The sequence below is a fragment of the Sorex fumeus genome, unplaced genomic scaffold (genome assembly GCF_029834395.1).
Source record: "Sorex fumeus unplaced genomic scaffold, SorFum_2.1 ptg000122l, whole genome shotgun sequence".
Lineage (NCBI taxonomy): Eukaryota > Metazoa > Chordata > Mammalia > Eulipotyphla > Soricidae > Sorex > Sorex fumeus.
Genome location: NW_026606179.1, coordinates 57,482,961 through 57,625,656, shown reverse-complemented (window position 1 = coordinate 57,625,656; position 142,696 = coordinate 57,482,961). Strand labels below are relative to the sequence as shown.

At 51.8% G+C, this 142,696-nt stretch overlaps 2 protein-coding genes across 2 annotated transcripts in view; both read right to left on the bottom strand.

Moving 5' to 3' along the window:
• The window catches only part of CLEC3A (C-type lectin domain family 3 member A), a 7,233-nt gene extending 1,733 nt beyond the window's left edge, over nt 1–5,500 (bottom strand). Inside the window, exons 1-2 of the mRNA XM_056136953.1 lie at nt 5,386–5,500; nt 199–282 (exon numbers count right to left, since the gene is read on the bottom strand). Coding sequence (XP_055992928.1) covers nt 199–282; nt 5,386–5,500 — 199 coding nt within the window. The remainder of the gene's footprint in view (nt 1–198; nt 283–5,385) is intronic.
• A 17,311-nt stretch (nt 5,501–22,811) lies between these two features.
• VAT1L (vesicle amine transport 1 like) lies at nt 22,812–127,183 on the bottom strand. The gene is made up of 9 exons (XM_056136403.1): nt 126,816–127,183; nt 104,542–104,671; nt 100,320–100,535; nt 75,595–75,737; nt 68,559–68,662; nt 66,466–66,521; nt 61,335–61,529; nt 23,493–23,576; nt 22,812–23,144 (listed from the first exon to the last, which is right to left on the bottom strand). The coding sequence occupies exons 1-9, from the start codon at nt 127,040–127,042 to the stop codon at nt 23,046–23,048; spliced, it is 1,254 nt and encodes a 417-aa protein (XP_055992378.1). The 5' UTR covers nt 127,043–127,183; the 3' UTR covers nt 22,812–23,045.
• Nucleotides 127,184–142,696: the final 15,513 nt, after the last annotated feature.

Sequence of the window (142,696 nt, the reverse complement as noted above, 5' to 3'; positions counted from 1 at the left end):
CTTCGCCCCCGGGTTCGCAGGAGGGAGCAGAGGATCACTGTCTCACTTCCCCCCAGACAAGCATCTCCCATGGTTCTTTGCTCCTGAGCACATCTCCGGACCTGGTAGAGCCCCCCCCCCACCCCCGGAAACATGCCACCCAGGTCTTGAGTAGCGTAGCCGGTTGCCTTTTCTTGCCCTCTCTGTTGGGGGTCTCACCTGTCTGCAGCGCCTGCATCTCCTTCAAGGCGTTGACTTCTCTCCAGAGCTTCTCCACTTGGGTCTTCAGGTCTCCATCCTTTTCTGGGGGAGAGACGGGAGGAGGGGGAGGTGTGAAAGGAAAGAGGGAGGAGAAATATTGAAGGAAGAGAAAATGACAACAGAAAGAAATCAAGCTTTAGAGCCCAGATTCCAAGGCGGGAGGAGTTTGGATGGAGCAGACCCTGGGAGCATGAAGCAGAATGCAGGAAAATCCATCTGGCAGGTGCTGATCTTCCGTGCTCCCTCTGATGAGGACCCCATCCCTTTGCTAGTGTGAGGGGAGGACTTGCTGTCTGCCATCAGACTTTGGGGGCCCCAATGCAAGCTTTGCCCTTCAAAGAGCTTCCCTTTGGGGTCCTTCCACCTGAACATCTCCCGCTTGCCTTCTTGGCAACAGAACCACCTCCTTTCTAGAAGATTCTTCTATGGATCCTACCTCCTGTTCCCCAAACATCTGCTTACTTTGTAAGACCGTTCTGTGGTAGAGCTAAGCACCTCTGGGGGAGGAAGGGGGAAGGGCAGTGTGATTAAGGCCGGAAGCACCTCTTCCATAGGAGGGATTAGCAATTTATTTAGTCTTGGAAATCCCTGGGTGAGCCTTCATGATTGACCCTGCACCCAATACTAGAAAATGAGCACTTTGGCCAAATCAAAACTCCTCTGCCGCAGGGACTTCCTCTGCCTGGCCGGCATCTGAGCTTTCCAGCGGCGCTGACTGTAATCGGTTGTAATAAATGACGTGAGGTGTTAAAGGCCACCCTACACGGTGCTCCATCAACCTGCATTTCCCCTGTTCGTAAAGGATCAATACTCTTCCCTCCCCACTCCGCTGCACCGAAGGAAAACTCTCCTTCCCCACTCGCTGTGGAAAGTGAAGTGAACCAACCAAGCCCCATGCCCGGGCAGCCCTACACCTGGTGGCCGTCTCTACCCACGTGGTCTCAGCACATGGGCCTCACACAGAGAAGGACTGAGAGTCAGACAGGACCGTTCACTCCCTGCTGTGTTCCTGCCCTGGATCTTTTATATTTGTTTATTTTTATTTATTTTTTTTAATGTATCACTGTGAGGTACAGTTACAGACTTACAAACTCTCGTGCTTACGTTTCAGTCATACAATGATCGAGGACCCATCCCTCCACCAGTGCCCATTCTCCACCACCAATGATCCCAGTAACCCTCCCATACCCCCATCCCATATCCCATCCCGCCTCTGTGGCAGGGCATTCCCTTTTGCTCTCTCTCTCTCTCTCTCTCTCTCTCTCTCTCTCTCTCTCTCTCTCTTCTTTTGGGTGTTGTGGTTTACAATAGAGGTATTAAGTGGCCACCATGTTCAGTCTATAGTCTACTTTTTCAGCATGCATCTCCCATCCCGAGTGGGTCCTCCTAGTACCCTTTACTTGGTGTTCCCTTCTCTATCTGAGCTGCCTTTTCCCCCCAGCATGTGAGGCCAGCTTCCAAGCCGTGGAGCAATCCTGCCCTGGATCTCTTTAGAGCAGTCCCATCCCCAAACGTGCCAGTCCACGGATCCCTGACACCAGGTGTTCCTCCAGCCAGAAACCTTTGCCTCCTCCATTCCCGAGGCTCCTCCCTCTTCAGGACCTCAGCTCAGTAATGTGGCTGCCTGCAGATTGGCAGCTTGGGCTCCTTCTGCCCAGAGAGCAGACGGAGGTACTGAGAGCAGAGGTCCGACATGGAAAATTCCTCAGACTTCCGCTCTGCACTCAACCCTACCCCTAACCCTAACCCTAACCCTAGCTCTGGTCAGCTCTGCACTAACTGTAGTTTCTGGACCTGCACTGTATAATTAAGTTGCCTCCACAAAGTGGCTATTAGCTCACAGACACGAGTTTAGTAGAATCAGTACCTGGTGGCTTATTTCTGTTTCCATCCCAAGTGGCGATCACCGATCACCGTGGATGTGTTTTGTTTACAGTGACTACAGGGCAGCACTATCTCACCATTAAGAAACGATTGCAATTTATTTATTCATTTTTGCTTTTTGGGTGACACTTGGCAATGCTCAGGGATTACTCCTGGCTCTGCACTCAGGAATTACTCCTGGGGGTGCTCAGGGGACCATATGGGATGCTGGGGATCGAACTTGGGTCAGCTATGTATAAGGCAAGTGTCCTACCCACTGTGCTATCGCTCCAGCCACCAAACAATTATACTTTAGGACTGAACTTATTAGTAAGTGGACATACACGGCCTTGTATGCAGTCAAGTTTGATCCCAGCACCTCATCTGGTCCCCAAGCCCCGCCAGGGGTGATTCCCTGAGTGCAGAGTCAGGAGTAAGCCCTGAGCACTGCTGGGTGTGGCCCCCCAAATAAACAGAAACTCTCAGAACAGCCAGTGAATGTGAAAAGGATCAACCTCGTTAGATAAGGAAAGTGCCAATCGAAAGAGGTTCCTTGCTTGCGTTTAGGTTAACTGAGCATCAGCTGATGAAGGGAGGATGGGTGATCGAGTGTATGTGATGGTGGTCTCCCGCCCAGCTCAGGGCGATGGGGGCCAGGATGGGTGCTGGGCCTAAAGAGGATGATGGGCAAGGGACCCGTCCCCGCCCTGTCCCTCCAAGGACTCCCTCAGAGCCGGGTCAGTCTCTGGACAATGCACGGCACTGAGGCCTCCAATCAGAGAGGAATGGATGGGAAACGATGCAAAGGCTAACTGAGAACAGATGAAATTGAGCCTGGTCCACCTGCACAGTGGAATATCACGCAGCTGTAAAAAGGGACAAAAGAGGCCTTGTAAGGTAAATCTTGTAAATCCAAAATCTGAGAGGTGAAGGAAATGCATTTCTGTGCTGATGAATACTACTGATGGCTGTCTCTTATTTCATCAAGAACGTCTGGTCTTAACTGTATATTAACTGACCATCCCCTCTGAGGATATATCATATTTCCCAATGGTCAGTTGTGGATACTTCTGTGGAAAGAATCAGGACTGAGAAGACGGCTTTCACTCTGGGTTTCCTAAACTCTTATATTTTCCCCTCCCCCCCCCCCCAGGTTCTTCACTTTTGTTCACACCCAGCAGTGCTCAGGGCTTTCCTCTTGGCTGAGCTCAGGGATCACTCCTGAAAGGCCTGGGGACAGACGAAAACAGGGCGGCTGTGTGTGAGGCAAGCGCCCTGACTGCTGTTCGACTGCCCTGGCCCCGCTTCAAATATTTTAAAGGCCTAAGAGTGGGCAGGAAAAGGAGAATTTTGCAATTTAGGCTTAAGGGCCTCACCGATGATAGAATCTCCTTTCTTGAACCTATTGGCAAAAATGAGCAAAAATTCCTTGGTGAGGATTAAAAAAAAAAAGTGTCCAGGGTGTGTGTGTGTGGCGGAGGGGGGGGGGGGTAGCTTCAGGTGTGGGTCCGGGCAGGGCACTTGCCTTGCATGTGACAGATCCCGCACTGCATGGTCCTCTCAGCATGGACAGGAACCACCCCTGACCATTGAGCTGGGAGTAGCCCCAAGGATAGCCAAACACCAAATGGGGGGAAAAAAAAAGTCTCACAAGTACTAGAAATGCAGCTCAGTGGTAAGGCAGCTGCCTTGTGAGTGCGAGGCCCTGGGTTTGAGCCCAGCTGTGATTTCCCCAGAAGCAGCGTTTCATTAAAAGAGGTCTCAAGGGGAACACTGTTTTATCAGGGAGAAAGGTTCCACCCCAAATACCTGGGCCGGACCTACTAGGCTTAAACAAGTCCCTGGAGAAAGGCACTTTACCATCCTCTAGAACCCATGGACCCAGGCAAGCCTCAGTCAGCCCATCATGAAGCTCACCCTTGGGGTGTTAGTGCTTTTTATGTTTTCTTGTAAATAAAAGTGCATCTAACAGAGAAAAGGTGCCGGTTCCTTTACCTGCAAATATTCAGGCCTAAATAAAGGGTGTTGGGAGGATCCTCCCAGAATGGGAGAAGCATGCTGAAAGTAGACTATAGACCATAATTGCCACTCAATGACTCTTTTGCAAACTACAACACCCAAAAGGAGAGAGAGAACAGAGGGGAATGCCCTGCCACAGAGGCAGGGTGGGATTGGGGGGGATGGGGGATGGGGGATGGGAAGGATACTGGGATACGTGGTGGTGGGAAATGGGCACTGGTGGAGGGATGGGTATTTGATCATTGTATAATTGAAACCCAAGCACAAAAATTTGTAAGTCTACAACTGTACCTCATGGTGTCTCACTAATAAAAATTTAAATAAATAAATAAGGCATGCCTTCAGAAATTACTTATATTGTAGAGAGCACATATTTTGAGAATAATAACAACTCATTATTTCTTTAAATAAAAATAATTGACTTCAAAAAAAAATATTCAGGCCTGACCGATGAAATCACACCCCAGCCCGTGTTGTTCTCAACGCTTTTCCTTGTACTTTAATCTCAACATATTGGCAATGAATTGCCCTCGACTTTGAAACGTGTTCTTCCTCTGCGCTTGCACCTGATTCAAATCACCCCAATTACTTGCAAGGGATTGCTTAGAGATCCAGTTTGCCACTGAAATGTCTTCTGACACCCTATGGCATGGCATGTTGAAACCTTTGCCAGGCAGGAGAGGGCAGGGGAAAATGAAAATGAAAAGGCTTACCTAAGTTGTATTACTACGTATATTCTTGGACTGCCACAGATAACACACCTCAGAGATAACTGATGACAAAAGCAGATGTCACCATGGCCAACAGCTGCCCTGGGCTGTAGATTCAAGAAGCTTATAGCATCTCACCAATCTGTTTGAAGGATTGCACAGAGTCTGCTTTGATGCCCTGGATTCAATGAGCCAGAACATCCTGTTCACCCCCATTCATAAAGCCAGACGTCCCCCTAGCCAGGGGTGGTCCCTCTGAAGGACATTCTACACACCCCGCCCGTTAGCCCCAGCTGGGAAATCAAGTTAAATTAAAAAAAATTAAAAATTAAAAAAATAGTAAAATATTTTTTTTAAAGAGCTTTTACATCCATTCTGCGTCCTTCTGCTGAAGTCTCTCCTAGAGAATGACAAGGTCCCACTGTGCCCTGATCTGTCACAGCCGCGATCTGTCACAGCCGCATGCTGGAGTGTCCGTGCCCGGGAATGTCCCCTGGGGAAGAGAGAGAGAGTGCACGCTGCCCCAGTCATCCGCCAGCCCAGGGCACGTTACCTTTCACCCGCCGTTTGCTGTGCTTCCGGGTTTTGAGTTTGGATGGGTGGCTGGTGGCCTGGTCCAGGAACAAGGTGACAACCAGGAGGCAAATGACCAGTCGGTTCTGCGCCATGGCTCTGGGAGAGTCCGACGGCCACTTACTTGGCCAGCGCGCCTGCAGGAGCCCCGGGGCAGGGAGACTCCGGCCACCTCCGTCTGTGGAATGCGGGCGGCTTATAAACAGGAGCCGTGCAGCGTGGCCAGGAGCCGCTGATGCAAGGTTTGGCTGCCCCCGTGGCTTAGTACAACGTGGCTCCTTGTTCTCAGGCTGTAAAAAAAAACAAAAACCTCTCCATCCCTGCTCCGTTTTCTAGTGATTTGCCTTGTCAAGATGCTGTAAGAAAAAGACTTTTTTTTTTTTTGCCAAGTCCAGAAAATTTGGGTTCTCAGCAAGGACCCTCAGCTAAAAGTCTGGAACTCGGATCTCTGCAGTTTGCTGCCTGTTCTGGGAGGCAGAGTCTGTCTCCCGTGTGGAGTTATTTCCCCGTGTGAGACTGTGTGTGTTATGAGGGCTGGGGGCACCCCACGCAGCACCACCTATGTGTCTGCACATGCTGGGGTGTCTACACAGCTCAAGAACCAACGGGTGAGAGTGGGGATGGTGGGAGAGATTGCCCACGGGGAAGCAGGAGGGGACCCCGCTTCGCGAGTCATCACGAATTACGTTCTTCGGGAGTTGAATGATGGTTCAAGTGAGAAGAAATTCGAGGAGGCGAATGACTTTCAGAAGGAGCCATAGAAGGGACACAGATCCCATGGGCTTTGCATGCAGGAGGTCCAGACTTGGTCCTCAGCACTGACTGGTCCCCTGGGCATCACCAGGAGTGACCCTTCCCCACCCCAGCTGGAGCCCATGGTTTCATGGTGAGTGGCCCCCAAGCAAGGGACAGAAAGGGTTAATACAAAACACCAGCCATCTTAACCCCCCACCACCTAGCGTTTCTCCATAAAGCCAGTCCACTTAAAAATACTTTGGGGTCCTTTTATTTGTTTTTGTTTTGCTTCTGTTTGATTTTGTTTTGGGGGTACACCCTACTGTTCTGAGGGGTCACACATGGCAGTGCTCAGGGGACCGTATGTAGTTCTAGGGATCAGACACTCGCAGAGATCAGCTATATGCAGGGGTCGGCCACAAGCCAGGCAAGCACCTTCACCCCTATACTGTCACTCAGACCCTCCGCTTAGAACTTTGGAGTAAAATTAACAACATAAATGTAATGAAATAGGGGCCAGAAAGATAGTTCAGTGGGTAGGGCGCTTACCTTGCAGGCTGTCCAGCTGGATCTGATCCCCAGCATCCCATAGGGTCCCCCAAGTCCAGCCAGAAGTGACCCCTGAGCCCAGGGCCAGCCACTGAATGAGGCCCCAAGACACAAGTAGAAGAACCAGTTTCAGTGGGCTCAGGAAGGCTCTTCTTTGGATGCAGGCCATGGAAAGTGGGCTTTCATCTGGGGGGGGGGTCCGTGTTCTCCTACATGTGCCTTAAGGATCTAAATGTTTTTGCAGCCTCAGACCTTGCCCCTGAGAGGAGCACTATCCCAGAGCAGTAGGGCTGCTCAGGGCTGCTCTGGGAGCTTCGATTGGTGCTAGTTCCACAAAGAATCCCAAGTGTGGGCTCTCCTTAAATAACAAAAAACAACCATGTTCTTTCAAAGAGTCTTTCCTTTCCTGGAGAGGCTCGGATGTCTTTTTTGATTAGTTTCCTTTACTGCAAGATCCAAAAGCCTATGATTCCTTCCTTCCTTCCTTCCTTCCTTCCTTCCTTCCTTTCCTTCCTTCCTTCCTTCCTTCCTTCCTTCCTTCCTTCCTTCCTTTCCTTCCTTCCTTCCTTCCTTCCTTCTTCCCTCCCTCCCTTCCTTCTTTCTCTCCTTCCTTCCTTCCTTCCTTCCTTCCTTCCTCCCTCCCTCCCTCCCTCCCTCCCTCCCTCTCTCCCTCCCTTTCCTCCTTCGTTTCCTCCCTTCCTCCCTTCCTTCCTCCCTCCCTCCCTCCCTTTTCTCCTTCCTTCCTTCCTTCCTTCCTTCCTTCCTTCCTTCCTTCCTTCCTTCCTTCGGTCCTTCCCTCTCTTTCCTTCCTCCCTCCCTCCCTCCCTCCCTCCCTCTCTCCCTCCCTTTCCTCCTTCGTTTCCTCCCTTCCTCCCTTCCTTCCTCCCTCCCTCCCTTCCTTTTCTCCTTCCTTCCTCCCTTCCTTCCTCCCTCCCTTTTCTCCTTCCTTCCTTCCTTCCTTCCTTCCTTCCTTCCTTCCTTCCTTCCGTCCTTCCCTCTCTTTCTTCCTCCCTCCCTCCCTCCCTCCCTCCCTTCCTTCCTTCCTTCCCCTTCCTCCCTTCCTTCCTTCCTTCCCCTCCCTCCCTCCCTCCCTCCCTCCCTCCCTCCCTTCCTTCCTTCCTTCCTTCCTTCCTTCCTTCCGTCCTTCCCTCTCTTTCCTCCTCCCTCCCTCCCTCCCTCCCTCCTTTCCTTCCTTCCTTCCTTCCCCTTCCTCCCTTCCTTCCTTCCTTACTTCCCCTCCCTCCCTCCCTCCCTTCCTTCCTTCCTTCCTTCCTTCCTCCCTCCCTTCCTTCCCTGCCTCCTGTAGAGGTGCCCGGGCCAGCCTCTCTTGCTCCCGAGGGAAAGCTGAGGAAACCGAAGGACTGCAGGGTGGGCCAGAAGAATATCAGGGAGAGACTGGAGCAATAGCATAGCGGGGAGGGCGTTTGCCTTGCACGCAGCAGACCTGGGTGCGATTCCCAGTATCCCATATGGTTCCCCGAGCACTGCCAGGAGTGATTCCTGAGAGTCAGGAGTAACCCTGTGCATCGCCGGGTGTGACCCAAAAAGAAAAAAAAAAGAATTAAAGAAGGAGAGGGGGCACGGGGCAAAGAGACAGGAGTCTGAGCATATTTCCAAGGTTTTGTCCTTGTCCTCAAGACTGGTTGACATCAGACAGGCCCGCATGTTTGGGTGAACCCTAAAAGTCTGAGCTCTCTGCGCCTCAGAGATAAGGGGGTGTCCTTCCCCTCATCCTTGGGGGAATTGGGGCTTTCTCGGATCAAGGGAGGTCCAACAATGGTTCTCTTGAGGAGCTGGGTGACGTCACCCGCTTCTCTCCTGGGCTTCTGAAAGGGCTCTTTAAGAAGATGCCCGTATTTATAGCCAGGGCACCAGGACTATAAAAATATTACCTTTGGTCGAAGTGTTTTCATGAGGGTTTTTAAATCGCCGCCAGTGTTTTATTTTCTGTGAGGAGCTGCTGTGTCCAATGCCCTTCCTTGACCACTGGAGCGACGGTTGTGTTTTTTCCCCAGGTGGCTATTTTAAAGTCGCTCTAAGCTGTTTTCCAGAGCATCGAGGAGTCTAACAAACAAGGCCCGCTGGCCTCGATGCTGTTTGTCTGCAGACCCTCCGGGTGGCATTTCGGGACAGTCCCAGGCGGCGTGGCAGGGAAGCGATGGACGGGTCGGACTTGGCCGCAGCGTAGCTGGGGTCGCCAGGCCTGTAGGAAACGTGGCGGGCCGGCCTTAGCGTTCCTCTCTAGGGCTGGTTCTGTGGCCAGACTGTGTCAGGCAGCAAATTTGAGAATCTGCGGACGGAGGTGGGAGAAAAGGCCACGAGACTCTGCTGAGGTGGTGGTGGTGGCATTAAGTTCCTTTATTTTTATTTTTTTTCTTTCGGTTTCTGGGTCATGCTCAACAGTGCTCAGAGCTTACTCCTGGCTCTGTGCTCAGGGGTCCCTCTTAGCAGCGTCCAGGCACCTTGGGTGGTACCAGGGATGTGAACCCTAGGTCAGGTATATGCAAAGCCAGCCCCTCACCCACTGTCCCATCTCTCCCCACCTTTCTACCTTTTTTTTTGGGGGGGGGATGGGTGGCAACATGGATTCTAGGTAAAGAACAAGAACTTTGGGGGTTCGCAGTGAGCGTTTCAGAGCTACTGCTTCTCCGGCTGTGACCCAGCGGCCAGCTTTGCTGTCTCTCGGGGCCTTGTTATCTGCTGCTATTTTGCAGAGGAACCCGGGTACAAAGACGGCAAAACTCACCTTGGCACCGGAGCTGGCCCGGTCCAGGGAGCTTGGATCACAGTCATCCCGGCTCTTGGCTCTCAAGTCCCAGAAACATGCAAGAGTGTTTTTTCCCCTGAGTTTGTTAGGGGAAAGGGGCTGGGGGGAAATATGGGGGCGATTCCCAGTTCGTGCCTGAGCGGACACGAGAGACAGACAAGAGAGACAACACAGGACAGAGTGGCATGATGGGGTCCCCAAAGCGAGCCCCACTGGGGGGTTCCCAGGATCAGAATTCTCTGACCAAGCCCTCAGTGTCCCCCTCGGCGTGGGACCGGTCTACAGTACCCGGCCTGCTGGTCTGCACACACCTGTTGCGGTTTGCAGCACACAGCTCTGAGACTGACAGCTGGGATGACAAGTGGTGCCTCCAGAAGGGGTCAGAGGCACTAGGGTGGCAGAGCTGTGGGTCTCCTCTGTCCCAGAAAATGGCCGCGGCGCTCAAGTCACTTGCTACCCCACGAGCACTTCACTGGGAGGTTCTCCCGACCTTGCTGGGATGGGCGTATGCACAGATGGGGGTTGGGAGTTTGCAATCCAAGGTCTGATGAGCGTGTTACTTGCCTCCAAGAATCTGTGAGTTTCCTGTTGGGTCTCCTGATAGGGGTGAGGGGCCAAGTCCGGTCGTGCTGTGTGTCATTTGGGTCTCTCTTGCTCCGTCATAGAGATGCACGAGGCGCCTGTCAGGGTCCCAGATCCCCCCTTCCCCTGACCCTCCCAACACAGATTTAGCTCTATTTGCATCACATTGAATAATCCTCTGTCACAGAATGTGTCAACGTTTCATATACCCTTTATCTTTGTTTCCCCCACATTAATGTTTTGTTATGCTTTGGTTTGGGGGGAGGGGGGCACACCTGGCAGTGCTCAAGGCTTGCTCCTGTCTCTGTGCTCAGGGAGCCATAGGAGGTAGAGAGAATCGAACCCGGGTCGGCTGCGTGCAAGGCAGGCTCTCTGCCCATTGTACCATCGCTTCAACCCCCATTGTTGCTCTTCTTCCCTTGGACGGGGATGTCCTGTGTCCTTCCGGTTTCTGCATCTGTCTGTCAGAGGGGCCCAGCAGCCTCATGTGGTTGGCATGTTGGATGGCCGTAGCCCTTCGTGTCTAACACTCTGTGGACATGTAATGAACATGTCTCCCACGGCATGGTGAAATGGCTCAACCAAGGGACTTGGATGCCAGAGACGGGTGCTTCAACTCGGTTGGTTGGGTCTGAACGAACACTCTGGGGATTCCCACCCGATTGGGCGAGGCCGGCCGTGTCACTCCCGTTTTAGGGACAATGAGCAGTGCAGGTGTTAAGACCGAAACGACTCCGAAGCCTCACACCTGGGCTGCCACCTCAGCCCACGCTGTCTGCCCGTGGGGTCTCTCGGGGAGTGTTTGCGGCCTCCGTACCAGGACCTCAACAGCCAGGCCACTCCCCTGCATCCTTGTTTCCCCCAGAAAACGGTCTCTGGCCCTGCTGTGCAGTCAGATGAGAGGCTTGACCTCTCTGAGCTGCCCAGGCCTGGACACTGGGCTTCCTCACGGCTGTTTGACAACACGACTGGGGAAGGAGGGAAAGGTGTCCAGGAAACACCTGAGAGAGGCAACACCACAGTGATTTCCTACGTGCATTTGCTGTAAATGTATGGGCCGGCGTCATCACTGTCACCCTCACGAGACCGTCCCTGCTCTTCCTGCTTCTCCCCAACCGCCTGTCCCACACCCTGGGCCGTCCAGGTCCCCTCCCCCGACTCTCGATGCTCTGAACGGCACCTTTTGTTGGGAAGGCAAACATTGCCTCCCTGTTTCCCCTGGTGGACCAGCCTTTCAAGCTTCTGGTGCGTCTGGCCCAGAGCATAGAAAATTCAGTATTTGCCTCTTTCCCACTGAGAGAGCAGGGCCGGCCGCAGTGGAAAAACCTCTCTCACTCTCCGTGCCGGCAGGATGAGTTTTTCCTCCTCAGGGGCCAACAGTTGGGTCCTTGTTCCTCCTCGGGACTCAGGGCCCGGCAGGCTGGCTGCGGGTTGCAGAGAGAGCGGGAAACCGCCAGCCTTTCCAGAAGGAGCCCATCTCCCAGCTTTAAATCCATCTGATTTTGACTGGGCTGCTCATCTTGGGAACCCCTGGAACCGGCTCCCACAGATAGTTGGGCTGGGGCCACGGACTGACACGTGTTGAAAGATTGCCTGGGGTCACCTTTGCAGCGAATGCTTCCTGAGCCCTGCATGGGTAAACTGAGGAAATTGTCCTGAAGGGAGAGATCAAGGAAACTGGGTGCATGACCTCTGTTTCTCGGAAGGAATTGGAAAGGGCACCCAGTGGTCGGTCAGGTGAATGGTGTGGCCCGGGCAACCCCCGTGTCCCGCTCAGATCTGAGACGGGTCAGGAGAGGAGAAGCAGCCGGTGCAGGGGAGGGGGGTGGCGGGATCGAAGCCACTTTCATTCTGGACAAGTTGGTCTCCAGGTTCTCAGGGGCCGCTCGGCTGGATTTGCCTAACTGATGATTGAAATTAATGGTTTAGCACACGAATGAGGTAGAAAAAGAGAGTTCTGTGGGGCAATCAATACTCTGTTAAAAGAGAATCAATGACTCTGGAGTATCTCTACAGAGTATGTTAGAGTAATAGAGAATCAGCATCTCTACAGTAATGGGGCATCGACGCTATAGTAATCAGGGTGCTCTGGATGGGCAGGTATCGGGATGCTCACACGAAGGAAAGTGTTGGGGCTGGAGAGATAGCTCAGTGGTTAGGGCGTTTGCCTTGCACGTGGCCGACCCGGGTTCGATTCCCAGCATCCCATATGGTCCCCTGAGCACCGCCAGGAGTAACTTCTGAGTGCAGAGCCAGGAGTAACCCCTGTGCATTGCCAGGTGTGACCCCCCCCCCCAAAAAAAAACAAGGAGGAAAGTGTTGGAGACAGATCTAGAAGGTCTTGCAGATGAGAAGAGAGGTGTGGCTCTGAGCCCAGGGTCACTACGGGCCAGGCTCCGGGGACCATCGTGGGTTGGCTGAGTGCAAGGCAAGCGCCCTGCCCACTGCCCTCTCCGGTCCAAGGAAAGGAGGGTCAGAGGCCCAGAGAGTGAGAGGAAAGTCTCGTATCTCCTGGCCGATTGAACAAATATGATTCTGAGCCTATGATGAAGTTTCCGAGGAGGAGATGGAAGGAACAAGTAGGTCAGAGAAGGATCAGAGAGAGCGGCTAGAAGAAACACTGGTCTTGGGAGTTAGAAGGATTTTGTGCAAGTTTTGTAATTGCACGAGATCTGGAAGCTGGATCCCAGGGAGGGAAATCATTAGTAGAGATTTAAAAGTAAATGTTTAAATGACCCCCTTTCATTTTCCTGTGGCTCACGTCTTCCACTGAATGAAAGGTGCCCCCTCTGCTCACATGTATCTCTGTCTGTCTGTGGGGGGCAGACGGGTCGTGTGTGTGTGTGTGTGTGTGTGTGTGTGTAGCAGGTGTGGGGGAAATCTGTCTCTCTGTAGTCAGTTACCACAATCCCTGCCCACCCAGGTGGAGCTCACTCTCAATGTAGGGATGTCACTCACACACACACACACACACACACACACACACACAGCCCGTGCCCACAGGCTCTGCAGCCAGACCAGCCTGGTTGAAGCCTGGCTCTTCCGTGTTCAGCTGTGCCCGAGAGGTGGCGTCTCCCATCACGTCGGAAGGCGGAACTGGACCAGCTGACTTGCTCTTAAAACCCCGTTCCTGAGTGTGCCTGATTGCCTGGTGCAGGGTCTGCCCATGATGAGTGCTGGGCTCCCTACTGGAGAGATGGGAATGTTCTAGCCCTGCTGTGATGGTTTGTCATTCTGGACAAATAGTTACGTGAGTTGTCCCAGAGCCTCTGCTGGGACCCTGGTCTCCCTCCCTCTGGGGTGGGGTGGGGGGGGCAATAGGAGACTACTCACGTCAGAAAGGCCCGCAGAGTCCCCTAGGAGGCTGCCGCTGGCCAGCACCCAAGTGCTCACGCTGTTTTTTGTTTTTTTGTTTGTTCTTGGTTTGGAGGCCACACCTGTCCGTGCTCAAGGGGCACCCTGGGATTGGACCCGCCATTCACCCTCTCTACCCCGGCCCATGCTGTTTTAACGAGTGTCCTCTATTTACAGTTTAGTTTCTGGTTTTCCCTTTATTACACACCGGATTAAACACACATCTTTGTGTGCACGTCTCTCTTTTCCTCCTAATTCTTAAGATTCCTCTCTTAGGATCCATGCCCTAAGAGTAATTAAGGAAAAGCTACTGTAACTTAACGCTTAACAGCTGAAACACGGAGTATTTGGGTCAGATCTAGCCCCTGACACCAGCTCTTACCTCCAGGAAAGCCCTTTCCACCCCCAGAGGAAACAACAGAGAATACTACCTGGAAAACCAGATTATGTGGGCCTTGGGGCCATGAATATTTTCAGTGTACTTGTTTAGGAGGATGTTTAACTCAAGGTAAACACTAATAAATAATCATTGGCGTCGCTAATCAAAAAAATTTGAAGCCTCATGTTGCCAATATCCAGTTAGGTTCAAGGGGGAGGCATTTGCCTTCCAAAGAGGAGGGAGCAATGATCTCATGGGTACAGTTTCTGGGCCCCTGAGGATCGGGGTCACTAACTCCGACTCGGACTCTTAAAGGGACCCGCATGGTCAAGGCAAGCTTCCTCCACATGATCGTTTCTTCTCATTACTCCACTAACAAGCAATCCAGTGGGTGGTGGTTAGGGTCTGTAGAAGTCTGGTTTGGTGTTTTAGCCCCACACATGCCGGAGAGCTCTGGAGTGGCCATGGAGCACGGACCAGTGCTAGCCACGTCGGCCTGGGGCCGTGACTCCCATCCCTTGTCGGTAGAGAAGGGTTGAGGAGGCCAATGGAAGATTGGGGATTTCTGGGCTCCTGGACCAGAAGGTGCAAATGATGCAACACATGCGAACCTCAGATACACTCTAAAGGGAGGCTCGTTCCCCACACCCCCAGGAAACAGCAGTGAGGGCTGCTTCCGGTTTGCCATCTCTCCCTTGACATGTGGCAAGGTCTCTTGGATCAGAGAGCAAGATGGTGGGTTTCCCGGAGACTTGGGGTGGCGTCTGGAAAACACGGTTCCTTTCCTCGGAGGCCAAAGCCATAGGGCTTTAGAATCTCAACCAACTTTCCCTTCCTTTCAGGAAACCACGGGCACATCCATTTCGAACGTCGGGTAAATAGGGAAGGAGTCGAGTTTATTAGTGTCTCGTTTTCAGCTCAGGAATCTTTGCCACCTGCTGCCTTTGGCACTCCGGAGCGGAGGGTCCGTCCAGGTTGCGTTGAGGGGTTTCTTCCACTGGAAACCAGACAGGACCCAGTCCCAGAGCCTGGCCATTTGGGCGTGGACGGCGTGTCCAGGAGACTGGCTGATGTCATGTGATGAAAGACCCACATTCACGCCGCCAGCTTCCTTCTGTGATTTACTCCTGCCCATGGAGGCGAGGCAATCCTCCAAAACACATACCAGAGAATTGGGACTGTTGTTAAACCCCAGGGACTTGCCTTGAGTAGCCCGGGTTGGAAATAAAGGAGAAAACAGCCTCTGACGTGGAACTCTGGCAGGAATCGAAAAGGAATCAGCAAGATTTTTTTTTTTTTAACAACCTAGAACTGAGAAAGGATAGCTGGAAGGGAATCACCAACTGGAATTCTAAGCCATCATTAAGATTCTGCTGTGAAAGGGCGTTGATTGACAAAGGAGTCATCCCTGTGGGGAGAAAGTACCCTCTGGTGAACTCCTTTGAGTGTCTTTGTAAGTTAGGGAGAGGCCCCAAATAGGACTTTTGGTTCCTTTTGGATGTTGACATTAGTCTTCTCTCTCTTTCCTCCCCTGGGTCTTTGCCTAAAATACAGACACGTTGTAAACATGTAAATGTAAACATTTCACTGAAGTGCAATACATACATATAGAGGCATGCACACAGCTCTGATTCTTGAAAATATTAACTCTAACTCTGCTTCTGGAAATGAGACTCTAGTCACTATTCCTTCCTGAGCCCACCACTTTGGCTCGGGAGGATGTACTAAGCCTGGTCCCACTGTGTTCCCCAGAATGCCCTTCCCTGTATGTTTTGAGAGGTTCCCGCCTTCCCCGCATGATCCCTCACAGTCAAAGCAAGAGGCAGTGAGAGGTAGATGAAGAGCCCAGCTTATGCCATGGGCTCTAGTTCAGCCTTCTACCTTCACTCATGGACCAGCAGCTCTAACCACTGGGCTAGACCATGGTTCTGCCTGTGGGCTAGCGGCTCCAATGGTTGGGCTAGACTAGGGGTCTTTCTCCAGACCAACAGCGAGCCACAGACTCTCAGACCACTGTTACAGCTCATTTATTATTGGTCTCTTCCTCTTTCCTTCCATTTTCCCTCCTCCAAAGTCAGCTCTCTGGGCCTCAAGGCTCAGCCTTCGACATTAAGACTCTACAGCCTTAAGGAGACCAGCCAGATCCCACAGCTCTTGGACTGAGCCTTTGGTATGCATGCACTGTACACTGTCCTCCCGTTGTTCATTGATTTACTCGAGCGGGCCCAGTAACATCTGCATTGTGAGATTTGTTACTGTGTTTGGCATATCAAATACGTCATGGGTAGCTTGCCAAACTTTGCTGTGTGGGCGAGATACTCTTGGTAGCTTGCCAGGCTTTTCGAGAGGAGCAGAGGAATCGAACTTGGGTCGGCCAGGTCGGCCGCATGTAAGGCAAACACCCTACCCGCTGTGCTATCGCTCCATGTGCACACACTCATATGTACACACACACACACACACACACACACACACACACACACACACCTCTGCCCGCACAGAGGCTAGCTTCAGACGTTTCCTGTTCCTTGTGTGGAGACACCAGTCCTCGTACCCTGGCCAGACACTCCCTGTTCCCGTGAGGGATGGTTGGTTGGTTTGTGATGGTTGGTTGCTACGGATGGTTCGTGAGCCCAGTAATGAACAGACCTGGTGTTGATTGGCTCTGTCTGCCCAGATGGTTCTTTTTCTGTGAACAGAACCTCTGCTGTAAGAAGCAAGTTCTTTGTGGTTTGGGCAGAGATGAACAACTTCCTTTCCCGTGTTCCGAGGTGGACAAATAAACCAGATGCCATCAACCAGCAAGCCTCGTTTGCAGGTCAGGCCGGCATCCTCCCCTGAGCTTAACCGGCAGAACTATAGAACACAGGAGGCAGGAGAGTGGGGTGAAGCCGGGCAGGGAGGGAAGGAAGAAAGAGGAGATTCTTGGGCTTTCTCTCCCCACCTCTCCCTGCTGACTTCCCTCCCTCCTTCTCTGATCCCCAGCAGCGGTTGACTGCATGCTGTTCTGGTTTTCCATTGCTTTGTTAGGCATTTTCGCGGGCCTAAAAGGCCATTTAGTGTCTTGCCCCAGGGGTGAGGCTCAGCCCCACACGGTTTGTGGTTTATGGGGGTCCTCTGGGAGGGCATCATCGGCAGTGCCTCGTCTGACCACTGGGTGGCGGAAGGCTTGTGCTAAGTGCAGGCTTGGGTGCTGGGGTGACTGGGGTGGGGTCAGGGAGTCTTAAATATCCTTCAAGACTATGATTTGTGATGGGAGCGTTGGAGGCACAGGTGTGTGTGTGTGTGTGTGTGTGTGTGTGTGTGCGCGCGCATGCGCGCACGCACGTGCGTGCATGCGCGCACGCACGCACACACACACAGACACTTCCTTCACCAAAGAACTCACACACAGTTACAAGCATTTATTCCCCTTGTAGAAATTTGTGGAATTAAAAAAAATATTAATGTACCCATGCATCTGTTTTCAGATTTTTTTTGGCTTTTTTTTAGGGTTACACCCGACAATGCACAGGGGTTCCTCCTGGCTCTACGCTCAGAAATTACCTTTTTTATTTTCTTTATGGGTCATCACACCCGGCGATGCACAGGGGTTACTCCTGGCTCATGCACTCAGAAATTACTCCTAGCAATGCTCGGGGGGACCATATGGGATGCTGGGAATCGAACTCGGGTCGGCCGCGTGCAAGGCAAACGCCCTTCCCGCTGTGCTATTGCTCCAGCCCCTCAGAAACTACTCTTTGCTTTGCTCGGGGGACCACGTGGGATGCTGGGGATTGAACCCGGGTCAGCCGTGTGTAAGGCAAATGCCCTTCCTGCTGTGCTATGGCTCCAGCCCCCTTCTGAATTCTTGAGATGTGTGTACGCCCGCTCAGATATGTGAGTGGCAAACTTTTCTTCCTCATTTCCGGCTCTCCTCAGCCCTGACCCCCGCACCCCCCATTCATTCTGCACTCTGGAGCTGGAGCGCTGTCTGTCTGTCCGTCAGTCAGGCTTCCCAGACTGTGACTCAGGATGACTCATTGTTTGTGTCGGGGCTGCAGTGGATAAAGGTGGAATCCCAGGCAGCCGGGCGTGCCCCAAGGCCAGAAATGCCAGCGAGTGTGTTGGTCCATATCTGTTTCCCACACGTATGGGGTGGGACCCACATGACGCCCATCCACATTCTGGGGGTCCGCAGGTTCCATTGCCAAGTTCACACGCAGGCACACATGTGTGGACATTCATGTCTACATTGTGCACACACTTTGCGTGCATTGTGATGCTCACACACATGCACACGCACACACACGTGCTCAAGCATGCGCATATAGACAACGGCTTTTGTTTCTGGATTCTCTGTACTCTGCTGCACTTTCATTGTATGAGCCCAAGGATTATCGACCTCAGAGGAAACGGAACCCTCTGGAATGCTGGGGTCATAGACCTGCTTTCAGCTGAGTCTTAACCACCTGACACTTCACCCCCTTCCTAGATACGGAAGTGGGGCAGCCGGGTGTTTGTGTGTTGTGACGAGTGTCGAGGACACACGTCATCAATGGCCCTGACCTGTCTCAGCAGACGTGGGTTGGCCCTGAAGCATCACAGGCCCTCACACGGAGCCCTCCCAGCGGACAAGGACAATCCCAGGGGCCGTCTGGGGGATTCGGGCTCAGCTCTGCGGTTACAGATACGTGGCAGCTAGACCCAGCGTGCAGGAATGGTTGACGGGCGGTTTCTCATTCTGTCAGGGTGTGCGGGGAGGAGGAAACACCTTCTGTGAGGCTGTGCAGTGGGAGCGGCTCTCGTTAGCCCTGAAATAGAAACAGACTCCTGCCCCGGGTAAAGCACACAGCAGGGATGGGGCTGGAGCAATAGCACAGCGGGTAGGGCGTTTGCCTTGCACGCGGCCGACCCGGGTTCGATTCCCAGCGTCCCATATGGTCCCCTGAGCACTGACAGGGGTGATTCCTGAGTGCAGAACCAGGAGTGACCCCTGTGCATCACCGGGTGTGACCCAAAAAGCAAAAACAAACAAATAAAAACCCCACAGCAGTGAGCTCTCAGAACAGCATCGAACAGGTGGGCTTCCCCCGCCCAAACTGGGGCTTCCCAGCCCAGGCCCTGCTGAGGAAGCCAGACCCCCCACCCCACTTCCTAGCCTTTTCCTCACGGGCACCTCCCAGCCTTCATGCACAGCGGGTCGCCCACCTTTGGGATGTTTGGGTTTCAGCCCACTGATGCACATTTTATTTTTAAATTTTTTTCAGGGATGGGGGCTTCCCAGGGGTGCTCAGGAGGCTTGAGGGCTTTGCCCTACAATATTCAGTCAACCTCATTAGAAGTTCAGTGCTGGAACCTTGCGGTGCTGACCCTCCAGGGTGACCATGGTGTGCTCAGGCCCCTCCCCCCCCAGGGCTGCCCGGAGACAGCGGAACGCTACATGTGCTAAGGATCAGACCTGGGACTCGCTGATGGCCGCCCTGTCCCCAGACCCACGAGTGGAGTCGTTCCTGGGTAGGTCCCTAGTGGTGCAGACCAGCCGCAGCACGTGACTCGGAGAAGGCTGAGTCCCTGCTCTGTTCTCTTTCATCCACCATTATGGTGCCAGGGAGATGGTTTCAACTGGACGTGTCTTTCAGCACCTTCTTCTCATCTCTTTCAAGAGCCAGAAACCGCCCTTGGCTCAGACAGCGGCAGGCGATAGTGTTGAACGAGACACTAATGCTATGCCTTGTTAATCAATTTTAGTGTGCTTTGGGGTGTTCTGGTTTTTTTTTTTTGAGGTGATTTCCAACTTACAGAAACTCTGCAAAAATAGTATAGGGAACTCTTTATTCCCTTATCCTTCTAATTAGATTCACTCACTAATTACATTCTGTCCAATTTGCTTTACGACCTTCTCTTTTTCTCTCTGCCTCAATTTGGGGAAACCGTTGGAGAGAACTTTGGAGATGTCATTCTCCTTTATACCTAAATGCCCCCGTGTGTTTTTTCCGAGAATAAGGACGCGAGACAATGGCCCACACCAGACATCCTGGGATGAAGGCAACACCCTCCTCTGATCTGAATTTGGCAGTTGTCAGCTTTTGACTCGACGATAGATGAGGAGACAGATAATGATCATAGGTAAAAGACAATGAATGGGTAGGTGAAAGAAATAGACAATGGATGGATGGATGACAAACGATGGAGTACTCTTGAACAAGAACGGGAATTTTTTGTAGATTCTTAATTGATTCAGTAGCCCAAGGGACAAGGCATTTGCCTTGCATGCAGCTGACGCTTGTTCTACGCCTGCAACTGCATATGGTCCTGGGAGCACCAGTAGGAGTGATCCCTGGGTTCAGGACCAGGAGGAGTACCCCACCCCCCATCCCCAGCCCACCAGCACTGCCGGGTGTGGCCCAAAGCCAACAGAACAAAAGGAAGCAAGACCAGACAATGTCAGTGTATGTCGATTTCGTGTGCTCTGACTTCCTGCTGGTTAATTCCACTGGGGTGCAGGGATTCCTAGTCTCAAAGTCAGACTGGAACACCACAATCCACCAGAGATTTAGAATCCAGAGATAGGAACTAAAATATTTTGCAAAGGAGGATGAGCTCAAATGCAGTGTAACTGGGTCTCTGGGGCTGCTTCTTCACAACACGGTTCCTTAAGTCATCAGGGTTGCGCGGCCCTCTCTCGCCGACCTCGGTGGAACTCTCCAGAGTCAGAAAACAGCAGGCAGTCTCCTCTGTCCCAGGGCCGACTCCCGAGATGCTGACAAGAGCCATCACTGAAGACTGGCCGGGTTCTCCTTGGTCTGTCGCCCTTGGTCTGGCTTTCTGGCTTGAGGGGACTTGAGCGTCTTTCTACAGATTTGTCTGAGACCTTGAGATGGCATCAGGGCGGGTCACTTCTTGGGCCTAAGCCTGATACGGCAGCCCCTGAGCATCCCTGTAAGACCACTTCCCCACCCCCCAAAACGCAAGAAAGACTTGGTCCATTTCCCCATCTGGAGTCTTTCATCTTCCTCATCTGGAAACTTCTCTCCCATGTCTCTCCTTTATCTCCCTTTTCAGATGCCCCATGCCCGCCCCCCCCACAGCCCCCAGCCCTTTCAATCAGTTGGGCCACTTACCAACCACCATTCACGCAGACTCACGGACGGCGGGAGAGGTCATGCTATGCTGAATACTTTTTTATTTATATTTCGTCTGTAAACATAATTTGCTTTGTAGGCACAATATAACGAAAGCTCTAAAGCCACAAATACATTGGACAATGTCTCAGGTCACTCCCCCGGCTCAGGTCACAGGGACGCCCTGGCAGTTCCCATAAAGGTGACCACACGCGGCTGCCGTGTCCAGCACCAGGAGACGGGCAGGCAGACACCGCGCTCTGCGCCACGCTTGGAAGCGAACCCCCGCCTTCGCCCCATCCCAGGTTCTGAGCGGGTGGAAGGACGTTCCCTAACTGCCTGGCACGATGAGTCGCTGAAAACAACACCACCTTTTTTTTGGGGGGGGGCATGCGCGGCCAGCTCCCCTTCAGGATTCCGAGATGCTCCCCTGCTCACATGGCCCTAGGAGATTCTGTCTGTCCAATCCCCCCCGCCCCCCCCCCCCCCGAATGTCGCTTGGCACGTTGCTCTCTGTAAGACCCCATTGTTGCACCATTCTGGGGGGCTGTGACCGACCCACACAGATTTCCACAGGGGGTCCTGGGGAGAGAACTACTGGTGATCAGAAAGGCCCAGAACTGGAGGTGGGTTTGGGGGAGGGGAGGGGTTCTCTCATACGGCCTCCTGGGGTGAGCAGCGGGCAACCTCCGTGTCCTCTCCTCTCCCCGTGTGACACCTTCTCCCACCGCAGGGAGGAGGAGCCCCCTTCGGGTGAATATTTGGCACCGGGAAGTCATCGCCCCCAGATGAGGACAGGAAGAGACCTTGAGGACACAAGGGACAAAGGGGCTTCGGGAGGGCAGCTGGGGTGGGGATGGCCAAGACGCGCTCATTCCTGCCGTGGGGTGGGGACATGGTCAGCCCTGCGGCTCACGGTTGACAGAGCTGGCCGCCACATGCTTGGTCATGCCGTGCTGCGGGGGACCCCCATCCCCTCCCCATGCCCCAGGTCTCGCGGGACAGGAAGTGAGTTGGGTGCTGGTGTTGGTGTGGCGGCTTTTTTGAGTTTGGGGGCTGGAGTCGATTCTTGGTGCCAAACAGGCTGGGGAGGAGGGAAAGAGGAACCAGCCCATGGGAATCCTGTGTCTCCTCTTGCGGTGGGGTGGCTGTGCCCCCTGGCCACGCCAAGGGGGAGGGGCAGGCAGTTTCTAAGGGGCCGGCAGCAGGCGAGGGGGTTCCATCGGAAGCGGGGGCTGTCAGGCCCCCAACTCCCAAAGGGCAGGGGCCCGGCCAAGAGTCTGCACCATGATTTTCTGTTCATTTGGTATCAAATGTGGAGCCTCGGCCTCTAAGATGCCGAGAGTTGGCCTCTAGGTTGGAACAGGCTTTGGCAAAATGACGATTAAAAAAGATACAAGTGGATTGTTTCTCTCCCTATATGGGTGCTCGCGAGGTCTCCCGGTTAAATGGGGAATAAGGAGAGCCAGGCTTGGTCATGCCACTGACAGGTGGGCACACGTGGGCATGCCCGAGTCACGGATTCCGAAATAACACGGTGCTTTTGTCTTAAAAATGAAGTGAAAATAGATGTGGCCAGGGCTGGGGAGGGGTTTGGGAAGAGAAACCTTCCCAGACTGGACCCGCCTTCAACTAGCCCGCAAGGACCCGCACTTGCTTCCCTGGCCCTCCCAGATGGGAGAGGCAGGTGAACTGAAAGACAGGGGCTGTTGGCTCAGGAAATCGCCCCCTCTGACCTGCCCCATCTGGCGGGTATTCTCATCTAAGCGTGGGTGACCGGCAGCAGAAAAATGTCATTTGGCCCGAGGAATCTTCACCTGGGGTGGGGTGACCCTCGTGACCCACCCCCCACCCCCCACCTGCCTCGACTATGTCTGGTCTCCTAGACCCTGGGCGGCGGTGAACTGGCGCCCGGAATTGCCAGGTTGTTCCGGACCTGTCGCGAAGGACCCCAAAGAGGATGTGGAGGAAGGGGAGGGGGTTTTCGTGGGGGAGGGACCCTAATACTGCATGGGATGGGGTTGGCACTTAATTTCAAAACACAACAATGATCAACAGCGTCTGTGTTAAGCTCAGCCGACTGCAGACAAACACGACACACACTGACTACGGCGTTTGCTGGCGGGCCCCGAGGGGCGCCTGGCCGGCTCCTCCCCCCATCCCCGGGGGCTTCACTGGATGAAGGGGATCCGCTCCTTGTTCTCACTGTCACCCTCATGGTCCTCCTCCTCCTCCCCGGCCTCGCTGGTCTCGGTGCTGTCGTTGGCCATCTGCGGGGCGACAGAGGGAGGTTCGGTTTGGCCAGGCAGATCGGGAAACACCCCCAATGCCACCCCCACCCCGAGGGGCACTGGCTCGGGTGACAGGAGCTCCCAGGAAGGCAGCATGGTGCTGGCCGGGCCCCCACAGAGTGGACATGAGCATGTGGCCTTGGGATGGGGTGCTGTGCCTTGCTTGATGGGGTCAGGAGCCCAGGGTGGCAGGCCATGCTGCTAGGTATGGACGCTTCCGAGAGGGGTCTTGGGGGTCCGCCCTGGGGGCCTCTGAGAGATGAAGCCGCAGGCCTCTATCCCTTTTCTGCGGTGGCAGGGGACAGGTTCCTTTGCCCTTTGACTCACCAGGGGTGTCGGGGTTTTCTCCACGTCCAGAATTAACTTTCCGATGTTTCCTCGGTCGTGAATCCGCTGCATGGCCTCCTTTACCTGGGGGACAGGAGGGAAGCAGGGATGCCTGTCAGGGGGAGGGGTGTGGGTCGGGAGGCGGTGGGGACCTGGGTGGCGGTGGTAGTGGTGGTGGTGGGGGTGGGGTGGGGGGGAGTTCGAGAAAGAATTCATCACTCTCTCCCACCAGGGGGCGCTGTGGCTCAAGTTTTCTGCGCCGGAGAACCTGAAACCAAATAAGTTAAGTCTCTCTCTCTCTCTCTCTCTCTCTCTGATGCAGTGCAAGCCACTCCCTCTCCAGAGCATAAACGATCGAGGGAAATAACTTCAGAAATAAGGGCGCCAGGATTTCTTTTATAAAATAAAAGCACAGTGATGAGAGGAGAGTGTCTGGGGTACTGCGGTGTTACACACACTGGCCTCAGTAGAGAGCACTTTGGGGCGAGTCTCATATCTTGCTTAAATGTTTCCTGATGCAGACTCATGATTGTGATAAAATGGCCCGTAACTCAACCAAAAAAAGGGGGGTCTAAATGGCTGAATGATGGGGGCTCATGAGACCAGAGATGGTTCCAGGACCCTCTGGAAGCCCAAGGGAGGCAGAGAGCAGCTCATTCTCCACCTGCGTGGGGAAGTGGGGTGGTGCGGGGTGCGGTCAGGGTTTCCTGCAGAGGAGAGGGCTGGAGGCGAGAGCCTCACCTGGGTGAAATGAATCGACGTGGAAACAGCTGCCCAGCATTTACAGAGTCACCACAGAGCTAGCCTAAGCACGGCCAGGAACCTTCTCTTTACAGCTGTGTACCCCCACCAACCAGTCCACCAGGCCACGTCAAATGCCACTTTCTTTTATTATTATTATTATTAGTGAAACACCATGAGGTACAGTTGTAGACTTACAAAGTTTTGTGCTTGGGTTTCAGTTATAAAATGATCAAGTACCCATCCCTCCACCAGGGCCCATTCTCCACCACCACTGATCCCAGTATCCCTCCCACCTCTCACCCCCCATTCCACCCTGCTTCTATGGCAGGGCATTCCCTTTTGTTCTCTCTCTCCTTTTGGGTGCCATGGTTTGCCAAAAGAGACATTAAGTGCAATCATGCTCGGTCTATATTCTACTTTCAGCATGCTTCTCCCATCCTGGGAGGATCCTTCCAACACTCTTTATTTGGTGCTCCCTTCTCTATCTGAGCTGCCTTTTCCCCTAGCGTGTGCGGCTGGCCTCCAAGCCATGGAGTAAACCTCCTGGTATTTATCTCGGCTATTCTTGGGTGTTAGTCTCCTATTTTGTTACTTTATGTTCCCCAGATGAATGCAATCTTTCTATGTCTATCCCTTTCTTTCTGAGTCATTTCGCTTAACATGATACTTTCCATGTAATACCACTTGTATGTGAATTTCATGACTTCATCTTTTCTAACTGCTACATAGTACTCCATTGTGTAAATGTACCAAAGTTTCTTTAACCAGTCATCTGTTCTCGGGCACTCAAGTTTTTTTCAGATTCTGAAATGCCACTTTCAAGGCTAGAATTTGGTCTGGGTTGGGTCTGGGGGGCGAGGCTCAAGGCTGACACCTCGATCTGCCCTCAGGAATCCCTCCCAGCAGGGCTTGGGGGACCAAGTGGGGTGCTGGGATCAAACCCATGTCACCTGCGTGCGAAGCAAGTGCCCTGTCCCTGTACTATGGCTCTGGCCCTCACGATATTAAAAGGAAGATATTAAATAGAAGATTAAATATTATTAACTCGAATAAGATTTTATTAAGATATTAAACAGATGTTAAAAAGAAGCCGGAAGGCAGTGAGGGGCTCTTGGAGCTGTGTGCTTACAGGGACACCGATGGGGTCCGCTCCCCAGCCAGAAGGAGCCTGGCAGAGCCAGTGAAAGGTCAGCATTCCAGGTGCTTCCCCGGGGATTCATCTCCAAGATCACAAAGGTGGGCGGGAAACTGGCAGCACAGGACGGGCCATCCCAGCATTGTGCTCGGTGACACCCAACAATGGGGCCACCTTCATGCCACAGATAAGGAGCTGCTCAGTAAACCATGGCTCTCACACCACAGAATGGAAACGTCAGGCTGAGGATAACGCCGATCAGAAAGAATGTGGGCAAGATCAACTGCTCAGTGGCAGGAGAAAGCGAGCCCGGGGTTTGGGTGCAGATTTCCACAGAATGGGGCCCCTGTGATCACGAGAAAGGCATTTCAGGCCGCCAGCTCGGAATGACAGTCTTTCAACACACGCTTAAACACCTTCTGCGGGGAACATACTCTTAAGTCAGTATCGCAGAAATTAGAATGCGCATCTCAGCGTCTCTCCTAGGGCTCAGGCGCAGGACAGCCAAGAACTGGCCAGTCAGAAGCTGACCCCTATGCCCCCTCCCCATGTTGGGGATAGAACCCAGTTGGCCGTGGGGGGTTGAATCGGTTTCTGTTCTAGAGACGGAAGGCTGCATATTGGAGCAGGGCTTTCTGGCACTGGCCCAGGAAGACAGCTACTGCTCCTGGCCCACATGGATTGCTCTGCAAGTGTTTGCGCATTGGGATGTAATGCAGCACCACATGGAGCTCAGTTTCTGAAGGGGGCAGTGCCTTGAATCCAGGACAAAACCTCTCCCCACAATGCAGTGAACTGGACCCGTGGCTTCTTTCTGAGCCACAGAATCCAGCACCCATGAAGGGCTGACACAGTCTTGATCAGGGCGATTGTGGTCGCCATCTTCTCTTTCTTTCTTTGACTCTCCGTGCCTTTTGTACTGAAGGAACAAGCAAGCGGTCATGTGTCACTGCCCAGTGGAAAAGTCCACTAGGATAAGGGACTGACAACTCAGGATCTGGCCAGCCAAGAATCGACCAATCAGAAGCTGACCCCTTCGCCCCCATTGAAAAATCGCTTAAGGAAATAACTGGGTCTTGGCAATAACCAATGACCATTTGGAAGCAAATCCTTCCCGGAAGAGCTTTGATTCAGGACCACAGCCCTCCCTAAAGACCCCTTACTGGAGCCCTGGGAGAAATCCTGAGCCTGGGACCAGAGAGATAGTACAGCGGCAGGGAACTTGCCCTGGGGTCAGTCCCCAGCATCCCATATGGCTCCCTGAGCCCCACCGGAAGTGACCCCTGAGCACAGAGCTAGGTGTCAGTCCTGAGCACTGCTTGGGGTGGCCCCCAAAAACAAAACAGTAATTTTTTTTAAAATCCTGGGGCTGGAGCCATAGTACAGTGGGATGGGCTTTTGCCTTGCACGAGGCTGACCCAGGTTCAATTCCCGGCACTCCATATAGTCTCCTGATCACTGCTAGGAGTAATGCCTGAGCATTGCCATGTATGGCAAAACAAAAACAAAACAAAACCTGAATCCTCAAACCTGGCTGAGGTCAGAGCTCATTCCTCACCCATCAAAACTGGACACTGAAGCCAGTGAGAGTGTGAGGAAGCGTGTACAGCCACAGAGATATAAGACCCTTCCCCGGAAACACAGTTAGTTCTTCCTCACGAGGTACAGCTCACATCCCCCAGAGAAGAACCTGCGTGTTCAAAGACAGAAGCAGTTTGTGTCTCAGGCTGACATGGTACAGACCTTGCAGTTTAATTCCCAGAGGCAGGGAAGGGGGGAAGGAACCGCTCCAGACAGGCCTCCCAGAATCCCGCTGTTTATTACCCAGGCAAGGCGTTCCGCACCTGGAAACTCCTTGGAGATTAGAAACCGTTTTTGAGCTGGTTCTCCAATACCGCGGAGCCCAGGGGGGGACAGACTGGCTGTTTTCTTACCCATTAAAGCTCATCGTTGGAGCTGGGAAAGTCACCTGCCGAGTGGGCTTCTTCTGCATATTTTGGAACATTTATTTCTGAAACAAACTGATTCCTTCTCGTCTCTGACTGGGGCTGAGGGGAGACCCACCCCAGCGTGGTCTGATCTTCCATCTCGCTGTGGGGACTCAGCTCTTTCGGCTGCGTTTGAACTGTGGCAAGCCTCTGGGGTATAATTTAGGCGGCAAGAAACTGCCCTTTACGGAGGATTTCTTTATCCGGCGCAGCACGAGGCATTTGAGCCCCGTGGCCCCCTGCCCTGGTCTGCACACACCTCTGAGTGGCACGCAGGCACCTGAGGCTCACACATAAGAAGAGCCTAAAACAGGGTGCTCTCTGGGCAGCACCGGGCACCGCGGGAAGGGGACTGAGAGGGCAGCTGCCTCTTGGCAGGACTTGGCACAAACCCAAGGATGGGGGCTCTGTGTTGCACAGAGAAGGCCCCCTCAGGGAAGCCTGCATACACAGATTACGCTCCCCAGCTCCTAGACTCCCCAAGGTGGGGTGGGCACCCTGGCCCGTGACCTGCCCCTCTGGCGGCGGCAGGAAGGAAGCCTTTCCTGGGCTTCTCTGGTGCTTTTGGAACGTGGCCGCCACCGCATGTCCCGCTTGACCTTGGAGTCATGTTACAGGGGCTCCTGGGCACAGCAGGGGTCTGGCTCCTCTGCCCCTTGCCCAGACCACCTCCACTTCCGCTCTGGAGGCCGAGCTTGGGCACCGGGTACCTGTCCAGTCTTGTCCTGTGCTGTTAATTCAGGCATGAGCTCCCCCAGGAAGCTGCTCTGCACCCCCACTTCTGCTCCTCATAAATGGCCACTGAGTTCCCGGGGCACCCTGCTTATGTCCACCTGGTTATATCCCGACCTGCCCCAGCCACTAACCCCAAGCCCCCCTCCAGCTCCCCAGTTCTGGAGCTTACTCAGTCTGGCCACTAAAATGTCCTTATCTGACCTCAGTGGAAAGCCCGAGAAGAGCTTTTGGAGGATGTGATTGCCGGGTTGGGATTTGGTAGGTGAGGAGGAGGCAGCTAGGAGGCGAAGGTGGAGTCTGGGGTCTTCCTGCTTGGGGAGCAGGAAGTGACAGGGAGCCAGAGTCCCGCAGGACAGGAAGACGAGGAATGAACAGGAATGAGGGATGGTGGTGGCAGGGCTGGGCGGAAGAGGCACCTGTCGACTCTCCCGGGATGGGGGCACTGCTTCCCAGACCAGAAGCGTCGCCCCTCCCCCCTTCCTGTTACCTTCTAAGCTCGAGGATGGATCTTCTGCCCTCATCAGAAGAGGACCAATTACTGTCTTTGTTTGGGGTTGGGGATGGGTATCGATTACTGAGTCATTTATCCAAGATCCAGGCAGGTCATCTTGACGGCACGCATGACACCACGTAATAACTGGAACAGCTGGGCTGAGCTCTGACTAGCAGGGAATGGAGCTGTCTAAGATGGGGGTGGGGGGGTGGGGGGGGGGGAAGCAGCGCATCCCACCATGGGGACACCGAGTCTGGGAGCTTTGAGAAGGGGAGGAGTGACAGGGTGATGGAGAAGCACCAGCGTTGTCTGCGGGAGATGCCCCAACAGTGTCTATCCTGGGGGAGAAGGGGCGGGGTTCTGGAGAGAGCACAAAGGGCTTTGTACATGGTGGGGGGGGGCGCAGGTGCACTCCCCTACACTGCATGGTCGCCTGAGCATACTGGGGAGTGACCTCTGAGTCCAGAACTGGGAGAAGGCTCTGAGCATGATCCAAAACCCCCAACAAGTCACAGAAGACAAAAGGCAGTGAAATGTCTTATACATATCTACGAACTCACTGTTCCATTTCTTCCCTCAGATCAAGAATGTCCTTACTGAGCTCTGGTTGCTCTCTCTCGAGGTGATAAAGCGTGTTGAAATCCCCAACTATTATTGTGTTGCTACCGATGTCTTTCTTCGGGGCTATGAGCAGTTGTTCCCTCATTAGATGCAGATACATTTAGGAGTGTGACTTCTTCCTGATGTACAGAAATGAAGTCACGAAGTTCACTTATAAATGGATGGACACGGAGCGTATCACGCTGAGATATCATACTGAAATGAGTCAGAAGGAGAGGGACAGACATAGAATGACTGCACTCATTTGTGGAATATGAGAGCCCCATGGAGCCAGCCACGGCCATGCTGGAACCACTCTCCACACGTCCGGACGGGCCTCGTGCATGAAAGAACTGACAGAGGAACCCAGGCATGCGGGTCCCGGGGCTGAGGTCTCCAAGCCTGCTCGGATTGGGACTGGGCCTTCTCCACCCAGACCCCCCTCATCTTCCAGTAGGTAGGCATCACACCCACCAGCTGCTGCCAGCGCCAGGTTGGTCCCATCAACGGCCAAGACGCAGAGACTATAAAACTCAGCTCTCAGAAGCGCGCGGCTGCACGACATCTTTTTTTTTTTTTCCTTTGGAGAACCTGGCAGGCACCAAAAGTATCCTGCCCACACGGCAGAGTCTGGCAAACTTCTGTGTCGTACTCAATATGCCAAATACCAATACAATCATGGGTCTCATTCTCCTAATCCTGAAAGAGCATTGAAATGGCTCTTTTAAAACCTCAGGGCTAGGAAGGAGACGTTACTGGTGCCTGCTCGAGGAAATCGACGAACAACAGGATGATCGTGATCGTGATATATATATATATATATATATATATATATATATTTAAAACATAACATGAGACCAATACCCAAGGACAGTAGGAACAAGGGCCAGGACAAATGGTCCATGCAAATGGTCCATGGTTGGAAGCCTGCCTCCAGGGCTGGGGGAGAGGCAGGTGGGATAGAGAAGGTTGGACAATGATGGTTGGAAGGGGTCGCTCTGGATGGGAGATGTGTGCTGAAAGTGGATAGAGGACCAATCATGATGGCCTCTCAGTATCTGCATTGCAAACCATAATGCCCAAAAGGAGAGAAGGAGAGAGGAAGAGAGGGAGAGAGGGTGTGAGACAGAGAGAGAGAGACAGAGAGACAGAGACAGAGAGACAGAGAGACAGAGAGAGACAAGAGACAGACACAGACACAGAGACAGAGTGTGAGTCGGGGGGGCAGAAAGGATATGGGGGATATTGCTGGTGGGAAATGTGTACTGGTGGAGGGATGGGTTTGGAAGATTGTCTAACTGAAACCTGATCACAAAAGCTTTGCAACTGTATCTCACAGTGATTCAATTAAAAAAAAAAAGGAGTTAAGATAAAAAAGGTGCTGTTGGCTACTCCCAGACCTGTTCGCTGAAATGGTGGAATGACGCATCTGTCAGGCAGGAATGGGGACCCTAAGCCATGCCCGGCTTTGCCCGCTGAGGCTCCTTCCTGCTGGGCTACGTCCCGATATTCTTTGCTCAGAGCTGGGCTGGACTGTAGGACACTCCCCCCCCATGTTGGCTTTTGTGCCCTGTGGTCCTCGTGCGTCCTGTATTTCCTCCAAAAAATGGGAGGAGTTTCAGTCAGACAGACACGGTCCCCAGGAGGCTGCCTCCCCGGTCGCCGGGAAAGGGCGCTGCCTTGCCCCAGAGTTTCTTTATGAGCTGGCAGCATTTCCAAAGGAGACGCGTCCCTTCATCCACAATTTGATTAGCAGCCATGAGCAGTTCATACCGGAGAGGTGGGGTGAATAACGGATTCTCTCCTCTGCCTCCCGCGAGCAGTGGCCTTTGCAGAGATACATAATTAGAGGCTCTGAATCATGCTTGGCTACTCAGACCCCAAGTAAATTCTTAGTCGGTGGGCTGGAGCAATAGCACAGCGGGTAGGGCGTTTGCCTTGCACACAACCAACACCACCAACCCGAGTTCGATTCCTTTGCCCCTCTCGGAGAGCCCGGCAAGCTACTGAGAGTATCTCGCCTGCACGGCAAAGCCTGGCAAGCTACCCATGACGTATTTGATATGCCAAACACAGTAACAAGTCTCACAATGGAGACGCTACTGGGTCCATTCGAGCAAATTGATGAACAACGGGAGGACAGTGACAGTGACAATGACAGTAACAGTGATCCACAAGCAGAAACATAGGAGCAAATGCCTACCAGGAAGAGCAGGGTTGAGGGGAAGGTTGGCGGGTTTCTGTTTCTTAGAAAGACATGAGAATGGGAGCAGGGTACACTCAGTGGGACGGCCTCTATGTAAATCGGAAGTTAATATCCATCATCCACAGAATGTAGCCTGCCCACACGGCAGAGTCTGGCAAACTCCCCGTGGCGTACCCAATATGCCAAATACCAGTAACAATGATGGGTCTCATTCTCCTAAAGAGCCTTGAATATAATCTCAGGGCGAGGATGAAGGAGACGTTACTGGGGCCTACTCGAGGCAATCGACGAATAACAGGATGATTTGTGATTTGATTTGTGAATATCCATCATAGGTGATATTGACTCAACAACCTGATAATCTGGCCAGGTGATGGCGAGTTCCTCTTCTCTTGCCAAGTGTCAAAAGAGGGACCAGAGAGATGGGACAGCATTTTTCTTGAAGGTGCCTGGCTTGGGTTCGATCCCCAGCACCCCCATCTGGTTCCCTGGAGTGATCTTTGAGTGCAGAGTTGGTAATAAGCCCCTAGTGCTAATAGTTGTGGCCCCCAAACCAAATAAGTAGATATCTCAATTTTTTTTGGAGGGGGGGTTCACACCCGGCAATGCTCAGAGCTTATTCCTGGCTCTGCACTCAGGAATTATTGCTCAGGGGACCATATGGGATGACAGGGATTGAACTTAGGTTGGCCACATGCAAGGCAAACACCCTACCCACTGTACGATCACTCTGGCCCCCTACATCTATATTCTTTAAAAAGAAAAGGAAATGCAAGAACAGAGAAAGAGGCTAGGATAGAGGGAATTGGGAAGGATGCTGTGTGCTGAGTAGCCGGGGAGCACTGTGGGGCGAGCTCTGTAGTGGGCTCTCTGCTGAGGTAGCTGCAATTGGGTCTGATGGCAGGTGTGGCCGAGGGCTGGACTGAGACCAGTGGGACTCTGGCATCAGGGAGACTGGGGGCGAGACAAGCCGAATAGGCCGGTTGAGTGGCTCTTACGTCACACCCAGCCTGAATCTCTTCTTCCGGCTGTTTCTGGAAGCGCACAGTTCCCGGAAGGGGAGGGGGCACATTCTCTCCAATGACCCAGGTCTTGACAGACTCATCTTTGGGGAGGAGGGGAGGGAGGTAACCTGATTTACTGTCTTCCGTTTTCACTGGGTCGGGAACAATGCCCGGCCCGCCCTGCAGACCGGTTGACGTCAGGACTGACTCACTCCGAAGGCTGATTTTTAATATCGTGGCCCATTTGCCAGGCACAGAGGAGAATCAAGAGGCTAACCTTTGCTTCCCGGAATCTTTCCGGTGGTCTGACAGAGGAGATTCGCCGTCCCCCTCTCCCCAAGCACCAAGGAACATCTATTAGCCCTGAGGTTGTGTTGCTATGGCAACAAGATAAAACCAGGCTGCAATATATTGGGGAAAGTAAGCACAGGATGTGGGGGGGAGGAGGGGGGATTCTGCCCGCAAGCTCCCGTTCCTGCTCAGAGTTGGGGTCACGGCCTCTGCAATGCAAGAAGGAACACCAGGAAGGTCCCATCTTGGCTCAAACTGGGGCTCCCAGGCTGCTCACAATGGCCTGGCCCCCCCGGGGTCAGCTTCTGGATAACAGGGAGGTCTCTGCAGTCACGAACTGGTAGGGGGCCCAGGAGACCAAGTTTGGTAGGAATTGGGGAGTGGGTGTTTATCCGTGTGTCCTGGTGAGAAAGAGCCGAGTCACACTGAGCTCAGATGGGAGACCCTGGGGAATTCTTCAAACATCCCGAATTATTCTCTTCACTTTTGTGAGCATATCCTAAGGAAATAAGTTTACATCTTCAATAATTAAAAAAAAAATTTTTTTATCTCAAATGTGTGCTGCAGCTAATAGTCATCAACATGAAATAACGGGGTGACTGAGCACGGTGGACTGGAGCACCAGCTCTGCATGGGGGCGGGCAGTGGCGACGGCACAAACCCGGGCACCCCCTGGTCCCCCAGCACCCCTGTGAGTGACCCTGAGCACTGCTGGGTGTAGCCTCGGAGCAAACCAACAAGAAAGGAAACGGCACCTCGGGGTCCAGGGAGAGAAGAAGAGGGGGGTAAGCTTCCACACACACACACACACACACACACACACACACACACACACACACACACACTTCCGATGACAAGTCATGCTGTCAAGATCCTTCGAATGCTGGGGCTGAAGCAATAGCACAGCGGGTAGGGCGTTTGCCTTGCACACGGCCAGCCCAGCCCGGGTTCGAGTCCCAGCATCCCATATGGTCCCCTGAGCACCGCCAGGAGTAATTCCTGAGTGCAGAGCCAGGAGTAATTCCTGTGCATTGCCAGGTGTGAACCAAAAAGCCAAAAAAAAAAAAAAAAGATCCTTCGAATGCACTGGGGAGCGTCGATGAGAACACAAGTGGCTAGCAAAAATGTTTACATGGTACATCTGTAATTTCTAAAATTGTCAAGAAGAAGCAAACCCAGGCTTCCTATGCATACAAGGGAAATACTGGACCCAAAAAGTCGAGGTAAACTCCTTTCCGTTTCTCTGAACAAGGCTGAGGTGGAATCTCCACTCTCTCCAGGGTGCGGGTGTCTGCAGTGCGATGGCCCGAGTCTCTCCTGGACCGTTTGAAAGGCCCAGAACTGCTTACTGCTTCCTCTGCGGGGTTCTTGCCCCACCTGGCCCCTGGCCCCTGGCCCCAGCTGAGATGCTCGTCAGGGTGTGTTTGTTCCCGGGTGATCCACACGAGCCCAGGGGTGCACACTCAGCCACGGCCACCAACACTGGTTGGCACAGACTGACTCAGACACACAGCCTCACGCCATTCTTCTCCCTGAGAGGTGGTCTCTGACACCCAGAACTGGCAAAGCACGGAGGCCCCACGCCACCATCACTGACCCGTCAGCAAATCCCGGTCCCTCCCATCCCAGCCCAGTCTCCGGAGCACCAAGCCAGGAGTAGCCCCTGAACACCATCGGGGGTGGCCCAAACAAAGCCTTCCCCTCCATCCGAATGTTGGTTTCTTTGTATTTGGGCCACACCCCGGGTGCTTAGCTGACTCCTGGCTCTGTGCTTAAGGACCACTTCTGGCAGGGCTCAGGGGACCATACAAGGTGCCGGGGATCAAACCTGGGTCGGCCATGTGCAAGGCTAGTGCCCTGCCAGTTGTACTACCAGTCGGGCCACAAGCACCTGTTGTAATATCAGTCCAGCCACAAGCCCCGTCCCTTACCCCTGACTCAAACTTTTTTTTTGCCTTTTGGGTTACATCCAGCCATGCTCAGGGATTATTCCTGGCTCTGCACTCAGGAGTTACGCCTGGCAGAGCTCAGGGGATCATATGGGATGCTGGAAATCGAACCCAAGTCGGCCGCATGCAAGGCAAATGCCCTATCTACCCGCTGTGCTATCACTCCAGCGCCCGACTCAAACTTTGACTGTTGAAGTCAGTCCTGACGTTACTGATTGATGACTCTCAAGCCGGGACGATGCACACTACCCCGAAGCCAGAACCTCTCTCTCCCCGTCTCCTCTCACACCTCCTTCTCCCTTCCCGCTCTTACTTGTTCCCCTTGGGTTGCTCCAGAGCAGAGAACGGTCGTGTAGGAAATACCGGGCATGTGTCCCCCGCCCCCTGGAAAGTTACAATTTTCCTGAGGCCCCCAAGAGGCCGCTTGGCTCTGATTTCCCGCAATGCTGTGACGTGACGCTGCATGCTTTTCCTCCTGTTACCTGCTGCCAATTTCTGTTATTATCGGTAATAAGGCGTAATGACACTGCTTAATGACACGCCATAAAGAGCTTGATGATCACTCTAGAATTCTCTCCAGTCAGAAAGAGACAACTCCTACGGTCCTTTTTAGGTGGGGCTTGGAGTCCTCGCTCCCAGTCAGTTTGCAGGTTTCTGCTTCTCGCAGAAATGCAGTGAACCTAGGGCCGGTGTGTGTGTATGTGTGTGTTGAGGGTCCCCTATGGGGCCCTGCGGTATGGAGCACCAGGGCAGCCCCCTGGGAAAGTCTAGGAGAGGCCAGGTGCCCAATGCTCCCAGCCTTGCAGCTCACTCATCTTCCCGTGGAGTATCTGGTTAGAATCGGCCCTTCCGGTGTATCTGCCAGACTCTTACGAAGGGCCCTTCCGTTGTAGGATGGAACCGCTCCCAGCCAGTCTCCCTGGGCGCCCCCCAATGGGATTCCTGTCTTTGTATAACGGTCATCATGAAATGCTGGACCATTTTTAGTGTGCTTCCAGCCATTGGAACCACACACACACACACACACACACACACACACACACACAGAGCAGGGTTCCAGGACCTACCACCGTGCAGAGCCACTGGAACTACACACACACACACACACACACACACACACATGCATGGCAGGGTTCCAGGACCTACCACCATGCAGAGGTCTGTCAGATACTTACACTGTCCCTTTGCCCCAACCCTTGTGCTGGTGGCCCCTTCCTCTGTCCCTTCCCCTTTCACTCCAACCCTCTGACCTTCCTCTGCTAGGGACATTGGTGATTCATCCCACCGAGTCCCCCACAGGTACCCTCTGGAGACTTTAAGGAAATTCCAGTGACAAGCTCCTTCTGTCATGTACAATAACGTCATCCAGTGTCAGGACTAAGGCCGGGAAAGGTCTGGAGAGGTCCTGGCCTTCTTTTTACCACCATTCACTTTGCTTTTCAGGTTAAAACTTGGCGATGTGTCTCTAGACTTCCCAAGTCTTGGTTTATTCCCTGTTTCTGCGTAGGACGGGACGGTGATCCAGGCAGCGCATTCTTAGCCCAAATAATGCCAGTTTCCTAATCCCTCTCCCAGCTTCTCCTCTCAGCTTCCTTTGCTCAGCAGCCTGGGGGCACCCAGGAAGTGGAATCTTTGAAAGCAAGAACAGCCCAATCTGTCCTAGTCTTGCAGGATTCTTCCCCAAGGAGCTGGAAAATCCTCAGGTTTCACATGCGCCTCCTGCCTTCCACAATGCCCTGTCCACCGTCCACCACTGCCACCTTTGGCCTCGGGACTGGCCCTCCTGCCTCAGTCCTGCCGGTCACCACCACAGAAACACCTCAGACTGGGCGGCTTCGACACCACAGAGCTCTCTCTCTCTCTTGGTCCTGGAGACCCAGTGTTCAAGGTCCTGGTGCTGGGAGATGGGGGTGGGGTGAGAACGTGTCTTCTGGTTCACAGACACTTGCCATCAAGCTCCCAGAGTCAGGGGTCGGGGTGGGGGGAGGAATTCATCAGGAGCTAGACTGGAACACCTGAATTTAGTGGAGGGATGGGGTGGGGGTGGGGGAGCATAAAGACCACAACATCCCCTTCTCCAGCCATACTGACCTGGAGGTGCTGGGTTTTCTGCTCTGCCCAGCTCACTCCCACCTCAGGGCCTTTGCACCTGCTCTAGGCTCTGTTTAACACTGTGCTCCCCTCCTGCAGTTTCTGCCAACACATCCCTCCTGCAGGCTTCCCTTGACGGCTCTCCTTCTCCTTTACTTTATTTTTCTTCCTAGAATTTTCTTCCTACAACTTCCTTGGTTAATTTGTTATTATATCCCGAGACAAACTTCAGCTCTGTGAAGGTGGAGCCTGTGGAACCCTCCACGTCATGGAGGGTGAATGGTATCTGTAGGTGTTTGATAAACACGGGCAAGGATGGCTGGACAGATGGACAGATGGATGGATGGATTTCTAATTTCATCAGGCCTCACCACAGCCCGGCAGGGCAACTCAGCTATCCGAGTCAGATGGATACCGGCTTTGGTTCTGGTTTGATCATGGCTTAGCTGAAGGTATTAGTAAGAGATTTGACATACACCTCAGTCTCCTGAATGGAAAACAGGAGCGAAGGTGTATTGTAAGGACAGGCAGATTAAGGAGACTAAACTGTGATACCGGATGGGTGCATCCCCTACCCCCACCCCCATCCCGCCACTAAACTCAGGTGTTCCAGTCTAGCTCCTGATGTATTCCTCCCCCCACCCTGACCCCTGACTCTGGGAGCATGACTGCAAGTGTCTATGAACCAGAAGACACGTTCTCACCCCACCCCATCCTTGCCTGTGTTTATCAAACACCGACGTTAGATTCCTTTTTCACCCAGGCCTGACAAAGAACCAAGAACTCAGGGCTTACGGTTGCGTCTTCTGTAGTAGCTATCTCTGGTTCTCTTCTTGCGCCCAGACTTTTAGACAAATTACATTTCCCGGCCTCCCTGCGGTTGGGCGGGCCAAGTGGCCAACCTTGGCTGGCGGGATTTGGGTGGGAGTCCCACAGCTTGGGTCTTTGTCCGGTGCCAGCATGGTTGAGTGCTAAGGTTGGTTTTCCAGGCACTGTCTCAGGCCCCTGGTAAAGAAGGATTGTTGTTCTTTGTTTTCCTTTGGATTTCTGTGAATTTGGGGAGGCCAACAAGAATGTGGGTTGTGGGCAGAGCAGAGAGAGAGAGGAGTTCCGAGGCGGCGTCAGTCAGGAGCACATCTCAGGGCAAGTCTTCCCAGCCTCTGTTTTTTTCTGTGGGTTCAGAATTGTTGAGAGGCTAATGCTTCCTTCAAGGCAGACCACGGTCGCCCGGGACAGACACACGGTACCGTGTCTGTGAAGATGCGGGCCCCCAGCGGCGAGATGGGAAGAGGTGAGGGCATAGGCCCTTCATGCCACTGACCTGAGTTCCATCGTCGGCACTGCCCGATCCCCTGAGCATCACTGGGTACATACCTACATCTGGGTGTAGCCTGGGAAACACCCAACAAATGCCCAAGAGGTCACAAACAGCACCACGTCCACAAGACTGCACTGAACTGCAGACCCGGCTGGCTGAGAATCACTGAGAGGGGCTCCAGGCCTCCTGAGCTGGCTTGGGAGACCCCTTTCCCTTCTCTCCTCAGCCCAGATACTGGTTTCCCAAACCATGTTCCATGGGACACCAGTGCCTGGGGGTAATCTTAACTCCAGTGACAAGCATTCTTATGTTCCTCATGGGGACTCGCAGTGGGACAGGGCAGTGTGGCCTGCCAGAGAGAGGCTGCTGGCCAGGCTTTCTCGAGTTTTTCTTAGGCTTCCCGGGATCGCAAGCCCACAGACACAATCCTCCTCCTCCAGTTCCTCTCTCCATCACCCAACATACAGGCCAGCGTCTGAGAATGACCCAGTGTCCAGCAGAGGAGGAATGGAGGAGAACTCAAGGCAGAACTGGACACAGTGACACCCTTACTGGCTACCGGGGTGAAGGGGCTGGTCTTGAATGCACCAACTCTGCTACCAAATGGGGTCCCACAAGCACCACCAGGCTGATCCGGAACACAGCTAGGAGTGACTTCTAAGCAAAGCTAGGTGTGAGCCTCACCAAAAAAAAAAAAAAAATTCCACAGAAATGTCACATCTCTGCTTAGCTGCATCATCTGGGTTCCCCCTGGTATTCTGAATATGTCTGTCCCTGCACCCCCCCGGTCTACTCTGCCACTGGTGTTGTTCAGGTCGACCTGTGTCTGGCCACTGTGTAATCTCTCTCCTGGAGGCCGGGAGGGGTTCACTGCTGCCTGTCTAGCCACACGGATCCCCTCAGAGCCCAGCACACATCAGCACAGTCCCTCAGGAGCATTTCCTTCTACCATATCGCTTTCCGGAACAACAACAAAAAAAATAGGCCAGGAAGCGCTGTTTTGTACCAAAGATCATTATGCAGTGGGGAATCTGTCTCATAAAAATGGGGAGTTTTGCAAAGCAGTAAATATCCAACATCTGTACCCAGGACCCTTCTACTGCTTCTTCCCCCGTCGACTCTGCCACAGCCCAAGGGTCTTCCCACCCCACAGGACATGTGTGGGAGATGTGCAGCCTCTCCTGGGCGCGTGCAAGCTTGGAGAGCCCCCGCCAGCCCCTGGGTCACAGGGAGGCCTCCTGACAGCTAAAGCCGGGGCCGTCCCTCTCAGCCCCACTCCTGAGCTCGGCTCATTGGGCCAAAGTTAAGCTGCTTTGCAATCCTCTCGCTACCCCTCTGGAGGAATGTTCTCGGGAGGGGATAATTCCCAGCCAGGAGGATTAGGCCTGCCGGGGCCCCTTGCCCAGGTCGGAATGTCCCCTTCTCTCCTGCTGGCCTTTGTGTTTTACCCAGCTAGGCCTGCGAAACGAGGGTAATGCAGATACAGACCAGTCAGGAGCTGGGCTTTCGAAGACATTTTTAAGAGTCTCAGTGGAGTGATCGGTGCCTCTCGGGCACTCTGTAAACGAAGCTGGTGTCGGAGGTGGGGTCTGAGGACAGCCGCCCCCGTGTCCCAGGGGCACTTTCTAGGCTGGGGTGGGGGATCACAGAGCCCAAGGCTGGTGAGGAATGTGGGCTCCGGTGGGCGTAGGGGGCTCATTCTGAGAAGTGTGGAGGAATTTGGCCTGGGCTGGGAGGGGTGCAGGTCGCTCGTTCTAGTTTGGCTGTGTGGGTGTGAGTGGCCGATCCCTTCTATTGGGGTAAGAGGCACAGAACACCGTGACGCTCGGGACTACGTGCCTCGCCAGACCTTTCCAGAAAAGGACGCCCAGTTTGGTCTCTTAGGACAGAGATTTGCTTAACCTCAAAATGCTTGCTTAACTGGTGGAGGGAAGGGTATTTGATCATTGTATAATTGAAACCCAAGCACAAAAAAATTGTAAGTCTAAAACTGTACCTCATGATGTCTCACTAATAAAAATTTTTAAAAAATGCTTGCTTAAGTGAAATAAAATGGGAATGAGGACAGCTCCCTCCACCCCTGGTGGTCTCTGAGCCCCCAGGAAGGGTGCGGGCGCCTCCCTCTCCTGACCCAGGGACCCCCTCCTTGCCTCCCTCTCCATTCTGAAAATGTCGGTGATTTGCTAGGTCGGCTGCTCGGAGAATGGGGCAATTTTCTTCCCTTTGAAATGCCTTTTTATATTTTAAATGTTTTCTGGAGCATATTCTTGATTTGCTAGAGCTGAGAATTGCTCTTCGAGTTTTATTTACGAGGCATTAAACACGGCAAGGAATTCAGCATGTCTAGAAACGCTGTAGGGAATAATACAAATATATGTCCTTAAAAATGCATGTTCTCAGGGCTGGCATAACTCCTGTTCCTACCAGCGCTGAAAAGTGTGGCCACTCTCTCCCTCACGGTCTCCCTCCCTAGAGGAGAGCGCTCCATTCTGCAGAGGGCACAATGACAGCGACCGATCATGGAAGGGAAGTGAAGGGTGGTATTCAAAGAACACCTCCCCCACCCCAGCCTGAGAATTCAGAACCCACAGAAAGACCCTGCAAAGCCATTCAGAACCATCAGAACCAGGCAGCATAAAAGTAACAGCTTCGGGACTGGAGAGATAGCACAGCGGGTAGGGCGTTTGCCTTGCACGCGGCCGACCCGGGTTCGATTCCCAGCATCCCATATGGTCCCCTGAGCACCGCCAGGAGTAATTCCTGAGTGCAGAGTCAGAACTAACCCCTGAGCATTGCCGGGTGTGACCCAAAAAGCAAAAAAAAATAAAAAGTTACAGCTTCCCCATGGGGCAACAAGATGCAAGGTTTAAACACACACACAACAGAATAGGAGACTAACACCCAAGAATATTAGAGATAAGGACCAGGAGGTTTGCCCTATGGCTTGGAAGCCGGCCTCACATGCTGGAGGAAAAGGCAGCTCAGACAGAGAAGGAAACACCAAAAAAGGGTGCTGGGAGGACCCATTTGGGTTGGGAGCTGCCGAAAGTAGACTATAGACCAAACACGATGGCCACTCGATACCTCTATTGCAAACCACAATATCCAAAAGGAGAGACAGAACAAAAGGGAATGTCCTGCCACAGAGGTGGGGTGGGGAGGTGGAGGGGTGGGGGGGTGAGAGGGCTCCTGAGGTCATTGGTGGTGGAGAATAGGCACTGGTGGAGGGATGAGGAACCGATCACTGTATGACTGAAATGCAAACACGAACGTTTATAAGTATGTAACAGTACCTCATGGTGATTCACTAATAACACACACACACACACACACACACACACACACACACACACACCTTTAATGACTCCTCAGTCAACTTAAGATATTTTGCAGCAATGCGTTTAGGACCGATTTTGGTCACAGGAAATAAGGCATTGAAGAAGGACTTCGTGACTGATGCTCATCATAACATTTTTGTTTGTTTTTGGCTCACACCCTGCGATGTTCAGGGCTTATTCCTGCCTCTGCACCCAGAAATTACTCCTGGCGGTGCTTGGCGGGGGGGGGACCATACAGGATGCGGGGGATTGAAACCAGGTGGGCTGCATGCAAGGCAAATGCCCTACCCACTGTACTATTAATCAGGCCTCAGTTGTAACATTTTTTTAAATGTGGGGAGCAGGATGTGCAGGGACATGAAGAGGAAGGTGTGGGATGAAGCCCCCAGAGGGAGGCTTGTGAGCTGCCGGTCATGGAACCTTGGGACTACCTATGACTTTTGCCTCAAACCTAATGCCTCCACGCTTGAAATTTTAAAACTGAGAGACACGGGGCTGGAGCAATAGCACAGCGGGTAGGGCGTTTGCCTTGCACACGGCCAACCCAGGTTCGATTCCCGGCATCCCATATGGTCCCCTGAGCACCATCAGGAGTAATTCCTGAGTGCATGAGCCAGGAATAACCTCTGTGCATCGCCAGGCGTGATGCAAAAATAAATAAATAAATAAATAAATAAATAAATAAAAATAAAACTGAGAGACACCCACCCTTGCCCCTGGGTTCTCCCGCTGTCTGGATGGAAAACCAGAATGAGGGAGGGATGTGGCAAGGGGTACGGAGTCGGGGTAATAAGTGTGTTTACCCTGTGTGTTGTCTGCTCATTCCACACTCCCCACTCACCCACTCGTGTCAGAAGGGAGCCTGGCGCGGCTTCCCTGGGGCCTCAGGCGTCCCTGTCCTGGGTGTCAGAGTCTGATGGGACACACCCACCTATGGTCCTGAGGCCTCGTCAGTAACAGCTGGGGGCTGCAGCGAAGGGGTCCCTTTGGGCTAAGACAATACCAAAGGGGTCCCTGAGAGATAGCACAGCGGGAAGGGCACTGGCCTTGCAGTCCAGTTCCCAGCATCACAGGTGGTCCCCCAAGTCCCACCAGAGACTGTGATCTCTGAGCACAGAGCCAGGAGTAAGCCCTGAGCACTGCCAGGTGAGGCCTCAAACCGGAAAAAAAATAACACCCCCCCCCAAAGAAAAACAAAGACACAACGAGACTCATCATCTGAGTGAAAAAGTTGAGTGCTATTTAGGTGGATTTGATTTTATTTTTGTCACACCTGTCAATGCTCAGGGCTTACTCCCAGATCTGTGCTCAGGGGTCACTCCTGGAGGTGTCCTGGGGTGGGGGTACCATATGGGATGTCTGGAGCTGACCCTGCAAGGCATGCGTCTTACCCTGTGCACGTGCTCTTGGGCCCCCAAGAGTTTGAACTTCCAAAGAGGGTTCAGAGGAGTTTTCACTTTTTTTTTTTTGGGTCATACCTGGCGATGCACAGGGGTTATTCCTGGCTCTGCACTCAGGAATCAGCTCTGGCGGTGCTCAGGGGACCATATGGGATGCTGGGAACTGAACCTGGGAATTGAACCTGGGTTGACCGCGTACAAGGCAAACGCCCTACCCGCTGTGCTATTGCTCCAGCCCCGAGTTTCCACTTTCTAAATCGGTGAACCGAGGGCCACACAGTGGGGACAGTGGGCACGGGCGCGGGTCCGTGGTGAGTGCGCTCTGGGGGCACCTGAGGGGGTCAGTCCTGTCCCCCTTATGCCCTCCACACACCCCTCCTGGCTCTGCTGCCTCCGTCAGCTCCTACCACCTGGCCAAGCCTTGTTTCTCTGCCGGTAGTATAGGGAGTCACAGTCCTCCCCGGTGGCCAGGGACTCCCAAAGGTGGGGCGCAACCCGCCCCCCCCCCCGAGTGCCAGAGACGGCCAGATAGTGCCAGTTGCTTATAAGCAGGCAAGGGGACTCTGCACGTGTGTAGCCGGCCCTAGATGGCCAGTGTTGGTGTGGCCCCGACGGATGAACTGGGAGGCCTGTGTCCTCCTCCTGCTCACACATGGAGGAGAAAGGTGCCCCTCGAAGGGCCACCATGCATGGCAGGGGACAGGGCCGACACTCTGGGAGGAAGGCAAAGGCTTAGCTGGCGCTCAGGAAAGTTGCTAGATCTGCTCTGGGACTCTAGGGACGCACTGAAGCCAATATTCTTCTGATTCTGATGCGTTCCAAGTAAAACCCACGTTCCCACGTACCTAATCAGCAGCCACGCCTTTGGGGCAATCGATTCTCCCCCTCCCCAGCCACCCGCAGTCTCCACCTCCCCCAGCGCCAACTTCTTCTTTAAATGATGAGTCACTGGCAGGAAATGAATGTGTGACGCCTGATCATCAAAGGTCCAAATAAAGTCCCGAGTCAATTTCGTGATCAAGGACTTTCAAAGCCAGAATCGGGAAGAGTCACGAGGGAGGGGGCTTCTGCTCTCAGCGATTCCTCCCGGGGCGCCGGCCGCGACTCCCTGAGCTCACAGTCTATTTCACTCTTTCCGGTGGCCCCTCAGACTCTACATTACTCGCAGAGCCGGGGAAAGGCAAAATTGATTTTAGCAAGAAACGGTTCTGGGTTTAGTTTCATCTCCTGCCGAGTTCATTGGATTGCACGAGGCAGGAAAAACACAGGTACCCGAGAGGCTGACACGGTCCATTAAAAAAAAAGTATGTGTGTGTATATATATATATATATATATATATTTTATTTTATTTTATTTTATTTGTGGCTCTGGCAGAGAAAAGCAGCATTTTTGTTTGCGAGTCAAGTGTACACATAGATGCTTAATCCCTGCAAGGTTCCTTTCCATCAAGGGCTACAAGCCCAGGTCTATAAGAAAGGGATGGAGATAGCTTTGTGCAGATCAAAATAGTGGCCGTGTGGTCACTCTGAGACTAAGCCCACGGCTGTCATGCTTAAATAAGCACAAGAGGCAGATGAGCTGTAATCAGGGCCAGGGAAAGGCAGGGACTCGGGACACCCTCACTTTCCACCTCAAGGCTCTCTAGGGACTTAAGAGGGCACACCCCCTTAAAGCTGGCCCCCTTGGGTGCCCCCTTTTGAATCTGAGCGCCTGGCCAGCAGCACTGGCTGGAGACGAATGACACCTACATCTCAAGGTTCTGGACGCCATGCCCAGAGCTCTGTGAGAGGGACACTGAATCCCCTCCTGCGCTGCCTGCTCTCTGCGCCAGGTGGAGATGGCTCTGTGTGGAAGGAGTTTCTTTGAAGCAAGAGAACTTTGATTGAGCGAAACCTCCTTAGAAAGATGTGAGGGCAGGGGAGGGGAAGACACCCATGTTCTAGAGAGAATAGGAGCTTGGAAGAACAAGCGAAGAAAGAGACAGAGATTGTGTTCAAGGGACAGTGTTTCTTCTCTTGTCTGTTTCAGGGCTGACTCAAGGCTCTGTGCTCAGGAGGTCACCACGGTGCCAGGGATTGAATCCAGATCTACTGGATGCAAAATCAGGGTCTTACCCACTGTGCTATCACTCCAGCACCATCCACCAAGCTTGTCGTCAGGGGGACTCACCCTCCTTTCATCCCGAGGCCAGAGTCGTCTCCTGGTAGCCGTTAATGAGCTGTGCCTCACACCCTCCATTCCACTGAAACATGCCTGGCTCCACTGCCTTGTGGCGGCTGCCCTTGGCAATGGCTGTGATTCTGCACCTCCCAGCAGCCCGGTTGCAGACACGGGGCCTCTCAAACCAGACCTGGGCAGGGCCACACACACTTGCTGGGAAGATGCACCCGCAGGCCCTCACTGGCCCGCATTGTTTTATCACCAGTGTCAATGTGCCATTGGTGGGCGTTATCTTGCTGGGTACTCTGTGGGACCTTCCAAGCTCCCTCAAGGGGTCTCCTCCTCCTCTCAGTGGCCACTGCACCTTGGTGACCTCTTGGGACTGATCTGAGGCGCCCGCCCACTTTTCTTTTTCCCAACACCAGGCTACTGAAGCGGCAGACGCAGCTGGGCCTGTGTGTGTGCGTGAAGAGAGATTTCCGCCACGGCCGCCCGTGTGGTGGTGGCGTGGCTGATGGGAAGATAATGAGAAAAACACTTCCTGATGTCTGAGTCAATAACTGGCTTCCTGGGCACACGCTCGGCCTCCGAGGCAACACGGAATCAATATCTTGCTGGGCCAGCCGGCGTGAGCTCAGGAAAATAACCTTTTAGTTTCTGAAGATATTTTTTTTTTTTTTGGAGGAAGGTTGAAGGATGGAGATTTGGGCCACACCTGGTGGCGCTCAGGGCTTACTCTGGGCATTGTGTTCAGGGATTATGCCTGGGAGGACTCAGCGGATGACTGCTGGGGTACAGGAGAGGGAGCTGGGGTGGACTGTGTGCGGGGCAAGTGCCTTAACCCTTATACATTGTCTCCGTATACTTTTCTTTTTTTTGTTTGTTTTCTTTTTGGGGTCATACCTGGCGATGCACAGGTGTTACTCCTGGCTCATGTACTCATAAATGACTCCTGGTGGTGCTCGGGGGACCATATGGGATGCTGGGGATCAGACCTGGGTCAGGAGCATGCAAGGCAAACGCCCTACCCGCTGTGCTATCGCTCCAGCTCTCCGTATGGTTTTCTGGGGTGGGGTATGTGCCCTGCCCGCTGTCCTATCAGGAACCCTGACAGTACCTTTAAGCTACTGGAGCGGAGGAGCAAACTCCTGAATGCCTTTGCTTGTCCCAGAGTGTTCCAATCCAGACACCGCCATTCCTCGAAGAGATTTGATAAAACAGATTGAGACTGATCACAGCGGGTAGGGCGTTGGACTTGTATGCAGCCGACCTAGGTGCGATTCCTCCATCCCTCTCGGAGTGCCTGGCAAGCTACTGAGAGTATCCTGCCCGCATGGCAGAGCCTGGCAAGCTCCCTGTGGCGTATTTGATATGCCAAAAAGGTAACAACAAGTCTGACAATGAAGATGTTACTGGTGCCCGCTCGAGCAAATCAATGAACAACGGGATGACAGTGACAGTCTCTGCTCTTGATTTCCCTACTCTCTTGCCTGGTTGGGTGGTAAGTGATTTGCTTCAGAAGAAAAGAGAAAAGAGCGCCTGGGGCTAGAAGTTCCTACCTATCAACATCAGCCTTCGGCTCCAGTAGATTTCCATTTCCGGGGCTCCCCTCAAGTAGGAAGACGGGCACGTCTATGAATGAAGGGTCCCATCCATGTTCTCAGAGGCAGAGTAAACCACGTGTCCTCACCATTACCACGTAGGATACTTTGGTAGAAGCCTATCCTAGGGTTCAAAAATGTACTGGGGCCCCCAAAAGCAAAACAGGAACGTGGAAAGAGCCAGTGATGAGAGAGAAAGAATCCAAAGTTCTGCTCTATCTCCAGCCAATCTTTTTTTTTCTTTTTGGGTCACACCCGGCGATGCACAGGGGTTACTCCTGGCTCATGCACTCAGAAATTACTCCTGGCGGTGCTCCAGGGACCATATGGGATGCTGGGAATTGAACTTGGGTTCGCCGCGTGCAAGGCAAACACCCTACCCGCTGTGCTGTTGCTCCAGCCCCTCCAGCCAATCTTTTTGAGTCTCCTGTCTTTACCCATCGCCTTCTAAGATGTCAATTCATAGACATGAGAAACAAAGCGACACGTGAAGAAAAAGGTGGCTTGGTCACCAAGCTGGATGGAAAAGTGCTTTGTGGCCAGGGCGTGGCTTAGTAGTGGAGCATATATCTCACACAGGTCTCCTCTTGGGTTTGAACACCTCTCTCTCTCTCTCTCTCTCTCTCTCTCTCACACACACACACACAGACACACACAGCATGCGTTCTTAATTGCAATCATTTCCAGTAGAGCAGGGGCCTTTGGGAGCGCACTGGCTGACGTGCTGAATGAGCTGTTATATTCATCGCGAGTCCTCAGCCCCCTTTGCGGTTTTGATGATCTAATATGAAAGGTGGTGGGAGTAAAGGAAGTGCTTTATTAAAAGGTAATATCATTGGAATGATAAAGCATGGAGATGCGCTTCCACGCAATACTCCAGCTCAGCGCGCAGAGGTTGAGCCCTCGTTTTTTTCCCATCTCTTTCCCTCACCGCCCCTTCGGCCTCTTCCATCCATCTCTCACTGCAGTACTTACTCACAAGATGAGCCCAGATTTCCTCTAATCCCTCTCTTTATTCCCCCTTCATTCATCCTTCCAAATTGGTCCTCAATTAATGAACTGAGGTTTTTCAAGGCAATTCTGAGAATCTAGGTTATATATCAGAAGCTCTGTCAGGCCAAGGAGACAAATTAGACAAGAATATCTCTTATCTAAAGCCTTCAAGTACGGGTGGGTGAATAATAAACTTGAATTCACTGAAGCCATGCACCAGGATGATTTTTTATCAAGGCAGTGTCTGGGAGAACTTGGGTCCAGCCGGGTCATGCCTGTGAAAGTGATGAATCTGCCTGGAGAGCAGTCAGCACTGATCGGAGGACACTCTTGGCACGGGTACCAATGGCAAAGTGGAAAAATGAGAGGTGGCTTTGAAGATGCCTCCCTTCCAAAAAAAAGGGACAAAACTGACTCTGTCATAAGAGGAATCCCTTTAGGGACTGGAGAGATCAATGGGTAGGGTGCTTGCCTTGCGTGCAGCTAGTTCAGCTCCCAACACTGTGTGTGGTTCCACCAGCACCGCTGGGGGTCACTCCTGAGCACAGAACCAGGAGCAGTTCAGGTGCATGACTCAATGTTCCAGAAAAAGTATACCTTTAAAGATAGCTGAGAGTGTTATATTTTGGGGGCTGGTGGTGCCTCAAAGGGCTGATCACGCGGGACCCTTATGTCTGCCTTGGCACTTAGAGTCCCTCACCCACCACTAGACACAGCTTCTAAGTACTGTGGCCCCCAAATCACCAAGAAGTACAAACATACACAAACATGCTAGAAGTAGCTTCAACATCCTCATTCTTTCTCTGAAATCTCAACACGACAGTGACTCCATCATATATCCACCTATAAAACTACCTTAGACAGTTTCCAAATCCTCATAATATACTGAAAGGAAGGACCCTCGTGCCTTACAGGCCAGGAGGAAACTTCTGATTTCCGATCACATAAAGGAGCACTGGGCTTGAAGTTAAAACCTTGACTTTCTGTTGTTCTAATGTTAGACCACTCCTGGCAGTGCTCAGGGCTGACTCCTTGCATTGCCTGGGGGACCAGGTAGTGGGGTGCCAGGTGGTGTGCCAGGGATCAAATGGGGGGCTGTCTGAGGGCCAGGCAAGTATCTTGCCTCTCCAGCTAGTATTTTTATTTATTTTTGTGCTTTTTGGGTCATGCCCGGCGTTACACAGGGTTTACTCCTGGCTCACGCACTCAGGAATTACTCCTGTTGGTGCTTGGGCGGACCATACGGGATGTTGGGAACAGAACCCAAGTCGGCCGTGTGCAAGGCAAACACCCTACCCGCTGTACTCTTGATCCAGCCTCTAGGCTGGTATTTTTTTTTTCCCCTTTATTTTATTTTATTTTTTTTAAGTTGTAGATTTACAATTTTTTGTGCTTTGGTTTCAATTATACAATGATCAGATACCCATCCCTCCACCAGTGCCCATTTTCCACCACCATGGATAATATCCCTCCCACCCCCATCCCCCCATCCCCCCTATCTCTGTGGCAGGGCAATCCCCTGTGTTCTCTCTCTCCTTTTGGGTGTTGTGGTCTGCAAAAGAGGCATTGAGTGGCAAACATGTTCAGTCCATAGTCTACTTTCGACATGCATCTCCCCTCCTGGGAGGATCCTCCAAACATCCTTTATTTGGTGCTCCCTTCTCTATCTGAACAGCCCTTTCCTCTAGGATACCCGGCTGGCCTCTAAGTTATGGAGTAATCCTCCTGGTGCTGATCTCTAGGCTGGTATTTTTAAGCTGCTATAAAATCCCAGCTCTGCTCCTATTCAATTCCAACACTCACAGTTCCTCCACTTGCTGACCCAAACCTCTTCCACACCATCCCCCGGCTGAAGGGGTTCGACTGAAGGGAGGGTCCTGAGGAAAGCAACGTCTCCTGACCATAGGATGAGTCCAGATGGTGAGCTGGCCCAACCCTAATCGATGGGAAGTACCAGGGGATTAATGCCCGCGGCCCCACTTGGGAACAGCCAAGTTCAGCCAACGCCGTCAGAGATGGTGCCTAAGGATCCGAGGGAGCCCCCGTGAGGGACCTCCAGTGAGGGACGAGCCACAAGGTCCACGGGACTAGACACCCTGCTGGTCTCCCACCCTGCAGTCGCTGCCTCTCCTCTCCTGCCTCTCCCACCATGAGGGGTCTGGGATGACAGAGAGCACTAGGACCCCTACCCACGCCTGCCTAGCCTGCCTAGACCTGCCCCCGGCCACCCCAGCTGGCACCTTCGCTTCTCACTCCTTCACCCACTCCCACAAGCTCGGGCTTACAGCTGACGCGGTGACGGAGAACCGCCAACAGAACCGGTGGCTGACTTTCACGTCCCCTGGTCAGCCGTGGGCTCTGCGCTCTCCCATTCTGGTGTTTGCTCAAGTCCCGCAACTTGAGAAGCTCTTCCTCATCTACGGACTCCCCATTCTGTGGCACTCCTTACCCGAGCCATCTGCTTCCCTCTCGTCCATTTCCTTGTGCCCTGGAGGATGCTAAGTCCCTAAGTAGGACATCTGACTGGAAACCCATCAATGCTGCCATGCTTACGCTGGCTACCAATCTTCTTATCTTCTGAGTATTTTCTTCGGTGTCTTACTGTGTGACGTTGGACAAGTTGCTTCACTCCTCTGGGCTTCATTTTCCTTCCTCTGGAAGAAGGGGAAATGACTTCCTGTGGTTCTGGTGAGGCCTGAGGAGTGCGGACATGAGTGCAGGGAAACAGATGCTCAGGACGGCGACAGTTAATTACCACCCAGCAGGTAGAATTCTTGGAGCTGCAGTTGTCACTGTAAGGGTGATGACTGTCCTCAACTTCTCCCCAACTGCTTCCTGTCTCCCCTTCCTCTCTCTATCTCACGCTGTTTCTCCTCTGGAGCCACAGGAAGGCCGTGATCATCCAACGAGGACCAGCTTCGCTCTGCAGCCGCCACCAGCACCCAGAGGTTCCTGAGCTCCCAGGGTTGGGATCTGGTATTGGACAATCGATCAGGGGTGCCTCAATGGCTTCCCTATTGTCATCGGCCCTGTCACTCCAATCTGTCACTGCTGTTCCAGTGTGGGTTCCTTGCTCCCTGAACAAGCCCTGAGCAATAATTTGGGCAAGCTCGCTCACTCATCACGGGGGCAAGAACAGCACTGCGGGCTTTGGCTTCGGAGACTTCGGCTGCCCAGCTCAGGGTGAACATAGCACCTGGCACGACTCGGCAGTTCTTTTCAAGGGAGAGAGGAGGAGGAGGAGGAGTAAGACTTATATTTAGGAGTTTGGGGCACTGAGCCAGTACACTATTGGCAATGTAAAACTCAGTTAAAGTCCCGCCTGGAGGGGTGAGGAGCTGGGTAGGGATTTCTCCGTGCCGGAAGTGTCTGGCGCTCACAGGCGAGGATACAGCTGAGTGGTACTTAGACGAGAAATGACAGCCTCGTGCTAATGCTAAAACATGAGGCCGAAATGAATCAGCGGCAGGCTGGAGTCTAGGCTTGCTGAGGGAGTTTAGCTCCGAGTGAGAGCCACTGGTGGTAGGTGGTAGCGTCAGCCTGTATGGGTGTGTTGGTGCTGTCTATCTAGACAGCCGACGCAGCAAGAGTCACTGGACTGAGACAGGGAGTGAGCACCAGCCGCGGGGGAGATGAGCCCCGGCTTCCACTGCTCTGTCAGGAAAACCCTCATTCTCCTCGGAGCAAGCCTGGCACAGCAGGGCTTGCCCATCAGGTGGCCAGGATGGGCTGCTGACCCCACGGGAGGAGGGTCTGAACTGGACCTATGTTCCCATCCAGCGTTCTGCTACATGTGATCTCGTCATTTTTGTACTGCTCACAAAATCCTCATCGTCTCTGCTCCAGCATTTGCTCTGGATTAATCCGTGTCTCCTTCCCCCACACACCCACTCACATGCCCAAGTCCTCTTGTCCTGAGCCTTGGAGTGGGCTCATTCCTGGGATGCGGGTCAGGGCGGGGGAGGAGGGGTACGTGGTTAAGATGAGTTCATACGCAGGTTGGGTGGACCCTAACGTCATAGGCACTGGCGCCCTTCTAGGAAGGAGAAATTTGGACACAGGGACATAATATACCAGGGCGAGATAAGGGCAGATATAGGGGAGGGGTTTGGGGGGAGGCTCTGACCAAGAAACACACCAAAGATTGTTTGAGCATCCCCCCTACACACACACACACACACACACCATACCACCTCCCCGCCCCCAGCCCTGCAGAAGTTGGCAGAGAATTTCATGATGAGAGTTTTCGCTCTCAGCCTGCCAAGCACCTGGATTTCAGATTCTGGCTCTGACACTATCATTTTGTGTTTTAATAGTCACTCAAACGATAGGACTCTGCTCCAGCACTTTCAGAAAATGAGCGTTTGGCTGCACTGGGGGCAAGAGTGAGTTATCCCAATCTGAGAGGAAAGAAAAGAGGCTCGGAGAGGCAGTGTTGGAATTAGCAGGAGAGGGGCCAGAGCGATAGCACAGCAGGTAGGGCGTTTGCCTTGCACATGGCTGACCCAGATTCAAGCCCCGGCATCCCATATGGTCTCCTGAGCATGGCCAGGAGTGATCCCTGAATGCAGAGCCAGGAGTCAGTCCTGAGCATTGCCAGGTGTGACCCCCTCACCCCCCAAAAAATAGCAAAAAAAATACTGTCACTGTGACAAAACACTGCCCTCCCGTTGTTCATCGATTTGCTCGAGCGGGCTCAGTAATGTCTCCATCTTGAGACTTGCTGTTACTGTGTTTGGCGTATTGAATACGTCACGGGTAGCTTGCCAGGCTTTGCCACGTGGACGAGATACTCTCGGTAGCTTGCCGGGCTGTCCAAGAGGGGTGGAGAAATCGAACCTGGCTCAGCTGGGCTGGCTGCGCGCAAGGCAAACGCCCTACCACTGTGCTATCGCTCCAGCCCCCCAAAAACAAACAAACCAAAAAACCCCACAGAATTAGCAAAAAAAAAAAAGATTAACGGAAGACCTCCCATTCCAACGCTCCTTCTGCCACCCTGGCATGGTTCCTGCCTACCCCCATTGGCTTCCCAGTGGCTGCATGGCCAACAGTTACCAAGCATCCACGCAGATAGACTCAGCTATTGCACAAGAACCACAAAATCTCTCGCAGTAAGGAAGGTGGTCTGCACCCCCTTTCAAACGGAAGACCAAGGTGCTGCAGGTGATGGACGAACCCCAGGGCTGAGAGAGGAGACTGACCCTTCGGGGTGTAGTCCCCTGCCAGGCGTTGCCGTTTAGTCCCAAGCGCTGATTGAAACATACATGCAAGTTCGCAAATGATCTGTCTGCAGCATCCTTAATCTTTGGCATGAGTGAAGAGGTCAGAATCGGTGATGAACCCAACCACGGAGACCTGGGGGTAATATTTGATAAAGGTATTTCTGGTGCCACCTTGTAAATAAGGGAGCAACACCTGAGTTGATTCAGAAAGGCAAACGGAAGCATCGTGGCTTGGGTCTGGCTGCGTCTTTCAAAAAAGACAGCCGAGAGCAGGCCCGACCCAGACTGCAGAGGAAACCCAGGTCGCAGGCATGTCACAGTCAAATGATAAGAGCAGTTGTTTTTCGGTTATCAGAAATAGCAGAGCGGAAACCCTGGAATTCCGATGAGAAGCTCTAAGCTGGGAAAGAACTAATGGTGCAGAGCAATGCGCTCTCTGGTGGGGGATCTGCCTGACCCCGAGAACAGGATGTGCTCCAGGCAGAGGAAACACCTCCTCTGGGGCCCAAGAAATGATCTGCAGGACAATTTCTTCCTTGCTCCCTAGTTTCAGGGCCGCTGCCTCCAGGATCTCGGCTCTCTGGAGCTGGGTCGGCAGTGCCCTGTCAGGATAATGGCTCATGGGTCCTTCTGATGTGCCAAGCACACTTGGTTAAGCACAGTCTGTACCGGAGGCTAATTCCTCCGACTGCAGATTGGAGAGAGAAGCCACGATCATCTCCGTGTTCCCAGAAACAGTCCGAGGGAGGAGGGCCTTGAAAGTCAAAGGATCCTGACTCGGCATAGCAAGACCGAGGCATGTAGGGTTTTTTGTCCTGTTTTGCAGAGGAGCTGATCCCTGTGCCCAGTCTTGGAAGGGGGACGGGAGGCTTGCAGGACCCGGATGAGGAAAGGCAAGCCCAAGGCTCCCCACTATACCCCGTGGTGGCATGAACAGTCTGGCTGGGCCATCTCTGTCCCCTGCTCCCAGCACCCTGAGCCCAACTCGAGAAAGGGCCTGGGGCAAGGTGCCAGCCCCCAGGGCAAAGCCACTGTCTTACACTCGCTGGGCCCTGAGTTTGATCCCCAGCATGGCAGGTCCAGCCTAGCACCACTGGGTGTGGTCCTCGTGGCCTCCTGAGTGTTGAGCCAGGCTGAGCATCACAAGCGAGTGGCCCCACACAGGCAGATCCACATAAAATACATTTAAGTACAGAAGGAAACAATTTTCTCCTTCCTTCTTCCTCACCCTCTGTCTCTCTCCCTTACGGAGATGGGGACTCTCCAGGCCATGGCATTCACTCATTTAAAGCGTGCAGTGCCATACTCTCCGCCATCACTCACTCCAGACTGCAGAGCCATGCCTGGAGGCAGCCTTTGCTCTGCCTTGTCCACGCACACGTCTCCACCCTGGAATCACTCCCTCCTGGAACAGCAGTTCTCGGGAGTCTGTGCCTTCTCTCTCTGAGCCTTGGTTTCCATTCAGCACCAACTGTGAGGCTTGTGCTAGCCACCAGCCCCATGTGCATCCCCTTCCTGACCGTCTGCGTTCAGACCCCTGCCTCCATCATCCTGCAAGAAGGGCGTCAGGGACCCTCCGACTCTACCCCAGAGATTCCCGCTCTGCTCACCTCTGTCCTGGCTGCTGTGGGCCACAGGGTCCTCTGCCCACCAGGACTCCTCCCCTTTCTGGGGGGGGGGGGCAGCGGCGGTGTGAGCTGACCATCCACCTCTTCCTGTGAGCAGGGATGGTACCATCTATGACCCGGGCCTGGGCAGCAGACCATCATAGCCTGAACCCAGCTTCACCGCACAGCAACTGTGTGACCTTGGGCAACGTCACCTGTCGCTCCCAGGTCCGCTTCCCGATTGGGATCTCAGCCATAGCCTCACGAGCGCCACGCCAAGTCCCCATAGGGAGTAAATGGGTTAATGAATGAAGGAACAGAGAAGCACTTGGCACCGATAATGAACCTGCTAGGCGACATATTTGCTAACATAATTCTTTCGTTCAGTGAGTTTCTTCATTGCCGTTTTTAAAAATAACTTCCATGCATCAGACTTCCCTGGGGGACGAGTTTCCATTAAATTCAATTATACGCAGGGACTTTGGGCGAGTAGAACTTCCCCCAAAGACTCATTTTTTTTTTTCTCACTGTGAGATGAAGATAATAGAAGTTAGATTTTAGGATTGTTGGAGAGTTTAAATGTTAATACATGCGAAACATAGGCGGCAAGGCCTGGCTGGCTGAAAATCCCCTAGAAAATGGGGTCACAGTGGTGGCTACAGAAGCAGTATAAGTATCAGTGGCAACTAGAATCAGAGTAGCAACAGTAATAATCGTAGTAGCAGGTGGTAGTAATAGCAGTAGCAGAGTAATAGTGGGAGTAGTAACAGAAGCCTCAGTGGCATCAGGAGGAACAATAGTAGAAAGCATAGTAACAGTAGCAAAGGTGGCATGAAAGAGTAGTAACAGTAGCAAAGGCAGAGAGAAAGAGTAGTAACAGTAGCAAAGGCAGAGGGAAAGAGTAGTAACAGTAGCAAAGGCAGAGGGAAAAAGTAGTAACAGTAGCAAAGGCAGAGGGAAAGAGTAGTAACAGTAGCAAAGGCAGAGGGAAAGAGTAGTAACAGTAGCAAAGGCTGGGGGAAAGAGTAGTAACAGTAGCAAAGGTGGTAGGAAAGAGTAGTAACAGTAACAAAGGCAGAGGGAAAGAGTAGTAACAGTAGCAAAAGCAGAAGGAAAGAGTAGTAACAGTAGCAAAGGCAGAGGGAAAGAGTAGTAACAGTAGCAAAGGCAGAGGGAAAGAGTAGTAATAGTAGCAAAAGCTGTGAGAAAGAGTAGTAGCAGTAGCAAAGGCAACAGGAAAGAGTAGTAACAGTAGCAAAGGCAGTGGGAGTAAGAGGGTGGTGGTGGTAGTAGTAAAAGCAGAGATTGGAGTGGCAGTGCTAGTGGCAGTACTGATGCTGCCCTCCTCTCTCACCCTGCGTAACTCTGGATTCCTACTCTCTGGGCGTCACCACCTACCCCACCTACCATCACCTGATTGCAAACTCTCACCTAAGCTTATCTTTGTGTCCATGATGGCGTGTATCACTGATAAGGAAAACAATCGTGCTGTCTGTCCCCTGCACTCTGGGGCTCCTGGTTAAGTGGCCAGCAGTCTGTCCTTTAACCCACCTCCATTCTTCCTGTGGACCCTCAGGAGCTCACCTTCCCGTCCACTGCCCCCACCTTCGCCTTGGGCTCCCTCATCAGCCCAACAGCTGCAGTGGCTCCTGGCCAGACCAGCTGTCCCCAGACAGAACAACCCAACACAACATACATTGCCGGTTTGGGAGTGATGCTTTTAAAATATCCATCCCCTGTGCCTCGGAAGGTCTCAAGTCGCCAAAAACACACATGTATGCCAGTTTCCACCTGCCATGAAGAAGTGTGTCTTTCCACAGTTCATCCCAAGCTTTGCCTCTAAGTGGGGGCTCTGCATATGTTCCCCAGATGTGTCGCTTCATCCTCCCTGAACTTCCAGTTTGTGGTTGGCATGGAAGCCTGTAGCTTGTTTCAGGCTGACAGTCACACCCTCTGGGTGTCTCCTGGGCCCTTTCCCCATCCCCAGAACACTGCTGGTGTCCCACATTCATCTTCTTCTAGCAAGCTGCCCTCTTGCTTTGGGATAGATAAGGTTCTCTGTCAAACTCGGCAGCACATTCTTCTCCCTTCATTTATCCTTTCAGATAAATACCTCTGTCCAGGTTATTTGATGGCATACAACCGACAGCACATGCACAACTAAACCATAGGTCTTTGTATGAAGGTGAAACTATGGGGGAGACATAATGAGGGATGAAGGGCACTTAATCATGTGGGCATGAACTTCACTAAGCCATGGTAGAGAGAGAGGGGGAAGGCATCATTTCTGTCATTACGAAAAGGCACACATACCTAATAGTTGTGTGGGAAATTTCCCCCACCTTCGACCAGAAGCCTACCTCAGTTTCCTAGGCCAGCCCAAAGAGACTTTTTCCAGTGAGTCAATATTCCACGTTGCCATGTCCAGCACAGTGACCATTAAGCCATATGTGGCTACTGACCACCTCCGTGTGACGAGCACAACTAAGGAATGAAATCTCTGATTTGAAATTCTCGCCAGTTCGGTGCACATGTGACCCGCTAGTACCAGACTGGAGAGCAGAGTCTTGAATGTCAGGGGAATGTTGTGAAATTAGCCCACCCGGGCTTGATCCCCGGAACCCCATATGGTCCCCCAAACCCTCCAGAAGTGACCCCTGAGTGCAGAGCCAAGAGTGTCCTCTCTCCCAAACTAGATTGCCATGCTCTCTTTGCGGTTCTTTCTCAGTCACATGGCTGGGCCCACCAGGAGCAAACGCTCCACACCGGGAGAATTTGACAGCAGAAGCGGATTTTCCCCTGCTCTGGAGGCAGGAAGCACAAGGTCACGGTATGCGTGGGGCTGGTCTCCTCCTGGGGACTGCCTGCCAGGCTTGCCCATGGCTGTCCTCCCCCCGCACCCCCGGGGTCTCCGCACTCTCCTCAACGGGCATCCCTGCGTCTCTCTCCATGTCCTAATCTCTGCTGGAATGTCACCCAGAAGGGATTAGTGTCCCAGCCCCAATTCCTGCCTCCCTCTCTCCAATACAGTCATATTCCCAGGCCCTGGGTTAAAGCTTCCACATGTGACTAAGGGGCACCCAGTTCAGTTCGTACCAGAGAACTGTACAATTATGGACCGTGTTCTATCAGGAACTGTGGGCTGTAAAGCAGCAGGGGGTGCAGGCATTTGTAATTCGGTGCCACTGATGCGTTAGACCTTCTTTCTAGTATCACCCTTGGCACCAGCATGGGCTGCTGGCAGTTGGGGAAACCAAATGGGTCTACACTTCTTTTTTTGGGGGGGAAGTCACACCTAGCGATGCACAGGAGTTACTCCTGGCTTTGCACTCAGGAATGACTGCTCAGGGGACCCTATGGGATGCTGGGAATCAAACCCGGGTTGGCTGAGTGCAAGGCAAATGCCCTAACCCGCTGTGCTATCGCTCCAGCCCCAGCACTACACTTCTTAAGAGTCACACTCTTCTGTCTCTCGTCCCTGAACACACACTCCGCTCCTCTGCTGGGCAGCAAAGATCTGAGTCCAGGGTCTGACCCCCCCGGAGCCCAAGTCAGTGTCCTGGCTTCCTCCACCGGCAGCCTCACCTTTGCAGAGCTTGTTCCCTGCTCATACCCACCTCTACTCCACTGATGTTCTTTACAGTCTCTCTGCCTGCTCCTGTCTTGTTTTTTAGAATTTATCTCCTCTGACCTCCGCCCCATTCTGGAAGCCACCTCTTATCATTCGTTCTTACTTCACCTCCCCCTCTCCCTTTCCTGTCCAGTTGTACTGAAAACAATACCCAACAAAAAGACTCCGTGATTGTCTGCCTGTTTCGCCAAGTCTCTGAACCTGGAAACCATCTGTTCCAGGCTCACGGCACCCGGGTGCTTCTCTGGCTGCGACATCCGAAGTTAGTCCTCACATCTGGCGGGGCCCCAGAATGTCACTGCAGCCTCGTAGACAACCATTAAGTTCTCTTTTCCCTTTCCTATCTCTGAACTGTTGGGAGACGTAAGCTTCTTTGCAGCTGAATATATATTGTTGCACATATAATATCCAGACACCAACCTGAGACTGCAGGATATCCACTGTGCTGTGTATATTAACTTCACAATAAAGTCAAAGACAGATGGCTAAAAAGAACCCCTAATCGCCTCTGAAATTATTAAATCTTCCTGTCGGAGAGCTCCAAGAGCCAAGAAATTTTCTTTTTAATCCCTGTGGGCTTTCTATTCCATAGATGAAGTTACAGAGCTGGCCTGAAAAAGCAATCTCGTAAAATCCCTTATGAGAGGGGGCGGGGGATCATTAGTATCCTCCTTCTGAGGTTTGCAAGTAATAAATTTGCTCCGTGCTTTTCCAGCCCCCGAACGCTGTGTGGGCTTGATGAATGGCTGCGTTTGACCCCACCGCGGCTCTACACAGATGTCTGTAAACATCTGCAAGGAAGACCCCTCCGCAGGTCGGCGGTATTACTGATGAGGCGCTGGGGGTGCCTTTGTGGGCAAACAGGCAGCATCTCTCTCCTTCCGTGGGTGTCTGGCCCGCCTCTGCTTCCCTGAAGCTTCCTTCGAAGCACTGGTCCCCCCAGGCGGTGACTCTACCTCGCTCCCCTGCTCCACCCACGGGGACGCCTGACCATGCCTGCGGGTATTTTTTTAATTGTCACGGAGGGCACTGGGGGTGTTGCTGGCATCTGGGAGGGTGGAAGCCACAGACGCTGGCATTCACGTCCCTCGTGCCCGGGCAGCCCCCCTACCACTCTACCCCGCTCCACGACAACAAAGAATTATTCAGCCCAAATGCCAGCCACGCTACAGAAATCTCTTGTTTCAGCATAGCTTGTTCACCCGACAAATAGTATAAATATTGTAACACCCAGCAAAGGCCCCAGTAGCCCCCTCTCTCTGTGTTGGCGGGCCCCTGCATTCGCGCTCGTTGGAATCAGAGCATACCAGACACTGCCTCAGGCCCGGAGCCAAGCGGCTTAATCAAGCTCTTTCTTCATCTAGTCCTCTCGGTTTTCCACTTCAGTGGAAGAGAGACGAGCGTCTAAACACATCAACACAGAGGGCCAGGATTCGAGAGACAGTCCAGGGGCTAAGGCCCTCACTGTGCCTGCTGCTAACCCTGCTTCCATGGTACTTACCCCCGACTACCACCAGGCGAGAGCTGGGCTTAGCCAGCAGCAGTCCCCACCCCTCTCCCCCCCCTCCCCCTGGCCAGCATCCTCCTGGAACCCCAGACTTTTGCAGTGGGCAACTGGCCGAGCTGCATCTGCATCCTTTGCCAGGGGAGAGTCGAATACCCCGAAGACAGCATCAGTGACTTCCCACAGGACTTAGGGATAAGATTCAGATCCCCCCCCTAGGGACTGGGCTTGTCTTCACGCCCACCCTCCCTTCCTTCCAACCACGCGTGGCCCGGCTGCATGCCTTCCTCCAAAGTACCCAGGCCTTTCTCTCCTCATCCCTTCTGGGTGCTTCTTCTCCTGGGTATTTGGTCTCTTTCATGCCCTTGCTCATATGACACCAAACCATCTTTCTTCAATGTCACCTTCCAGCCTGCCTCCGTAAGGCAGATGAAAGCACCTCCAGAAGGGGCAGATAATGACGAAGAGACCCAAGAGACTGATGGATGGACCGCTAAAAAGGTCTCTCTCAGGGGTGGAAAGATAGTACAGCAGGTAGGAAGTTTGCCTTGCACATGACCGACCCAGGTTCAATCTTTGACATCCCATAGCACTGCCAGGAGTAATTCCTGAGTGCAGAGCCTGGAGTAACCCCCAAGCATCACCAGGGGTGACCCATAAAAGCAAATCAACCAATCGATCAATCAAAAGGTCTCTCTTCTTGGAGCACCAAATAAAGGGTGTTGGGAGGATCCTCCCAGGATGGGAGAAGCATGCTGAAAGTAGACTATAGACCAAACATGATTGCCACTCAATGCCTCTTCTGCAAACCATAACACCCAAAAGGAGAGAGAGAACAGAGGGGAATGACCTGCCACAGAGGCAGGGTAGGTTGGGGTGGGGGGTAGGGGGTGGGAAGGTTACTGGGATCCGTGGTGGTGGGAAATGGGCACTGGTTGAGGGATAGGTATTTGATCATTGTATAATTGAAACCCAAGCACAAAATTTGTAAGTCTACAACTGTACCTCATGGTGTCTCACTAATAAAATTTTTTAAAAAAGTCTCTCTTCTTTTCTCCATGTACTTGCCCAAATTTATCCTGAATTAAAGCCATCTAAAACCTTACTAAAGTTGGCCAAGACCTTTCTTTATAGCCTAGACCCCACCTCTTCATTTTCTCCTCGCTGGAAGTTACTGAGACTGACTTACCAAATATCCAAGGTTTCTCTTGCACTGAGGATGCTTCAAGACCTCCCAGGGCGCCTCACCCAGCCCGACCCACCCTTTTGTCTTGTCCCCCCTACCCTCCGCTCTGAAAGGTTGCTCGTAATGCGTTATGCATGTTGAGGAATGCTTTTAAATCCTAGAAGAACTTCTGGCAGATCAATTAATGAGAAGACTCAGCTCAACTCTTGCACCAACAATTCGTCAACAATTTCAATGCCAGAGTGACGGCCAGGACGTCCCACGGGGGACTGTGAGCATCTGGGCTCGGAACATGGATCACGGCAGCTCGGAGCCACTGTCTGCACTGACCTTGGCTGAAACCCACATAAACCTACAGGCGGCAAGATAAACGATGACGCGACCAAGTTCGCGGAGCCTTGGAACCAAGGTCAACAGCACACATCCATTAAAACAGGAGTTGGGGGCTGGCTGGGAAGGGTGTTGAGGGGACCCTGGGGAGCTGACAACACTCTTACAACGAGCAATCAGGGAGTGGCTTTGGGGTCCCGCCTCCCAAACAGACCAACCTGCAGAGAGGTACCTGTGGAAGACGACATGCGGGTATCCGAATCGGCCAGCACTGACGGGAAGAGGCGAGTGCCCGGGGTGGGCCCCCACACTTACCTCCTCCAAGGCCCACAGCGAGTCCACCACGGGCTTGATCTTCTTCTGGTTGTACAGCCCCAAGAGTCTGTCCACCACTCCGCGGATGAGGCCGGCGCGGCCCTGCTTGAAGAGCAGGTTTAAAAGGGAAAAGCCGGCAATGACCTTGTTCTCCTCGTACAGCTTGATGGGGTTGACCTTCTCCACCTGCCACCACTGTGGGGAGAGACGGGGCTGTGTGAGCCGTGATGCAGGGGCCGGGGAAAGGGAGCTCCCAAGGGCAGCCTCTGTTGGCACCTTTGTGAATCTCTTTAGGCGTCTGGGCACTGATGGTGTATGTGCAGGAAGCAAGAACTGAGGGTGCAGCAGGGAGAGAAAAACCCTGGGCACGTGTGCGGGCAACCAGGAGGTGTCTGCTCCTGCCTCTCTGCCAGGGCCCCTGTAATTTTCTGGGTTTCATTTTTCATGGGTATCTCTGGCAGCAGGATCACGCCTGGCCTGGGAATTCAAAACCCTTGGCTTCGTGAGTGAGGGAGGCGGTGGGGGGAGTAGGGTGGCAGGGTGGTGGGGACTGCATGGGGACAAGGCTGAGTTTAGGAACACATTCTGAGTGTGGGTGAGGACGAATAGCCATGGGGCAGGGCCAGGAAGAGGGGGTGAGGCTGCATCAGAGAAGGCAGCAGAATCCAGGCAGGGCCGGGTTAATTAATGGCAGAGCTCCCTGAGTGGTAAGCAGTGGCATTGGGCGAAGGTCACAGAGCTTCATGACACACATATCGAGAGGAGAGCTGGCAGGACAACTAGCCTGGGTGACGCCATGTATGAGGACCACTGCCCCTCAAAGCAGGCAGCAGTGATGGGGTGGGCTAGAAGGGTGGAAGGAACAGCCCAGCGCAGAGACCAACGTGTTGGGACCAACAATAGTCTTCAACCTGGAGCCCACTCCCTCGCGGGAGGTTTTTGCTGTGCCAGCATCCTGTGAGAAGACAGGGTCGACACTTCCCATTCCTCTGGGCTTGGGCCAGCCCTTCGCAGCCTACAATTATCCAGCTCCGAATGTCAAGAGCAGTGGGGGCCAAAGTGATGGTACAGTGGGGGAAGGGGGGTTGCCTTGCACATGGCCGACCCAGGTTCAGTCCCAAGAGGAATATGGTCCCCTAAGCACTGCCAGGAGTGATTCCTGAGCACAGAGCCAGGAGGAAGCCCTGAGCATCACCGGGTGTTGCCCCCAAACCAATACAACAACAACAACAACAGCAAAAATGTCAGTAGTGCAAAAGCTGGGAAGCCCAGACAAAAGTTTGGGGTGGAGGGTACCCACAACAGTCTCTTCTCCACACTCTAATCTCCCAACAAGCCCCGAAAGAGAAGAATCCACCAGTTAACAAAAGAAAATGGGTCCCCAGCTATTCCTGGTTGCTTCATGCCTTTTCATGCGGGGTAGCAGCTGGAGACACCAAGTCTCAGATCCTAGGGGGTTTCAAGGCGAGCTGCCTCCTAGCAGCTTGGGGTGGAAGGCACCGAAGAACACAGTGGTCAATGGGACCAGCACCCAGGACCTTCCTTCTGAGGACAACGTCACATTCTTCCCAGGACTGAGGAGACCACACATGCAGAGGGTGTGGGGTGGGAAATCCTATTGTAGGGGCAGGAAGTGGGATAGAGATAGAGAATGGGGTACTGTGGGTGCACAGACTTGTGGGTGAGAGGGCTCTCCCCAAGCATCTGTGGGTGTAGCTTGGGGAGTCGTGGGTGTGGCGCTGGGCTGCCTGGTCCACGCTCCACAGTCCTCTCGTTGTTCATAGATTTGCTCGAGCGGGCCCAGTAACGTCTCCACTGTGAGATATATTGTTACTGCGTTTGGCATATCGAATACGTCACGGGGAGCTTGCCAGGCTATGCAGTGCGGGCGAGATGCTCTCGGTAGCTTGCTGGGCTCTCCAAGAGGGGTGGAGGAATCGAACTGGGGTCAGCCATGTTGGCTGCGTGCAAGGCAAATGCCCTACCCGCTGTGCTATCGCTCCGGCCCAAGTCAAAACAGAAGACTGTCTCATGACCAAACGCCAGAGTCTGTGAAGTGTGCGCTTACAAGCTCTGTGTCCTGGCGTGACGCAGGCTCCAGCGCCACGTGTCCACCTTTAGATGCCACGTTGATGCTGGCTGGTCCTGCTACTTTCTCTCTCTCTATCTGTATCATTTGTTTTGGGGTTACACCCAGCGGGGATTAGGGCTTACTCCTGGCTCGACATTCAGGAGTCACTCCTGGTGGGGCTTGGGGAACCATATGTGGTGCCAGAGACTGAACACGGGTCAATCGCATGCCAGGCAAACACCCTACCTGCTCTAATATCTCTCTGGCCCCCTGACTGCCTAGTCACTTAACCTCTCTGTGCTTTATTTCCCCTCGGATCTCATGTCCACTTGAGGAATCAGTATGAAGTCCTTAGGATAGAGTCTGCAATGCAGCACATCGCCGACAAATACAAGTGGTATTTATTATCCTCTTAAGGTGTACGCGCCGTAGTTGGTTAGTGAATTAGGGCCCTTTATTTGAACCCAGCTTGCTCATTAAATGTTAATTTCACCCGTTATTAGTGTCCTCCTCCTCCTCTTTGGGGTCTAAAAGCAAATTAGCTTATTTGAACATGAGTGAGCACGGGCTATGAAGAAATTTTAAGGTAAACCAGTGTACCTGTATGATTCCAAATATGCCTTTGATTTCTGAGCTTTCCCTGGATGCACGGAAGGACATTTGGCTTTCTAGAACCTTCCAGAACAAGGCTTCCAACCCCCCACTTGGCAGATTCACATCCTCCTCCTGCTACTTATTAACCAGCTACTATCCCTCCAGCCTCTGAACAGGAACAGTCTTCTCTCTCGGTCTCCAGCTGAAGGCAGCTGGGGAGAGGCACCCCCATTCCAGGCAGAGAGAGAGAAAATCACCCCCAGCCTCGTTGTGTGTTTATGAGCGTCATGAATCAGACGGGGGCACGCTGCAATTATTTCATTAACACCGTGTGCTAGGATTGTGCATTTCGGGGAGAAAGGGAAAACACTTGTTACAACTGTAAGTAATTTGGGACCAATTTGGCTCCCCACGGTGGCACGTTAATTACTCACAACAGCTGTGAGTGACACAGAGCCTGACTTCAGGGCCCATGGCTGTGGACGGCGCCTTCCTCACACCCCTTGGGCGCTCTTCCACCCTACCTCCGCTTCTCGGGAGCTGCTGTGGCCTTGGCCTGGACTCTTAAATCTGGAATTCAGGGGAGCCCCTTCATTTTTAATCTCATTAGAAATTCATTTCTACTCAGGGTAGGGAGCAGGAACTTTCCAGAGCCAGGGAATGCTGTGGGTTGACGTCTTTGGCAGGTAGAGTTGGCACTAGGTCACGGTCACGGTCCTCCCATTGTTCATCGATTTGCTCGAGCGGGCCCAGTAACGTCTCCATTGGAGACTTTGTTGTTACTGTGTTTGGCATATCAAATACATCATGGGGAGCTTGCCAGGCTCTGCCGTGCGGGCGAGATACTCTCGGTAGCTTGCTGGAGCGATAGCACAGTGGTAGGGCGTTTGCCTTACATGCAGCCGACATGGCACTAGGGGTAAATGTGATTATTCCCCTGAGCCACACTTAAGCACGGAATGCCAACACCTTCTCACAGTGTGCCCCGACCACCCTCCCCATCCTGCTGCGGACTCTCTCAGCTTTTTGTCTCTTTCTGGGGGCATGATGGTCATTCACAGTCCCATTATTTATGTTTCACTTATTTCCATTCATCTCCCTCATTAGAATGCAAAAGCTTCCCTAGCCAAAAATGTTCCTTTCTCCTTCACTGTGCCACCCTGGTGCCCGGTGAGGTGCCAGAGGTGCTCCCGAGGGGGAAAGCAGCCTCTGCTCATGGCTATGCAGGTGTCTAGGGGAGACAAAAGCAAGCCCAGAGGGGAAGCAGCAGCCGTCGTGGGCGGGAAGATGGCACCGAGGGCTGGAGTGCCAGCCTTGCATGCACAATAGCCCAAGTTTGATGCCAGGCACTGAAGGCCTACCCCCAGGATCCTTGAGTATCTTGAGCAATCTCCTGGTGTGTGTGTGTGTGTGTGTGTGTGTGTGTTCAAGACCATGTTAGTTTAGTTCCAGCTTTGTAGCTCCAAATGGCAAGGTACAGATGGGTGTACGTGTGGGGGGTAATGGGGTCATCCTTGTGAGCTGATAGCCCCAGGATGCACCTTCTCGAGTGCAAGGGAACCAACTGGATCCAAAGCATGACTGTTAGAGCACAACTTGCTGGGGGTCTAAATGTCACCCAGGAGCTTATTAAGACTCTAGTGTCCCAGGGGCTGGAGTGATAGCACAGCAGGTGGGGCGTTTGCCTTGCATGAGGCTGACCCAGGTTTGATTCCCAGCATCCCATATGGTCCCCTGAGCACCGCCAGGAGTAACTCCTGAGTGCAGAGCCAGGAGGAACCCCTGCACATTGCCGGGTGTGACCAAAAAAGCAAAAAAAAAAAAGACTCTAGTGTCCCAGGGGTATCTCCAACTCTGTAGGATGGGGATCTGGGGAAATCTTAAAGGACCCCAGAGGCTAGTGAGAGAGTGGCCAGACTGAAAGGCTGATACCCCCATGAAGCCATCAAAATGCACTCAGGCTAAGCTGAGTTTTGCCCAGTGATGAAAACAGCAAGATGGACGCCATCTTTGTTCCACTGACATTCCCAGAGGTCTGCTTCATTTAGACAAAAGCTTCCCAGAGAGAGAGGGGCAGGGGGAAGTGTCTGTTGGGGGCGGGTGGTGTTATGGGAAGGAAACTGGGAACACTGGGAAATGTATACTGCTGGAGGGATGGGTGTTGGAACACTGTATGACTGAAACCTAATCATGAACAGTCTCGTAAGGGTCTATCTCACTGTGATTCAATAAAAAAGTCTTTTTAAAAAAGAAAGGGGGGGGGAAACGCTTCCCAGAATTACAGTTCTGCTCATAGGTAGTGAGCCCATGAAGAGTCTACATTTTCAATATAGATGCTATTGGAAATGAAAGGTGCAGATGACAGAGACAAGAGAATATTGGCAGGTCGTTCTCTTCCAGTGAAGTAATCACAACACATACAAATCACAGTCCCATTCTGGCACATGAACACACACAATTACTTACGGATTTTGCGAAGCTAAAAAAGCTCTTGGTCTCTCCGGTCACCATGTTGGATGAACCTGTAAATGGGAGATTCCCAAATTAAGCTGTCGTACAGGAAAAGCTACGTCACTTGCTCTATGTGGAAGAATGGCAAGTGATTTAGTGCAAAACTTGAAAACGAACTTAATTTAGCCTTGGGAAAATGAGAGGAATGGAAGGGTTGGGTGGCCTCATGCTGACTTGATTTTCGTTGAGTATCTCCGGACCAGAGAGGACATAACATTTCTCAAGGTGACCATTTCATCCCTGTGCAAAATAGCGCGCTTAAGCCAACGTTCTGATCTGATGAAGAACTGCCGAGATGTCTTGTTGGTTCTGTTCTTAGAGACTGAGAAACGGACTTCTGCGTGTGTCTACCTTACAGCTTGGATTTGATTCCTTGGCAAATGAGATGACTGGGGCTCTGATCTGAGCTGGGAATTGAAGGGGAGAGATGGAATTGGGCTAGAATTTAAATAGATGTAAAAACTGTTGAAAGTGAACCCGGGTCAAGAGGCAAGGCAATTGTGTGACTCGTGTGTCATTTCCAAAGAGGCTTAGACAGAAAGATAAAGGGCATTGAGACAACTGGTATGAGACGCTGGGCATCGCTGATTAGAATAAATGACATTTAGTGGGGAGCCAGGAGGTGAAGTTGGGTTCCTGAAGATACCCTGGCAGATCAAAAGACTCCCTTGTGGGGTGCCCTGCCACGGGTGATGCAGGACTACTCTTAGCCGCCGGGGCACTATATTGATACATCTCTGACTTTTCTGCCTTGTACCCAAAGATTTGTTCCCAAAGCTTTCAGAGAACTGCTATTTCCAAACATAAAATGACATTTACTTAAAACTTAATTATTTGGCCTTGGGTGACTCTGGGGAAATGAATATTTAACCACTGCTTCTATTTTTGGGGGGTGACTACCACCAAGCGTCACGGGTATTGAGTTTTGACTTCTCAGTAATCATCGTAATGAGTTAGATACTTGCAAGATGATCAGATTATATTCTGCCAAAGTGACATCATGGAACTGGGGCAAAAATAGAGCCGGGAAGGAAGTGAGAATGGTCCGTCTGCCTTGGGCGCACATTGCCGTTCCCAGCCAATAGCGCTCCATTGTGCACGAACGCTCATGGCTGCTCTTAGCAGTACCAGTAATTTAAAAAATTATGCGCCCACCTCCAAACACTTTCAACTGCGTGGCCTCTCTCAAAAATGCCCATGACTACAGTGATGAAAAGAGTATGCACTTTCTTTCTGTCAAAATGAATTGGTGACGAAAAGAAGCTTGACTAGTTATCCCTCTCAAATCCTCCACCTGTGCTTCCCTGCTCATACAGAAATGCATCCCCTCCACCACCCCAGGTTTAAAGGACATGACTCAAGTTTCTACTGAGTCATTAGGGGACAGAGATGCCAGAAAGTCTCAAACCTCAGATGAACCTGAGTGTCATTCAGTGTTGGCAAGGACATCTGGCTTCAGAAGTCTCTTTTTTAAAAACTCTGTAAATATGGATATTTAACTCAGCTTGTATGCCTCTGACAGGAGAAAAGGGAAACAAGGATCTGGGGTTTCATGCTGCTGCAGAAGACCTGCTCCCAGAACCTTTTCTAGGTGTCCCCAAAGCCAGGAGAGGAGGCAGGAGCAGGCATGTACCCGCTCCCCCGGGCTTCTGTCTTGGTTGGGACATACAAGAGTAGTTTGGAGCTAGGACGGTCTGTGCTAAATTTCAAGTCAATAGTCATTTCTCTCAGAATCCCTCCATATCTTAGCTCTACTCCCCAGGTCATCATGAGTCCTTCCTGCCTGTCTTTTGGGAGCTTTCTTTGAAGCCCTTAACATATGCCCGGTGATCCTATAGATATCAACAGTGCTTTGTACATTTTAAAATGAGACATGTTCACAGAGGTACCAGGTTACTTTCCTCCTTATAAAAAACCAAAGGCAACAACATTACTAGAGCAAACATTCAATCAGCCCTCTCCTTATTCTCATGACCCTAACATGCTGACACATTTCTGGTTCTGGAGCATTGCTGGTAACTGTGTCCCCCTCATTGGTCGATACGCACCATAGAGGATGTAGGTCCCCAGCGGCTTGAGAAGACTGAGGCCCTTTCCAGTGTTGTCCCCACAAAGGCAGTCCAAAACAATGTCCACGCCTTCTGCAGAGATCCTACAGAGGAAGAGACCGGCAGTGACCCAACTGTCCATCCCACTCCCTCCCCGGGTCACGTTTACTCCAAGACTTGGGGATGGTGAAGTTTCTGGGACTAGTGACAAAGTGGCCAGGATCCCAGTTGGGTTGAAGAGTGGGTCAAGACGGCAGCCTCTGAACTTGTCTCTAGCCACCTCACTCCATCTATCTGTGCCTCAGGAAAGGCACTGTAGAGTGGAAATGCTATGTTCCCTTGAGCTCAGAATAACACGCAGTGACAAGAGAAACGTCTGGCCCTTTGCCAGACACCTAGAATTAACAAGGAACAATTGAGGCTTCAGTTACAGGAATCAACAGAAATGATTCCTGTTGGTGGAATTGGCAGGGAATGTGTCTGTCTCTGTCCGTGGTGCTGAAGACACAGTGTCAGGACAAACACTGTCCAAGTTCTCTTCCTTTCCTCTTCCAATAACGACCCATGGGTTTAACTTGGAAATTCCTATTCGTCCAATTTACACATTCGTTCTGAAAGTGAGAGGAAGAGGACGAAAGAGACAGGACCTCCTTCCAGCAATGGAAGGACCCCGAGCAGAGGGAATCCACATTAGTTCTCTTTTAGGCCAGCTGATCCCTTTAACTTCTCATTTGCTTTTACTTTCACTGATTTTTTCTCTCACTCCCTCACTCATGCATTTAACAATCATCCACCAGGTCCCACTGTCAGATGCTGCTGTGTAGGAGAAAGTTGTATGGAATCAGGAAGGGTCTGGAGATGTCTGGGGAAGATATCCTTGCCCTCCCCATGCCCAACTGTGACAGGGCTCTGGACAAGGATGCCATTTTCTCAAATTAGGCACCACAAAATGATCCTGTCTTGGCAGAGAGTTCAGATTTTTTTTGAGCCCACTTTCGACCTTCTAACTTGGTTCAGGCACTGCACACTGATAGGCGTGTCCCCAGAGCCAACAGGAAGGAAATTGCTCCGGCATCGCCTGGGTTCCTGCACTAAATTTTTTTTATGTAGGAGTACTGCTATTTATTCAGCCACTGATTAGCTGATTGAATTGGGCATGAACGCCACCTTACTTTTTTTTTTCATAATTTTATTTTTTTCTTATATTTATTTATTGAATCACTGTGGGAAAAGTTACAAAGCTTTCAGGTTTAAGTCTCGGTCATACACCTCTCCCTTCACCAGTACTCATTTTTTACTACCAAGAACCCCAATATACCCCCTTCCCACCCCTCCCAATGCCTGTGAAGAAGATGATTTCTACTTAACTCTTCTCTACATTGATTACATTCATTATTTCAGCAAAAGATGCACCATTATTGTTTAGAATTTTCCCCCCAACAATCAGAATTGCGGAAAAGGCATTGTGAAATACTTTGTTTTCTATAGCTGGTTATGAGAATCATATAATGTCACGCGGCCTGCACTAAATCTTGACCATCACATCCATGACTGAGAGTCTTGATGTCAACCTCTCCTTTGAAAGTTGTCAAAGTCTTGTTCCAAGCTCATCCCACAGTCAAGTCTCTTCCAGAATGATCAGCTTGGCTTCCTGCCCAACAAATCTGCTCTTATCTGCACAGGTGTGTGATCTGAAGTCCCACCTGCCAGTTCAGAACAAGGGAGCTGGGCCAGCGGCTCTCAAGCTGATATGAGCAGTAGAATCTCTTAGGGGAGGCTGCTTGAGTGTGTTTGTGTGGGGGGAGGGGGTGGCTGCAGGGTCGTCCCTTCCCTTCCCTTCCCTTCCCTTCCCTTCCCTTCCCTTCCCTTCCCTTCCCTTCCCTTCCCTTCCCCTCCCCTCCCTCCCCCTCCTCTTTTCTTCCCTTCCCTTCCCTTCCCTTCCTTCCCTTCCCTTCCCTTCCCTTTTCTTCCCTTCCCTTCCTTCCCCTTCCTTTCCCTTCCCTTCCCTTCCCTTCCCTTCCCTTCCCTTCCCTTCCCTTCCCTTTTCTTCCCTTCCCTTCCCTTTTCTTCCCTTCCCTTCCCTTCCCTTCCCTTCCCTTCCCTTCCCTTCCCTTCCCTTCCCTTCCCTTCCCTTTCCTTCCCTTCCCCTCCCTCCCCCTCCTCTTTTCTTCCCTTCCCTTCCCTTCCCTTCCCTTCCCTTCCCTTCCCTTCCCTTCCCTTTTCTTCCCTTCCCTTCCCCTCCCTTCCCTTCCCTTCCCTTCCCTCCCCTTCCTTCCCCTCCTCTCTCCTCCTCTTCTCTTCCCTTCCCTTCCCCTCCCCTCCCTCCCCCTCCTCTTCCCTTCCCTTCCCCTCCCCTCCCTCCCCCTCCTCTTTTCTTCCCTTCCCTTCCCTTCCCTTCCCCTCCCCTCCCTCCCCCTCCTCTTCCCTTCCCTTCCCTTCCCCTCCCCTCCCTCCCCCTCCTCTTTTCTTCCCTTCCCTTCCCTTCCCTTCCCCTCCCCTCCCTCCCCCTCCTCTTCCCTTCCCTTCCCTTCCCTTCCCTCCCCTTCCCTTCCCTTCCCTCCCCCTCCCTTCCCCTCCCCTCCCCTCCCCTCCCCTCCCCTCCTGTCCCCTTCCCTCCCCTCCCCTCCCTTCCCTTCCCTTCCCTTCTCCTCTGAGTTTCTCATCCAGCTGGCCTGGGTTGGGGTGGGAGAGGACCCCCAGAATCTGCATTTCTCCCAAGTTTCCAGGTGATGCTGCTAATTCTAGGTCCACGTGTTGAGAACTCCTGGGTGGGACCAGCTACTACATCAGCATTTAGAATATGAATAGTGCCCTCATGGCAGAGCCTGGCGAGCTACCCGTGACGTATTCGATATGCCAAAAACAGTAACAACAAGTCTCACAATGGAGATGTTACTGAGCCCACTCGAGCAAATCGATGAATAATGGGAGGACAGAGACAGTGATAGTGACAGAGTGTCCGCTAGACGTGGAGCACTGGCCCTGCCCTTGGCTCTGAAGGATGAAATGCTAAGCTCACGTAGGTATGATTCTTCTTCCCGCCTGGAGCAGACACTAAGCAGAACTTCCTCAATAAATCTGTATTTTCACATCATCAACTGAGTGCCTCCTGGCAGCAGAGGCCTCTCTCCTTGGTGCTCTCTCTGGTCATCCTTCTTTTGTTGACTATTTTTTTTTATTAAAGTAGCACCGAAGGATAAGAGTGTGTAGGATTCAAGGATACACTATGGCCAACCATGAATGCACTGCATATTTTCATCACAAGGGGGTAAGGAGAGAGGGCAGTTGCATGGGAAGCAGGTCTGTCCAGGGCGTGGGCTATCCCTTTCCCACAAGGAAGTCTCCTGTCCTTCACCACCACCTGCGCACGTTCTCTCTCTCCCCACATCCCCTCTGGAAACCACAATTAGCTGACAATCTAATAGTTTGCTTCCGTTTTATTTCGTGCACTCACTTTTTTTATTTATTTATACACCTCGTGTGAGTGAAATTGTGGGGTATTAGTTTTTTCTCCATTTACATGTCCCTTTACTTATCCATCTGCTGGGGGTCGGGGGAGCTTGGGTTTATTCTAGTTCTTGGCTCTATGGCAATGAACACAGGTGTGAATTGTGTCCTCATAGTCTACATAAACTCCCAGAAGTGAGAGAAAACTGGATCCTATGTTCTTGCTATTTTAAATTTTATGAGGGAAGTTCTCCTCTTTGTGTTTGAAGTTTGTAGAGTCTGCTGCATAGGGTTCAAGCTTTCCAACTCGACTCTTTGGATTCCAGTCTCTCCTCCCAAACAGAGAAGGGGAGGTGATGGAATGGTTCAGACTATATTATAAATATACCTTCTTATTCCCTTGACAATGTCTTGATCAAAGCTAAGAGCATGTTCAAAAGAAGCATACAGACAGGCTTATAAAAGAGTTTTCATCCAAAAGAATTCTATTAGTCTTTTCTATCTTATCATATGCAAACTAGTGTGGCAGACAATATTCTTGATCAAAGAATAAAGAGAAATCATGGCATTCCACTCCTCTTGCATATTATTTGTGGGATCCACCCCCCACACCTTGCTTTCATTGTCTGCCCTTGAGTGCCAAGAATTTATAAAGAGCTGCGATGACAATGTAGATGGAATATGGCATTCTCCCTCTCCACAGTCTACCACCAGTCCTCTTGTTGTTTTCATTTTGCAGACTCCATAATGATCCTTTCTTGAGGGGCTGCCTAACATTCAAGTCTGAGGGTATAACAGGATCTACTGAGTCATCTCCCTCCTGTTGAAGATGAAGCCTGGTTCTGAATGTTCGCAGTGGACAGACAGTGCCACCATTCCCCTGTCCACATTCACTGAGCACCTACAGTCAGAAGCAGTACTGGGTTCTGCCATCGGCCTGGGGTGCCTGCTGCTTTGGTTTTCTTTGGGGTTAACTTCCGGTGGGTAGAATTTGTGGGACAAGAGCTATAGACATCTTCCCTGTTGAGTTTATCTAATCCTAGGACCTCTACATAAAAATATAATGAATTCTTAGGAGTCATAAGTGAGAGAATTGGTGATGAGTGGATCTCAGAGGTGTGCCTGTCTGCTCTGCTGATGACAATAAAGTCATTGATTCTGGGAGCAAAGGCAGCAGGTCCAGGGCCGAGAGGAGGTGAAGAGCTGGAGCCGCTCTTGTGGCAAGGATTAGAACTTGGATGAGAACTAGAACTCAGGAGCTTTTGGCAGGAACTAGAACTTTCCACAGGAGTACCTGCCCCCCTTCTTGCCCACCCCCCTCCCACGCCCCACATACCCCTACTCAAAAATGCTTTTCTTTGGCTAGATCCTCTGCCTTCAACCCTCAGTCCAGATCTTCAACCCTCGGTCCAAATCTCACTCACTGATGGACAATGTGTCTGATTTCCATATTTGAATACAAGTTGACCCAGCTAACTAAAAGTAGACTTCACATGAACTTTGATTCTAATGGATAGACATGGAGAGTATCATGCTAAGTGAAATGAGTCAGAAAGAGAGGGACAGACATAGAAGAACTGCACTCATTTGTGGAGTATAAAACAACATAACATGAGGCTCACACCTAAGGATAACAGATACATGGGACAGATAGATTGCTCCCTAGCTGGAAGCCTGCCTCATGAGCCAAGGAGAGAAGGCAGCTGGAATAGAGAAGGGATCGCTAAGAAAATGATGGCTGGAGGAATCGGTCAGGATGGGAGATGTGTGCAGAAAGTGGATAAAGGACCAAATATGATAACCTCTCAGTGTCTGTATTGCAAACCATAATGCCCCAAAATAGAGAGAGATTATGGGGAATATTGTCTGCCATGGAGACGGGGGGGGGGCGCGGGAAAGGAAAGGGAGGGTACACCAAGGATATTGGTGGTGGGGAATGTGCACTGGTGGAAGGATGGGTGTTTGATCATTGTGTGATTGTAACCCAAACATGAAAGCTTGTAAAAATCTCATGATGATTCAATAAAATTTTTTAAATAATTGATTTTAATTATATTTTAATTAATATTAATAATTAAATAAAAGTAGACTTCATCTCTCTTTGGCATGAATTGGTTGGTTAATTTTTCAAATATATTAGTGGTAACTGCAGCCACGGAGGTGACAACTCTCCAGGTGGCTTTTGGTGGCTTTCCCACTGTAACATAGTGCTGGCCCATCCCGGAAGCTCAATATTTATGAGACAGGTTAGTTGGTGAGTTAAGGAAAGAATGCTTGCGAAGAGATCGCTGTGTGAGTGAAAGACTTCTGAGGGACAACAATATTTTAATTTTTCAGACCACGGTTTGAGAGACTTGACTGAAGCAAACCTAGAGTCCTTGAAAGTAGCCTCAGTTACCAAGAAGCCTCCACGTCTGCAAAGCCTAATGATGAACCCCTAACATCAACTTTGTCCTTCCAGTTCACTGGGAATACTAGTAGCACCTTAAGTCTCATTCAAATCTCTCCAATGAAAAAATGGGAAACAAGTCTGGGTGTCTACTCCCCCCAAAGTCTCTCTGGAAAACTCCCCAAAGTTCACCTGCTCTGGCTTAAATCCACCAACTGGCCGAACCAACGTTCCATCTCCTCTGATTCAGAGAGGGAGAAGTGTGGCATGATGGAATGTACTAGACAACTTAATCCCACTGCCCCTGACCACGTAGTGCTGGGATGTGCAAACACAGAAATAACAGAAATAATGGCTCTGGGACACCTCCGAATCCCTCAGGAGCTGTGGGCGGAGCCACAGAACTAGAGAAACAGTCGCAAGTTCTGAGCCCCACGTGGGTGAGCCACAAACCAGCTGAAAGCCAGCGTGTGCTGGCCTGGCCACCTGGCTCCCCCTGTGTGGACATGCCCAAGGCCATGGCCAGTGGCTTCAGGATCAGAGATGGAAAGTGGATCGGATTATAAACTGGTGTCCTCCCCGGAGTGTCGGCCAGTCTAGAGACTGATCCCCCCAGCACCGACTTCCCTGTCCGTTCACTCTCCCCACACCACCCAGGACTCTTCCTATCCCTGAGTGGACTTTGTCATCGCTCAGGTCTTTTAACATTGCGCCCGACGTGATGCGAGGCATTGCTCTCAGCCCAGGTGCAATCGGCCTCCCCAAGGCTGGCATTCCCATTTCCTAGGCTGGCACAGGAGGGCTTCTGTATAAATGTCACCTGTCTCCTGGCCCAGGCTCACTTCCCAGCCTTCTCCACTCTTCCTCTAGGTGCCCTTGTGCCCGTCTCCATGATTAGGTCAGTCCTCAAACCGCACCTCACCTGCACCCCATGACACTTTCTTGGACTCCCCCAGTTTTGATGTGTGTGCATATGCGAGTGCCCCCTTTGCTCCCCCACTGCACAGAGGGGGTGATAACAGGGCGGTTGAGAGGATCAAGTGTGATGAGATGTGACCCAGTCAGCACCTCGCTAGCCACACCCCCTGTTTCCTGCGGTTGGTGTATTTATCGCCAGGTCTCCCCTTCCTGGCCGCTGCTGTTGCTTAGGAGAGCCGAGAGCAAGGGCCAGCGGGCTGCTCTTCTGGGTAGACAGTTTACCTTTTCACTTCCTGCACGTAGTCTGCGTTTCGGTCGAAGAGGTGGGTCACGGAGTCTTTGATCGCCTCGTGCTTGAACGTCGAAGCTGTTCCAAACACGGTCACATTGGGAATGGTGGAACACAGCTGAGCCACAGCTTGGCCCTGGAAGGGAGACACAGCAGGTTAAGTCCCACATGAGAGCCCGTCTCACTGGGCACAGACCGGGGCTCCCGTGCTTGCCCCCATTGGCCTTCCTAAGGCTGTACCAGGCTGGGCCGTAGGGGGCTGAACTGAGAAGGTGTTCAGCGCATCCCTGGACTTCACCTGCCGAGAATTAATGGTGCCTCCTAGTAACGTCACCCCAGGAGTAACAATGCAAAGTATCTCCAGACATGAAAAATGTCTCCTGTAGGGTTGGGTCTCGCCTGGCAGAGAAGCACCAACTGGCGAGTCCCAAGTCCTGAGATTTAACTGTGGTTAATGGATCGTTTGAGTCTCGGGTTCCTTGTCTGTTCATTAGCACTAATGATGCCAACTCTAGAGGGCTCAGGTGTTCTGGATCCCCCAGAAGCAGACTCTGAGGCCAGGGCTCATTTTTAAGTCCTGCCACTGGAGTGTGATCTCAGGGTACAGCAGGGTATGATGGCAGAAAAGAAGGCAGCCAGGAAAGGGTGTGTGCTCAAGTCCAAATGCACCATGAACCACAGAAGCGGAACCCTTTGAGAACCTCTGTGAGCAAGAGTAGAATACACTTCAGGGTAGCCCACACAAAGCTGAGGAAGCTGGAGACTTTGTCAAATGTCCAGTGGAAACTGGCTGAGGGTTCTCCCGCAAGAGCATCTTTTGCTTGTGTCTAGTTATCCTGGCAGACCAAAGCCCTTAGCAAACCACCTTTCAGTACACTGGGCTGAGCTCAGAGGTGGTCTGTCACGAGGAGATTCAGCAAGGCCGTATGCAACATGGGCCAGGCACGTGGTACATAACACAGTGTTCATAGAGTCATCGGGCCCAATCACCTGTACCCTTTAGTGGCTCTAGATCCAGGGACAAGACGCCCAGGCATAGGTAAGAACAGGCAAGCCAGGTGTTTAAATAGCCAATTGTCCAGAAGGAATCACAGTGACGTTAGGAATGTGAGAGTCTTCTACTTCCTTTCCCAACGGGGTCGGAAATGAAAAGCCAACAAACGAAATACTGTGATCTTGGAATTTGGAAATCTTCCAGGCGACCCTCATTTTCTGGTGATTAAGATTCATTTGAAAACTGAGTACTGTCTCTTCCCCAGGTTGCACTGCCACCTCAAGGCAGATGCTACCAAGGGACACTATTCCACCAAAGTCATCTGGAATTTTATTTACATGTCTTGTGAGTGATCCCCATGGGGTTGGCTGTCACCATACAGAAATGCTCCCCTCCTCCCGTATTGGCAAGTAAAGGCAACCCAGAATGGGAGGATGTTGGAGTTAGTCATCCATCTAATTTCCTCTGCTCTTGGTTGTTTTGTACAGATAGGAAAGAAAGGGCATTCCAAAAGGTTAAGGTGACCTGGTTCCTAAGAGCAGATCTGAGATTCCAAGCAGGGTCTCCTGACGTCCAGTGATTATCCTTTGCTATTATGACGTGCTGTCTACTTCTGTTGACATTTGAAGCTAAGCAGAGTTTTAAGCTCCCACCTAAAATAGACATGGCACCGACACGCTCCCTTGGAGGTCAGTGCTTCCGAAGCTGAGACGTCAGCTCTAGTTTTCACTTCTAAGAATATCGTTGGTATTTGTTCACTGTTTCATCCCTGATTCGGGAGAACAAAGGGAAGACTCTTCCTAGCGGGTGTAAACATCAGCAACCAATGTGCAGTTCTCTGTCACACATGGCCTCTGAGAGGAGGGATTTGAACTCACCCTGCCAGCACTTGGCCGTGAAGTAGGACCAACCCCAGTACCCACTGAGTTCACCCTGCCCCCTGTCCTCAAGCAAACCTGGACATGCATCTGCTTGGTTATGTTTCAAATGCCTATGGGTGGCAGCCATTCTCTGCTGTGGGTACTGGAGTATCTGCTGGGCTAGCACACCGCGATCCCTGCCTCAGGCCCCCACTGACTCCCAGACTTTGTACCCAACCTCCATTCCGGGTCTGTCTCCACCTGGTTATCCAAAACAGCACCTCAAATGCAGCTGATACAGACACAGCTCACGGCTACCTCCCGAGTCTTCCCTCTGTGCCCTGGATTCATGTACTTGGGCTGTTCTAAGAAGGATAACTGGGAGGCTGACATTTATGGAGCTGGGACACCTGGAATCGGGCTGTGAGCAGGGCTGGCTCCTTCTGAGGGCCGGAAGGACGGTCTCACCGAGGCCCCTCTCCTCGTCCCGCATTCAGCCTTCTCCTCCTGGCATGGCATCAGCCTGTCGTCCCTACGTGCCCATCCATGTCCCACTGCCTCTTCTGCGGAGGTTGCTCTAACAACACTATGTCACCTCAGCTACCTCACCTTCCACTAAGGGCATGATCTGGGGTAAAGGCAATTATAATTTCACAGTATGGATTGGGGGGGGTCACAGTTCAACCTTTGACACCCTTTTTACTGCGTCTCCTGCCTCAGTAAATAGAATGGTATCATCACCCACTGCTAAAGCCAGGACTAGGGGTCAGGAGAACTTCTTCCACATCCAGAGTTAGTCGGCAAGTGGGGTGTTTCCAATCTCTGGAACTCTCTGCCACTCCCGGGTCTAGGTGCCCCTCTGAGGGAGAAGGTCAGTGACCACCTAATAGCTTTGGTCATCCCACTGTGAGCCGAGGCCTTCTCAAACCCAACACTGTGGGGTCACTCTTGTTCAAAGCTTCCCAGTGACACTCACAGAAAGAACAACGCCCCTTATTCCACAGGCCAACACACACACACACACACACACAGAACATGACCCCACCACCCTCATCACCATGACTTCCTGTCACCATGCCCTTAGCAGACCAGGCCTGGCATGTGCATGAGCCCGCGGCCCCTGAAGTCTCCTGATGTCACCTCCCAGAGCTATTCCTGAGTGGGCAGGTGGAGGTGCCAGTGCTCCTGCCCTCTGTCCCCACAAGGAGCCTGTCACTTTTGCATGGAAACCTCATCTCCCACACACCCTCCCTCCCTGTCCTGCACCTGTGTCCACTTTCTCCTCAGACCACAGCCTCCCCCTTCCTTGAAGAGTTTTCTCCCCTGAAGCCAGAGAGATATTAAGGCCTAGTATGCAGCTGACCCTGGTCTGATCCCCAGCACCACACATGGTTCCTGAGCATAGCCAAGAGGCCATGAGTGACCCCTGAGGATAGCCGGAGTGGCCCAAACTTTCCCTTCCCTCACCCCCCCCCCCCCCCCCGCAAATGGAAATTCTTCTAGAAGTTTCTCTGCTCACCCATATCCATACAGTGCTTAGATTCCTCCTGTTCCACGACACAGTTACCCAGTCTCTAATCCATTTCTATCTAGTGTTGAGGGGCAGGAGGGCTACACTGCCCTCTCGGATAGGGGTCACTGCTGCTCACCGTGGCCACCCACAGGAACTTCTATGAACTCTAGCAAGACCTAGAACCTTCCAGGACAGAAAGTGAACAAGACAGACATTCTCCATGGTCTTGGTCCCACATGGCTTTGGACCCCAGGGCCCAGGCTAGAGTCTGGGCCCTGACAGAGGCTCGTAAAGTCCAGGAAGTGGATGGAAGGTGAAGGAGAGGAGGGACCATAGGAAACCCACCTCAGCATCTGTGAGTGGGAGGATAATGGGAAACCCACCTCAGCATCAGTGAGAGATGGTGGGGATCATGAGAAACCCACCTCCTTATCTGTGCAGATTTCTAACTCCTCTGTTATTATAAGTGGCAACAAAGTATTGGCTTAATAAGTGACCCAGTCTCTAATCCATTTCTGTCTAGTGTTGGGGTGCAGGAGGGCTACACTGCCATTAGTCTGTGCTACGGGGTCACTCTCAGCAGTCCTGAGGGACATATGCAGAGCTGGGAATCAGGATCGAACCAGGGTCTCTGCATGCAAGGCAAGTGCCTTAAGCACGGTATCATCTCCCCAGCCCCTTCCCTTCTAGATTAAAGAGAAAGATACGGTAAATCACATCAGGTACTGGATATATGCTGAAATGAAATATGTAACCAACATACGATTATAACTAGACTATGTGATTTGCATCACGGGTATTAGTAAAGTGTCTGGGTGATCAATAATATCCAGCACACGGCACCCTAGTTATCGTATAGAATGGCAGAGGCAATGGTAATGAGTCCAGCAGTGTGGTGCCCAGTGGTCTGCTATCTTCTGCTCCGTGTTGCTCCGTAGGATGCAGGGTAGGACTCTCATCTCTCGCTCCCTCTCCTGACTCTGTTCATTCACTGGGGCCCTGTGTGGGCCTCGCAAGCTGCCGGGTGGTTTTCTAAAGTAAATAAGGCTCGGCGCTCGGGATTTAAGCAGAAAAGCTTTTCCTTTCCATTTATCAGGAATCTGCTCACTCCACGGCTCCCAGGTGAGTTCAAACACAGCCTCTCGTTTACCCTCACTCCCCTCTGTCCCCAGAGATGCAATAAGCATTTGTGGAATACGAAATGATTTACAAACAGAAAAAAAAGGATTTATAGTTTACCTGCAGACCCAGCAAATAAAATAGATCAGACGGTCCTTTCTCCCAGCCACAACGGCAAGTGGAGATTTGCATGCACTTGTTTCTCACTGATTTCCTGATCCCTCCAAGTAAGGGCAGGGCTATGCCTAGGGCCACCGCCCCGGGGGGCACAGCTAAGAAAGCAGCAGCTCATCAGAGCTGCCTCGACCCCATGGAGGGCCAGGCGCCTGCTAAAGCCTCTCTTTCTCCCTGAAATCATGAGAGAAAAGTAAATGTTTCCCTTTCCCTTCTCTGCCCCAAAATGGGGGTTCAGAGAAGGGCAGGAACTTGTCCACTGTCTACTCGGGAGTCGAGGTCAGGCCCTACACTTGCAGGCTGTGGCCATCTTAAGTCTGGGAGAGATGGTGGGGAGGGGACTGGGGGGGCCTGGACCTCATGCACGAAGCCCTCCCGGCTCCCCTCCGGACAGCACTGGCCCACAGGGTCAGAACAGATCCGACCTTCCTGGTCCCAGGGCTACTGCGTTCCCTCAGGCCAAGCCCAGGCAATGGGAAATTAGGGGCAGCCTCTGCCAGGGAGTTGCTCAGGTCCTGCACCCTGCCTGTGCCTGAAAAGCCAGGGGCAGGAGATCCATGATGTCACACACACACACACACACACACATACATACACAAACACACATGCGCGCACATGCATGCACACACATATAAACACACACATGCATACATGCATACACATAAACACATGCACACACAAACACACACGCGCACATGCACACACAAATAGGCACAAGTGCACTCACACAAACATACACATATGTGTATGCCCATACACATGCTCATATACACATGCACACACACAAACTTACACAAACAAACAAACACACACATGTGCGCGCACACACACAGACACACAGAGACACACACACACACACACACACGAGGCTTAGTACACTGTTGAGGATTCAGCTAAACGGCCCTGGAATTAGAAGCCTGGTTGAGAGTTTGGTCACTTCCGAGGGGAATTCCTGGCAGCACAAAGCCACCAGGGCCAGAGAGATCATACAGGGCAAAGGTGCTGGCCTTGCACGTGGCTGACCACTGCAGAAGATCCCCCAAGCACTGCGGGTGCGGTCCCCCTCCGCCAACAGAACCAGGTTGACCTTCCTCCACTAGCTCGTTTATTTCCTGCTGGAAGCAGTGGGGAACACGCACCCATGTGCAGCCAGAGACGGGTGCCGGTGAGCAGAACAAGCTATGGAGTACGGGGTGGGGATCAGGGACGCTTCTTGCAAAGCCCTGCCCCGTGTTTGTCACCCTGTGGTTTCTCGCTTTCTCAGAAGACAATGGGGACGCCCACTCTGGAACCCAGAGTGGTTCAAAGCACAGCTCTCAGAGGGAGACGCTGGCGTTTCCCTTGACTCAGTTGTTGGCTTGGAGAGGAAATTCACAGAGCACCTCATGCGGCCAGGAATGTTCTGGACCCCCAGACCTGCCTGTGCGGAGAAAAGGCGGCAGTCTGTGACCCTGGCTAGGTGCCACTGAGTGTGCACCTAGGGGACTATGTGTGCTGAGTGCGGTGGGAACTGCAGCTCAGCTCCCCGGGGACACACACACCAGGTTCCCATGTGAGCCACCCACGGAGAGGCGGAGAAAGGAGGGCAAGAAGGAGGCTGAAGGGGCAGGCCAGAGACACACACGCCCCCCCTGCCCAGGAAGGGAGAGTGGGAAGGCGGGTGCTCAGCCCAGGACAGATCTCGATGCTTCTCTGGGTGATGCATCGCACTCCGGAGACGTGCGTGAAGGGCAGAATCAGAGCCGGGGGTGGCTATGGGAAGGCTTGTGCGTACCAAGGGCAAGGCTGAGTTGGATCCCAACGTGTTTTCTGAGCGCCTCGAGGTGTGGCTGACCCTGCTGGTCCCTTTGCACCACTAGCCCCAACACAGCTTGGCCACAACCTACACCACGGGCACTGGCCCCCAGACCCAGTTCCACTGAGTGCTGCCCCATAACAATGTACAGATGGAAGAAGAGCCCAGCGTCACATGCTGGTCCTGCTGAGTCCGACCCTCTGAGCTTCCAATGCCTCTGAGAAGACTCTGAAGGCATGTGTCCTCGTGAGGGTCATCCTGGGTGGCACCACTGGGCCCCCCATGGCTTAGGGCACCACTGGGCAGCTTCCGGGCTCAATGGGCATCAGCCCTGCTGTGTCTTAGCACTCAGGGACCGTTTCCTTCCTCCTCCTGCAGGCCAACCACTGCCTCTTTTCCCGGTTCAGTCACATCACAGCCCTCGATGTCGGAGGCGGGATCTGTGTAGGACCAGCGCTGTCTTCTGGGAGCCTGAGAGCCAAGAGGAGAATGTGACCACTGTGGCCACTCGCGGCTCTGGAGCACCGAGGGACCAGGCCCCGGCTAAGCCTCTGGGTTTCCCACTCAGAGGCTGCAGGCGCAGGCCCAAGTACACAGTGCAGCTTTCCGGCTCCGTCGTGTTGAGCTCAATTCACCACCAGGGCACACGGCTGAGCAGCAAGGTGGGGGGCCAAGGGCACCTGCAGGGCGGGGTGGCCGTGCCTGGGTGCCAGCCCGAGTTCCTGTGCCCTTGGATGCTGGCGCACTTCTGCTCACTCCCACTCCCAGGAGCTGCAGTGCATTCCTGAAACCTAGTGCAGCCGGTCAGAGAACCGAGGCTCAGGGCAGCAGAGACAGGTACCTGCACCGCCCAGTCCGACACCCCCAACCCTAACCCCAGCCCAGGCTGCGGGTGGCCGGGTGCAAGGAAGGGGCTTCCTCTTCCTGCTAGTGTGTGCTGTCAAGCTCCAGGCTCTAGACACACACACACACACACACACACACACACACACACACACACACTCACACGCATGCATGCACGCACGCACACACGCACATGCGTACACTCAGGGACATCATGCGCCCAGCAGGAAGACAGGCTCTGAAGGGCTAGAAGATGCCGGAAGTGCCCTTTTCCTCCTGCCCCAGGCTCCAGAAGGCCAAGCTCTGACCATGGAAGTAAGGGGTCATGTGATTCGGACCCAAGACCCCCGACCCTAAGGCCAAGGCCAACAGCATGGTGAGCTACACAGAGTCTGCGGGGCAAGAAAAGCCTCAGGGTCTCCCATAGGTTTCAGCCCTGGGACCCTCACCTCCTGCTGAGCCCAGAGCCCTGTCTGGAAAGGGGGTGTAGGGGGTCAGAAGGCAGAGGAAGGAAGTGACATCAGCATGCCTCAGAAGGGGTAACGGGTGACGTGATCTGCCAAAGTAGGATTCACTGAACGGGTTTGCTTCCACGCTCTCAAAACCACCTCTTCCAGGAAGCCTTCCTGGAGGCCCCCCAGAGTGCTAAGACCCTTGCATTGCCCGAGACCTATACATGATGCTACTCTACCACCTCTCACACTGTGGGGCTCTTCCTCGCTACTCTCCTTCCCTTTCCTTCCCTTCCCATCCCATCCCATCCCTTCCTGTCCCTCCCCTCCCCTCCCCTTCCCTTCCCATCCCATCCCATCCCTTCCTGTCCCTCCCCTCCCCTCCCCTTCCTGTCCCTCCCCTCCCCTCCCCTTGTCCCTCCCCTCCCCTCCCCTTCCTGTCCCTCCCCTCCCCTCCCCTTCCCTTCCCTTCCCTTCCCTTCCCTTCCCTTCCCTTCCCTTCCCTTCCCTTCCCTTCCCTTCCCTTCCCTTCCTTTCCCTTCCCCTTTCCTCTCATCTCCTCCTCCTTCTCCTCTTCCTCTTTTCTTCTTTCTTGTCTCCTTCTTCTCTTCCTCTTCTCCACTTCCTCTTCTTCCTGGGACAGGCTTCTGGGCCTCCTCAGTACTCTAGGGAGGCTCCCCTGGCCCCTCCCCAGATCTACAAATGGCTGAGGCGCAGGCTAGGAACCTGGGTCCCCTCCCTTCCATGTGATGTCACCAGCAAGATGGAGAGGCTAATACTGTCCTCCCAGATGAATCCACATGGTGGGGCTTCCCTCACCTAGCCCTCCCTGATCGTGATTCTGTGGTGCCACAAGCACCCTCCCCATTGGTTTGGGGCCTAGGAAGCGTAGCCCATGAAAAACAGACTTATGTGTCCCGACTCTCTGATTAGTATTTCTCTGCTGTCCCCAGCATGGCTTCCACGCTGTGAATCGGCTCCTCTCCAGACTGACCCTCTCCAGTCCCTTCACCTCTTCTCTCTGCCAGACGCAACCGCACCCAGCGAACGGTGACGGAAGGGCGGAAATCCTCTTATATGGCATTAAATGGGGCATGCAACCAGGTCCCTTTGCGTGAGTATCAGCAGTTCTAGATCAGTCTGTGTTCCCAGCTGACTTGTGCGTGAACTGAGTTTGGCACGGCTCACTCGAATGACCCAGTGAGAGACACACGGTGCACGGATGCAGGGATGTGACACTAATGACCAGGACCACAGCTGGCAACGTCTCGAAGCCTCCACACAGCCAGTGACCTCACTGTCCCTTGGTCACGCCACTTAATTTTAGGACTCCTCAGTGGCCTGACCAAGCTCTTTGCACCAAGACACAGGAGAAGGATTTCTCCTGTCCAGTAATCAGTCGGCCATCTAAGGCCACTGCTTCTATTTTCATTTCCACTTCTTGGGTCCCCAATGTGGCAGGAGACGCTGTGTTCACCAGCTCATTGCTGTGGCACCTGGTGGGTAGGCAGGCAGGTCTACTCTCTGCCACACCAATGCCAAGTGTACAATGAGTCTGTTACTGCCCAGGTTTGGGGGTGCATTGCTGGAAGGGTACTAGGACAATCCAACTCAAGGAACATGTGTCTGTATGTCAGAGCTTAGAGGGGTTCGGTTTGACAAGTCTCTCTCTGTCCCTATACACATACTCCCGTGGCTGATGGCCACTTAACAGGCCACTGTCAACTGAAGTGCCAAAGGTAACCAACTCACAGCTCTAGAGTTTCCTGTCTGTCTTTTCACTCCCAAAAGCTCTTGCCAAGAACAACGGCTTTATTTCCGTAAGCACCAAACACACTGAATACAGCAGTAATCTCTCCAGAGAGACGAGGGAAAGAGATGCCAAGTTTCCCTTTCAGGAGAGAAGATACCAATCTCTCTGAAGGTCCTTTTTTACATCTTATTATTCAGAGAACACAGACACACTCCCATTGTTAAAAACAGAATTTGGAAAATTAAACTATAAAAATGTCAACTATCCATCACGGCCCAGCAATAAACACTCTACATCATTCAGCTCATTGTGGTCCACGAGGGTCCCAATATGTTTTATCCGTGCTTGGCCACCCACAGAATTGGATTTACCCCAGAGATGCCACTGGGTTCACAGCTGCTGTTTTGTTTTTCTTTTTGAGTTTATACAATGAGCATTCTGGGCGTGTGTCATGGTCATGAAAAGTCTTTAACGTCATCATTCTGAATGGCGGGGAATATTCTATTGTGTGGATATGATTCCTTCCAACCAGCCCTCATCTTCCCAGGATGATGCTCAGCTATTCGAAGCTATATTTCAGGGATCATGTCTGTCCGTCTATCTTGGAGGGTACGTTTCAGAAGTCAGACTCTGACTCTATTTTATGTGTGGCTGTATATTTTGTGTCCAGAACATTTGGAGACAAAGTCTAGGTGCTCTAGGTAGAAACTGCCTGTCTCTGTGACCATCTGGTTATTTCTTTAAAAGAGATCACCAGTTGTCAGGGTTACAACCCTTCTGGTGTGAGTTTAGGAGGTCAGAATGCTTAGGAAGGTTTTAAAGAGAAGATTGGGGTGGGAGGGGGGGCAATGCAGGACCTCCAGCCTGGTCCACAGCATGCTAGAGACAGCTGTCTGTGGAATACATCCCGGTATTCTGCAAAGTCTCACACACTGGCTTGCTTCACGGACTACAAGCTCTTTGAAACCTGTACCTGTCTCTGCCATAGTTCACATCCAGATACTACCATGGTTGTTCATTAATTTCACAGACTTGACCTATCTGCCACTTGTAATTCTGAACCTCATTCTCATTACATAGATGCTCACTGCCTGGAACAGGGGACATTCATTCATTTAACCAGATCGCCCCATTCACTCCCTCCCGAACTCTGTTATGGGCTGGAAGCACAGAATTCCCCACAACTCACCCACCTCCGGATGGTCCATCTTTGGATATGGAGGTACATATCTGGGGGGTGGATGGGTTGGTAGGTGAGTGGACGGATGGATGGATGGATGGATGGATGGATGGACTGATGGGTGGGTGGGTGGATGGATGGATACCTGAATGAAATAGCCTCATGAGGACAACATTAAAATGACATTGTGCGAGTGAAGAGGTGGGAGAGCACAGAGGACTTGCAACAGGAGGTGCCATTTACACGGTAAATACTTTTCCAAGGAGAGTATCCAGAGGCGCTATGCAGGCTCTCTGGTTGGGAAGTCTGAGGTTGTGTGGCGATAAAGGCATAGGGATGGAAAGAGTTGAACGGGTGGGTGGGAGGGCGATTAAGTCATGGAGCAGTCGATCACAGATGACTTGTTTGGAGAGCGTGGGTGTCCCCAAAGCCCACCCTATAATCACGATTTTGGTGTATATTGTTTGCTTAGGGATGGGTCTCAGGAAGGCAGGTGACACAGTGGCGTGGCGAGGCAGGAAAGGGGGAGAAGCCTATGACAGGTCTGATCCTGGCCAACTCATCTCCAGTAAGAAGCCTGAGGACCCCATGGAGAACACACGCAGAATTCCCCCAGGGAGGGGGAGGGGGAGGAAGGGGTAGATTCAGGGAGTTCTCTGCAACCCCCCGGCTGACTTGCTGAGAGATGTCCCTGGTGCATCAACCCCCGTGAGGGGCTGGGATCTGCGCCCTAACCACGCGGCCACTGTGCCGTCATCCCACAGACGGGCGCAAGTAAAAAGGGGAAAGAGGGAGCCTTGCATTTGCGGCTCTTAAGGCTTAAACTATTTGCCCTTTCTCCTGCACTCTTAACTGGATCTGGCTCCTCATCATCTCAAATCCAGATTTTCGGTCTCTTTGTGTGATTAATCCCCTGAATGCTGAGAACGTTGGGTGGGCTGAGAAAACCCATCTCCAGTGCTCTGTGAGACAGTCCGACTGTGGTGGCCATTGGTGAGAGCCCTGGAGAGGAGGCCAAAGCCTGCCCACTGCGAGGCTAGAAGCTCGGCACACAGGTCACCTCTTGCTCTTCCCTGCAAGCCCCCCATTATCCCTGCATCACTGTCCTGAGGGCTTCTCAGAGGTCAACACCCCACAGACCACAGGAAGTGTCCACCAATGGAGAGGGGCCTTCAGAAGAGGTGAGTGGCCCCACGTGGCAGCCTCTTCCTTGCTCCCTGCCCACGCTCATGGCTTAGCTCAGTGGTCTGCGAGTATGAGTGAAGACGGGTTGGAAACCACAGAATTAAGGCCTTGGTTGTAGCTGCCAGTGCAGAGGGCCTGTAGTTGGACAGACGCTGTCCGCAGGTGTGTAACAGTGGAGGGAGGGATGCAGCTGTAGACACAGGCACTGAGCCAGAGCCAGCAGTGGGGGCCCGGCCTCTGCCTTTCTGTGGCTTGGAATCACTGGTGCCCAGGGTCAAGTCTCTGTCCCCCAAATCTTGAAAGGGTCGAGGCTAAGAGGCCTAGCCTCCCAGGGTGGCTGTGGGACACAGGCAATGCTGGGCAGAGGACACCAGGCGGCACCAACCACAGAAGGGCATGCCCCCTGGCACACGCCCTCAGAACACACGCTCGTCGGGGGAGTCTAGGATACTCACAAACTCTGGGAATATGAAATTTAACTACTTAACCCGAATATAATTTTTCTGCATTGCCTGGCCTCTTCATTCATCTACCCGTTTCTCCGTGGAAAGCGTTGGGGATAAAGTTCAATGCAGGGCACTGGGAAAGCATCTCTGAGGTCAAAACTGCGGGGAGTCAGGGCCCCCTCTTGTCAGCACCCTCAGTGCCTGCAGCCCCCCACTCTCCTGCTCCTGGGCCCAGTCTCCTGGTAACCCACAGGCCCTACCTCTTCTCCCCAAGGACAGTGACTCACTCCTTCCCGCAAATTCCACGGCTCCTCTCAGGACAGACTCAACCCCACACGATGGGTGTTTAGTGGTTTCTCTGCCTCCCCCTGAGGACCAGGAGTCCCCCTCCTCCAATGCCAGGGTTGCCTCGCCTGTCTTTGCCCCCGGCTGGGGCATACTCCAGTACAGCTCTGGGCACCAGTCTGTAGGGCTCCGTTGCAGCGCTGGGCCCCAGAGAAAGCCCAGTCTCCCTCGGGAGAACTGGGAGCAGTCTCAGCCTCGGGGTTTCCACAGATGGAGTCGATTCAGAAGTCAGGGGGCTTTCAGGAAAAGTGGGATTCAGACTGGTCCTTTATTTTGTTTTTGTTTGGGGCCACACCTGGCAGTGTTCAGGGCTTATTCCTGGCTCTGCACTCTGGGATCACACCTGGCAGGCTTGGGGGACCATACGGGTGCTTGGGATTACACGTAGGTAGACCTATATGTATCAGGCAAGCACCTTCCTTGCTGTACTATCCCTCTGGTGCCGAACCTGGGCTCCATATGGACACCCCCATCCCATGTCCATGCTCTGCAAGGGATGCAGGGTCTCCTTAGAATTCCTCCAAGCAGCCAGCCCTCCCCCCCACTTCTGTTCTGTCAGGAGAGTGAGAACTCAGCTCTGAGAAGTGGGTCATGCAAATCCCTACTGACTGCAGGCTGGAATTTTCTGCCAGTTCCCCTTGTCCCCCTATGCCAGACACTGCTATGGCCCAGTCATCAATGATGGAGCATGGAAGAAGGACTAGGTCCATCCATGGCCCCGACCCCACCCCAGCTTATGGTGGTTGGGGATGACACAGTCACAGGCAGCGGGTCCAACCCAGGAAAATGACCAAAGGACTCTGAAAAGCACAGGAGTGCTCAGGACCTGGGTTTTCCTGCAGGTCCCCTACACTAGGAGACCTGAGTCATTGTAACCCCAACTTACAAACCTGGTAGCAGCCCCAAAATGCACCAAAAAACGTGTCCATGTAAACAATTGGACAGCCTGTCACCAAAACCCAGCGGGAGAGTCTAAGCTCCTTCTCAACAATAAAGGGAACAGTGGCTGAGTGAATCACGCACCAGCCACATGCCTGCCATCTGAAGAGCGTCAGGTGACACTCAGAGACATTAAGAAATGTGCCTCACGCGGATGTGGGGAGAAAGGGAACCTTCTTCACTGCTGGTGGGAATGCCAACTGGTTCAGCCCTTTTGGAAAACATATGGACGATTCTCAAAAAATTAGAAATTGAGTTCCCATTTGACCCAGCAATACCACTCCCTGGAATATATCCTAAAGAGGCAAAAAAGTATAGTCGAAATGACATCTGCACTTCTATGTTCATTGCTGCACTGTTCACAATAGCCAAAATCTGGAAAGAACCCGAGTGTCCGAGAGCAGATGACTGGTTAAAGAAACTTTGGTACATCTACACAATGGAGTACTATGCAGCTGTTAGAAAAGATGAAGTCATGAAATTTACATACAAGTGGTACTACATGGAAAGTATGATGCTAAATGAAATGAGCCAGAAAGAGAGGGACAGACATAGATTGCATTCATCTGGGGAACATAAAGTAACAAAATAGGAGGCTAACACCCAAGAATAGCAAGATAAGTACCAGGAGGTTCACTTCATGGCCTGGAGGCCAGCCGCACATGCTGGAGGAAAAGGCAGCTCAGTAGTGTAGGGAGCACCAAATAAAGGGTGTTGGGAGGATCCTCCCAGGATGGGAGAAGCATGCTGAAAGTAGACTATAGACCGAACATGATTGCCACTCAATGCCTCTTTTACAAACCACAGCACCCAAAAGGAGAGAGAGAGAACAGAAGGGAATGCCCTGCCACAGAGGCAGGGTGGGATGGGGGGATGGGGGGTGGGAGGGATGCTGGGATCCGTGGTGGTGGAGGATGGGCGCTGGTGGAGGGATGGGTACTCGATCACTGTATAACTGAAACCCAAACACAAAAATTTGTAAGTCTACAACTGTACCTCATAGTGTTTCACTAATAAAAATTTAAATAAAAAATGCATCTCAGAGTTGCAAATTTTGCAGGGTTAATGGGAGATAGTACACTGTATGCAGCTGCCCCTGGTGTGATCCCTGACACTGCCAGGAGTGACCTCCTAAGCACCGGGCCCAGAGTAAGCAAGCCCAGAGCACCACTAGGAGTGGCCTGAAAACCAAGAAGCAAATAAAAAAAAATCTCTGACAGGGACACTTGCTGTGGATGAAGAAACAAACAGGAAGTCTGATGATTACTCAAGGGCTCTTACCTAGAAACCAGAGAACCTGGAAAGAAAAATCAGTTCTGGCTCCAGGATCCATCCTGGGCCAGAATCTGAATCCACCTGTCCACACCAGGCACCCCAGCACAGAACCCTGAGCCCCAGGGTGAGCCAAGCCTCTCTTTGTCGATCTGTGTTCCACACAGTCTCTAGCTGACGCAGATGGCCGGGAGCCACTGTTCTCTCTGAATCAATCCACTAAACAAGGGTAATGCTACCAAGATGGGTAAAGGAGGAGGAATAAAGAAAGGATGGAAGGAGAGAAAGAAAAATTGGAGGAAGAGAGAATCAAGAGAAAGATACAGAAACAGACAAAGCGGTAAGAAGGGAGCTGATACCTCATGGTGTTTCACTAATAAAAAAAAAAAAGAAGGGAGCTGTGTGGAAAGAAATGACTGTAACAGCAATCAGAAAGATGAGTAATGGAGGGGCATTAGGGACCATGGGGGTGGGCAGAGAGGAAAAAGGGCAGGACGGAGCTCCAGTGTCAGAGAAAAGTGGGGTTCAGATATTATCCACGTGTCCAGGCACGCAGTTGAGGACGCCCGCCTGCCCCAAGTTCAGTGTGGAAAGTGTGGAATGCTGGGTGCAGCACTGAGAGAGTGGACGAGATGGGGATGATGGCGGCCAGCCTGGGTGGGGGGGGCGGTGCCCATGCAGGGCCAAGCTGCATGCCCGCCGCCCCCCAGGGTCTCATAGTGCCTATGAGACCCAAGGCCGCCGTGGCAGGCTGTGTGTGTGTGTGTCGCTATTCCCCAGCCAAATTGGCTCTTCTGCCTTAATCGGGGGCAACAAAATCCTGAATGGTGACTGTGGCCTTTCAGATGTGTCATGGGGAAAGCAAACCCGGTGAGCTCTCGACTCATGGCCAAGGGCAAGGGCTCTGGGGTGAGATGCTCCTTCTAGTGTCATCACATCTTCTGTGTTTGAGGAGCGCCCTGTACCACTGCCCCGTGGACTCGTGAGCAGACAGGTCAGCTGGCTGTCAGACCAGTGGAGCGCGGACGTGGATTGGCTTCACTGTCCCTTGCTCCGGGTTGCGACAACCAGCTTCAGGTCGCCTGTCCCAGGTGCTGTTCAACTCTCTGGCTGTACATGCTACTTAGAGATTTCTGCTTTTCCATCTGACAATGACAGTGAGACTCCAATGCTAACAGCACCAACAGCATCCAGTACCTGGAGATTCTATGTGCCCGAAACTCATGCTGAGCCCATTCCATAAAACACAGTGTGAAAACTATGAGGCAGGCCAGAGAGATAGCCCAGAGGCTAAAGACACCCTGGGTCGAATCCTGGCACCATATACGGTCCCCTGAGCCCCGCCAGGAGAAAGCCCTGAGCACTGCTGGGCATGGTGCTAAAAACCAGAAAATAAGCAAAAACTATGAGAGCGGGGTATTACGTTGAGTTTTACAGATGAAGAAATAAGGTCCAAGGACACTTAATGATTGGTTCAAGCACTCTTTCCTAGAACCCAGAGAAGCTGAAAAGAACAATCCGTTCTGGCCCCAGAATGTGGGCTCTTAAGTTTCATCCCATCTCTATAAAGTAATGTGCCCTTCTCCCTCCTTTCTTCCTCCTCTCCCTTCGCCTTCATTCCCTCTACAAGTAGTAACCCAGCAGCACCAGCCTGCCAGGCACCAAGCTCCAGAGCTCAGGGGGAGGAGGGACCCCTGCCTTCCAGCTCACAACTGGGGTGGGACTGACTTCCAGATGTAGGGGGTGGGGCTGACTTCCAGATGTAGGGGGTGGGGCTGACTTCCAGATGTAGGGGCGGGGCTGATGCCCAGCTGCAGGGGGTGAGATGTGACCAGCGGCAGGGGTTGGGGCACATTTCCTGCTACATGGCTGATGCCAGCCCCAGGCATCACCAGCTGATTTGGGAGCTGCAGTGCAGGGGAGTGCCTGGGCGCGGCTGTGTGAGCCCTCACCCTCTGCCAGCGGCTGCATTTATTTAACTCACCCTGACTCAGAGTCTCATTCTGTCCTCCCGCTACCAGTGACAGAGCATCTTTGCCCCAGTCGTGAAGGACTGTAATGCAGTGAAAAGGAACCAGAATAAAGCTCGAGTGAGTGTTCTGCAGGTGTAGACACAGACACATTCCTCCCCAGCCAAAGGCATATTGTTGACTTGGGCGGGGAGCGGTTCCAGCAACCCACCTCTGAGATCTGCATAAGCAGGATGGTGGGGGGACTGGGCCCCTGGCCTGTTGCTGACATCCAGAAAGGCACGGCCCAGTCTGTGGCTCATTGGGTCACACCCAGCACCGTGCCCTTCCAGTGCATACCCCCTGCCCCCACCCCCACTATCCTTACTGCTTCTACTATTCACGGTGGCACAACAGACCCACTTTGTCCTCTTGGAAGTGTCAGAGGTTTCATTCCCTGCCCTCCTGTCCTGCAGTGATGAGCTTCCCTCCCCAGGGAGGAGCAGATCCCCGGAGACAGGTGTGCTTGGAGACAGGTGTCCTCGGAAACAGGTGTGCTCAGAAACAGGTGTGCCCGGAGACAGGTGTGCCCGGAGACAGGTGTGCCCAGAGACAGGTGTGCCTTTAGACAGGTATGCCCAGAGACAGGTGTGCCCAGAGACAGGTGTGCCCAGAGAAAGGTGTGCCCAGAGACAGGTGTGCCCAGAGACAGGTGTGCCTTTAGACAGGTGTGCCCAGAAACAGGTGTGCCCAGAGACAGGTGTGCCCAGAGACAGGTGTGCCCAGTGACAGATGTGCCCGGAGACAGGTGTGCCTTTAGACAGGTGTGCCCAGAGTCAGGTGTGCCCGGAGATAGGTGTTCCTGAAGACAGGTGTGCCCAGAAACAAGTGTGCCCAAGGCCTGCCAGGGAGCTACCGGGTTCCATATCAGCCCCCATCCCTACCCTCAGTTAGAACCGTAGAACACAAGGAGCATCGTAACGGAAACGCTCCAACAGCTGAATGACACTCGGGCTTGATCCCAGGCCACAGTGCTCCAAGATCACGAGGACCATGTAAGGTGGGCGCCCGCGTTGCCCCCACACCCACAGACATGAAACAATGAAGCCGTCTGGGGCTGGGGAGGCTGCAGTTCGGCTCAGGGAGGCCTGGCCGCATCCCCACACTCTATGGACCTGTGGCTCCTTTGGAAGCGTGTGAAGAGAAGCAGTGGCCGCAGCCGGGCTGCACAGCGGCGGGGGAATCTTCCCGTTTCTAGCTCAGGCATTGACCAGACGGTACAGACTGAGCGTAGCTGGCCCACAGGATGACGGAGTGTGTGTGTGGAGGGGGCGAGGGGGGGTGTCCTTGAGCCAGAGCTCAGGCTGGATCCAGGGGTGACCCTGGAAGTTGCTCCCTGGACAAGAACAGCCAACGTGGCTTAGAAGACAGGAATGGCCTGGATGGCCGTGAGCGCGGTTTTCCCTTTCTGTCTGGGCATCATCACTCCTCCACGGGCCCTCTGACGCTCAGCAAACGACTCTTCCAGCGCAGAGCGGGGGTGGGGGAAGGGCTGGCGACAGCTTTTTAGTTTTTTCGTGAGTGTTGCCTGCGTCACTCGGGAGGGGAGTGGGCATTAGACAATCGGCGTGGGCTGGGCTAATGGAGCAGTGTAGGAGCGGGGGAGGGGACGGAGGCGCAGAGCGACAATTAATGTCACCAAGGATGCTGGCTTGGTGTCGGCTCCCACCGGTGGCAGCTCATGTAAAGGGCACACACAGGCCGGGGTGGAACCCGGCGCTACAGTCCCACCGTCCATCGGAATGAACAGTCCAGGAGCTCGCCTGGGAGCTGGGCTCGGACCCGCTGCCCACCCGTGGGGCTCTCGGCCTCCATCTTTCCTGAGGGAGCCCAGGGAAGGGCCCAGCAGACGCAGGGGCTAAGATAACAGAAGCTTCTCTTGTCCCCTGGTGCAGGCATCACGTCCAACTGGCAGTGGGGCCAGCGTCAGAGCGCAGCAGACAGGACACTTGTCCAGCACGCGGCTGACCCAGGTTCCATCCCCAGCACTCCCATTTGATCCCTTGAGCCCTGCCATGAGTGAGCCCTGAGTGCAGAGCCAGGAGGAAGGCTGAGCACAGCTGAGTGTGGCCTCCCCACAAAATCAAAATCAATCAACTTCAGTGGGGAGGGGACAGGACAGGGAGAGAGGGTGGGGCTGGTGAGGGCTCCGCCCCTGAACACAAGCCCCGCCCCCAGCCTAACGCCCACAGTACAGGGAAGAGGGGCGCACGGAGGGTCTCTGCCATACCCCAGCAGCTCCAGCCCCCGGAACTGGCATCTGGCGAGATGCAGAGGCTGACGCTCAGAGAAACGCTGAATGGGCAGAGATCAACCTGAGTGTCTACAGAGGGGGAGAGCTTTCTCTATTAGTGACTGAGCAGAGCAAGGGGGCTTTGTGGCCAGGGAGGAGGACCTGCAGCAGCCCAGCCCCCGGGGAGAAGGATGCTGGGACCACGGAGGCCAGCCTGGGACTCAGCAGGGAGAGGTCGCAGCAAGAACCAAGAACCAAGGGACCGTGTCCAGAGCCTCTAGGCAGAAGCCTGTCCTGTCCCACCACTAGCTCCATGCCTGTCCATTTACCTGCAGACCCCTCAAGTCAGATGCAGAAACCCTCCCCAGACTCCAGTTTCACTTACTACCCCCATCCCCACTCAGCTCGAGACTCAAAGCCCACCTACCATCTGCTCTCTTGGGTGGCCATCAAGGGCACACACCAGTGGCTGCGGGGGTGATGGGTTTCATAATCCAGCCTTGATGGAGAGTCAATCACAGAGCCTGTTCTCTGCAGAGTTCCCCTGAGCCCGATTCCGGGAGGCTGGGGACAGTGAGGGGTGAGGACAGAGGCAGGGAGGCCGGGGTGGGTGGGGGGTTGAACCCAGGAAAATGTTCCCGGGGGAGAGCTGACCGTGAGTCCTGGCTTGTGGCTTAGCTGCGTAGAAGTGGGTGCTTTTTGGCATCACTGGTGCTTTGGTCACCCAGAAAACAGTCTCCTTTAGTGATCTGGCAGAAACGGTGATGATTTCGGCAGAAACAAACTCTCCGGTAAGTCCACATCCTCCCTTCCTGCTGAGGGTTCCCACTCGCCCTGCAGGGCCACACAGCAGGATGGGAACTGAGGCTGACTGGCCCCTCAGGGGTGCTCCCCAGCACACAGGCCCAGGTCTAACATGAGGGAGTCTCACTGTGGCCCCCTCTGCAGCCCCTCCCTCCCTCCCTTCCTCCCTCCCGTGCCTTCTCCATTGAAAGGATTCATGGACACAAGGCAGCCCCTGGCCCCAACCCAATGAAGGGGCTCTCGTGACCGAGTCTCAGCCTTTCTACTGTGTGTGCAGAACAAAGCGCTAAGTTCTATTTCCCTGCCCAAGAGCAACGACCCAACTCAGCGGCTCCTCTGGCACTCTCTGATCAGATAAGAGGGCAACAAAGGTAACCAGGACTCTGAAAACCAGCAAGCAAGAGGCAGAAACCAGCGCGAAGAACCAGGGGCAGAATCATGGTGTGTGTTAATGAGGCTGTCCAGAAACAGAGGCTGAACATCCCGGCAGCCCATCCAAAGGTTGAACACTTTGGCAGCCCAGCCAAGGCCCGCCGGCCCGCCCCTGCCTTCTGACCTGAGTGCCCACTAGCTGCTGATTCCATCTGTTTCTCCTAAAAAAAAATGCAGGGCTGGAGTGATAGCACAGCGGGTAGAGAGCTTGCCTTGCACGTGGCCGGCCCGGGTTTGATTCCCAGCATCCCATATGGTCCCTTGAGCACCGCCAGGGGTAACTCCTGAGTGCAGAGCCAGGAGTAACCCTGTGCATCGCTGGGTGGAACCCAAAAAGGAAAAAAATAATTGCAAGTCCATTTTCAACCCAGTCCTAAAGCTTTGATTGGGGCCCGTACCCCTCATATCGCCCGGGAGTGCTGGTGTCAGTGGAGTGTGATGTCTTCAAAGAAGGGGCAAAACAGGGTCGGTACCTGGGCTCTGCCTGCTCTGAGTCATGTGACTTCCCTCTCCTCTACGAACCTTTCCTTCCCTGCTGACGTTTCTGTAGCCAACTCCAAGTCATCTCCCCTCATTTCCTTGCTGGCCTTGCCTCAGTCACGTCAGTCCTGCAGAGTGCCCCCCACAGAAGCCCAGAGCTAGGCTGTGCACGTCTGGGGCAGGTCATTAGCCCACCCCTCCCCGCCTTTACATAAATCAGACAGACATCTCGGTGCCCTTAAAACTGCACCCTGCACAGTAACTCAATTTAGGCGGCCATCTGCTAACTAAGGGGAATCATCTTTGTTATTCTATCAGCATCTTGATGGGAAATGCATACCTGGACCCCAGGATCTTGGCTCTTTAAAATGGCAATAACAGGCCGGAGCAATAGTATAGCAGGTAGGGTGTCTGACTTGCATGCAGCCCACCTGAGTTCAATCCCCAGCATCCCATATGGTCCCCCAAGCACCACCAGGAGTAATCCCTGAGTGCAGAGTCAAGAACAACCCCTGAGCACTGCTGGGTGTGACCCAAAAGGCAAAAACATAAATAAAAATAATAAAATGGCAATACCTGGAGTCAGAGAGATCATCCTGGGGTTTGATCCCCAGAACACGAAAGGTTCCCCCAGCAGCACTGGGAGTGACCCCTGAGCACCTATGCGTATGGTTCCTGAAACCCCCCACATGAAGATGAAGTAAATAAAATGGCAATAGTCCATGCTGGGTAGAGCTGGAACAGCTACTGATTAAATGAAGAAATGAACTACTTGGATTTTCACAACTTCTAGAAGACTCCGTGGAAAGAGAATTTGGCATCAGCTTGGTTAAGAGACGAATCGTAGCTGGGCTACTTGCCATTTCTGTCCCCTTCCACCCTCTCTGAACTCTTCACAGCGATCAGATCTCTTCTGGACATTGCTAGAACAAATCACCCCAGTGCTGGGCAGATTTATTACAGTTCTCAAAAAAAGGCCCTCCCGTTGATCATCGATTTGCTCGAGCGGGCCTAGTAATGTCTCCATTGGAGACTTTGTTGTTACTGTGTTTGGCATATCGAATACGTCACGGGAAGCTTGCCAGGCTCTGCCGAGCGGGCGAGATACTCTCGGTAGCCTGCCGGGCTCTCTGAGAGGGGCGGAGGAATCGAACTCGGGTCGGCCATGTTGGCTGCGTGCAAGGCAAACGCCCTACCGCTGTGCTATCGCTCCAGCCCTCGGAAATACAAAATGGGTTTACCAGGCTGGGGTCCAGGCACAGGCGGGGGAAGAATCTACTTCCTTCCAGAATCTACTCACTTCCAGGGACTACATCATCCAAGCCAGTAGTGAAATTCCCTTCTGGCCTATTTGCTTCCTGCTTCCAGCAAACACACTTGTGATGACATCAATAATTCCAATGGATCTCCCCTCAAGGGCCTTGCCTTAGTCTCCACCACCATGCGGAGTGCCATGGTCACAGGTGTCAGGGGTTAGAAGATGGGTGTTCATGGGAGGCCATTAACCTGCCTGGCAAAAAGCATCCAACCTGGGCTGGCCTTCTCAGCCTTGTCCAGAGTGATGGAAGCCCTTCCATGCCTCCCCAGGGTAACACCTTGAATGCGTCAAAACTACTCTCTACCAAGAGAAGAAAGACCCATTGTCTTCCTGGGATGAATCTAGTTACACCCGGGAGAACTCAGTGCTCTTTCCATTGTGGGATAGCAGGATTATTTGGGCCCTCCTACAATGCCTGGAATTTTTATAAAATGGTATTAACCCACTTAGTGGAGTGTTTGCAGCCGTGGATTGCATTGGGCCAAAAGTCTTTCCTCTGATGGTAACCTTGCTCCATCCAAGTGCTGGATGCCACCAATCAGATCTTAGCTGGGAGGCCACTCACGGACACACAGTCCCCTGACATCTGGGCACTCAAGCCACAGCACATTCCAGCAGGTTCGCTTTCACTAATGTTTGCTTGGCCGAGTGCCATCTGACTGCATTACAGGGACACACAAGAAAAAACTTCAAGGGGCCAGAGAGATAGCCCAAGATTGCACAGGGCTCACCAGGGTTAACCCCCAGCACCCCATATGGCCCCCTGAGCACTTCCTGTGCGCTGACCTCTGAACTCAGAGCCAGGAGTTAGTTCTAAGCACGGAACTGTGGCACACACCCTAACGACTTGGCTGAGGATGTGTACATTATCCCAGCATGTTTTATGTGAGAAAGACCAGAGAAATGTCAGAAAATTTCTCGGGGTCTCCCTAGTAGCTGGTTTGTTTCCACAACATGAGCCCCATACAGATTGATGGAGATCACCTGGCTGATCACTTTTCACTAGTAGGAAGCTCAGGGCCAAGACTGCTGCCAGCTTCAGCAAACCTCAAGTCACCCCATCTGGCAGAACATGGACTAGTTCTCCCCTCCTGTCCCTTCCCCGTCTCTCTCCTTCATTTCACATTCCTTATTCTGGTAGCAACTGTAAACTCAGAATGGTAAAAACTTCTACTTTCTGGGATTATTTCCTCCCCCCCCCCTTTTTTTTGAGATGCATGCCCCTGACCTATTTGTCTTCATTCCAGAAATAAAAATTATTTTACAAATGAAAGAAAATATCAACCAACATCCATAGTTGGCACCAGCTCTCAGCAGAGCCATGTACGGCCCCTTTGTAAAGACTGGTGTTTCACCGATGACATGAAAACAAGTCTCAAACACTTTGCATGCTGAGCACACGCCACTGAGATCATAAATGTCAACATTCTAAATGACTTGCTTGCTGTTAGCAGATTCAGTGGCACTGAAATCCATTTCTTTTCTAAGGAATGTTTAACTTTTATTATATCTTCACTCATGGTCAAAAGACATCAGCAAATTTGCTAAAGGGATTAAAGATATTCTTCTTAAGGCATTGCTTAAGTTTCATGCCTTTGCCTTCCTATATTTGTGTGTGAGCTCGTCTTCTTGAAGAGGGAAAAAGAGCAATGTGCTTTATATGCCAAGATTTTAATAGTTGTAGAAAACTAGGGTTGAAACAACATCAGTGCAAGCAGAACTTCCTGTGAGACAGCTTCAAGAGGGACCCCACCAGAGAGATAATTTCTGAGTTCGTCCAACCACAGAATCATGATGGACCTCCCCAGAGAGTTTATTTCTGAGTTCACCAAACCATCTGAACATAGGGAGTATCCAATAAACATTGCTTGGATTCGTGATAACACATCTTATGTTCAGAAAGGCACCCCCAGTAAACCCAACAGGACTGTGACATTGCCAGGAAGTAGGCAGGTGATCCAAACTGAATGACTGGCATAGTGACCGAGAAGGATATTTCTGCCATCTCTGAACACCAGAGCAGAATTTTCATCTCAATCATTTCCACCATTGTCAAAGACACACCCAAAGGACAACATCTACAGAGGTGACCACTCTCATGGGCCTACTCTGAGTTAGGCGCAGTTCCCAGCAAGGTAACACCAGCTCCATCTCCCTCCTTCCCACTGAAGAAAACAGGTCAGAATATCAGTGAGTGCAGAGGTCACCAATAGTGGGGCCATCTCTAGCCCATGACCCTGATGACCAAAACTCACCATCCGCCATTTCTGTGGCCCAGATGAGAAGTGGCACGTAACTGTGTCATCTCCCAACATGTCCCTGAGATACCAAACCAAAAGTGCCTCTCCATGGATTTCCTACCACCCCCAACCCCCCAAGACCCCTGATGCCCTAACATGCCATCGGGTAGAGCTTTCCAAACTTCGGGGACACACATGCATCTAAGCTGGGCTCTGCCATCCAGGCCAGCTCCACCGGAAGCACAGAGATCACCCCTCCCCACGGGCACAGTTCATGCAGACGTCCTGGGTACAGGCTATGGAGGAAGAGGCCTCCCAAGGAGGCAACTTACCACGCCGCCTCCCGCCGAGTGCACCAGCACGGACATCCCTTCCCGGAGGTTGGCCACTTCAAAGAGCATCATGTAGGCCGTGACGAAGTTCATGGGAAAGGCAGCAGCCTCGGGGAAGCTCATGTCGTCCGGGATCTTGTAGACGAACTCCACGGGGGTGCAGACCACTTCGGCCCAGGCGTTGTAATTGACAAATGCCATGACTCGGTCCCCGATCTGGGCATAGGGATACATGGGGTCAGTAGTGCTGGAGCCCTCTTCCCTGGGGGAATTTCTAGATTCCTAAGACTCTAAGGACGACGAGTGCAGCTTGAGTTTAGCCATCATGCCACCTCAAAAACAACCCTCAGACACGACTCCCCTCCCCTGCCTTGCAGTTTCAAGGCACTGGAGATGAGATGCTCTCAGGTGCATTCAGGAAAGCGTCTCAGGGCCACAGAAGTCAGGTTACACACCTGCTTCTTTTGTTTGTTTGTTTTTGATTTGTTTGGGGACCATGTATAGTGGTGTCCTGGAGTTACTTCATGCTCTGCACTCAGGAACTACTCCTGGCGGTGCAGGGGCACCATATGGGAAGCTGGGGATCGAACCCAGGGCAGCCTTATTTAAGCCAGCTTCCTACCCACTGTGCCATCTCTCAGGGCCTGGCCATCTCTCCTCTTGAGCACACCGTATACAACACTCATCCCACCCCATCCTGCAGCATATTCAAAGCGGAAGGTATTTTTACTGACTCCGCCTGGCAGCTAATTGCTCTGTCTCAGAGCTGAAGAGAACGTCGCTACAAAGTCAGGTTAAAGGGGCAGAGCTGGAGTAAAATCGATGCTCCTTTGTCTTCTGCTGCCCCAGATGGATTCCCTGCCAGGCTGCCTCATTGTGGCATTTGCATCAAAGGTTAACACTGCAGGGCTGACTGCCAAGGTTCTGAGACAAGGTGCCTCAGAAGAGCTGTAAATCCAAGTGCAGGGACTGTTCCAGAACATTCAGACTAGGGCGAGGTGGAATGCCTAAGTCACATCTATTTTTGGACACATATTATATGGCAGACATTGTCCTAAGGGGGTCACATGTTTTGACTCATCCAATCTTGACAAAGTCTCCCTGTGAAGACAGAGCTGAATCCTGTTTGTTTGTTTTTTAATCAGTTTTTTACATAGACAAGAGGAGAGAGGTGTTTAAAGAAACGTTTTCAAGTGCTCATGAAGGCATGCTAGCATCTGATTTCCTAGCATATTATCATTAAAGGTAAATAGAAAATAAGGCGGGGGAGACACTAAAAGCTTATAGGTGCTGGGTAAATTGAACGATTCTGCTACCCGAGTCTGCTTGTTTCCTAGACTATGGCTCTTAAAGTCAATATTCAAATTGCTATGGGATCCTAGTGAATTCCCAATCAATAAATGCATTTCATGTACGTTCATGTCATGTTCCTGGATAATTTTAGGGCCGATTCGATTTATTTTTTTTCGGCAGCTAGCAGGCCTCCTTTCCCTAACAACAACACTAACAAAAGCCTCCTGCGAGATCTATCAGAGATAAATGGTCATAGATTTTTCAGACATATAAACTGAAGCCAGGAGATGAAAGTACGTGCCCAAGGTTATGCAGCTAGAGCATGGCTGGGCCAGGATTTAGAACTAGAGAGGTTGGTGATCGGGCACACATAACTGATTCAGTGCATCACAGGTAAGGGCTGGGAAAAAAAAGACAGCAGTTATAAAAGAGTGTACAAGGTAGGGGGGAAGCTTCCAGGTCTGGGCCTATTAATTCCATTCTCAACATCTCCGTTTCCTCGGTTTTGAAAACGGTAACAATATTAGGGGGGAAAGTCCTTATAATGATTAAAGGACACAGTATGCATGCGATGCGGTTGGCAGGGTGCAGAGGAAACGAAGGAAGAGCAATCGAGCAATCAATGTTAACTCTCAACAAGAACAGATTGGTTCCTGATCTCGTGGCGCTCACAGTCTAATGATCGAACGCTAAATATAGTCCCATTATACTTGGCAAAACAGGAGGACTAGCTGTCTAATGAAGACACAGACAGCAAGGCGGGGATGAAGACACCAAACGGTGGCTTCAGAAATTCTCACTGAAAGAAGAATATTCTGGCCACTTTTCCCCCACGCTATCCTGGCTGAGCGGACCAGCCCTAGCTTAGTTCAACACACCACGCCCCCATCCTATTTCTTTATCAAAATGGCAGAAGTGGCTCACACAGCTGATCAACCCCAAGCTCCAAGCTCAGAGTCCACTTAAAAAAAAATGCCATGGCCTTCATTTATCTGAGTCTGCCCAGAAAAAGAAATTAATCCTGGGACACTGAGCTCAAATCATTCCTTCACTGTAAAGCCTCTGGCAACAACTTTTCCAACCTCCCTGCCAATGGATCAAACCACGAGGGCCATTCTGCGTGCTGCTGAGCGGAACTTAGCTCGACACATCTGGAACCCTGAAGTCATGTTACACTGGCACTGTGAGCGTCGGTGCGCTCCCAAGTGACATCTGACAGGAAGCCTCCAGGTGGCTGCTTGAATCTGTGAGGTTCAGAGTCACCGGATTGGCTGGTGGGGTGGGGCGGGAGAAGAAGATCTTTCATAAAAAGCATGTCTGAGCTAACTAGCAGGACGAAAGAATCTAGATTGGGGAAACGGTATCATCATGCAGCTGGTCCTTCCTCTGAAGCAAGGCCAGCCACAGGCCGATGCACAGTGATACCCACAGACCAAGGGGAATTTATCTGATGCTCGGGAATGAATAGAGTGAGCACGCCAGCTTTTCCTCTGGGGCCATATGGAGGAATGAGGACCAGATCATCTTTCTTGCATGGAGCACATCCAGGAGAGAAGGCACTGTCTCTCCTTCTATTGCCTGCCTGGGGACAGAAACTGTAAAGTTGTATGAAAGGAGAGGAGGAAACGAAGACCGTTTCCATCTCCTCGCTCGATGTTTTCACTTGGTATTATCTGGAAACCATTGACAAAAATTCTGCTAAGTGGGATGAGAAAGCCAAGCATTCATCATCGGGAGTTTGGGGCATATTGATATTTTCAGAGTCTGTGAAGTCTGAGAGGCAGAGAGACTAAGCTTGCATTCAACTCCAAGGGCATCTGGACATGGCACTTGACAGGATTTATCATCCTGCCTTTCGTAACAAAGTAGATCAAGGTTGGGAGCAGGGGTCAAGATCACAGGATGAAAGGAAGAGTCAAAAAGCTCTGGTTTGACTTTCAGGGGCGACCGCTACTGACCACCTCTCTGACCTTGTGGGAAGTGACTGAATGCCTCTCTAGTTTCTAAGAGGAGACCAACAATAGTTACCTCACAGGGGAAGGCTGAAAAGAAAAAAAGATCACTTGCCCATGATTCTGGTTGTGGTAGTCTTAAAAGTTCCCTTCATTCATCTCCCCGCGGGGGAAGCACTTAGTTATGAGTAAGAGCTCTTGTACCTGATTTCCATTGGTTTTTCTGACCCCAAACTACCACAATTTTGTGCGATTGATTTGCCCACAGCTTTTCGGTTTTTATAGACCCAATGCTGTTTTGTTTCTGGGATAATGGTAGGAAAGGCCATACATCATTTCACTGATTAACAAAAATTATTGTGGAGAATTTTGAACCCGAGCAGTAAAACAATATAATAACCCTTTTCCTCCATTATCCTCCTTCCAAAGCCTCGACCCATGATTAATTCGTTCCCATTGTCAATTTCTCCACCGTTGGCTTCAAAATCTTCATCCGAAACTGTTACTTCCCCAGTGTCTGATAGAATGCTTTGTAAATTATTGCTTAAATGCATTAGTCAGTATATGTTTAAAAGAACTGGATCATAAACTATAGAATGTATCCCCCCACCTTTGTGTTTTGTCATTGATCTTTTTCCCAGCCTGGTGTGAGGGGGAAAGAGGCCCATGGTGGGAGTAGAGAGTAATACATTTAGTTAAAGTGAGGTCAGATATGATTACAGCATGAATCAAGGTGGAAATAAAATTCCCCCCAACCACTTCATCCGCTGCTGTCAGAGCAACCAAGACAGTACAGGAGAAAGGCACAGGTCATGGGGAAGATCTTATCATTTACAAACACTGTAATAAGGACCAAATCACAAGATAACCATGGCAGTGTACATCATAGATCATTTCCAAGCCATCTGCATAATCTTTTATCATCTTGACAGATTCCACACAAATATTAATTTTTCCTCTCCAAGTTAGAAGCTTACCTCATAGCCTTTCACGCTATCCCCCAGGGCCTCCACAATCCCGGAACACTCAAATCCGGGCACCAGGGGCGTCTTTGGGGGATTGTCGATATTCCCTTGTCGCACCATCAAGTCAATGAAGTTTAAGCCACTGTGAGAGACAAAAGGAAATAGAGAAAACTTCAAAATGAGATTCAAAAGCTTTGTTTTGCTTTCTTCTTTGCCCTCTCTCCCCTGCACTATTCCTTCCTCCTCTCTTTTTTTTTTAACCCCTGGCCAAGGGTTCCTAAGTGTGACATCGAGCAAATCTAGTTTCACCAATAGCATCTCACCAATAGAGAGAAAACCCAGTGATCTCGCCATGACAGCCATGCTTTCCTGGGAGTAGCTATAGTTGGGCTAGTCTTATTCCAGAGAGGGCCCGTGCTCTCTCACTTACTTGCAATTGTAAATGTGCAGGTTGCCGCGTCTGGCTAGTGACCCTCCTTGCACTTACTGAAGGGTAAGAAACACTCTTACAGAAGTAGTGTGAAGATGCGGAGACAACCAGACACAGTGGCCATTAGTCAGTCAATAGGAAAGAGAAGGAAGACCTAACGTGAAAGATCTCAGTCCTAATGGGAAAGATCTCAGACCTCACATGGAACATCTCATCCCTAACCTGCAAGAGCCCAGCCCTGACGCGAAAAGATCTCAGCCCTCATATGAAAGATCTCAGAAGAGTTGACAACGCCGCATACCACACCGGTCACATGGTGCCTGAAACACACCCGCAAGAAGCTCTCTGCTCCCAGTGGAGGTGACTCAAAGAAGAGGTGGGAGGGGAAGGTGACAGGGATGTGAGGACACCGATGCTTCTGACATCTTAGTTCTCACTGGGTGGGAGAAGCCATCCATCTTTCCCTCTAACATGCCTTTGGCCATAAGAAAGTGACCGTTAAAAGAATCAGCCTCATCACCGTGGAAAACCATTTGATGTCTCGTGATGACATCCATATCCATATGCCAAACTGTGTGTGTGTGTGAGTGTGTGTTTCGAGCTGCTCATGGGAACTGCATATAATGCCTATTTTATCAGTCGAATAAGAGCACAACCCCACTGAACGTGTATTTCTCACCACCAACGCCACCAGATATGGCTCAAATGTTCTTCTGTTTTCAGACGTCACCATCTGAGTCAGGTTTGTTTATTTACTTATTTTGTGTTTGGGGGTCACAACTGACAGTGTGCCGGGCTTAGCCATGGTTCTTCGTTCAAGGCCACTCCTGGTGGCCTGCTGGGGTGTCTCCAGCAGGTGATTCCAATTATGGAAATAAAAAATCTCCCTCAAGTCTGCTCCAAGGCCCTTAAGCCTTGGCTGCTGGTCTGAACAAGCTGACCAGAACTTTCTTGGGTACAGCCTGTCCATTCTTCCTGGGTCTCTTTGGAGCCATGCGAGCATCTAATACCGCCCACAGCACCTGCACATCAGTGCTGGGGAGCGAGCCAGGGTGAGGAAGCAGATTTCCAAGGAAGGTGGGTCAAAGAACTGCCACCTTCCCAAGAGTTTCTTGGCTCCAGCCAGACACCTCACCCCTTGCCCTATTGACTCTCTCACAGATAGATACCTTCCTTGTTAGAAGGAAGTGGAACTCAGAATACCCAAGCAGTCCTCGGGCCCAGGGCCATTTCCTACAGTCTGGGCAGAGCTGGACAAAGAGCAGCTCAGAGCCAGTGAGACAGGCTTGCACAGGCCTTGTGGTGCTGGGGGCTGCTTGGGCCATACCTGGTGGCACCTGGAACAGGTAGCATAGGACACTCTTTATGCCTGTGCCCAGTCTTTGGGCTCTCTCTCCAGCAACTCATCCTTTGCTTTATTTTTTTCCATCAAGTGACCTGTATTATCACAGTAGCCATGCAAATAACATCTGAATGAAAATATCTGTGAATATTCCAAAATAGATGCCACTAAGTTGGCTACTAACTCCAGTTCCAACCCAACCAAGGCAGGCTCAGAGAAACAGACAGCTCTGAAATGTAGTAGACTTCCAAGACTTCGCTTTGACGGCTCACAGGGTCATTTATTACTGTTCTCTGGTAATGTGGGCAGTTTTTAAGAGCTGGGAGAGTTGGCCCAAAGCCCAGTTGCCCACTTCTACCTCCATCACTTTGATGAGTTACATCTTAGGCTGTGATTTCCTCATCTGGAAGAGAAAAGCTTTCAGCTGCCCCAGAACACAGGGGTGTCCTGAGATCAGTGAGGTTTAAGCGCTAAAGCTTTGCACCAAGAACACAGAAAGTAGCAGTAAACCTCAGCCTTTGAAGTTGCACCTTCGTTTTCAAAGGCTGCGCTGCATTTTAGGAAGATTCCCATTAAACATGAGTTAAAATCATTTCAGAGCTGAGACGGGGAAACGTCAGCTATCTGTAAGCTTCGTGTCAATAAACTAGTCCATTTTCCAACACAATCCAATAAAGCATCACAGCTTAGCAATCAAAATCAAAGGAGTTTCTAGTCTTACACCAAACACGCCATCTCACTTCACATACATTTCAGCTCTCTGTTTTTCCCCTTTGTGTGAGAACCTCTTGTGTGATTCCCCAGGGTCCTGGTAGAGAAACGGCCGCAGAAATTCCTTGACAGTTCTATCAACATGGCAGCCAGCCCCCTGGAGAGGCCATTGTGGACGCTCATTCCACTGCTCCCGAGAGCTGCCTTGGAGTTCATCAACATAAAGACTCAGCAACACACCTGGGCAGAAGGGCAAAGCCTGGCTTTGTAAAAGCCAGTGGCATCCCTGTGCTCATGAACGCATGCGGTATTTTGGTTAGGGTCAGGGAGAATGTGCTCCACCTTCCAGGAAGAAATGGAACAAAGGCATATTCGGGGAAGGAGGACAGGTTTGTGTTATTTATCGAAACACAGCGAAGGTGAGCAGCTGTCCACAGAGGCCACTTCCAGTGCCCACCCTTCGCCATCCCCCCACTGCTGAAGGCTTTGCTCGGGAAAGGAACTGCGCCAGGTGCTGACCTTGCACCATCAAAGACTCACTGAGACTGCTGTGATGTAGGAACTATCCTACCCATTTCTCAGATGAGAAAACGGACGCTTGGAAAGATTAAGCCACTTACATAAAGTCACATCTATGGAAAGTATTAAGAGTCACAATTTGTCTGGAGTCAGGACACATGATCTTTCATTATAGACTCTCCCTGGGAGATTAAACCACTCACTGTTCTTGCTCAAAGGCCTGTCCCATGTTTACACCTTATCTAATAGCTGACTGAGTGGGCCCAAAGTCGGGCTGTGGCTTTTCATAATCAAAGCAGAACTCTTTCCTTAGTGGGAAGTGGATGAGTGTGTCTAAGAGCCAGATGTTCCCTCCAACACCGCCAGCTGAACAACAGGCAGCGAGCAAGGACATCTGAAGGATGCTGACAGATAGAACTGGGCTGAAGCGTTCTCGGTAGCCTGGGCTTTGGAAGTCATCATCCATCATCCCCAAACCACCCTCTAGATCTGTGTTTCTCAGCCTTTTCCTCATCACGGCCCCCTCCCAACATTATTTCCTCCCTGCGGTCTTCCCGTCCTACCAGCTGGTCTCCTAGGCTCATGCCATGGCCCTCCCATGGACATGAAGTCCACCCATAACCCACTTGCAATACCCTGGAGGTCTACAGGAGGTTTTGTGGTCCCCAATTCACATGTTGCCCTAGACAAATAGTATTGACCCCTCTCTTTTTCCATTTGACCACACAGTCATTTTCAGCCTCCTTACACCTGTGGATTAGTGTATGTCTATGAACCAGTGGATGAAAACTACTATTTATAGATAAAAATTAGGGGGCTAGAGTGATAGAACTGCAGGTAGGGCTTTGCCTTGCTCATGGTTGCCAACCAAGGTTCGATTCCCAGCATCCCATATGGGTCCCCCGAGCACCACCAAGAGTCATTCCTGAGTGCAGAGCCAGGAGTAACCGCTGTGCTTTGCCAGGTGTAACCCAAAAAGCAATAAATAAATAATGAAGGTAAAAATTATTTGCCCAAGAGCACACTGAGCAAACGAATGGGGAAGAAGGTCCTTAAACTTGAATCTGACCCTTCTTCCATCACAACTGAGAGATAAAAGGATCGTCTTTTTTTTTTTTATTAGTGAAACATCATGAGGTACAGTTGTAGATTTACAAATTTTTGTGCTTGGGTTTCAGTTATACAATGATCCAGTACCCATCCCTCCACCAGTGCCCATTTTCCACCACCACGGGTCCCAGTATCCCTCCCACCCCCCATTCCCCCCCATCCCACCCTGCCTCTGTGGCAGGGCACTCCCCTTTGTTCTCTCTCTCCTTTTGGGTGTTGTGGTTTGCAAAAGAGGCAGTTGCATGTCTTCACATGATCGTTTCCAATACCTTCCAAAGTAACTTAATCTTCACTTAGAAATTTGGGGCTTTGACATAGGGGATAATCCTCAGGCATCCCTCTTAGCTGGCTTTCACATGGTTCTTGAGCATTTGAGCACATGTTTGAAAAAGACACAGGAATATGCTTGACATAATATTCAGCTAACTAATCTGACTCTTCCTCAAAGCTGGTATCATGGTAATGAGTAAGATTAGGAAGTTTCTTTTCCTCTCATACTGAATCACTAGGCCAAGATGAGGCAGCAAGGGTAATTAGGGAGAAATCACATCTGCTGCCTCTGCCTTTTCAACATTCTGGCTGTGAGAGGTAGCATGACCCTCCTGAAGTATTTTTTCAAAAGGTGACACACATACAACTTTCCCAGGGACCCCTTCCCCATCGCTAGTCTGCAGCCCCACCCTGACCTTCTCTGGATGCTTTCAGAGATGCGTGAGCTCCAGGGGCGTTTGTCTTGCAAGCAGCCAACGTGGCCAACCCGAGTTTGATTCCTCCACCCCTCTTGAAGACCCCGACAAGCTACCGAAAGTATATTGCCCGCACAGCAAAGCCTGGCAAGCTACCCGTGACGTATTCGATATGCCAAACACAGTAACAATTGTCACAATGGAGATGTTACTGGGCCCGCTTGAGCAAATTGATGAACAACGGGAGGACAGCGACAATGACGCATCTGAACGCATGAAGGCAGAGGTTTGGGAAGGGAACGTTAAAACTCTCAAAGCACTGCATGAAGGATGTGAGTGAAGATGCAGGCAGGTAGTGGGACAGACTCCTCAAAGGATGCCCCCTTCGCACACTGCCACATCATCATGCAGTTGACAGTGTTGGTTCACATCACAGTGAGCCTTGGCACAGCTCCAGAAAGCACAGATTCACCATTATTACACTTGCCCCTGAACAGAGATTAACAGTGAGATTCAGACATGAACACCGGCCCCGGATAACATAAGGGAGACAGGGCAGAAGTGTATCAAGGTCTTCAAACTCCTGGCTTCTTGGGTAGACATTCCAGGACTTCATAAAATCTCAGCTGCAAAGTGCAGCAGATATGCATAAAAACAGCAATTTTGTGATTAGGAGGAAATAGTCAAAGAAAAAACAGAAAAAACACAGGAACCTGCACGGTCGTTGGTGAGCTAGGACACTTTGGTGGAGCCTTTGAAATTCTCCTGGGCTCTCTCACTCGATTCACTTGATGAGCCTTTATCCTGTGGGTGCTGCTTAAGATACTATCAAAACCAGAGCTAAGGGATAGAGGGAGAGAAACTCAGTGGTCTTGATAAAATAAATTGACTTGCAATACATAGGTTTTATCTAGAAGCAGAAGGAAGGCAAGCTAGGCTTGGCCTCTGTCCTCACTTATATTTCAGGATGATGACAACGCTATTACATCTCATGAGACGTGTGTAGCTGTCCTCATTTTGAGTTCTACAGGAATCAGCAAATGTTTCCTATGGGAAGATGATGGTACCTAGTAGCTAGAAGGTTGGATCATTGAAACTCTATTTGTGCAAAAAAAAAAAAAGGTGCATCCTAAAGAATATAAAGCACCTCGTCCAAAGTCACACAGCAGACACCAGAATCGGGATCTGTACTAGCCCTTTTTATATGGCTTCCACTACAAGATTTGGGACCACTGTCACTGTCACTGTCCTCCCATTGTTCATCAATTTGCTCGAGCGGGCCCAGTAAGTCTCCATTGTGAGACTTCTTGTCACTGTGTCTGGCATATCGAATACGTCACGGGGAGCTTGCCAGGCTTTGCTGTGCGGGCAAGATACTCTCTGTAGCTTACCTGGCTCTCCGAGAGGGGCGGAGGAATCGAACTCGGGTCGGTCATGTTGGCCGCTTGCAAGGCAAACGCCCTACCGCTGTGCTATCGCTCCATTAGGCTGCCTAAATTATGGTAGGCTGCTAGATAATCTTGTTTCCAAACTCTGGTTTGCAACCCATTTATTTTTTTTTAAATACAGTAAAAAAAATGTCAAATAAAGACAGGAATGGTTTCTTTGAGGGAAAAAAAAAACCCTACTGCTAAGTGGTTGATAGTAAAATCATACACGCTATAGTTGATTAATTTTTCAATTTGAGATAAATTTTATATTAGGGGAAAAAAGAGACTAGAGCTATGGAGAAGCTTTTATTTTCTAGGTGGATGGAAGGGAGAGGGGCAGGTTGCTTCTATGAAAAAAAGGTAGATCTTTTGCCATCTCCCTCCTGTCTCATGCTCGCTGTGTCCTCAGCATCAGCCCTGGAGTGATTTAACCAGAGCCAAACATCATCAGACCATCATGCAAAGAACAGCACGCTGGATCTCCCTCTTCCAGTGCTCTGCTTCTCAGCCCAGGCAGAATCAAACAGAACCCCATCATATACATAAGCTCACACTCCCTAGAAACCACAAGTTTGCCCTGTCATTGTTCCCAACAAATTAGTTCTTCATTGGTGAAGAGTTACAGAACCAAAAAAATCATCTTCAGACACACAGTTTCAATTACAAGCAGGAGCTTGAGTATGCCCAGTGATACAATATACATTCTCTTCTTTAAGACCTCAGGGGATTTTTTCCTCAACTCCCAGCTTCAGGGTGAGTTCTGTGAATCTTACAGACTAGGGACAGTGTGTAAAGAATCTCATTTATTTCTTTGCATTGACTGTCAGGAAGTTTTGAGACAAAATTCGTACCATTGCTTTCCCAAACTCTAAGACCATATGACACTCATTGTGTGTTTTCTTGACTTATTTTGGGTTTTGTTCTTTTATTTTGCTTGGGGGTAAGTTTTTGGTTTAGCTGAGTAAGCCCAGCAATGCTCAGGGCTCACTCCTGACTCTGTGCTCAGGAATCAATCTTAAGAGCTGCTTCAAGGACCCTATGCAGTGCCAGGGATTGAACCAAAAATCAGTGTCCACTGTGTGATCCCTTTGGGGTTTTCGTGCTGTCTTCATGTTCAACTTCATTTAACTTTCTGACTGCCTTAGAGTTTCCATTTAATGAGATCTTAAACTCTATTAATATGGTCTTAAACTCGACTATGCATACAAACTCCTAGGAAGGATGGTTAAAGGTTATGGGGTTCTATCCTGAGTCTATGACTCATGGGGGAGGTCAAAGAACTTGCATTCCTAATGAGCTTCAGGGGAGGCTGGTTCCTCTATCTGTGAAACATGTAGGGAGAACTGGTGTCTTGTTTTTTCCTTGTGGCTATCTCATGCTCTTTGGGAAATAAGGCAATTTACACTAACAGATGATGATTAAATAGATAAGAAAATGAAAACTCTCTCATCATTCTTTAGGTCAGTTAGATTTTTTTTTGAGCCTACTCCAAAGGATTATATTTGCTTTTGTAAAATGTGGTCTTATTAAATGAGGTTCATCGTTCCAATTGGACTGGCTCTTTCCTGGATTCAAATTCATTCATCCAAAAAATTGGCTTTTCCTTGTGGATTTGTATGCTCTGAAAAATGTGGTTATTATTATGCTCTAGACATCTATGCTCAAATTGCTGATAGAAATATGGCATTGGTGGTCCTGTTGCTAGTTCTTAGGGGTCTGTGCAGACCCTCGTAGGTGCCATGTAGGAGACTTAAACCATAAGACTAGCTGACATGTTCTATGTTTCTCTAAGTCGTCCTGAGCTCTTAGGATTCCATGAAGTAACTCCAAGACACAGTGAGTCCAAGCACAGAGCCCCAGTGTCATAGGCAAGGTCAGTGACCACAACACCCCCTTCCGCCATAAGCAACAATTGCTGTCTGCTCCAGGGATGGTGTGACAAAGCTGCTGGTGAGATTGTTTTCTGAATTCACAGCAAGGTCATCCTGCCATCTAGATTTGGGTTCTTTCTCCCCTAAATAAGCACATCTGACTGCAGCTATGAGGGTCTCTTTAGCCCACCTTCTCATGAACTAATCACGGGGGCTGGGAAAAATAGCACCACTGGCTCAGCGTCAGCGGTCCCCACAATGTGGACAGTCCCTCTGTAGCACACCACTCTGCTCGTCAGACCCCATTCTCAGGGAACAATTTGTTCACTAAACCTTGGTGGTCAGTCACAATGGCTGACGATGATGGTCAGAGCAAAGGAAGCATCTTAAGTGGCACTGGGTTCTCACACAGAGCTTTTGGGGTATTGGAGGGGGCCACCCAATAAGTCAGCAAGTATCTCAGGACCTCCATTCTAATGTCTCTGCTCACGGGGCCTGGGCAGAAAGGAATTATTTGTGGCTGGCCATAGCAATAGGATACATTCGTGGGCTGTTCACTACTTGCCACACATCATGCTAAGTGCTTCAAAGGCATGGCATCATTTAATATTTTACAACCACCTAATGTGCTAAATAATATCACCCACGTCTCCCAGAGAACAAGCCTGGAGCACTCAGGGGACCTCAGACCTGAAGCCAGGAAGCCAGCACGGTGTCTTCAGTGCCCTTGGCCTGATGCCCGCACTCTGCTTTTTATTTATTTATTTTTTTTTTTTTGAGAGGCCATTACTCTTTTCCCCTCAGTTTCATTTTACTGATTTACTGATTTTGCTTTGGGGGACACACCCGTTGATGCTCAGGGCCAAATCTTGTCTGAATGCTCAGGAAATACTCCTGGCAGGACTCAGGGCACCAGCCTGGATGAGGGAATTGAACCTGGGATGGCTGCACGCAAGGCAAGCGCCCTACATGCTGTGCTATCACTCCAGGCCTCTCCTCAGTTGTTTTTTATTTGTTTGTTTTATTTTGGGCCACACCTGGTGGTGCTCAGGGTTTCCTCTTAGCTCTGCACTCAGGGATCATTCCTGGCAGATTCTGGGGACCAGATGGGATGCCAGGGCTGGAAGCCAAGTCAGCTGCATGCAAGGCAGGTACCCTACTTGCTGTACTATCATTTTGGACTCTCTCCCCTCAGGTCTCCACTCAGACCCTCTCCCAAAGAGGGAACTTTGCAGATACTCCATCACTCTAGGCATTTAACAATAGGCTGAACATCTGCTGGGGCCTAGGGTTCCAGCATTCACAGGCTGGGGGAGCAAAGTTGTCCTGAGGGACTGTAATGACAAAGGTGATCGCAGTATGGGTCATGGGTAATTCTGGACAAACACAGCAGAGCGCACAGACAACAGCCAGAAGTCAGAGCACTGTGGGCAGGAGCGCTGTTGGCTTCAGCCTCTATAGAAAGCGATACAGAAATCTCTCAAAAAATTTTAAAGGAAGTAAAACTCATACAACCCAGCAATACCACTTCTATCCTCAGAACACGAACACTCATTTGAAAGGCTATATGCACACCTATGTTCATGGCACCACTTAGTACAACAGCCAAGATGTGCAAATATATCCAACTATGAATGAATGGACTGAGGAACCTGTGGTGTATATACACAATAGAATACTATGCAGCTATAAGAAAAAAAGATAAAATCATGCCATTTTCAGCCACATGGATGGAACTAGAGGACACCGTGCTGAGTGAAGTCAGTCAAAAGGAAGGGCCAGACACTGAAGGATCCTTCTCTTAGGTGGGGCATAAACACACAGTGAGATAGCATCAAAGGGCGAAGGTGACACAAGAAGAGAACTGACCACACCGCTGAATTGGGAGCAGGGGCTAGGAAAGGGAGGGACGTTGGGGACCTTGGGGTATAGTCCACAGAGTTGGAATCATGTACAGAGAAAACCATCATTAACAGTGCAAATCACAGTATTAAATCAGTTTTAAAATACAGACGCACAGAGGCCCTCTGTCACCGCTACCGCTGCATTTAAATCCTGAACCTTGGCTTTCCCACTCCACCTCAAGAGGGATGCTTGAGTTTGGAAATTTTAGATTTCTCATCCCAGGAAGGAGATACCTAACATGTCCACCTGCAGGCAAGGGTGTGGGTTTGTGGGGTAGAGCATCTCGCTCAGAGCCTCCTCCCTCCAACCCCTCGCCATGTGCCATAAGTGAGCTCAGGGGCTACCACTGCCCCAGTCATTCTCATTTCCTCCGAGAGAGAGGGAACAAATACAGATCATAAACCCCAATTAGTATTCAAAACACACCTCCGTCACTCCCACTCCAAACACCTAGCAAGTTGGCCAAGGAGACAGATTGGAAATGTGAATACCAAGGACCAGTCTGCACGAGAAACAGGAAAGCAGGGACCAGCGGGTCCAAGATAGAAACTCCTTGATGCCAAGATGAAACCCTTGCTTGGAAGAGTTTGGAAGGTGTTTATTTACAGCCAGTCTCTCCCTGGCACCCAGCAGGTTTGCTATCCCTGAAATGGTTAATACTGCTGTGTTTGGTGGCATTCAAGTCATGGGCATCTAGCCAGCACCAGCTGCTGAGACCGAACATGCAAAAGCATTCAGTGGGGCCCAATTTAAATGCAACGGAATCTCTTCATTTTTCACTTGGCTCAGCACTCAGCTTGCAACAGTGACACTGACAACTTCAGGAGCTCAGAGACCAACGAAAGAAAGGACCATATGGTAGGGCAGCTCCCTAACAGGACTGACACAAGGTTAGAGGGCAGAGATGACCTCAGTTGACTGGAGCGGGAAGGCATCCCCTGGAAGGATGACTTGGGACACCCTGGTTCCCTTCGTTACAATTGCATCGGCTCCATCCCACCTCTCCGTTGGGTGGGGTGCGGGGAGGGGTGGCAGCTCCAGATACTGTCAAATGGCTCCTGACTTCCAGCTGGAAGTCCCCAGTGGGGACTCCGAGAGTCTCACCTTCAAAGCCATTGCCACTGGCCAAACAAGGTTTAGGCAAACAGTTGCTTCTGTTGGGATGGAGAGCAGAGTGGTTAGGTCCAGTGGGGCTTTCTGTGGTGATGAAAACGGCCTGCTCTGTCCAAGACAGCGGCCGCTAACCAGGGTTACAAACCCTTGAAAGTGCTTCGTATGAGCGTGGGACTCAACATTTAATTTTAGTTTGTTGCTATTTTAATCTAGAAAGAAGGAGTAGCAAAACCGACACTCTTACTGTCTCCCCCACAGTCTACGAGCAATTAACTCCAAGGCAGACTTTGTCTTAAAATTCATCTTTCATTACTGACTGTTAGCACAGCGCACTCTCTAGACTGCAAACAGTGACTCCTCCAAACAGTGAAGTTGTAGGTAGGAAAATACCTGGGAGTGTGGCCAGGGAGATAGCTCAGAGGACTGTGCACGTGCTTAGCAGGCCGGAAGTCTAAGACCAATTCCCAGCACTCCAGGTTCCCCCCTGAGTACCACCAGGTACGGCTCCCAAACCAAAATCAATAAAAAGAATGAAAAGAAAATACCTAAGAGTGAGTCAAATCTTTTCCCTCTGTTTGCGCCTAAAAGGAGTTACCACCTAGTTATGCTCAGTTGATTATGTGATGTGAGCCAGTGTGGTAGTCGGGAAGAGAACCAAGAAACTAGTACTCCCGGTCGACTGATGAGCTTTGGGAAGAGTAAAGATCTACTTTTGGACTAGAAGAAGAGCTCTGGAAATCCAGCAAGATAGCTGCAAAGTACACGAGAAGACAGCAGGGGTGGAGGGTCTGGAAGAGTTTGGAGGGTGTGGGGAGAGAGTATAGAGGAGGTTGCAGGCATGGGGTGGGGTGGGGGAGAGGAGAACATTTTGGGAAAGGGTTTTTCTGTAGCAGGGGTGGATCCAGCTTCAATGTTTTCCAAAGGACTCAAGAGAACAGAACGAAGCTCCTGAATTATTTTGGAAACCGTGCTGATAGTCAAGAGTAAACAAGGGCCCCGGAGCACAATGCGGAAAAGCCACTTGCACTCCTTCATTGTAGTGCTCTTCACAACGGCCAAAATCTAGAAACAACCCAAGTGCCCAAGAACAGATGACTGGATAAAGAAACTATGGTACGCATGTACGATGGAATACTGTTCGGCCCGTAAGGAAAAATGAAGTCATGCAATTTGCTGCTGTGTGGTGGAGAGTACCATATTGAGTGAAGTTAGCCAGAGAGAGAGGTATGGACAGAGAATAATCTCTCATATGCAGGGTATAAGGAAAGGTAGCAGCTGGGGAAAAACAAATGCCAAAAGGCAATAGAAAAGAAGTTTGAGTCCTGGTCTTCAGAGGACTGGAGCGATAGTACAGCAGGTAGGGTTCGATTCCCAGCAACCCATATGGTCCCCTGAACCTGCCAGGAGTGATCCCTGAAGGCAGAAACAGGAGCAGCCCTGAGCACTGCTGGAAGTGGCTCTTCCCCAAAATGATCTGGTCTTCAGTAGGAAGCTTGCCACTGGGGTGAAGGTCCGGGAATAAGTTAGGAACACTAGGACAATGGGGGGAAGGGGACGGGGGGGCTGTCATAAAGGCAGCCTGGGGTGTGGAGAGAAACTGGGGACACTGGTGGAGAGAAGTGGACACTGGCGAAGGGACTGGTGTTGGAGCACTGTACGCCTAAAACAATCATGAATAACTTGGCACCTGGTTAATTCATGGTGATTCAGTAAATAAAATATATTTTTTAAATTAAGACACCATCACTGTCACTGTCCTCCCATTGTTCATTGATTTCCTCAAGTGGGTCCAGTAACATTGTGAGACTTGTTGTTACTGTGTTTGGCATATCGAATACGCCACGGGGAGCTTACCAGGCTTTGCCGTGCGGGCCAGATACTCTCGGTAGTTTGCCGGGCTCTCCGAGAGGGGCAGAGGAATCAAAGGCAGAGGAATCAAACTCAAGTCGGCCAAGTCGGCCTCGTTCAAGGCAAAAGCCCTACCTGCTGTGCTATCGCTCCAGCCCACATACACCAAAAAAGTGTAGACAGGTCTGGTTATATCAAGGAGAGACGGAGGGAAGAACAAGAAATGGAAAGAAAAATGTTATAAAGTTGAAAGAGAGGGTGAGTACCCCAGGGATGCTGCTGAGGGCGAAGACCCTGTGGCTGAAAATTGGAGGAGGGGATGGGAAAATGCCTTTGTTGTTATAATCCCCCTCACCCGTGTGCTCAGACTGAGGAAGCTCTGGAGGGCCTGTGGGGAGATAAAGCTCAAAGAACCATCCCAGAAGGCGGGCATAGACAGAGCCTCGACACACAGCCCCATGTCCAGCTACAGAACAGCAAAGTCGGACTTTATTACAAGGTCCCTGACTGGAACAATTTTAGTGCATTTCCTGGGAGGATAAAGAGACTCCAATTACAAAATCATTCGGGCCAATCCTAGGCACTGCGGACCTAATCGCTTCCCATTAGCTGATTGAACGAGGTGGAGTGTAGATAAATGAAAAGCCATTCTTTCTGATCTTAGACAAGGATTTTTTGTTTGTTTTTTTTTTTTTTTTGAGAATGCCTGTGATTTGATGGATGGTGTTCCTAATACGGTGTCCGTAATGAGTAAGTGTGGCCATGTCCTGCGCCTGTCTGGCCGGGGTGGGGCCAGGATGGGGCTGTTGGCAAGGAGAATCGATTGGGCCAGGACGTGTGATTTGTCACACGTCTATATTATTAAACAATGTCTATGTGAAATTTGGTTCTATTAAGGTTATACGAACAATGAGGCTGATGGGGTGAGGTAGGTGGTCCCTGAGAATATGAGCACTGTGGGGACTTAGAAGCCACTCACAGGGCTCTGAGCACCCCGAAGGAACCAGATCCCATCCTAGAAGAAGAGTAATTTAGGGAAGACCTGAAGCAAGAGGAAGGCTTGATACTAAGAGTAGATCTGTACCCCATTCCCCATTAACGCTTCGCCTCCAGGGCCTCGTGCCCAAGTGGGGTCAGTGGAAGGTGGGAGGTGGGGGTGGCAGGAGAAAAGATGTGGAGAGGAACCCCAGCTCTCTCTGCTGAGCTGATGAGCACTCCTTAGAGAGGACCCCCACTCCCGCTTCTCATCTCTGAATTGGTTGGTATTACAGAAATTCCTCTCCAACTCTTAGCACGGAGTCGATGGCTCAGAGGGAACTCAATAAAGGTCATTAGGATAAAATGATGATGGATAACGGCCAACAAGCATGTCATTATCAACTCCCGGACACAGGCACAGTCTGCACAGACGGATGACGTGCTGCAGACAGCCTGGATGACGGGTGCCCCCGTGGAAGCGGGTGGTGACACCCCGACTGGAGTGGAAAGGAAATGGGACAGAGACAGGGCATGGCGGGAGGGGCAGAAGGAGACCCCCAGAGATGGTGAGAAATGAGAGGGAAGATCCTGGGTATGGTTTCTGAGCACCTCGGAAACCCCGTCACCACTCTCTTGGACACACTGCTTATTTTTAAATACTGGAATTTCCCCCTCCCCCAAATTTGAAATATTTATCCCCAATTTTATTGAGTTACCGTACACATGAAACATTAGCTGAAGGTGAACACCAGAATGATTTGTCACATCTACATTGTCTATATTGTCAAACGATTGCTACGTGAAATTTGGTTCTATTAAGGATTGTACAAAAGACCAGGAGCTGGAGCAATAGCACAGTGGGTAGGGCGTTTGCCTTGCAGCGGCCGACACAGGCCAGGCCAACCCGGGTTAGATTCCTCCGCCCCTCTTGGAGAGCCCGGCAAGTTACTGATTGTATCTCACCCGAATGGCAAAGCCTGGCAACCCGTGACCTATCCAATATGCCAAAAACAGTAACAAGTCTCACAATAGAGATGTTACTGGTGCCCATTTGAGCAAATCAATGAACAACTGGAGGACAGTGCTATGAAGGACTAAGCTGGTGTGTGGGAGGGGGCAGTTCCTGGGAATGTGAACACTGAGGGGGCTTAGAAGCTGCTCACGGGGCTCTCTGAGCGCCCCAGGAGAGCCAGATGTCAAAAAGGAGGAAATGACAGAGTAGCTCAGAGGTCAGAGGCCGGCATCCTCCAGCCGGGAGAAGTGGCTACTGAGGAGTTCAGAGGGGAGCGTGTGTCTCCAGACAACAGATTTCCATTAAGGAAATGAAATGCCCCTCAGAACAGCCAGTTCCGTTGGTATTCCATCCCATGAGCCGCTCCCCATAAGCCACTATGCCAGAGGATCACAGGCACCTTACTAGACAAGGCTGTGGAGGATGGGGGCTCGGTGCCACACTGGTGTGGAACGGCCAGTGTCTGCTTCTGGAAAGTCATATTGTAGGTGACACGAAGGCTGCAGCAGAAATGACATCAAGTGGGGGGGTAGGGGGATTTAGTGGTCACTGAATCCACCCCCTACCCCCACCTCCGAACCCCCCTCCCACCACAAGCCCACATTGGTGCCTACTGTAAACCAACACCAGACGGCCATTCACCAGTGACAGAGCCATTGAGTGTCTGGGATTTCCAGCATCGCCAACCAGACTGAAAAGAGGATTGACCTGGAAGTGAAAAGGATTCTATGTGTGCTGGCAGTTCTCAGGACTTACTCCAGGCTCTGTGTGCAGGGATCACTCCTCGCAGGGTTCAGGGGGCCGTACGAGATGCCTGGGCTCAAACCCACGTCAGCTGCATGCAAGGCAAATGCTCTACCTGCTGAACTAGCTCTCCAGACCCAAGATTATATGTTTTGTTTTTTAAACTTATTTTTTTATGAAGACACCGTGATTGACAAAGTTATACATAGTTGAGTTTTAGGCCTGAAATGTTCCAGCATTAATCCCAACACCAGGTTATGTATCGTGGTAGTATGTGTGCTGTGTGTGTGTGTGTGTGCGCATATGTGTGTGATGCATGTGTTGGGAAGTACTTAACATGTTCTTGGTTCTGGGTCAATGGTGGGGATGAGGCTCTCCTGAGGGGTCAAGGGTCACTCGAGGCCGGCTCTCAGGACGAGAGCACATTCTGAAATGTTTACGCCCCGTTGTTCGGGGCACCCTGTAAATGCAATGCCCAGCTTCTGAAGGCTCAGGGGAGCGGAGGAAGCAACTTGAGTGACTCCAAAAAGTGGGGGTGTCTCATGGGCTCGGGGACCCTGGGCCAACAGTCATAACGGTTTAGTCCTAGATGCAGCATGAAGCAGCCGAGGCCTCAGGAAAGGAGGAAAAGGAGCCATGTGAGGCCGTAGGGGTGAGTGGGCAGGGCGAGGTGGCGTTGCGTGGCCGGTCTCTGCCAAAGGAGCCCAGTGTATTTATGGTTCTCCCTCTGGCTTCCTGCTTCTCCCCCCAACCCCGGGAGCAGGACTCCTTCGTTTCTGTCTCTCTGCGTCTGTCTGTCTCTCCTGTCCCTCTGTCACTGTCACTCCCTGATTCTCTTGACTGCCTGATGAAACAAACACCAGAGCAAGACCCACAGGGCAGCCTGGGACGGGGATGTGTCTCTGAATTTGTCAGTGTCCCCAGCTCCTGAGAATGGGGGAACAGGCCCTGCACCTGCAGAGCAGGCGTTAGGATGAAACGGGAGCTGAGAGCGGGCAGCCCTGGACTCGTGGGACCCCAGAAGCCCAACAATCCGTCAGCGTCCACAAGCATGGTCCATCGTCAGCCCATTTTCAGATAGGCCAGCGGAGCCATGATTGGCTGGAACCAGTTGTGTGTGTGTGTGTGTGTGTGTGTGTGTGTGTGTGTGTGTGTGTGTGTGTTTTATCCAGTTGGTCTCCTTCCAACAATTTCATGTAGCCTCTTGTAAATCAGTCTGGGAAAAGAGCCGTCCCCAGTCCATTAGCGCTTCCCACCGCAGGCCAATAGGAGCCACCACCAGACAGGCCTTGCTAATGGCCACTTAGCTACGGACCCGCAGCCCAGTGGGGAAACCCTTGGCCTTAAATCCCACCCACTCCTGCCCCCACCTACTCCCATCTGCTGTGTCGAGACTGTCACAGCAAAGACTCTCCTGGAGGGGGACCTTGCACCAGCGGTCCCCGGGGGGCTACTAGTAGTGCCTGGGACTCTCCTGGGCGTTCCAGAGTCCTGGACCTGGAAATGAGTGCCCATGGCAGCTGCCCTCACCCACAGGCTGATCCCTGGGTGCCAGGCGTCCCCGCACGCACTTCCGGCTATCCCAGAAATGCCATGGAAGCCTCTGCAGGGCTGTGCTGTTACTTTCCATTTCACAGGGCAGGAAATGGAACTTTGGAGTGATGAGTGACCAGGGCATGCTCTGAGCCTCCCCTGGAGCCTTTACACTGAGCAATACAACGGGTGCCCCACACCCCATAACAGACTGGCAATGGGGAGGGGTGGGGGGGCACAGAGGGCTTTATGGCCCAGAACTCCAGGTGGGATCCAGCTGAGGCCACGTCCCTGCTTATCTCTCTGTCCCACCTCACCTGGTTCTCTGGTCCCAGCTCCTCGATAAACCACGCAAGGGAACAATCTCTTCTAAGTTCTTTGCTCAGCACGACCCCCTCAGTTTTGTCCACGTGGTAGCGAACAGCAGCATTTCTTGTTTTATTTCTCATAGTTGAGTCTCAGTGCATTGTGCAAAGACCCCACAGCTTCTTGGTCATTATTGTTAGACACGGGGGCTGTTTCCAGGTCTTGGCTATTGTGAATAGTGCAGCAGTGAATATAGGTGTGTGGGATCATGTTGGTGGTATACAAAGAAGCAAATGTCCAATAAGAAATGTCCAATGAAAATGTCTAATCGGGGGCTGAAGTGATAGCAGAGCAGGTAGGGCATTTGCCTTGCACGCAGCCTGACCCGGGCTCGATTCCCAGCATCCCATATGGTCCCCCAAGCACAGCCAGGAGTAATTTCTGAGTGCATGAACCAGGAGTAACCCCTGTGCATCACTGGGTATGACCCCCCAAAAAAAGAAAATGTCCAATGGTTGGGGGTAGGGAGCAAAAAGCTTTAGATTCTAATAACTGATACAAGTTACTAGGAGTCAAGAGGCTGAAAAAGTCCAGTGATTCCATGGAAGGGCCAGGAGACAGTACAGAGCTTAGGGCATAAGCCTGACAAAGGCCCAACCCAACCCAGGTTCAATTCCTGGCACCGTATGGTCTCCTGGGCATCCAAGGTGCAGCCCTGAAGACCTCCCACACTGCAGGGGTGACCCAAGTATCCCCCACACTGCAGAACCTGGGCAGCATCACATCCTTGGGCCCTTACACTGAGTCTTAGGCTGTCTTCTCAAAAGACTATGTGTTTCTGCCAACTACGTGGTCCAGTTGGTAGAGAATCACTAGTGTGGCCGCTGGATCTCCTGAACACTCCTTGGAAAAGAAAGAAATAAAGAAAGAAAGAAAGAAAGAAAGAAAGGAAGGAAGGAAGGAAGGAAGGAGAAAGAGAGAAAGAGAGAAAGAGAGAAAGAAAGAAAGAAAGAAAGAAAGAGAGAGAGAGAGAGAGGAAGGAAGAAATGAAGGAGGGAAGTGAGAAAGGAAAGAAAGAAAAAGAATGGAGAAAGAGAGATACAAAGATAGAAAGAAGGAGGGAAAGAACGAAGGAAGAAAGCACTTAGTGGAGTGTGCTGGGGGGATATTAGCATGTGGGTGATTCAAGTGGTGTGGGAACACTGACCCCCTAAAACATCTGTACAAGGCTACATCACATACACTAGTAGCCTTGTAAACCAAAGTTACCCCAGTAAAAACTAACATAACAAGGTAATAAGTAAGAAAACAGAAACCAGGAAGCCAATGTCAGGGTCTGCCACAGAAGAACCAGCTGAGACCCATGTCCCTTAGTCTAGGAGAGTCTCATGCCTCATCACCAAGCAGAAGTAACACAAACAGTGCCTGCATCATACCCGCTAATTGCCACCAAGAAATGCACATGACAGCATCAATGTGACCACAGCCATGGTGGCAGCCACGACTCCTGTGTTTCTGGCTCCAGCCATGGGCCCATCACTTTCCTACATCTGATCTTCTCACCAAGAGGTTCATCTTAGCGTCCCAGTTTTGCCATGGAGGCCTAGAGAGTTTGGAGAGATGGCGGGTCCCAGTTTTGCCATGGAGGCCTAGAGAGTTTGGAGAGATGGCGGGTAATGTTCACTGGGGTTGTACAGAACGACACCATCCTTCTCAAAAGACTACGTGCTTCTGCCACTTGGTCACCTACATCGGGGGCTGTATTTCTGTTCAGTGAGTAGCTGATGAAATAGGCTCCCCACTAATGTTGCTGCTCTCGTAAGACTTGAGAAAGAAGACTGCCATCCCCCCCCCCCCCCCCTCAGAAACTCAGTGGAGCCACAATTGGCCATGATCACCTCTGCAGTGGAAGAGAAAACCACAACACTCTGGAACTAGCCAGAAAATGGTTCCCTGCAACCAGACACGAAAAGCTCGATGGAGCCACATCCACTGAAGAAAGGAAGGAGAACAAGTTTACATGCCACAGGTCAGCGAGGTAAAGGAGCGTTCTGGAGTCTTTTCCACAGAGATGGACAGGAGATTACCAAGCCGGGGCAGACGTGTAAGAGACACAGACCAGATTCCAACCCGGGGACGAGTTTTTGTGCTACCTCCCTAACTCTCTCACCGGACCACGCACGAGAGGAGGAAAGGGAAATGAAATGTGCGTTTCCCTGACCTCTTCTCTTCCGTTCCCATAAAATGTATAACGTAACCATCCCTGACCCTCATTTCCGGTCTGAAAAATACGATGGACTGTGCTTTCTTCCCTAGCCAAGAAGCTCTCCTATTTGATGATAAAAAAAAGGTTTCCATTAAAAATTGGGGGCAGATAAAAGGGGGGACCTTTATGCGGGAGGCCACGAGCTGATTCATAAAAATACAGAATGACTCATCCTGGCTTTCAAAGCTAACCATAACAATCAATGGACCTCTTTGGCCAGCCCGTGCCAGCCCAGTGAAGGAGGGAGGGGCCCCTGGGCAGCGAACCTGGTCCCACATTTGCTAACAAAACCGATGAACACTGCCTCCAGCTGGCTGGCAAAAAGACTGCACACAGCCCCCCCCCCCCCATCTTGTTTTCCGTTCCACATGCTGTTCCAGACTTAGCTGGCTTTCTGAATAAGTGGGGCTGGGGGTCCGCATTGAGTCCACAGTGTGTGTGTGTGTATGTGTGTGTCTGTGTTTGTGTGTGTGTGGTGTGCGCGTACACGCGCACTCAACTCCAGTGGAATTCAGGTTTGTGTGTCCAGCTTTGAAACTCAGTCTCCTGGCCTTCATCTCAACACGTACGGCTGCAAAGTGCTTTCATTCCCATCAGCAGTGAGCACAAGACGAGAGAACGCAGGCCGATTGCCTCTGCAGGGGACACATTCTCTCATTAAAAAGTGGCTTGAACGTTTTCACTCTCTGAATGTATACTCGAACCAAGAGTACCAGAACACGTGAGCCTCAATGTGGTTGGCGAGTCCTGAATCTCTCTCTCTCTCTCTCTCTCTCTCTCTCTCTGTCTCTCTGTGTCTCTCTGTCTCTGTCTCTGTCTCTCTCTCTCTCTCACACACACACACACACACACGCGCGCACACGCACACACACACAAACACACACACATACACACACACTTTTTGACTGGTGGTTAAGAAAGGAGAATTCCCACTACATGGTTTTAATTGTTCTAGGCTGACATTTCTACCAGCAAAGGAAGGAAAATGATGAGTCAACAATCCTCCTCCGAGCATCTTCCCTGGGGTCATTCATTTACAATAACTTCGTATGTATTGTGCACCCAGCACAACGCCAGCCAGCACCGTGCTAGGCGTTGGGGCTTTAACTGTGAAAAGCTCTGTTTTACGAGATCTATCAGCTTGGTTGAGCAAGAGTTAATCAAACAGAGCTCCCCCAGTTTCTAAAGCCCTTGCCTCAGACCCTGGTGTCCCCAGAGAGAGGACCAAGAGCGGTGTCTGGGCAAACACGCCCAGCTCCAGCCAGAGAAGGCCGGGGAGCCGGAGATCTACTGGAGATCTACTCGGTGGTGATTCTCCCCAGCTCCTCCCCAGCAGCGAATAAATCAGTAGCGGAGCAGAGAGGATCGCATTTGCATATTTCTTGCCTTGAGACTTGGTCCCAGTTTCTGAGTCTGGGGGGGGGGGGGGGTCTCACCTGAGAACTGATGTATCGGCTGCTACTTAGGGGAGCAGCTTTTGCTGGAAGCTTCTTTGGGGAAAAGAAAGGGGGCTGGGGAAGATGGGAAGGAATCAAGCCATCCTCGGAGCAAATTTCCCCAGGGCTTCCCAAGTGACTGATAGGAGTACTGAGTGCCAGTCTGACCACAGAATCTCAGGAAAACGACTGAATGATGTATGTATGTGTGTGTGTGGAGGGGGGGGGGGTCCTCCAGAAGGAGCCTGGGCTCCCAGGTCACTCAGATGGCTGAGTTCCAAGGAGCTGGAGTCGGAGACCATTGATCAGCTCTGTCCTCTTCTCTAGATTAAAGCAGAAGAGGATAGGGGGGTGGGGGGGGTTGGGGGGGGCAGGAAGGGGAGGACTGGACTGCATCCTGAGCATGCCGGGCGTCTGAGACTTGGACGCCGACCCCCGGACCCTCCGGCACCCACGTCTGGGTCCCCAGGGAGCGAAGGTGGGGGGCGGGCAATGGGGGAATCACTGCCCCATCCCCGCAGCAGCCGGCGGGGCCTCCCGGGGGTCGCAACCTAGCGGTCAGAGCCAGTAGTCAAAGGGGCGCTCTCTTGATCCCGCTTCCTTCCCTCGCCTGGAACGCGGATGGGGACGGTCCCGGGAAGTATGAAACGAGCTCGCACCCGTGCAACTCTCAGAAGGGTGGCGGGCGGCTCCGAGGAGTCCGGAAACTCGGTTATAATCCTCAGCCCCGACCCCCGGGGGCCACTCCCCGGTCCCGGCGGGCCGAGCGGCCCGAGCCCAGGCAAAGCTCGCGCAGCGCCGGGCGTGCGCCCACCCCTCCCGAGAGCTCACCAGCACCTCCGGCGACCCCCCGAAAGCGGACTGGGGAGAGGCACGGCCACCTCGGCGCCTTTCCCAACCGCCGGGGGCCGGGCAGAGCCCCCCCGGGCGCCCGGGATCGGGGTTCTCGCGCCCCCTCCCCGCGAGCGCCGAGCGCGCAAAAGAGAGCAAAGAGGAGGAGGAGGAGGAGGAGGAAGAGGAGGAGGAGGAAGGCGCGGATACTGGACCAGGCTTTGATGCGGATCTTGAGCTCGCCGTCCTGCGGCTCGGGCATGGCCTTGCGCGTGACCCGCAGCTTGTTGAGCCCCCCGAAGCCGGCCAGCACCACGGCGCGCATCTCGCGGGCGTCCCCCCGGCGCTGCGAGCCGCCGCCGCCCTCGGCCGGCTCCCGGGCCGCCTCCTTCTCGATCATCTGCTCCGTCTCCTCCGCCTTCTCGGCGCCCTCCTTGGCCATGGCGCTCGGGCTGCGGCTGCGGCGGGCGGGGGGGCTCGGCGCGGCCTCGGCGGGTCCCTCCTGTTGAATGCGGGATGCTCCGCCGCGCAATGGCTGCAGCCCGGGGAGCCGCGCCGCGGTCCACCGCCTGCGCCGTAATCCCCGCAAGAGCCGCGCGCGCGCGCCGCCCGCCGCGCCCCGGCGCCGCCCCGCTCGCGCTCCGGCCCCCGCCTCCGAGCCCGCTCCGAGCCGCAGCCCCCCGCTCGGGGCCCCGGCTGGCCCCCCGACGCGCGAGGAGGACTCGAGGCGAGGCCCCCACCTCGCGCGCCGCCCCGCGGGGCGCAGTACTCGGTTATATACGGCGCGGGCTGGGCGCCTGGAAATGGACAGAGACGAACGTCTGGGCCTGGAGGACGCCTCCCCGCGACGAGGTGGCCTCCTCGACGCCCACCCGTCTGCGGGGGAGGGCGGCACCGACGGGAAACCGGGCCGGGTCCCAGAACCGTCGGCTCTCGGTGGCAAGGATGGAGGTTCGGGAAGCGCCCAACCAGGGGTTTCCCCCACGCTCGTGGGGCCCGCAGGGTCCGAACCAGAGTGAGCGGAGTGGGCTCCCCCCGGACCCGCCCGGGCACCGCGCGGGAGAAGCCCCAGGAGGTCCCCAACTAGGCACGGGTCCTGGTCCTCTCTGGACCTCCCCAAGAAGACACATTTTTCAATTGACTCTCTTCTCTCTCTCTCTCTCTTTCTCTCTCTCTCTCTCTCCCTCTCTCCCTCCTCCACCTCCCCTCCCCCTTGCTCTACCTCTCCCCACCCCCTCTCCCTCTCTCCCTCCTCTCCCTCTCACCCTCCTTGTCTTTTGTTTGTAGATGTTATCAAGAGCTTTGAAAAGAATTCAGAAGAACTTGGATTTTTTCTTTTTTGGAAAAAAACTGGAGGTTTAGGGTAGCCCGGTGGAAATTTAAAGGAGAAGGAAGTGGAGTGGGGCTGGGCCAGAAGTGTGAATTCTAGTTATCTTGTGGTCGCTGTCAGCCCTGGGCACCTGAACGTGTTCCCCTTGGAGCCTCAACTCCCTTATCTGTAAAATGGGCGTGTCCATGGTATTCTTTGCCTTGTGCTGTGCGCTGGGGTGATTTTGCCTGCTGGTGACAGGTGGCCCTGCCCTTTGAGGCACAGACTACAGGGAGGACAGCACCAATAATGAAGATGCAGCTGGCGTCTAAAGGTCTCTTCTCCATCCTCCCTGCATCTCTGCCTGAATGTCTCTGGCTCTCCCTTTCCTCACAGAGCGTCACATCCCCTCTACCACCTGTAGTGCCCAGGCCTGGGCGGCATGTCCACCTCATGCCTCTGTGCCACCTCAGTGTCCCTTGCTCAGGGAAGCTGCTGCAGCCCCCTGCCGGGCTGGCCTCCTTGATGGTAACCACTCCTGACAGTTTGCTCCCCACTTTTATGTGATTACCTGATAAGCGGCTGTTTCCTTTTTCCAATCCTGGTCTGCATGTGCCAGGAGCTATTTCTGCTTTAGCCCGCCTGGTGTCCCCAGGGCTTAGCACGTGACTGGGACGTTGGGACAGGGCAGAACACAGGCAGAACCCTGCTCGATGGAGGGATGAATGAATCCGAGGCTGTAAACGCTTCTGCAGAGCCCAGAGAGGGCATGGTAACGTAGTAACGTACCCAAGACCCCAGGGGGAGCTTGAAGGATGAGGCAGACAGACACACGGGAAGGTGACAGGCGGAGAGACTTTGAGAAGACCCTGACTTATTCTGTGACCTGAGCACAGGTGCCTTCAGCAATCACCAGAGAGAGATGAGGCTTCAAAGTTGGATGCAGGTTGGAGAGACAGTGTCCTGGGGATTAAGGTGTCTGCCGCACACGTGGCCAACCCCAGTTCACTCACTGGCACGGCATGTGGTCAGTTGGCTCCGGGCAGGAGTGATCCCTGAGCACAGAGCTAGGAATAAACCCCAAGCACTCCAGGGTGTGGCCCCCAGAAGTTGAATGAAACCTGCCTTTCAGAGCTTCCCACTTTATAAATTTTACAATCCAGGGGGCTGGAGCGATAGCACAGCGGGTAGGGCTTTTGCCTTGCATGTAGCCGACCCGGGTTCGATTCCCAGCATCCCATATGGTCTCCTGAGAACTGCCAGGAGTAATTCCTGAGTGCAGAGCCAGGAGGAACCCCTGAGCATTGCCGGGTGTGACCCAAAAAGAAAAAAAATTTTACAATTCAACTATTGAGACCATGATCATGGTTCCACCTTAAGAAAAGAAAAAAAGGAAGAAACCCTCAGCAGGGCCCAGAGCACCCACCTGGCCAGCAGGAGACCCTGAGTCAATGCCCTGTGCACCTGAATGTGCTGAGCAGGAGTTCTGCAGTCTGTGATCCCCAGGGATGCAGATGGCTTCCTGCCGCCCTGCAGCCAGGCTGTCATGGCACCTCAGTGAGAGGAGGACAGCAATGAGAGCTGGCAGCCCCCAGTGAGTAGCCAAGTGCCCACTGGGCATCTCGATGTGTGCCTGGCCCCCAGCAAGCTCCACCTCTGATGTTGTTGGTGTGACAGCTGCCCTGCCAACAACAGTGCCGGTTGTGGGAGCTTCAAGTCACATTTCAGGGGTTATAACTTAGTAAGTTTGGTGTTAGGTTTGTTCAGTGTTTCTCCGAGGTGGCCCGTCCATCCCTCCCATCCCTCCCCCCCACCCCCTGACTGAAAGTCCTGGGGGACGATGGTGACACTTTTCTTGGTTCACAATAAAAAGGAAGATTTCCAGGGGGGAACATTGAATGTTATTTTTCTCTTTTCTGTAAAGACGCAGCAGGCAAATAAATCTGACTAGGGAGGAGATGAAAGAGTTTACTGGCAACAGTAACTGGGAAGGGCCGGCTTCACAGAGGTCTCGGCGAGGGGGTGGCAAGGGCGTTGAGAGGAAGCTGAAAAGGTAAGGGCTGGCTGACGAACTGGACATTTCATGTCAACCCTGGTAATACTGCTGATGTTGTGAGGTGTGGTGACCAGGCTGGCGTCTCTTGGGGAATGAGATCCTGGGTGCAGGTGGTCTGCCGGGAGGGTCATCCCAGGAAGCAGGTGACGTAGGAAGTGGGAGAGAGAAAGGCCCTTCAGGTGCATGAATGCAAAGATGACCGGAGGAGGAAAATAGGTCTCGGTCTCCACCCCAGAAAACCCACAAAAGCAGCATGGAGCAGGCCTCAGGCTGGACCTGCCCAGGGAGTAGGGAATGACCGCTTATCACCACATTGGCCGGGGTGCTATTTCTGGAAGTGTTACCTGCCAGGCCCTTCCAGCCTCCTCCAGTACATACACCCAGAGGACCCACAGCCAGAGAGCTTGGGATGCCCTCGTCTTGTACAGGAAATGGTGAATTCCAGGGGAATTGGATCAAATTCCAGACTTGGACCTAATAATAGACCGGCCATATATGTCTTTGTTTGAGGAATGACTATGGATGTAGAAACATTAGGTACATTTTCTAATTGCATTCTCAGATAACCTTATTTAGTGAGGATTATTATTCTCACTTACAAAAAAAGGGACGGGAGTCTTAGCATGGTTAATGATCAATCTCGCAGGAATACAAAGATTGTGGTGATAGATGAAACCAACTCTAATCAATGCATTCAACTTCTCACTCTCCGTTTTGCACAGCCATCCTGACAGCCCACCCCCCACCGCCCACCTCCCCATGGTACTTTGCCTGTCTTCTCTCCTCCTGGTCTCCTGATGTCCCACTCTGATCCCTTGCTTGGTTGCCAGGTTTTCTCTTAGCACCACTAAAGCAAATCTGCTTTGTAATCAGCTCACAGCATATTTAAGAGAAAGTATTAAGGGACATTATTACTCCCACCAAGGGAATCTCGTGACTGCTTACAAACCACAGCTTATAATTGGCATGCCGCTGACTGTCCCAACAACTGAAAGAAAACTCCCCAGACTACACTGCTTGGGAAGAAAACACTTCTGAGTCCCACCTTTCGCCATTTGGATGGTTAAGTAGCCCCCAAATCAGTTGCTCTCTATTGGCAAGAACCCTCTGCCAGGTAGCTCTTAAAATAAACACAAGTCCTGTACCTTCCATGTGTAAAATTGATTTGGGTGGGACACTCACTCGGAGTTTCAGCAATAAGAGTATTTTATTTTGCAGGTCAGTGTCCAGCAGTGACCACTGCTGGCAAAATCTGTGTATTACAGCTCAGCTCTATAGACTTGGATGTGGCCCAAGAACAGGTGTGTGGTGGTTGAGAGGAAGTGAGAGCATCAAACTCAAGAACTCCTGGAGGTGCTGGCCTGCTGAGTGGAATGCCATCCAACAGGGTAAGGCCTTTCAGTCCGATGTCGAAAGGGGTCAGTGGGTAGCTCGGCGGTAGAGCACGCATGAGGCCCTGCAAGCATGAGGCATGGGTTGGTCCCCAGCACCATCCCACATTCCAGGTGTGACCTCATGGCACTGCTCTTGGGATCCATATTGTCACAACACGACGCGTACAGCACAGGGGTCCCATCCAACTATGCGTGAGCTCCTCCACCAAAAATACACACCCCCTCCCCTCCAGCCACGTGACAGTCAGTCATGGGAAGCCCTATGGCCAGCACCAGAACGAAGCTTGCAGGCTCCCAATTCCACAACCAAGTGTACAGGACTCTGGGTCATTGTAACAACTACGGAGGGAAGCGAAGGAGAAGCATTAAGTCGTGGCGATTGTAAACTATACATGGGAAATAACCTTAGTGCTCTATTAGAATTGCTTTTCTCAGTAGCGTGGAATGGTTCAGTAACTTTCTAGGTAAATGTATTACCTGGGGCAGATAGTCAATGCCTTCAGCTACATCCTCTAATAGTATTCTATTGTATTTTCCTTGGTGCATTCAGAGTCATTCATTATACATACATTATATTAATGAACCCACAAAAGAGCCCTATGCCATAGCTACTATCACCCCACTGAACACAGAAGACAGTGGAAATTGCATAACTTTCCAAGGTCACCCACTGAGATGGGAAGAGAGTTGGGCTCTAAAGTGGGGGGGGGGGGTCCTTTGATTCCTCCAATGTGAGGTCTTCACCTGCTATGCTGTCAGATCTATTGTTTCATCTGCTGTTATTTTCTTAAGACATGCACAGGAAAGGCCAAGAGGAAGGAGATACGTGTAGACGGTCAGTCATGGAAAGACGTAGTAGACATTGATGGTGAAAGGTCCTCGTAAAACTCAGGAGCTCCCAATAAAAGTTATGTGTCATGGTTGCTTATGTTTGGTATTGATGCAGCGAGGGAGAGTGGAATGTGCTCACTGGGATCACAGAGTCCTTCTCAGCCAGGAACTGCATCAGGACACAACCATCATCCCGGTGGCAGAATAAACTTCCTATTTATGTGTAGTAGGGGCCAGTCAGAGGCAGTTAACTCTAGATGTGTGTGAGATGGGAAACAGTGAACTGGCATTTACCTAGCAGGCATAAGTGGTGCCATGTGCTGTGCTGGGTGCTGGAAGAGAGTGGCCAGGAAGAAGCCAGCTTGGGCCAGCTTCCATGGAACAAGCCATTTTTGATTCATTTGTGCAAAAGTCTGAGTTGAGAGGACTGTATATCTCAGGGTGATTCCATTAAAATTTTTGAGTTAAGGATAAAAAAATTAATGAAACAGGGACTGGGAAAACAAAGTCAAGAGTGGCATATTAGCTAGCAAGTCATCATGGGAAAACCTCCCTGGAAAATTTGATTTCTCTTTATTTTGAGGGCCTGGGGGCCACACCCAGTGGTGCTCAGGAGCTCCTCCTGGCTCTGTGCTTAAGAGAGACCCTTGACAGAGCTGCAGCCTGCCTAAAGACACGCAAAACAAGTGTCTTTACTCTGAGCTATCTCTCCAGTCCTTGCTGGAGAATTCTAGAAAAGAGTGTAGATCATACCTCAAGCCGGGGGGGGGGGTCCCCATTAGGGGCATGGTGAATGGATTATCCACAGCTGTCCTGGGCCAGGGGTATTTTCTGCCGGAGGCGCACCAGCTGTCTTCTCTGGCCTGCCATGCAGGGCTGTCTTGGGCATGACAGCTAGACTTAGTCATGGCAGCTCTCCTGAAAAGCTGTGGGTGTTGGCTTGGGAGCGGTTGCATCATTGAATGGGGCGATGGTGAGTTCCAACGGAGCAGGAGTGGAGCATGGCCGTTTGTACCAGAGGCAGTGAGCCAAGGAGCGCACCAAAGGAATCATTTACCCAGGGAACAAGTGCTGTGGTGTGTGCAGGGAAGGGACCGTGACGAAAGTGCCTCTGAAGTGGCAGACCCAGCTACAAAGAGCAAGCAATCAAAATGAGGAACAAAAAGGTCCTTAAAGAAGACATGGTTTTATTTGGTGTTCCCTTCTCTATCTGAGCTCCCTTTTCCCCTAGCATGTGTGGTTGGCCTCCAAGCCATGGAGTAAAATTCCTGGTTCTAATCTCCCAGGATGGGAGAAGCATGCTGAAAGTAGACTATAGACCAAACCTGATTGTCACCCATTGCCTCTTTTGCAAACCACAACACCCAACAAGAGATAGAGAACAAAAGGGAATGCCCTGCCACAGAGGCAGGGTGGGATGGAGGGATGGGGGGTGGAAGGGATACTGGGATCCGTGGTGGTGGGAAATGGGCACTGGTGGAGGGATGGGTATTTGATCATTGTAGAATTGAAACCAAAGCACAAAAATTTGTAAGTCTACAACTGTACTTCATGATGTCTCACTAATAAAAAAAAAGAAGACATGGTAATGGCACAGAGACCCCACGAAGTCTTCACACCAGTGTTTCTTCCTGCTCTGGCCCCCAGAAAATCAGGATTTCCTCCACTCTCATCCTTCAGACACAGTCCAGTTCCAGGAGCAAGAGACTCGAAGAGGAGAGGAAGAAAAACCTTCATCCTTCTTTTAAAAAAAGTTCTTGAAAAGGAGCTGGAAACACAGGACAGTGTGGAGGGCTCTTGCCTGGCAGGCGGCTGACCCAGGTTCAATCCTCAGCTCTCCAAAAGAGCCCTGCCAGGAGTGATCCCTGAGTGCAGAGCCAGGAACAATCTCTGAGCACCGCTGAGTGTAGCCCCAAAGCCGAAAGTAAATCAACGAATACATTAAAATTCAGGGTTGAGGCCCCAAAGGGTAGCCTTGCTTGCAGCCTACCTGGGTTCCATTCCTGGCCCCCTTATGGTTCCCCCAAGACCCTCCAAGAATAATCCCCGAACACAGAGCCAGGGGTAAGCCCTGAACATGAGTGGGTGTAGCCCCCCAGACTAATAAATTAATAAAGAAGTGGCCAAGAATCAAGGATGTGGTCTCGTTTGCCAAGGCATCAAAAATCAGATGGGCTGGCCACATAATGAGATTTGGAGACAACCGCTGGACTAGAGTCGTTACTGACTGGATTCCACGGAATGTCAAAAGACTGTGTGTGTGGCTGCCCACCTACAAGGTGGTCAGACTTCTTCGTCAAGACCCTGAACAATTGGTTTGAGGCTCTTCATGTTCCTAGAACGAGCAGACGCCATTGGGCTACACTAGCACGTGGCAGGGATGAATGGAGACATTACTGGCGCCCGCTTGAGCAAATCGATGAGTAACGGGATGTCAAGTGATCAAGTGATAGCAGTGCTATAGCGCAGATACAGCCAAAGTGCTGTTAATAAATGAGGAATCGAACAGGCAGAGAATGGAAATTGGTTCTCACGCTGCCTAGAACACTCAATGCTGGCCAGGGACCTCCATCCCCAGGACCCAGTAATGCCTCTCTGCAGTTCCTCTCAGAGGGATGTTAACCTCATCACATTTTGCAAGAATTTCTCTGCAACATGACAATGGAAGTTAATGGGAAAATCCAATTATCTTCCTGTAACCAAAAGATACCAGGCGTAAGACCATGAAAGCCACTTTAGCTCTTTATGAACCTGATCGTGTAGGAACAGAATTAGAAAGCATTTCATCTGCTCTTACTCCTTTATCCATAAGTAGCTGTTATCTGTGGAGACATGAGCTTATCAATTGTTTAGCATCGTTTGGTAAACACGGTCCCCTCAGTGAGAAGAGTATGCTTGGAGCTCAGAGGGAGGAATTTCAATCAAGTTGAGCGTATTTTTTGAAGCCTCGTTCAGGCTAGGACATCATTCCTGAGTGTTTTCTTTTACCCCTTTACATAATAATATCCGGGGCTTCCCCCCAGTGAGAGGCGGTGTGGTTTCTTGAATGAATCATCGCTCCCGCGTTGCTGTCTGTTTCTCTCAAACGTGGTGGAGAACTGTGCTTTCCCCAGAGCTCTTTGCCATACATCATTCTGAATAATGGTAATGGGCTGGGAATGCAAAATTCAGGTTCCGATGGAAACGATGCAAACGGAGCATTTACTTCTCAGATGGAGCCCAGGGGGGCAGAATTCCCCGACTCCCTCTTCCCCACAATCACCATTATCTTTTTTCCCCTTCCTTTTTACAATCTGAGAGCATCCTCCTATAAATCAAGAAGAAATAACCTTCCAGCTAATTCCGTCTCTTATTTCCCCGAAGTCGCTGGCTCGCCCTAGGAGCTGATCTCCCTGAGAGTTTTGTTTCTTTATTGGATCAGCCCATAGTCTGTGGGTTGGGGCTTTGCAAAATGATTGAGTCCATGAAGACTAAGGAGCCTCCACGAGAAGAACGCAGGCTTCGTTTCTTGTCCCAAGATTAGGAGAAGTGGGGAAAGTTTCCTGGAGATCAGAGTCTCCCTCCCTTTCCCTTTTACTGTGCTCTCCTTTTCACCAGCCTCAGCAAGGTGGACCCACACAATGTCAGTGCAAGGTGGACCCACACAATGTCAGTGTGCAAAAGTAACGTCCACTCATCCGTCTGTCCATCCCTTCTTTTTTTTTACTGAATCACTGTGAGATACAGTTTCAGTCCTACAATGATCGAACACCCTCCACCAGTGCACATTTTCTACCAATGTCCCCAGTATCCCCCCAGTCCCAACCCTCCCCCTGCCTCTATGGCAAACAATCTCCCCCCCCCCTCTCTCTCTCTCTACTTTTGGGGATTATGGTTTGCAATACAGATACTGAGAGGCCTCATGTTTGGTTCATTATCTACTTTCAGCACACATCTTCATCCCGATCGATCCCTCCAACCATCATTGACTTAGTGATCCCGTCTCTATCCCAGCTGCCTTGTCCCCCTGCTCATGAGACAGACTTCCAACCATGGAATATTCCTGGCCCTGTCTCTACTGTCCTTGGGTGTTAGTCTCATAATATTTTATTTTATATTCCACAAATGAGTGCAGTCATTCTATGTCTGTCCCTCTCTTTCTGACTCATTTAACATAGCATGATACTCTCCATGACCATCCACTTATAAGCAAATTTCATGAGTTCATCTCTCCTAACAGCTGCATAGTATTCCATTCGTCCATCTCTTCTTGACACCTCTGCTCACCCACCTTTCCGTCCCCTTCCCTGCTTTCTCTCTCTGCCGCAAACAGGATGGAAGGAACACACGCCCTCTCTCCTGAACTTTATCAGAGTCCAGTTCCTCTCTTCTAACTCACAAAGACTTCCAGGCTCCAAAGAGTGTGCTCTGACATTCAGGAATGATGAAAAAGAACTCATGTGAAATTCCCCCATAGTCCTTGATGGAAGGACAAAAATTCCCTTCGGCTTCTTCCTAAGAAAATAGTCGTCCAGTTGCGGGGTCAGATGCGTGGACCCTGATACTACTTTGTTCTCTTTCCTGAGCAAGCCCCTCGATCCTTCTGGATCTGAATTTTCTAATCTTCCAGATGTGGCTATTAACCACACCTTTATGAAAGTGTGGGAGGGAGCTAAAAAGATCCTCCAAATTGATGCCTATGCTTGGAAAATCACTCTCGACTGGGACTTCGTGCCTGCATTGGTCCTGGCACTTACTGTGTCGGCCACTGGGTTCAGTTCAAAAAATGGTTAGTGTTCCAGCCCAGCCTGGTCTGAAGTCCATTCAGCAGCACAATTGTGTTTTGGGGGAGTGGCTGATGAAAGAGAGTCCTGGGGTCAAAGAGACGAGGGCCCCCCCAGTTCCAGTGCAGCCAAGCAGATTCCCTTGATGCTGGGTCTTTTCCGGGTATGTGCCAGTGTGACCTTGGGCCTGTGCTCCATCCAACCCCGTTTCATGCCAGCCCTTCTCTCGTGAGGTCTGCAGGTTCCAGATTCTACAGCATCTCTTTTAGGAAAGGCTGATCTGGCAGACAGATGTTCATCATTTCTGGGTTTGTCTGCCCAGGGCTGTAGGGAGGCATTGGCTGGTCTGGCCAGAACTGCCCTGGCCACACTGAGCTATTCCTTTAAATAAGAATTTAGAACCAAAGCATCGGGAAGGCTGTGGCACCACCCAGAGACCTAGGAAGCATATGAAACGAAACTAGCAAGGTGATGGGCACCAGAGGGCATCGGGGAGACGCCCTGGCTGGCCATTCTACAGGGGATCCTGTGGATCCCACACCCATCAAGGCTATGTAAGAATTTTGCCAGGTTGCAGATGTTCAAGGGAAGCCAGAAGTCTGAATTTTCATATAAAATGAAAAAATTTCATGTAAAATTTTTATCTCCAATACAAAAAAAATTCCTAGCCAATAATAGTGAGGCTGGACAAATGTGTCCATGGGCTGAATTTAGTCCAGGCAGTACCCATGAGCTGTTTTGGCTCTGAGCTGTTGGTTCTCAGCTTTGGGGACTTTTGCTCCCCTAGTTTTATCGTTTTGATGGTGCCGGGAGCGATAGCACAGCGGGTAGAGCATTTGCCTTGCACGTGGCCAACCTGGCCGACCTGAACTCGATTCCTCTGCTCCTCTCGGAGAGCCTGGCAAGCTACCGAGAGTATCTCGCCCTCACGGCAGAGCCTGGCAAGCTCCCCATGGTGTATTCGATATGCCAAACAGTAACAACAAGTCTCACAATGTTACTGGGCCCACTCAAGCAAATCAATGAACAATAGGAGGACAGTGACAGTGACAGTGGGTTTGTCGTTTTGATGGTGCCGGCAAGGTCTTGAGGCATTTCAGCTTTGGAACAACTGGTTCGACAGACGTAGAAGGGATAGAAGAAAGGGGTGAGGTCAAACATTCTGCAAGGCACAGAAGAGTCCCACAAGGATGGGTGAGTCCAGCCTGAATGTCACACATGTCCCGTTGAGACCTGCTCTAAGCCACAGATCACTCCTACCCCCGCCCCTGCTCCTGCAGGAAAGGAGGACCCAGCTCGTGTCAGTGTGACTCTCTGCCTGGGTGACTGTGGAAATATTCTCATTCCCATCAGCAAAAAAAAAAAAAAAGAAAAAAGAAAAGAAAGAAAGAAAAGAAAAGAAAAAAGAAAGATCCAGAGAGTAACTGGTGCCGAAGGAATCTCCAACCCTGGGGCTGAGGTCACATCCATCATGGGTGTGGGCACTGGCGAAGCACACAGGCTCTCTCGGCAGAAATGACAGTGACGGATGCATGACAGCTTCCCAAAGTGACAACGGACACGGGGTGGGGATGAAGGGCGGGGGGAGGGCGGCGTGTTTCCAGCCCACGATGGTTTGTCCTTTTGATGACTCCGGGAGCCCGTTCCAGGCTGCTTTCCCTCCAGACACTGGAATGCATTGGAAACTGATTTTAGAAGGCCACTAAATCACCCCGGGAGTTTTAGTTTTAGCGATCGTTCATCTGTTTGTTGCGGGGGTGGGGGATCAAAGGAGACGTTTCCCTTGTATACGCGCTGCCTTTCCAAATAGAGATGGTCTCTTGGATATTGATTTTTGAGTTTAGGCTCCATTCCAGGCTGTTTATCCAATTGGGTGTTGTGTGTGTGTGTGTGTGTGTGTGTGTGTGTGTGTGTGTGTGTGTGTGTGTAAAATCTTGGGGATTTCATTCAGTCAGGTGCACAGTAGAACTGAGGCAGCTGTGAGGGGAAGGCTGTGGGGGCGGGTCCCTGCCGGGAATGGGGCCACAGGGAGGGGGAGAATCAGTGTTGGCGGTGGATCTGGCAGAGAGTAAGTGAGGGGGAGGAAGCCCCAAGCGTCTGGTACCTACAGCAGCGTCCCATAGCTCCCTGGTAGTGTCAGCTGCACCAGCCCCTCTCTCCAGGAAGCAAAAGTTCACCATGCTCTGCCAACCCTTGCGGTTCCTTCCCTGACCTCCTGGAGGGCTTCTCGAACCAGGCTCAGGCACCAGGAACAAAGGGCTTCCTGCCCTGTTTGTTGAGGAGAGGCGGGGAAGTTTCCAGGACCCCCGAACACTGTGCCCTCTACCCCTTGACCCTCCCTGGGATGCTGCGACCACGGATGCCAAGCTTTGCTGGGGAGAGCCAGGTCGAGCACCATTTGAATGAAGAGCAGCCCCAGATGGTCCGGGCACGTGTGGATACAAGCTTGAGTATCCAAGAGCCGTGGCCAAGCCAAACTCCAGGCTGCGTCCACCGTGGCCCAGCAGCTGAGCCCCTGCTGGAGTAGCTGCGTCAAACTTGCTCCATCTGACTCTTATCTGGATAGCAATTGTGCTGCAGAAGGCTTATGTGTCCTGAGCACCGCGGGCTGAGCTCTCGGTCAAACAGCGTCCACACAGCAAGCGTCCATGTGGGCCATCCCAGCCACCCTGCAGCACATTTATGCTCAGTCCCTGAGAACTGCTTCCAGGGGGGAAGGATCAGGCTGGAAGAGGGCAGGTGCCCCAGTCACAGTCCCCCCAAAGCCACCCCCAAGACTAGGATGGTGATGCCCGTGGTTCCTTGGGGCAAGATCTCAATCGTGGAACGGTGTGGGAAAGTCAGGTAGGAAATGGAATATGGGGACACATGTGATCACCTGGGGTTCAGTCTCACCGGGGAAGTCAGAGATGGTGAATATGCCCGTGAATGATTTTAAATGGGCACTGAGAACTTCCTATCACTGGTGGAGGGCGGCTTTCGCGAGTCTCCAAGGCAGCATCAGTTATTTTGAACTTCTTCCTTTGCCCTGATTTCAGGCCAACCAGGTCCCCATAACAAAAGCCCTCGGGCAGAGAGCTGCTGATGGTCTCACGCTGGCAGCTCTAGGGGGTCCAGAGGCGAGCATCGAGGGAAGATGAGTGGGGCGATCCTTGTACCTGCTAGAGCGTATTGATTTCAACTATTATTATCATCAAACTACTTACGAGAGTGCCCGCCAACTGTAATATCTTTATGCTTAGAGCTATTATAAACTCCTCCAAAAAGCAGAAACATGCTGACCTATCCCATTTTTTGAGCAGTGAAAAGCCATGCAAGCCTTAATTGCCACAATAACTCAAGGTGATGGGGGGTGGAGGTGGTGTTTGGTCAAAGGAAATTGTAATCTCGATGATTACATGCAAATGCAGCGTGAGCAGAGGGTCAGGTGCTTTCCCCCAGTGTCCCCGTAGATGCCGATCATCTTCTCATCCCCAGAATCCCTTCACCCCACTCTGTCTCACAACAAGATGGCAGCCCAGCCATAGCAAGCTCTTTGGTCTTGGTCTGACATGGATGCATCGTGCTGTGTGGTCTTTGCGGGGTCATGGAGGGGACAGGGCACATATCCGGTGATGTCTGGTGTCGGCAGGCAGTTCAGGGCCTCAAACGGGTCTCCTTTATGGAAAACATGAAAAACTCCCTTACTGGACCCCCTGTGGTGCATCTCCAGCCCCTCTGTGTGGTCTTTTACATCAGCCAGGCTCTCACTGCAAAGAGATCAAGTTAACACAGAAAGGACAGGGATTGGTTGGGTGGCTCCTGGAGGGGGCGGAACCAGTCAGAGCCACTCCCCACATCCTCCTCCTCCCCTTTAAGGCTAGATCTTCTGAGGCTTGAACCCCCTCCATTTCCGGTAGGCATGGGAGCCATCTGCTCGCCCTGCCACCTCCATGGCAGGCCCTGGGCCCCTTGAGAACTTGCTGTCCCTGATTCAGGCCTTCCCCCTGCAAATGGTCTGGGTCCCTCCCCTGCACCCTTGCACACAGCCCAGGTTGGGGAGGAAGCAACTGAGTGCAGCTCCACCCCTGAGCCTGGGCCAGAACCAAGGGCAAGGCTGACCAAGACCCTGGACCCTGTTTTCAGGGTCTGGAGTGCGATGTTTGGGGTCAGGGAGTTGAATGGGGGAGGCGTGGGGACACATTCCCCAGGCATTGGAAGATGGTTCAGGTGACTCCTGCCCATGAGTGTCTTTCTTTCCTTTGTTCTCATCAACCCTCCACACTGACTGAGGCAAAGGAAAAACATGGCGGGCAGCTCAGTGCCTGTGTGATGTCCCCACGGCGGATGAAGGTGGCAGTATGGTAAAAGGAGAAAAGACAGATTCAAGTTCCAAATCAGGAGATGGGAAGGGTTCGGCTGGAAGCTGATGTTGTGTAATCTCCTGTGCTTGTCACAGCACCTTGTTCTAGAAGTAATGATTTCCCTTTTACTTTTTTTCTGGGAAGACCAGAAGTTCTCACTCCAAGAGAGCAGAAGATGGGAGGGAGGGAAGCGATGGATGACCTCAGGGTTGTAGTTCCTGCATGCGATTCCAGGAGGACTGACCAGGCAGGAGTCAGCAGAGAAATGCAGCCACTGGAAAAAGAGCAGACAAAGATCCAGGGTGGGAGGAAATGGACCTAGCAAAGGAATTTTGAGCCTAGGGAACATCAGCTCTGGTTGGAAGAAAGACTTCTTCAGTAAAAAATTCAGAGAATATTCCATGTATTGAGTGTTCTACACCTAACCACCCCCAATCATAAAGTCCCCTGGGAAGCTTACTACCAAGACCCCTTAGGCCTTGGGTCTTGTTACCAGCACCTAGAACTTCTTTGGGGGAAGAAGGGAACATTTTATGATTAAATAATGAAAGGAAAATAACTTCTAAGGCCCCTTGTAAGTCTGCTTCACCGACGTTTCTCAATTCGGTAAAAATAAAATTATACCATAAGAATAGTATTGAAAACAGATGGACTGCATAATCTGGTCAAGGACTTTTTTTTAAAAAAAAAATCACTGTGAGATACAGTTACCAAGCTTTCATGTTTTAGTTTCAGTCATACAATGATCAAACATCCATCCCTCCACCGATGCACATTCTCTACCACCAATGTCCCCAGTATTCCCTCTGCCTCGCTCCACATCTCACCCCTTCCCCTGCCACCATGGTAGACAATTTCCCCCATAGTTTCTCTACTTTTGGGCATTATGATTTGCAATACAAATACAGAGAGGCTATCACATTTGGTCTTTTATCTACTTTCACCAACTCCCATCCTGAATGATCCCTCCAACCATCATGGACTTAGTAATCCCTGGTTAAGGATTTTTTAACTTTACATCTGGGCATCTGGGTATAAATTTGGGATTTCATGGAAAGACATGCGCTCTGAAGGAAAGTCAATTTCAGACAGACAGGGCTCAAATGTGAAGTCCTCCCTGTTCATGGGAAAGGCCCAAGGCAGACAACCGGACAGGGCAGTGAGTCCTTGAAGAACAATCACAGTTGGTGAGCAAGGCACAGCTTAAAAAGACCCAAATAACCAGAAACGTAACATAGACGCCAGCTTCCTTTCCCTTGCCAGTAAGTTTTGTTTTGTTTTGTTTTTTGTTTGCTTTTTGGGTCACATCCAGCAATACACAAGGGTTACTCCTGGCTCTCACTCAGGAATTACTCCTGGCGGTGCTCAGGGAACCATATGGGATGTTGGGAATCGAACCC

Coding starts and splice junctions, on each gene's coding strand:
- VAT1L (XM_056136403.1), bottom strand. CDS start 127,042: ATGGCCAAGGAGGGCGCCGAGAAGGCGGAGGAGACGGAGCAGATGATC. Junction 104,672..126,815: donor AAGATCCGCATCAAAGCCTG/GTCCAGTATCCG, acceptor TGTCTCTCACAG/TGGCTTAAACTTCATTGACT. Junction 23,145..23,492: donor AGAAAACCCCGACACCCCTG/GTGAGTCAAAGG, acceptor GTCGCCCCGCAG/ATGGCCAACGACAGCACCGA.